Raw genomic sequence first — 121,896 nt, 5'->3', positions numbered from 1 at the left:
ACCTTTTGAGTGTAACAGCGATTTCTGTTTTTGTTTTTGATTTCCAGCATCCACAGTTCTTTCGATCTTTTCGGTTTGTTGTAAAGACACCAGGGAGGTTATACACTACCATATGAGGCACACAGCACGACGCAGCCACAATAACTGACCATGGTTGACGGACCCGGCCCAGCGCAGCCGCACTAGCCGACCATGGATGACGGACCCGGCCCAGCGCAGCCGCACTAGCCGACCATGGATGACGGACCCGGCACAGCGCAGCCGCACTAGCCGACCATGGATGACGGACCCGGCATAGCGCAGCCGTACTAACTGACCATGGATGACAGTCCTGGCAAAGCGCAGCTGCTGAAACCTCTCATCCTCCGTTCACGCTTTCTGTCCTGCGTCACAAGGTTACTGAAGTTGGACGTTTCTCGGGAGCGCCTTTCGTATTGACCAATGAAGAGGCGGTTTGTGACGAGGTGGAGTTTGGTTGCTGTTGCTGGTGGTGGTATAGGTAGCTGATTTTTGCCAGGAATCGCCGACCTCATCCTCTCGGTTTATATGTTGGCCCACAAACCTCTGCAAACTGGAGAGCAAACACGGGCAGCTCGATGTTCAGTATAAGGCGGCGACGCCGCAGAAGAAAATGAAGAAGAGGAAGGAGCTGAACGCCCTTATCGGTCTCACCGGCGATGGCAAGAAGAAGAAGTCGAAGAAAGGCTCCGGGCACCAGCTCCTGCTGCGGACCGAGGCCACGGCCTCCGATTCCGAATCCACCTCCGAGTTTGACGAGTTCGCGCAGCCGGCTCCTGGCTCCCTGTTTACAAAGTAAGAGAGAGCGCCGAAGAGCCGGGACCCTTTAAAATACAGTAAATGGTGTCTGCCTGCGTGCGAAAAGCAAAAGTGTTTGGCAAACTTCAGTTAGTGTTGGAGGAGGAAAAGAGCACCGTGCAATTTTATAGCGAGCAGCTGAGGTGAGGCTACAGTAGGATGTCACAGTGACCTGCCTTTGGCAAGTTTGGCTCACCAACCATTCTTCATGAACGTCGTGCTTTGTTAAACCTTACCCAAAAAAAATCGCTTGTTTCAACAAACCTGTTGGTAGTTGCAAATATTTTGTTGGTAATAACAAACAAGGTCTCTTTTAAAGTTTTTGAAATAAAAGAAAAACCAACTGTAGATGCTGGGAATCAGAAACAAGTACAAAAATTGCTGAAAAATATACTCAGCAAGTTTGGCAGCATCTGTGGAGACAAATCAGTTAATATTTCAGATCAAGTGACCCTCTTTCAGAACTCAGTTCAGCTCTAAACTAGGGTTGCTGGATGTGAAACATTAACTCTGATTTCTCTGTACAGATACTGCAAGATCTACTGAGTTTTTCCAACAATTTCTTTATTTGTCTCTACATCATCACCACATTCCTTGGTCTCATGTGATTAGGATAGTTAGAGAAATGGGGACAGTTACTTGAGAATGAAAACAAAATAGTGGTGTAGAGAAGTGACTGTTTGTTTTCCTTTGGTTTTAGATGAGTGGCAGAACTGAAATAAAATGGGGGAAAAAGTAATTACACTGGACTCAGATGTAGCAAAGGTACTGTTTCTGATACATGTGGAGTCTGGCCAAAAGGGTGTCGCACTGGTTCACTGGTTAATGGTGCTGTCTCTCAGGACTTTGGTTCCATTCCACATTCAGGTTTGTGTGGAGTTTGCACATTCTCCCCGTGTCTGTGTGGATTTCTGCTGGGTGCTGCAGTTTCTTCCAACAGTCCACGGATGTGCAGGTTAGGTGGATTGGCCATACTAAATTACCTGTAGTGTCATGTGGTGTGTAAGTTAGGTGTATTAAACATGGTAAATGCAGGGTCATAGAGAAAGGGTGTGGGGAGGGTTGTTGGGTTTGGATGGCATGCTGTTTGGAGTGGATGGTGTGGAGTTGTTGGGCCAAATGGCCAGTTTCCACACTGTAGGGATTCTGTAAATAAATATTTTTGAATATGGATGTTGTGTTAGGCTGCTTTACCTGTAAATATGTTTGTCCAGGAAGGTTGTTATCAGCTACTCAATTGGGTAAAACATCTTTGCCTAGAAAGACATGCATTAACTACAGTTTTTATAGTATTTATAAAGAAGTCAGCCAAGTTGACCTCGGAATGAGTTCTCTGGGGCAGTTAACTTGGTCCAATCAGGAGCCCTGGCTGACACATACAAACAGGAGTGTCAAGGGTTCTGTTCATTTTGAGAGTTATCTCTAGGGAAGCCAGACCGGTGTTAATGACTAAGTATGTGTAAATGAAGGGTGACTTTGTGACAGGATACCAGCCTCTGTGGAGGAATTTTAATTGTGATGAGAGAAAAAAAGATCTGCGTTTGAAGAAGTTTGCTCTCAACAGTTGTTTGAATTGAGGTGAGCATTTTTGGAAAGCTTGACCCACTCAATCTTGATGTATGTGGAAAAAGTGCATTATTTTTTCCAAGCAAATGACATCAGGCAGACAAAAAGCAGTGAGTAATTCAACTGATAGCTTTTGGACCTGCAGCTTCTTAAGGTGTTTGCACTCATTTCGGTATCCAGAATAACTCCCCCAAAATGCTGTCTTCCATATTTATTGGTTAAACACAAATATTTACAGGTTAGTAACAGTGGACAAAACATAAATGTGCTGATAATTATATAGTATTGTTATATAACATAATTATTGCTTGTATGTGTTGTGGATCGTATGGTGATACTTCAGCTTTTCAATTTTTGTCTTTTGCTCAACTTTAAGAAATTGGGGTGAAATTGTAAGATATTTTATTTGCAACATTAAATAGTCTGTTTTCATTGCTGTCCTTTTTTCTTGTTTTTCCTGTTGCAGGGGAGGCTACTTAAGATGCTGCAAAATTTGTTATCCACTATGTGCATTTGTTATGCTCGCTGCTTGTGTAGTGGCATGCGTTGGTTTAGTCTGGATGCAAGTTGCACTCAAAGAAGATCTGGATGCTCTGAAGGAAAAGTTCAGAACTTGTAAGTACAGTATATTGAGAGGTAGAATATTACAGCTTCTTTGCAGGGTATGGTGTATTCTATGCAGCTTTAAATTTTCGGTAGGTTTGTATTTGGTATAGGGAGAAAATTTGTTTGGAGAATAGAACTTACGTGTTATCCCTGACTTAATGACATGATCATTGTACTATTACTGGATCAATAAAACTTTTAAGGAAATCAAACTTTTTATATGTGAGCCATTTGTATAAGATACTGTTGACTTAAATGCAAGTAGTTTTTTTTTCCTTTTTTAAAATATAATATTGGTATTTCAAGTTAGAAATGGGAAAAAGTCTCTGGGCATTCTGGTAAACTTAGTGGAGATTGTGGCTAAGATCAATAACTTCATGATGTGAAGGGAGCTTTTTACCTGTTTTTGGCACTTAACCTGTGTTGTACCTGATGTGAAAGGATATTTTTAAAAAAGTGAACAGCTCTAAATAAGGTGAATTTTCACTCAGTTCACTATCCTGTACACTTGACTAGTCATTTCCAATTGATTACATGTATGTGTACAACCTGTGGCCAGACTCAGAATTTGTTCAATGGGCAGATCAAAAAATCACAAGGCTTACACTGATGACTTAATAGATCCTGTGCTGTACATTCAAAACAATTGGAAGCATGAGATTTTATGCCAGCAATTATGTTGGATGCCTCAAACCTATCACTGTTTAGAGGGGTATCTGAGCAATCATTTCACTTATTTTCAAAGTGTCAAAGTATTTTGGGATATATGTGAAATGATGTTATGCAACAATAATACAGATTTACTTCCTATTCCATTTGTGTTTCTGTTAAATCTGCAGGATAATGGCTACGCTGATCAGAGCACTTCTTGCAGTATTTTATGCAAATACGTGAATGTGCCTTAGAGCTGTTGATCATGAAACATACCCTGTCTTCATTAGTTTAGTTTGGAGGTTAAGGCATCTCAAACGTTTGAAAAACAATGGAAGCTACTTGCCTTATAAAACTAATGCAGTAGCGCTGCATGATGTTCATGACTAACAGGAAGCTGTCTTCAAATCAGAATATGTTTTGTCTATTTCTCAAATAATTCAATATGGTATATGAATTTCAGTGCAAGTGTGATGCCAGGTATGTAGGCTTTATGTCCCAAAGTCCAGAAGATCGTATCAAATAGCATACCTCTTTGGTGGTTTGGTGTAAACAAAGCTCTGACCATATTCAACTGAGGTATTCTTGTAGAACTCCAATTGAGTGAGTAACATTAGATGTGATTCTGCAGTTGGACAGCATTTGCAAAACAATCCTACATTCAAAGAATTATGCTGACAACCAGTTTAGCATTGTCAGTGGAGTTTTGCCTGCTGCAAACCAGATACTTATGTTCAGGGTCCTGCCTTTTGTAAACAGAAAAATGCACACGCATTGCCTGTTTCACCTCATTAACGTAGGTGACAGTCACTTCTGAGGGCAATGTCTTAAACAATCAAAGCCAAACTGCCCATTTTGAAATTTTAAAAACTTGGGGAATAACTTTCAGTTATCATCCAACTGATATATTAGCAATGGCAGTGCCTCCAAAAATCAATCCACTTAGCAACCAACCAGCCATCTCTTCCTGTTGGCAGTCAATGATTTTTTTTCTCTGTTGGTATTCTTGCAGATTGTCATGATGAATGTAAAGCAATCTTTGAAACATTCCTTCTTAACAGCAATACTCGAGACTAATTCAGTGATTCTTTTTTTCTGAAGGATATAACAGTTTATTAGATAAAGGAAGACATTGTAAACTTGGTAGTGAATTGGCTAGATAATAGAAACAGGTATTCATTATAATTAGACAGCTCTGACCTTTTAAAGACAGAACCAAGTGTCAGTTCTGGATCCTGTTTATGTATTGTCTGCTAACAGTATTTTCAACTAATGTAATTTGCAGTCAATCCTTTATTTCTTTGGAAAGTTTAAGATTGAGGGAAGGGCATTGTTCAGATACAGATTAGTGTATCATGTTTAAGAAACTCAATATATTAGGGTGGTGCAAAGGTTTGGATACAATAGTTGGATTGATGGTAGTCAGTAATGTGCTGAATGGTTTTTCCATCTGATTTTAATTTACTTCATTCAACAGAGTGAATTGCAGGCAGAAAACTCTCCCAAGACCTTTTCCAGATATATCATTTGTGCTGGCATTTGGGAGTTGTAAAAACACTCCTGATAATTTTGGTGTTGTGAATTTTCTCTCTGTGGAATCTAACCTATCCAACAGTGTGGCTAAATTGAAAATTTACTGTGCAAAGAATTGCATCCCTCTGACACCTCTTCTGACAACTGTACATTGGAGATATTGCCTAACCATCATTGAGATGTTTGTGCTACTGCTTGAATTGTGGAAGCATGCGTAGTGTATGCGCAGAATGTAGTTCATGTTTATTCAATGTGTTTTCATCTTCAGAATTAAAACAGTAATATGCTAAAGCTGCTTCATTTGATAAATCTGTAAAACTTGTCTGACCCTCCAGTGTGTTGCTGAATCTTTGTTTTAGTTCCGTGAAATGGATTTAATTTTTAAGCCACAGGCTTACTGCTGTGATGCTTTATTTTGGGCAAAACAGAGAGGCATTTGCCATCATACAGAAATAAAATTGCTTTCCTTGTGTCTCAGTTGAAAGTACTTAACTTTCATGAGCTTATTCTGATACCTCCTGAACTGTGGACCCTGCAGGAATGACCCTGTTGAAGTCCACAGCAGATAAGGCAGAGGAGCCTCTTAGACCAACTTTTATTGTGCATTCTTACTTGCCTTTGAAATGTGGTTGGTGAGCTGTTGCTTTAAGCTTGAGGTTTATGGCTATACAGTACTGTTAAGGAGTTCCAGCAATTTGATGCCGTGGTTGTAAAGGGATAGTGATTACATTTCCACATTATGATGGTGTGTGGCTTGGAGCAAAACCCACTGATGATAATGCTCTCATGTATCTGCTGACCATGTCCTTTTTATATGTTTGAGGTTGCAGGTTTGAAACGTGCTCTCCGTGGAGCTCTCTTTAGTTGTCCTTGTGCATTATGTAGGTCTAAAACACTGCCACTGTACATGAGTGGAAGCTTTGTGCTGGATGGTGTTCAGTTTCTCGAATGTTGTTGGAGCTGCACTTAAGTGGAGGGTAGTCTTCACACTCCTGACTTGCGCCGTGGAGATTTTCAACAGGCTTTGGGATTCCCTCGCCCTCTGGTGTACATTAACAGTAGTATCCTTTTGTACTCAGTCAGCTCAGTTAGTATTGGTGCTAATGAGCCTCTCTTGGTGATGGATGTGGAAATCTCCATCCAGAGTGCATTTAATGCCCTTGCCAGCCCCAGTGCCTCATTTAAGTGTGGTCACTGTGGGGGAATACTGATTCATCAATTGAGTAGGGTGTTAGGCAAGGCAGCCACCTGTATTTGACCTGATGTCATGAGATTTCGTTGGGTCTGAAATCAGAGTTAGTGACTTCTAATGCAACTCGCTTCAGGCTCTATACTACTATACTGCCACTTCTGGTGGGTCTGTGCTGCTAGTGTGGCAACCATTGAGGTATCATAGTGCATGTGTCTGGGGCATTGTCTCCAAAGTATGATTTGGAGAGTATGACCATGTTGGGCTGTTATTTCAGTGTTAATACCAAATTTGGCAGAAGTCCCCAGAAGTTAGCAAGGGGGACCTTGCAGATTTGGGAGGCCTAGGTTGCTATTATCATTTCTGATGCTTAAGTTGATGCAGAGTGGGCAGTCTAATTTCATTTCTTTGTTTAGATTTTGCAGTGGTTTTGATGTAATAAAGTAGTTTGCTAGGCCATTTCAGAATGCAGTTAAGAATCGGCCATGTATGGCCCATGTACCGCCAAGACTACATTATCCTTGCAGAACAACTCTTGCAGAGGTAGAGTGTTGGTTGCTGCTAAGAAGCAAGGAAAAGCTCTGGGTCTAACAGAGAAACTAGATGTTCTGAAGTGTCTTAATGCCAGAGAATGAGAAGTTAGTATTGCTAAAGTTCTTGGGCTACACCTCAACATTGAGAATCAGCTGTGATAACACTGACAAAATGCAAGCGTGCAAAATTTTACGCCTTTATTGCTGGCAATGAGCAGCAACACACTGGAGCATATGGTAGTTGTCTTGGCAGTCGGGGTTGAGGGTCAAAATCAGAAGAAAGTGTCACTTACGTTGTTGGGTATTTATTATTGGTGGTATTATTTAAAACAGGCTGGCAGAGAAGGAGCTAGATTCATTGGAGCTGATTTGAGTTGGTTCTTGGGAGAGTTTGAGTCACTGGTAAGAATTTAAGATATTTTCTACTTGAAGTTTTTACATAGTATCCAATTGATAGTCAAGTTTTAAAACAAGCCAAAAACAAGATTCAGTGAACAATATAACTTAAACTTAGTTGAAACTCATGAAGGATAGCCCTTGGATTATGTATTTAAAGTACAGAATGTGGAAGCTCCAGAATACTATTGTAATCCAGAGCAAACACATCTTTGACAAGCATCTGACGTTTGAGCAGTTTCAACTTAGAGGTTTGGACTGGAAACTGAACGAAAAGCAGTATGGTGCATCAGGGAGGAGAAAAGTTACCTGGATTCTTTGTACCAGGTAATTCTCTCAGCATTGAGCATAGGGTCTTCTGATTTGGCCAGGGGTGGGAGGGTGTGTCCATGAGATCTAAGGAGGCCTAGAGTGCAGAATTGTCAGCCTTTACAATCATCTAATAGGCTTGAGATTCTCTTTTGATGAGAATGGAGCTGCATGGTGAATGAACAAACTGACCATGGCACAGGAAGGCATTCAAGTGGAGGGGAGCAACAAGAATGTACTGCACTATATAATGAGGGGAATTGACACGATGCTCTGCAACATATGGAGTGTTCAGCTAATTTTGTTATCTACCTAATACCAGGATTCAGAACATCTGTTCAGAATTGGAAAAGGACTTGAAATCAAAGAATCAGAGTGGTTTTGATCCATGCAGCACCACTAACGTAGGTAGAACTAGGGACGAGGGCATTGTAGAGGAGGAGCAAGGCACTAAATTAAAATACACAACTATAGACGTGCTAATTTCAAGATTATTACCCAAACCACGTGCAAATTGAAGTTGGCTGCATAAAATTTAGACAGCAAATGTGTCACGTGTGTTTTGGTGGTGTGGGGCACTGATACTAGTATTCCGGAAAGAAGGTGCGGAAACATAGGGCTATCTATACCTGACCCACACTGGAACCAGTGTTCTTGCCAAAAATAATGACTCTGGACATGGAGCAGGTGGGAACAAGGGATCAAATATAGAAAGATGTAGCACATCAAAGAGTTAGGACTAGACAAAAGAAGAAAATAATGTGGGGAATGAGATTCAGAGAATGGCAGGAAGGGACAAGTTTTTAAAAAGCCATCAATGGTCTGTTCAGGGGAGGCGATGATCTAGTGATATTATTGTTGGACTGTTAATCCAGAGACCCAGATAATGTCCTGGGGACCTGGGTTCGAATCCCGCCACAGCAGATAGTGGAATTTGAATTCAATAAATATCTGGAACTAAGAGTCTGATGACCATAAATCCATTGTCGATTGTGGAAAAACCCATCTTGTTCACTAATGTCCTTTGGGGAAGGAAACTGCCATCCTTACCTGGTATAGCCTTATGTGACTCCAAACCCACAGCAACATAGCTGATTCTTAACCACCCTCTGGGCAACTAGGGATGGGCAGTAAATGCTGCCTGTCCAGTGATGCCACCATCCTGTGAATGAATAAAGGAACGAGCATGGCTAGATGTTATAACGATGACTGAATCCACACAGAATTCATAGCAGTTGTGGAATAAAAACAATATACCGCAGATGCTGGAAATTCGAAGCCTGCAGACTGCTGGAGAAACTTGGCATGACTGGCAGCTGTGGAGAGAGAAACAGAATTCATGTTTGGAGCCCAATATGATGACTTCAGAACACTTCAATTCTGAAGAAGACTCCTACTGGATTCAACATTAACTCTGTTTCTCTGTCTACAGGCAGCTGGACAATAGTGTATATCGAAATAAATATGATCTGATACTGATTAGAGATATGGCTGCAAGATGACATGGACTGGGTTCTGAATATTTTGGGGTAATTGATACGAGAGGAATAGGTAAAGGTCGAGATGTAGCATTGATTATTAAGTATAGCATTTGTGCAAAACTTGGATATGCCTTTATTTCAGGAGTTTATGTGGAGTTGAGAAATGGGAGGGAAAGAAGCCACTTGTAGGAGTGGTCTACAGGATTTTAAACAGCAACTTGAGACTAAGTAAGTAAAGTCGCTATAGTCATACCAGACCATGTGCTGTGTTCTGCTCAGAGAGAGATGGCCATTGGTTTAACCCGAGGGTCATCACGTCTTGGGCAAGGTGAGTGGTTGAGAAGGAAAGTCCTTCATGATAACCTTAGCCAGTAAAGGAATTGAGCCCATGCTGCTGGCATCACTCTGCATTGCAAACGCACTGTGTAGTAACCAAGCCAGTCTAATATGACATCTCTGCTACAGACCATAGATCTGAGAGCAATAGCAATGTTTGAGGTCAACTACCTGTGTCATACCTTTTCCTAACATGTTCAGACAGCTAGTGGGAGAATACTTCATCAGCCATGGAATTTTCACACAGCTACGTTTTCACTGATTCATGGGATCTAGTCAGGTTGGCATGCTTGATATGTGATAGAAATTATGGCCTCAGCCATAACTAGACAAGGACAGTGTCAACACTGTCCCTCAGTTTCAGTTAAAGTCATACCTTAGAGAGGAAACCTGGTTTTTAAATTAGATGTGGCTGACGTGTTGGAATTGCTTGCATTCTGTGAAGAGATGTAGTATAGCTGATGAGCCAGGACACTAAAGAGGAAGATTCTGTTGCTTCTCCATTTTTGACAGCTGTTTCACTGACAAAACTTGTCATCTCCCTGGAGGGTGCAATGAAAATCCACTGAGAAAGCAGCATTATAGAGACCGGGATGACCGGTGATGCAGTAGTGGAGGAGCAATATGAAACAGTTCTAATCATCCTTGAATAGATTTTCAACATTGGTGATTCTGGCCGTTCGTCTCATTAATTTACCCAGACTGGATTTTGCACACCACCTTGAATTCTGAATCGCAATTGAACCAGCTTCAGTCACTCCGTTGCTTAGAGGGACGAGAGATATAGCAAACGTAAGATTTTGTGTGTTTGTGTCTCGCTGTTGCTGTCTCTTATGAAATATGAATTGTTTATTGCTGAAGTTCATTTGATATGCTATTTATAGTGAAGAATTGTTGAAATGTGGTTGAGCATAGAACGTCACAAGTGAAAGTAACTGCATTGTTCAGTTACATACTAGGCTCTTAGACAAATTTAGTTAATGTTCCACTATTTTGTTTGTACAAGGCATTTATTCCATTGATGTTTTTGTTTTTGTTCACTTTTTCCTTGCAAAAGTTCTAGTAGTGCATCTACTAACCATGCATTGTGGTATGTCTTACCAATGCTAAGAGCAAAAGTAGCACTGTTCTTTAAAAATATTTACCAATTACTGTTCCTTACCAGAAACTAGTTCTGGCCAGATTTAGTTCTCGGAATAAGCTTTGGCTGTGGATGTGAGGTATACATTACGTGCAATCTGACCAATAAACCAGTAAGGTGCAAACAAAGCCGACAATTTGCTGTTTCGGTGCATATAATAGATTGTAGTAGGTGAGCAGAAAGCATGCATTTTTGCCATCCTGTATTTAGCTATATAACTATTTTGTACATGTTATTTTTCAAAGTTTAGATTATTGGCATAAGATCTGATTCCCAACAGCTTTTCAGATTCAAGTTGGCTGTTTAACAAGCTAAGCTTATTTAAGATGGATATGTGCTGATTTAAAAAGACCTGGAGATTTACTTTTAACACTCAATTTTATTGTGGAAGTTGTTTTGAATAAACTCTCGAGTCAATATCTCTCTGACATATTTATTGTATAATTTGAGTCTAGAGTTTTAGTGCCACTGTTTGAACTGACTGACCCAGTTTTATCAATATTTGGGCCATTAGTTTATTAGGAGATGTAGAGTGTCAGAATTTTCTCTCCATGTGTGACTATTCTTGAGCGTGCTTTTCAACAAAACATTGCAACAACTTCAGTTGGAATAGTATTCTTTGATCTTGGCACCTGACTTATGACTGAGATATGTTAGCTCTTCTTCACATCTCTCCTATTAACTGACTGGGTCAATGAAAAATGACGTAAATGCTGTTGCAAATGATCTTTTATGAAATACTTTGACTATATTTATCATTAAACGCTCAAGAAAACTTGTTATTCTGTAAAAACGTACTTCCTAAGCTTATACTGTTGTGAAACTATATGCTCCAACTAACTTTCCAAATTGCTGTACTTTTAAAATTCACTCTTGGGCCAAGTGCGTCGCTGGCTGGCCAGCACTTGGGGTCCGTTCCTAGTTGCCTTTGAGGTGTTTGTGAACTGCCTTCCTGAACTACTGCAATTATGTGAGACTTTGTATCAGTTGGTACAACTGAATGGCTTGCTATAGTTGAGTCAACCACATTGCATACAACTCCAGATCCAGAGCAGACCAGTCCAGGTGAGGATGGTAGATTTCTGTCCCTGAAGGGTATTAGGGAGCTAGGTTTTTTTGACAATCAGCTATGGTTTTGGGATCATCAGTAGATTCTTTAATTCCAAATTTTACTTTTATTGAATTCAGATTCTATAATCTATCATGGCAGGATACAAACCCAAGTGCCCAGAGTATTATCTGAATTTCTGGATGAATAGTCTAGCGGTAATACCACAAGGCCATCATTGCCCCTTTGCCTTTTGCTATTTGCTATTACATAATAATCCTTATTATGTCGGATTATATAAGAACAAAGAGAGAACAGGAAAAGTAGCTGATTTAATGATTTAAATACCTTTGAAATACTAGATGAATATTTGCGGTTCTGTTCTCTGAAAGGGTGGTGGAAACAGATTCAGTCGGGACTTGGAAACAGAATTTGGAATAAAATTCAATGGGGAGGATGAAAAAGGATTGTGGAGCAAGTCCGACTCCCCTGTTCCAATTAGGATGGATTGAATAGTTCTCTCTTGTGCATTATCATAAAATTATGATGCATAGAAAAAGACAAAATTAAATATGCACATTCTATTTCTGTTCAACTCCTACCTTTAAGTTGAAAATTGTGTTTGGCGATTGTTGCTTGCACTGTTATGGATGAGTGACTGACTTTGACTCTTCCAATGGGTTTTCAGATGAGGTATCCAGTAACTTTCCTCGGCCTGAAAAACACTAATAGCTTATTCCTAGGAAGAACGTATTTTTTATTTGCTAAATTTTCGTTGTTATTAGTGTATATTAATTTTGATGCAAGTGATAATTAAAGCAGTTTGTATGTTGTCAAATATCATGTATTAATCATTCTAGTTGTATGTGCAATGCTATTAGGACTATACATAGCACGTTAATGTAATAACTAAGTATTACAGATGCTGTGTTCTGAAGAAGAGTCATGTTGGATTCACAATGTTATTTCTTTTTGCTCTGTGACATTTCTAAATGAGTTCTCATTTTAATGTATAAAGGAGAGGACCATTTTATTACTGATGGTTGCAATACTTCGATCAGCACTTCTATATCCTACACTAAGCTGCAGAATACAATTCTTCTATTTGAACAATATTTCTCAGCACAGATCCTCTGTGTGGCACTTTTTGTGTTTCCTACACAATCGGCATGTGCCCACTTAACAGAATTGAGCGTTGGTTCCAAATCAGCTGTTTACACTGACGTTATTACCTTTGACACCTAAGTTGCTACAATCCAAACTCTCAAAAGAATGGTGATTTTCATCCCCTTTTATTTGAACCTGCATCTCCACGTTCAGTCTATTGCATCATCTGTATTTTTGTTTTAAACACACAGCTTATGTCAAGCTAGGAATGTTAATTGATTTAAGCAAGTCCATTTCAATTACATGTTTATGCGTTTCATGTTTTTGTCCTAAAATTAGATCTTTTAAAATTCTTTTTATAGTGGAATCTAGTCAAAAGACTTCGTTTAGTGACATTCCAAAACTAAGTGAAGATCTCCTTGCAGTCCAGAAAGATCTTGCCAACTTAGACACTGGAGACAGAGGGATTAGCAAAATATGGACCAACATCACAGAGCTGATTAAGCAAGTAAGCAATGGTAGATCTTATTACTCACCAAACTGTAGTACCTGCACAGTGGAAAACTCATGGGCTGGCAGAATTTAAGTGTTGTTTGGTTATTATCATCCCATTTATTGTATTTCTGGTTAGAACAATATTTACTGATACGAACAAGTGCTGTAGGTCTGAAACAAAAACGGATAATTTGACATTTGTGGAGCCTGATGCAAAATACGTGATGATTTCTGTTATCTGATTTATTCTGATGAAAGGTCATCAATTGACCCGAAATATTTAACATTCTTTATCCAAGTATATTATTTATCAAATATGTAGAACTGTATTCAGTTATTCACCATGTGTCTAATTGGGAATCCAGATATGGCTAATTAGATTTAACAAGAAATTAAAATAAATGCATGTTATAATTGGACATACAAAACATGTAAATATAAGTATCAAGATTGCATGTCCTTTTTGTTCCTTGATAAGATGGTAGTGTGAAAAGCAGAATTTATGTTTTTGATTATTGTAAGCACTTTGGTTACTGACTGGTGGTAGATATGTACACAAATAAAATAATGAAGTAAGTAAATGTACCCGGAGAAATCCATTTATTTGTATTTAGGGTATTTAAAACACTTTCGATTAACATTTATTGCATCTGGCTGAAATTAGTCTGCCTAGTCAGTATCAGGGGATTAAGATAATTAAAACAATGTTTATGTAGGTGAATTGAACATAGTTTGACTACATGTTTAATTGTTTTTACATTTTAAAGCTTTGCCTAAACTCTACAACGTCAATTAGTACCCGAAATAGCAAACATCCCAAAGTAATAGTTTGTAACAATCTCTTTCTTTTCTCTATGGTTTCGGAAGATGAGAGTGCTGAGGAAAACAAAATGTTATCTTTGTAGTTTATATTCCCATCTCCTGGACAGAATTTACATCGAATGATTTTGATACTGAACTAATTTTAAATATACTAAACAGGACAGTTGCCTTTGCTAAGTTGCTGTTGACCTGTGTTACTACATTCTGTGAAAGTGTTGCTACTCTAACTTCATTATCTTCCAAATCAGCCAGTAGAGTGATTTACTGTGTCATGTTTCAAGATGAGTAAGGAATTTTAGATGTAATGCAATTCTCTTGAATTTTGCTGGAAATGAATGGAATACTGAACAAAGTATTTAATGTTGGATGTATTTGATATAATTTAATCTTCTAGAGTCTTGTTAGTGAAACCTTTTTGGGTTTCTTTGTTTAAATTTCCAGTTTGTTTTATTGCTATCAAAACCAGAAGGATCACAGTGCTTTAAATTTGGTGCTTTTTGTTTAAAGAAATAAACCAGAAATTACATTTGCTGTCCACATTTGAACTTTTTCTATTATCCTCCGGCATCTTAATTTTTTGTTTTTAAAAATAGCTTGTCAATTCAGTTTTGAAATGCATCCAATGACTGAATACTTGTTGTATATTTCCTATGTTGATATATTCTCCTTTTCCCAAGTGATTTTTAGCACCTGGTGGTCCAAACTGCAATAGTTGAATATCATTGTGAACTGGGTACTTATTCAATAGATAACTATATACCAGTAAACATGCCAAGCAGATTGTTGGCTGAAGGAGTCACTTGGAGTAAATGTATAAGAGGCCAGAATTAAAGATTTGGGTTAGGAAGGTTTTGTAGGTTTCAAGAAAGTTAAACAGATTAGAAAGCCTGACAGTGAAGTGGTTTGTGTGGAAAAATGGTACACAATAATGCATCATTTGATTAAGTTGATCACTTGTTTAAGATTATACTGGTAGGTGTTCAGCTGTAAATGGACACACTCCATCCTGGTGTGCTTTACCCACCAAAATTGAAGGCAGCAATTTGTGGTTGTGGTACACTTTCTCATTTTCCAGTATTTTTGTCTCTGTACTGTTGTGATGTTAGAATGCAGGTTATGATAAATCTTCCTTCTGCTTCTGACATATGGCTTTTATATGAAGCCAGTCATAATTCTTGCTGCAATGGCACTACTGCTAAAATAGACAGAATCTGTTTCCGTATTCTCTTCTCCCATCTTAAGATGTCATTCGCATGCAGTCCATCCCATTCTAGCTTTTCCTGAGTGGCTTTGTTTTACCTCCTGTTATCTGGTGATCTGTACCTTCAAAGGCCCTCTCTTTGCCACTAATCTGTTCCAACTGCCTGGTGCTGTATGATCTTCAAATACAAGTTCAGTGAAAAGCTGTCAGCTTTACTAAGAAATCACTTCTTGCCTCTAACTGATCACAGAGACTCTATAGTGTTGAGTCTGTGTGGGTCTCCTTGGGGTGCTTCAGTTTCATCCCACAGTCCAAAGATGTGACGATTATGTGGATTGGCTGTTTAAATTACCATTGTGACCAGGGATGTGCAGGCTAGATGAATTAGCCATAGGAAGTGCGGGGTTTCAGGGATAGGATAGGGAACATTGGGTGTGGGTGGGATGCTCTTCGGAGGGTCGCTGTGGACTTGATCACTTTAAGGCAACTCACTCAGCCACCTCTAACCTGGTAAATCATGTCCTGTAAGGGTGGGGCTTGGTCCATTTTTATGCTGCCTAATTTCAGCAAAATTTGCTTTGCTTAGGTATGTTAACTGTAGAAGTGATGTGTTGTGCACTGAGGGAGGCGCTAATGATTGAGGTATTAGATGTTGGGAAGCAAGGGGTAGAGGAAGTAAATCTAGAGAGAGGGGTATAAATGGTCAAAAGGAATCATTCAGTTTTGGTTGAGGGTGGTATAAGAGTTGGCACAAATTCCTTTTGCTTGTGCCATGGCAACGAAACAAAGACTGGCCATCTCTCTGACAGTTATTTTAAAAAAGTGCCATGAATTTGGTAGTGGCTCCAATGTTATTCCTGTTGTGTGGCTAATCAGGAATCTCTCCCACATTTATCACCTGCTGTTGGTGTGTGTTGAAAGAATTGATACTTCGGTTTGTACTCATCCACTTTAGCCACGTTGAGCACTTGTTACCATGAAAACCGTGGGATGGATTTTGACCATGAAGGCCTGACCTAGAGGCAGGAACGCTGCCTACTGTGACACACATCATTTTAGGTAGTGCATATTGTTGATACAGCTTTGGGATGCTGCTTAGTTCCGTAGATCCTAAAATCCTTTTCTCGCTGCTTCAGCCATGAGCCACTAACCGCCTCCACCTAACCATTACTCCATGTATCCGGTAGCTAAGGCCAAGGACAAGGAAAGTTCCTAATGTCTCACACTCTAGTGCATTTCAAGCCGACTCCATGACAGTGCTTTGCTTTAGTTGGATAGTAGGAACTGCCGATGCTGGAGCATTGCCTTTTAAAAGTTTAGATTTCTGGCAAAAGTGATATCAATTATTTCAGAGAGACAGCCATGCTATTGAAGAATGTCTCAGCACAGATACAAGACAGTGGGAGCAGCAATTTGCACTGCACTGTAAGAAAAAGCTACAGATCTGATTGGTCGTAAAAATGAAGTTGAGGATCCACTAGGGAGCTATTATTCTCTAGGGTTTTTTTAAATTTGAAAAAGGTGCTGTGACCAGACAGGTTCACTCCTGCAGAGGGCAGGAATCTGTGTATGAATAATCTACATCCTTTTTATGTACAATGGATTGACTAAAGATGCTGTTTGGAAATTATGCATTATGCATTGTGCATTAAGAGGGTGAGACAGCATAGAGAGAAACAGTTGCCTTAACTGTAGGGTTGAGAAAACAAAGTAATTGAAAAGATTCAAAGGCAGCATTAGGATAAAGATTTCTTACACTGAAAGATTACAACCTGAAACAAACTGTCTTAAAGTGTTGTTGAGCTGGATTAAATCATGGTTTCCAGAAGTGGTTCGGGTGGTTACATGAAAGAAAAAATATTTGTGGGGCTACAGAAAGAGAGTGGGAGCGGGACTAGCTAAATTATTCTTGCAGTAATGCTAGTATGGATTTGACCAATCAAAAATGCTTATCATGAACTGCTGAAACTAACCTATAATTCTGGTTGCATAACCTTGATGTTTATGTTACAAACCTGCTTACAGTTTCAACTGATTGTTACCAGCAGTAACTCCTGTAAATCTCCCCTCCCCCCACAACATCACAAAACCAGCCCAGCTCGACCCCTCACCCCACTGCATCCCAAAACCAGCCCAGCCTGTCTCCGCTTCCCTAACCTGTTCTTCCCCTCACCCATCCCTTCCTCCCACCTCAAGCCGCTCCTCCATTTCCTACCTACCACCTCATCCCGCCTCCTTGACCTGTCTGTCTTCCCTGGACTGACCTATCCCTTCCCTACCTCCTCATCTATACTCTCCTACTCTACCTATCTTCTTTTCTCTCCATCTTCGGTCCGCCTCCCCCTCGCTCCCTATTTATTCCAGTTCCCTCTCCCCATCCCCCTCTCTGATGAAGGGTCTAGGCCCGAAGCGTCAGCTTTGGTGCTCCTGAGATGCTGCTTGGCCTGCTGTGTTCATCCAGCTCCACACTTTATTATCTTGGATTCTACAGCATCTGCAGTTCCCATTATCTCTAACTCCTGTAAAGTTTGCTTTGTTTTAAAGAGTATTGATAGCTCATTTGAAGCCTGAGATCAAATATTTAAAATGTTGTATTTGGCAGTAAACATTACATGGCTTGTTTAAATGCCGGTTAGACTTACGATGTTGCCACTTTAACTACTGTTTGATTTCTTTTCTCCAACCCTTGTTGTCCAGCAGTAGCGTCACAGGTGCCAGATAGCCTCCAGTGCAATCCTCAGGTTGTCTTTGTCTTTTCCCAGTAATGTTTGCAGTTAGCATTAACAGGCTGTTCACCTAAAGCAACCTCGGCTAATCCATTGTTGTATGCTTGTTCATCCTCATCAATTAGCTGAATAGTTCCTCTCTCAATTACCTCTGCTTAAAGATACTGACTCCATATTGTATCCTTTTTGTTGCTGTAGTGAACAACCCTTCTGAGCACTCTACCTCAGATGCATCTAATTTTTATTTAGTTTGCAAATAAGTATCAAATGGTGAGCAACATGGACTTTAAATGAACCATGAACTTCATTATTGAATTTTAGTTTCAAGCAATTCAGTGAAACTGTTTGTTTATTTGTTCACCGTTCTGATTTTAAGTGGGATACAGGTTCACTTCCTCCCTCTGGTAAATGTGTGGACTTTGCATGTTATTCCCCTTTCTGCATAGGTTTTTGTCTGGGTGCTCTGTTCTCCTCCTACAACACGATGATGTGCAGGTTAGGTAGATTGGTCATGATAATTTGCCTATAATGGCCAGAGATATGCAGGCTTGATGGATTAGCCATGAGAAATGTAAGGTACAGGGATAGGGTTGATGGTGGGGGGATATCTCGGTGGAATGTTCTTTGGGTCTGTGAGGCTTTGATGGGCTGAATCGCCTGCTTGCACACTTTCGGGACTCTCTGATTCGAAAAGATTGCTCTTTTTGTAAAAATGAAATTTGCAATATAGTGCTAAGGGCTATTGTGGCACAGTGGCAGTGCCTGTACCTCCTGAGTATGGAGGCCTGGGTTTAGATACTTCAGAAGTAGTTCATAGCATCTATTTACAGGTTGATTAGAAAATATATTACATTGTTGTTATTACCTTTATAGTGCAGTGGTAGTGAGTTTCCCTGTCTCTGTCCAGGGGTGTGTAATGACATTTCTGAATATGTTGGTTAGAAAATATCTCAGTACAGTGCTACATTTGGATTGATCTTCACTATTCACTCCTAGAACAGGTGTTATTATGTACTGAAAAAAAAATTGCCACTCTGTCCTTAAGTTATTGTACAATTATAAAGTCTGAGTTTAAAAAGTCATCAATAATAATTTTATGCATAGCTGCAATAAGATGTGGAGCATGTTAGTGTAGTGTACTTGTATGCTATGCTGGGGGCATAACATACTGATTGTTAAATCCGGTACTGGGTGTTTGATCTTGGCTGCCTGGCTAAGTAAAGCAGAGACCAAATGCTTCCCTTGCTGTTGGATCATTTTCCCTCTTTTGGTAATTTATAAACTGCCGGAAATGGTTTAATCTAATCTGGGTGGAAAGATGTTGTTCAGTGTCATAGAATAGCCACCATGTAATATAATTTTGGTGTGTAAGCCTCAGAAATGGGTGATCCAAGGTGCTCTTGTCTTTTTATTTAGAAAAGTGCCAGTCTAGAAAATGTATCTGAAATGCAAAGTTGAACGAGAGGCATTATATTAAGTTGAAGTATAAAATCAGGACAATAGTAATCAACGCATGATTGTAGATCAGTTAGAATTGACAATAAATGATCTATCTTTCAGGAGATAGAGAGGAGGAGGAATCAGAGTTCAGTGATGTTAGAATGGTATTCACTAAGGAATTCATTAGAGAAATAAATAAAATTACGTTAGTTTTTTTTAGAAAAGTCATCAGTTGCATTGGAAGTAACGTTTAAGTTGTCAAACATTGGAAATGAAATTAATGATTCCTAGAGAAAAGGCATGCATTAATGATTTTATAATTGAAAATTTTGAACAAAACATAAGCCAACAGACAGCTTTCATTTTTCTAACTAAGACAATTTCAAGTATTATAATAAAGCTATCAAAAGAGAATGTGAAAGCTAAGATCAAGAAAAAGTCCAAAAGCAATCTTTTTGTCTTGTGCTGTGGCAGAGTTCGTATTCTGTGGGTATAAAATAATGTAGTGAGGGATGGAGAATTGATTGTTGGAGCTAATGCTCTTTGTTTTTCGCAGCAGCTTACAGTGGGACATTAAAGATTGCTATTGTGATTACGGGTATTAAAAAAGGAGCAAATGTAGATCACCTGGCCCCATGAACTATGATCCTGCAGTTGAGTCTCCTTCTGAACTCTGCATGGCAGTGACTTCTGTAATCGGGCATCAATGTGTCAGCCACTTGGAGGGTTTACGATGTGGCTGCACAGATTAGAAGACCGTTGTCCTTGAGCCTCCTCTGCCATTCAAAATGATAGTAATTGACCTGTTTCAAATTTCATACTCCCATTTACCCCCAACCCTTGATTTCCCCCGCCTATCCAGAATCTATCCTTTTCTGTCTTAAAGATATTCAATCTCATTTCTCCACAGCCTGCTGACGCAGAATTCAGCATCACACGGCCCCCTCAGAGAAACAGTTTCTCTTTGCCTCTGCTCTTAATGGACCACTTCAAATTTTAAAACGGTGCTCCCTGGACTGACCACAAAATGATCCTTTCTGCATTGATCTTGTCAAGATCATTTAGGATTTTGTACATTTCAATCAACTCAGCCCTCCCTCTGTTGAACTGCACTGGAAAGACCCTAATCTGTTCAACTTGATCTCATAAGAAAACGTACTTATTCCAGGTTAAAATCTAGTAAACCATCTTGGAACTGCCTCCAACACATTTGCATCCTTCCTTAAATTAGGAGACCAAACTGCACCCAGTATTTGAAATGTAGAGTTGAGACTTTCCTATCCATTCTACTTCATTTTTATCCAGTAGTGCCTTTTAAGAAGCTGCAAATAAGCTCTTGATCTTTGTCTCAAAATATCGGATCTCTCCTTGGCTGACAGCAATTTGCACTAGGTGTCTTCAGATTGCTATTTGTAATGTCATTCAGAAAGCACAAATAACAGCAAAGTTGTAGGCTATTATGTAAAGTGTGCATTTTGGATAGGTTCTGCTTACCTGGTAGCATGTGCACAGGAGACCAAAAAATCCACTCTAAGGCAGTTTTTAAGAAATTTTATGAACACAGTTGTCCATACAGCGAACGGAAGGTGTTGATAAAAATAGAGGTGACAAAGTGTGGAACTGGAGGAACACAGCAGGGCAGGCAGCATCAGAGGAACAAGAAAGCTGACATTTTGGGTTGGGGACCCCTCTTTAGGAAAAAAAAAATGCCTGGCTTGCTGTATTCCCCCAACCCCACACTTTGTCAGCTTTGATGCCAGCATCTGCAGTTCTTGCTATTTCAGCTGTTGACAAAATGAGTATGAAGCAATGGCAAAGTTATGAAGTAATTTGCCTATGTTTTCACAGTGGAAGTAAATTTGCCTCTGTTTTTATGGATTACATTTGATATTGTAGTAGAATTAGTTGTGATGTAGAGGTCCTTGTGGGTAGTAATTAATCAAACAGAAAAGATACTGAAATTATTCATACTAATGCTGAAAATTACTTGAGCCTATTTCTGAGAAAAAAAATTGAAAACCATCAATTATACCATGAAAATAGAAAAATGGTCAAAGGAAATGGATATAAATTGGCAAGTATGGTTTTGCTTCAGCTGATAAAATACTCATCATGTGTGATTAAATTGTTAATCACTTAAATGCAAGTAAATAAAAACCATCATTGGACCTTATCTTCTAACTTTTCAGAAACATTCTCTATTGAATATGCAGTGCTAAGGATCCATAACATTTCTTAAAGTCATGCTTTGCAACTTTGCTTAAACATAATGACTTGGAACTCAGGAACGTTGAAATAGAAATAGTCTGGAAAGAAAAGATCACAGATATAGGAAAGTTCTACAGTCATAGAAAATCAGCTGAATGGTGTGAGTCCTAGGAACTATATTGGGGTTCTTACTGTGTGCATGCATGAACTAGCTTTAGAAATTGTGGAGAGTGTCTAAGCTTGTTGATGACACTAACTTACTCGGAGAAGGGTATCTGTAGTTGCTGGGTGGTGTATAAAATTGTAATGAACCATGAAAAACTTAGTGTTGATGAATACGGTAGCAACATGTGTAAGTAGTAGATGCACTACAAAATATTTTGAGTTAACAATTCAGAAATAAATGCTTATATTTACTGAGGTACGGAATCAGAATGACTACGAGGGAAATAGTCACTGGTTAAGATGACAATGCAAGTTAATGCAATAAAGCAGAGCCCAATATTATGTGACTCTAAACTATTTTAAAGGGGAAATTGGGGTCCATGGGGAGGGGGTATGGGTTTTCTGGAGTCTTCAGTGAGGATGGTTAAAATGTGTAGGTTTCTATTGCAAATTACCGCTGATATGGTCCTTAATTTTTTTTCTAGAATTAATTTCTGTAAGCAATTAATTAAGGTATGTGGAATGAATATGAACGTGAGTTAGAGTAGATTGTTTATGAGACATACACTCTGGCACAAGCTTAGTCATATTTCTGGTGAAGCTGAAGTTTGTTTTCACCTTTTTAAAGTTGTTTACTTGACCTGAGATTGGGTTTTCAAATTTTAATATGCATTCTTGTTTTGTAAACAGGTTAGCCAGCTGAATTTAGCTGTTGCTCATCTGAAAGCCGATGTTAAATCAGCATCTGACTTGATCAACCTTCCAGTCACTGTGGAACAACTCCAGAAGGTATGATTCTGTAGATTTCTTTGCACTTCTGTAGTTGACTGAAAACACTCTGATGTACCGTAGTTGTCTTTTTTTCCTCATTTGTTGTCAAGAGGTATCTTAACACTTTCCATCTTGCTGTGAACCACCCAGCCAATCTTTGTCATTTTCATCTCTTCCACATTCTCAAATACTTCATTTATGAATATTACGCAAGAAGGGAGGCAGCACCAATCCCTATGGTGTGCCACTGCACACTCAATTCTAGCCTCATAAACAGGCTTCCATCACTACCCTCTGTCTCCTATCCCTAAGCTAATTTTAGATTGATCTTGCCAAGTTATCCTGGGTCCTGTGAGATTTTACCTTCTTTACCAGTTTGCCATCTGGAACCTTGTCAAAGGCCTTACTGAAATTTTTTTCAACTACATCAATAGAAGAGTATAAGTGCAGTAGGAGTACACTTAAGAGGGAAGCCAGGATGGCAAAAAGGGGACACAGATAGCTTTGGCATGTAGAGTTAAGGAGAATCCAAAGGGATTCTACAGATACATTAAGGACAATAGAGTTACTACAGAAAGAATGGGACCCCTAAAAGAGGAGCGCATCTGCCTTTGTGTGGAACTGCAGGAGATGAGCGAGATACTAAACGAGTAGTTTGCATCAGTGCTTACTGTGGAGAAGGAGGTGAAAGCTAGAGAATTTGGGTGAGCAAATAGCAATATCTTAAAGTGTCCATATTACAGAGGAGGTGGTGATGGATGTCTTAATGCATAAAGGTGATAAATCCCCAGCACCTGATCAAGTGTACCTTAGAATTTTTTTTGGGAAGCTAGGGAAATGATTGCTCGGCCCTTTGCTGAGGTATTTGTATTATCAGTAGCCGCAGGTGAGGCACTGGAAGACTGGAGCTTGGTTAATGCCAATATTTAAGAAAGGTGGTAAGAAACACCCAGGGAACTATAGGCCGCTGGGCAAGTTGTTGGAGGGGATTCTGTGTTACAGGATTTATATGCATTTGGAAAGGCAAGGACTGATTAGAGATAGTCAACATGGCTTTTTGCTTTGAAAATTGTCTCACTAATGTGAGTTTTTTGAAGAAGTGACAAAGATGATTGGCAGAGTGGTAGACGTGGTCTGTATGGACTTTAGGAAGGTGTTCAACAAGGTACCGCTGGGTAGACTGGTTAACAAGGTTAGATCACATGGGATGTACGGAGAATAGCCATTTGCATTCATACTGGCTTGAATGTGAGACAGAGGGCGGTGGTGAAGGGTTGGTATTTGGCCTGGAGGCCTGTGTGCTGCATGGATTGGCACTTGGCCCACTACTTTTGGTCATTTATGTGAATGATTTGGATATAAATATAGGAGGTACGGTTAGTAAACTTGCAAGTTATACCAAATTTGGTGAAGTAGTGGACAGCCAAGAAGTTTGCCTCTGTACAATGGGACCTTGATCAGATGGATAGAGGTGTGGCAGATGGAGTTTAATTTAGATGAATGTGAGATGCTGCATTTTAGAAAGGCAAATCAGGGCAGGGTGCACACACTTAATGGTAAAGTCCTGGAGAGTGTTGCTGAGCAATGAGACCTTGGAGTGCAGTCATAGGTAGACAGGATAGTAAAGGTGGTATTTGGTATGCTTGGCTTTATTGGTCACTGCATTGAGTGAAAGAGTTGAGAGGTCATGGTGAGGCTGTACAGGATGTTGATTACGCCACTTTTGGAATACCGCATTAAGTTCTGGTCTCCCTGCTGTAGAACGGGCTGCAGAAAAGATGTGCAAGGAAGTTGCCAGGATTGAAGGGTTTGAGCTATAAGGAGAGGCTGAATAGGCTGGGGCTATTTTCTCTGGAGCATCAGAAGCTAAGGGGTGATCTTATAGAGGTTTATAAAACCATAGGGTAAAAAGACAAGGCCTTTTCCCCAGGTGTGGCAGCCTCAAATTAGAGGGTTTAGGCTTAGGGTGAGAGAGGAAAGATTTTAAAAGGACCTGAGGGGCAAGTTTTTTCATGCAGAAGGCTGTAAGAGGAAGTGGTGGAGGCTGGTACAGATATAACATTGAAAAGGCATCTGGATGGGTATGTGAATATGAAGGGTTCAGAGGTACATGTGCCAAATGCTGGCATAGGGTCAGATTGGGGTGTATGGTCGGCGTAGACGAGTTGGACCAAAGTGTCTGTTTCTGTACAACACTGACTACTTCCATGATTGGGGTGGCTCAGTGGTTAGCACTGCTGCCTCTGCGTGCCAGCAACCCTGGGTTTGATTCCACCCCTGGGTGACTGTCTGTGTGGAGTTTGCAAGCTCTGTGTCTGCATCTGCATGGGTTTTCTCCTACAGCCTAAAGACGTGCAGACTAGGTGGATTTGCCATGCTAAATTGCCCATAGTGTTTAGGGAGGTGTAGATTGGGTGGATTTATAGGGGAATGGGTCTGGGTGGTATGCTATGTGGGTTTATGTGGACTTATTGGGCTGAAGGACCTGTTTCTACACTGTAGGGATTCTATGAATAAGTAAGGGCAGGTTGTCAATTGCAGTGTGAGTCTTCTACTCATATTTGTTCTGTTGCCTTAAATTCCACAAGTGGGAATGGGGACCTATCCTGCAATTGAATCCCACGACCATTTTTAAGTTCCACTCAACTCGGGTGAAGGCGTGAAAATCTGTGGCACTTTTATGCAAAGAGAACGGAAGGAAATTAGCATATGATGCGTAAGTAGGCTTTTGTGAGGTTCACCTTGAATGGAACAGCAGGCTAGAGGACCATATGACCTACTTCTGTTCCCATTTTTTATGTTCTTAAAATCCATTCTTCACCAAACACCATTCCAGGAATATTTCTCACCACATTCCTTGCACTCTTTCAAAGAGAAGGACTACTGTTGTCAAAGGCAGCAAATTCTGGACATGCCTGTGGTGTTCCTATCCAGATAATTGATATCAAAATAAGTTGACCATGCTGTATTAACACACACTTCTGAAGGCAAATGCTTTTGATTTGTCCAAAATAAAAGTTTGCATTAAGTAATAATTGCGGAAGAGAAATATTTTTGAATAGCATTGAATTTTTTTTATTGCAAGAGTGTTGCCACAATCGGGAGCACGCTCACCAGTGTTCAACACGATGTTGATACTGTGCAGACTGCCTTTGAGGATCAAAAGAAGATGGTGGACACTCTTCAACAAAATAAGGTGAGGACTGCTGCAATTAAAAGGAATGAGGATCAGAATATTTCATACCAGGAAAACGCATTCTCTTGTGATAATTGCAATGTTCTAGAAAAGTGTGTATATACCTAATTTTACATCTATAATTTGAGACTGGCATGTTAACGAGAGTTGGCAGACCTACTGCAACTGTTGTATAACTCCGACCTGAGTAAAGTTTATGCTTGGTATGCCACTTTGTCTTCTGAAAGCTTTGAAACATTATTGTTTGACCAAGTTGTCTACCATTTTCTCTCAGTAAGCAACTTTATTGAACATATTTTCTAGTGATGTTGTGTGCAAATAGGATATTCAGAATGAACTGCAGAAATATTGGTTTGTTTACTCCTTTGCGTAACAGCTGTAAAGTAGTGTTGTGGTAACATAAGAGTAGACAATAAGTTACAAAGATTCAAGTTGAGCTTAATATTCTGATACATATGCCATTCCATAGTATTAGATGGCACAGGAAAGGAAATGGCCAGGATCAGTTACTCACCTGTTGCTTTAGCTAATCTAGATTGGACTAAGTAGAAGTGTGTTCCAGTGGCTCCTAATGGTTCCAGGTTGGCAAAAAAGAAATCCATGGCTTTGTCACTGATGCCATAGAATCATTTAGTTCCAGTGGACCATACTGAAATCACATAACCTATTGTTATAACTTAAAGGTAAACCATTAATTCTTGAAAGCAAATTGGACTCACTTATTAGCTAATGGGAACTGCAGATGCTGGAGAATCCAAGATAACAAAGTGTGGAGCTGGATGAACACAGCAGGCCAAGCTGCATCTCAGGAGCACAAAAGCTTAGCTCCTGAAATGCTGCTTGGCCTGCTGTGTTCATCCAGCTCTACACTCTGTTATCACTTATTAGCTGAATGTTTTAAACTGCAAGGTTTCAGGTTTTAAAATACAAACACTCACCATACAAGAGTTAAAGCCTGGATATCCTTATTGTATACTACTTGATGGAAATAACAGGAAAATGAGCTCTGTTATATTTTAGAGAATCTCAAAGATCTCTTCACTTTTGAAATCTAACCAAGGCATTTCAGTGGTCAATTAAGAATCAACCACATTTGCAGTGTATCTGGAGTCACATACAGGCAGATTGGGTAAGGTTGGCAGATTTCTTTTCTCTACAAAGTTTGTACAAAATGATAATGACATTGCAACTACTGAGACCTATTTTTGATTCCAGATTTACTAATTGAATTTTAACTTAACAGCCATGGTGGATTTTAATCCATGTCAGTTACTGAATTACTAGCCCAGTACAATACCACTGCATCATCTCTGTGGCGTTATTTACAATATCAGGGAGTTCTCCCTGTGAATCTGTCCAGTATCTTCTGAAACAGTAAGCCTGTATTTGATGTTTATCACACTTGCACAGATATAGCCTCTTTATCAGGATATCTGCGTATATTGTACGACCACTGAAGTCCTCCTAAAGGGTTGTTGCAACGTATGTTGAGGTTACAAATAAGAATTGATAAGATTTCCAGAAAACGTAGATCTTAAGCGAGCATTTTCTCAAAGTTCTGGAAACTAGAACTAAGTTGTTAGCATATGCAAAATGTGAAAATTTGGAAGGAGGATACTGCTGTAAATGCGAAGAGAATTGGTGTGAACACTGCTTCCTGTGGGATCTGATTGTTTACTATGTTGTGCGTGGCTGATCTGATCTCCAAAACGAACACAGGACTATCAGTTGTGGATAATGGAATTGAATAACTTTCAGGTTTCAGCAGATGTTTTTGGAGAGTTTCAGCAGTATACCTGTGTGCCAACCTGTCAGAAGCACAGGTTAAGCCAGCAAAGATGGTTCCTATCTTCAGACCTGTTTTGGAAACTGATCTCAGTTTGAGGAGCCAGTGATAGGACCTGCATGGACTATTTGCTGCCCATGTGAAAGCCTGTCTGATGGGACTTCTCTTCCAGGTGGGGCTCAGTCTGTTTTGCAGGTGTTCCTGGAGCTTTGTTATTTGAGAGTGGGGGCAGTGTGGTCAATCAAAATGTATACTTTGACATAAATGAAACCTGTTTAAAGCAACACTTTTCTTAATACACTATCCATAACTGAATTTGATTGCATCTTTTATTTCTCTGTTTTCAGGACATCTTGGACTTGCGTGATGAAGTAGGTGAGGTCAATGCCACCCTCCTATTTTACCATGCAAGCAATGATGAAAAGCTGCAGCACATAGATTTTGAAGTTCGTAATCTCAGCCAGAGAGTTACATTACTGGAAAAAAAATTACTAATTGCTAGTAATGTGACTAAAACTGAGAATGTAAATGGCACGGTGGTAAGTGTAATCATTTTGAATCCTGAATAGGAACTTTTGTTTCAGATTTTGTTCTGTTGTGGTCTGTTAGAAAGGTGTGCCTTTTGAATGCAAGGATGTATGCTTCTTTAAAAAAATAAAATCTATAAATTAAAATAATTTAAATTGTAAACCAAGGTTTATTCTGAACCCATCATATTTAATAATAATTGGATAACTGAGTGAATAACAAATCTGTTCCAAAGGGCAAAGTTTGAGAGGTTGGTTTGTCAACCTAACAATCCACAATTCAGTACCATGGTCAAATATATGAAGTTAGAGAATGTGTCCCCTCCAGAATCAATAGGTCGTTCTAACAAAATATTGAAGGAGATCTCACCAAGTGACGTGTATTTGTAATTTAAGGAACTCACTCACATTGACTTATAGAGGGCATTCTTTTCCGATTTTTGTTTGTTAAAATTAGCTTGTTTGTAAATGAAAACTTGCGTTAGACCATAATTGTTATGTCTTCAGTGAACCATAATATGGAGCAAATGTAAATCACAAATAACCCTAAAATGGCTTGAGAAAGTTATTGGGCGATTAGACTGAAATTACATTTTGCTCTGGCGCTGCACCTTAACTATAATCATATGTGGTTTGTAGACCTCAAGATGAGGATTGCTCCAGCTGTGAGTTGAATACTATTTTTACAAATAGATATTAGCGTCAAATTAGTTTTCGTCAGATCATTCAGATTAAATGCAAGATAAAGCTTGGTATGCTCACGACAGCAGGCTTGATCAGCAACTATTCAGTAGTTTTGTGGCAGCCTGCAAACAAGAGTATAATTTCCTGCTTGAAATTGTGATGTATCTTGAACTGCTTTCATTGGATCGATCCTACAGGCAGAAAACGTTTCTGAGAGAAAGCTATTTAATTGCAAGTAGTGTGAACTAGAAAGCCACTGTCTTTTTAAAAAAAGCAAATTAGGGATCCTGAATGCTGATTTATTAGCATATGTGCCAAACTAATGCTGGTGTTCAAGGTCAGAGACCCTTTGACTACCTCAAACTTGCCGAACTTCTGAACCAGCAATGTCTTCAGATGCATTGAAGAATAATTTAATTAATCTTCTCTGATTTAATGCCTGAGAGCTGACTCTCTTAGAGATTTCTATCCAATTCATTATCACCAAATTGAGTCAATGTACCCATTTTTAAAAAAAAGAATTCCTGTGATGGTGATAATGGATGAAAAAGGGGATCACTGATACCTTTTACATGTTAGTAATATTTTCACTATTTTCAGAATGTTTAAGAATGGGATTGCATGTATATTTAACTATTGCCACTTCTAATATTTTCAAGTGCTGGTAATAAGTGGTCAAATAAATTCAAAATGCCAATAGATGACAACTTTTATTTGCTGTACATAAATTCCCTTAACACGGTAAAATGTTCCAAAGTGCTGCAATGGCTTATAGGAAGCTGATTTCAAGCCAACAAGATAAGAGATGTGTGAGCATGATTCTGGTCAAAGACAAACTTCACGAGGTTTGTTGGGCGAGGAGACTCTTGTGGTACAGTGTCTCTACCACTGGGCCTGGAGGCCTCGGATAAATTTGTATGACGACATTACTGAGCAGGATGATTAGAAAGTATCTATCTTAAAAAGGTGGGGAGAGAGAGAGAGAGAGAGAGAGAGAGCTAATAGAAAAGAGACAGGTTTTAGGGAGGGAGTTTCAGTGACTGGGACCTAATTGGACCACAGCTGTCAAATGTTAAGGTGAATGGATGGTGTTCTATAAGAGGGTGAAGTTGGATGAGCAAAAATTGGGATGCATGGGATTGCATTACTGATAGAAGTCTGTTTTTGGTTGAAGTGAGATCATGGATGATCTTTTTGGAAAAAATAAAGATTTGCAATGAAAATACACAAAACATTGTGCAAGAAAATACATTTAACAGGGTTTTCGATGAGTGGCTGGATGGGAGAATATTGGCATTATTTTGGAGATGTTGCTGATGAATGAAACTTGATGGCAGATGGACGGCCTGCTGCCTGTGCTTGCTGCATGGCTTGCTGTGTTCATCCAGGTGTACACCTTATTATCTCAGAATGAATATGAAGTTGGTTTTAAATTGGATCTATAAAAGTATTTCCAAGCATGGGGTCACCATTGTTCAGTATTTCTAAAGAATGTACTGTCCATCTGCCAACAAGTTTCATCTCCAAAATAATGCCAATGTTCTCCCAACCAGCCACTCATCAAAAACCCTGTTAAATGCATTTCCTTGCACAGTGTTTTCCTCATTTTCATTGCAAATTTTTTTCTACAAAAGGGATCATCCCTAATCTCACCTCAGCCAAACACAGACTTCTGTCAGTAATACAGTTCCATGCATCTAAATTTTTGCTCATCCAACTTCGCCCTCTTACATAACACCATTCATTCACCTAAACATTTGACAGCTGTGGTCTAATTAGGTCCCAGTAACTGAAACTTCCTCCCTAAAGCCTGTCTCTTTTCTATTCACCCTCCAATTTTAAAAAAAGACTAACAGTGAGAAGAAAATTGTTAATGCATTTGAAGTAACGTGAGGAATTAATCTAACCAAAATGTTATTTTATGCTGGATGTTCAAACACTTGTCACTGTTTCCCTTGAAACAATAACTTGTGCTTTAATGAGCGTTTTGATGTGAATTGCAGGTGACTCAGATGAATAGCACTCAGGAAATAGTTAATTCAGATCACCAGATTGCTCTCAAAGTACAGAAACCTTCAGGATTAAATGTAAGTAAATTTCTTCCTGGGTTGATTCAAGTTTGTGCTAGGAATAGCAAAGCTGACCAAATGACCATCTCTTGTGTCATCATGACTGTGAATGCAGACTGAATTTGCAATCTAGGATCTGGAGCAAAATTGTCATTTTTGCTAATCTGGGCTTTTCTTTTAAAGGCACCGAATAGTTAATTTTCTGTGGAAATGAGGTCCTTGACTTAATTAGTGACAGAAATTTGCAGATTACCAAGTGGTTCCTGCTTTAAATGAATTTGATTATTCCATTTACAAAAAAACTGATAATTGACTCTACAAATATCTTTTCATTTTTGACAATGCTTTCAGTAGACCAGATAAACCTTGGTTTGACCTGGGCTGTTCAGGGTTTCCATAAGACATAGGAGTGGAAGTAAGGCCATTTGGCCCATCGAGTTCACTTCACCATTTAAATCATGGCTGACGGGCATTTCAACTCCAGTGTGCAGCAGGGCTTCCTGACACAGTATGTAGATAGGCCAACAAGGGGTGAAGCCACATTAGATTTGGTACTGGGTAATGAGCCCGGCCAGGTGTTAGATTTGGAAGTAGGTGAGCACTTTGGTGATAGCGATCACAGTTCTGTTATGTTTACTTTAATGATGGAAAGGGATAGGTGTATACCACTGGGCAAGAGTTATAGCTGGGGGAAAGGCAGTTACGATGAGATTAGGCAAGATTTAGGGAGCATAGAATGGGGAAGGAAACTGCAGGGGATGGGCACATTAGAAATGTGGAGCTTATTCAAGGAAGTGCTCCTGTGTGTCCTAGATAAGTATGTACCTGTCACGCAGAGAGGAAGCTGTAGAGTGCGGGAGCCGTGGTTTACGAAGGAGGTGGAATCTTTGGTCAAGAGGAAGAAGAAGGCTTGTGTTAGGATGAGATGTGAAGGTTCAGTTAGGGCACTTGAGGGCTATGAGGTAGCCAGGAAAGACCTAAAGAGAGAGCTCAGAAGAGCCAGGAGGAGACATGAGAAGTTGTTGCCGGATGGGATCGGGGTAAACCCTAAGGCTTTCTATAGGTATTTCAGGAATGCAAGAATGACGAAAGTAAGATTAGGCCCAATCAAGGATAGTAGTGATAAGTTGTGTGTGGAGTCAGATGAGATAGGGGAAGCGCTAAATGAATATTTTTCAACAGTATTCACTCTAGAAAACGACAATGTTGTCGAGGAGAATACGGAGATACAGGCTACTAGACTAGGTGGGATTGAGGTTCAGAAGGAAGAGCTATTAGAAATTCTTCAGAAGGTGAAGATAGATCAGTCCCCGGGGCCGGATGGGATTTATCCTCAGATCCTCTGGGAAGCCAGGGAGGAGATTGCTGAGCCTTTGGCATTGATTTTTAACTCGTCATTGTCTACAGGAATAATGCCAGATGACCGGAGGATAGCAAATGTGGTTCCCCTGTTCAAGAAGGGGAGTAGAGACAACCCTGGTAATTATAGACCACTGAGCCTTACCTCAGTTGTAAAGTGTTGGAAAAGGTTATAAGGGATAGGATTTATAATCATCTAGAAAAGAATAAATTGATTAGGGATAGTCAGCACGGTTTTGTGAAGGGAAGGTCATGCCTCACAAACCTTATTGAGTTCTTTGAGAAGGTGACCAAACAGGTAGATTAGAGTAAACCGGTTGATGTGGTGTATATGGATTTCAGCAAGGTGTTGGATAAGGTTCCCCACAGTAGGCTATTGTACAAAATACGGAGGAATGGAATTGTGGGAGATATAGCAGTTTGGATCGGAAATTGGCTTGCTGAAAGAAGACAGGGTGGTAGTTGATGGGAAATGTTCATCCTGGAGACCAGTTACTAGTGGTGTACTGCAAGGGTCGGTGTTGGGTCCACTGCTGTTTGTCGTTTTTATAAATGACCTGGATGAGGGCGTAGAAGGATGGGTTAGTAAATTTGCAGACGACTCTAAGGTCGGTGGAGTTGTGGACAGTGATGAAGGATGCTGTAGGTTGCAGAGAGACATAGATAAGCTGCAGAGCTGGGCTGACGGGTGGCAAATGGAGTTTAATGCAGACAAGTGTGAGGTGATGCACTTTGGTAGGAGTAACCAGAAGGCAAAGTACTGGACTAATGGTAAGATTCTTAGCAGTGTAGATGAGCAGAGAGATCTTGGTGTCCATGTACACAGATTCTTGAAAGTTGCCACCCAGGTTGTCAGGGCTGTTAGGAAGGCATACAGTGTTTTAGCTTTTATTAATAGAGGGATCGAGTTCCGGAACCAAGAGATTATGGTGAAGCTGTACAAAACTCTGGTGCGGCCGCACTTGGAGTATTGTGTGCAGTTCTGGTCACCGCATTAGAAGAAGGATGTGAAAGCTTTGGAAAGGGTGCAGAGGAGATTTACTAGGATGTTGCCTGGTATGGAGGGAAGGTCTTACAAGGAAAGGCTGAGGGACTTGAGGCTGTTTTCATTAGAGAGAAGAAGATTGAGAGGTGACTTAATTGAAACATATAAAATAATCAGAGGGTTAGATAGGTTGGATAGGAAGAGCCTTTTTCCTAGGATGGTGACAGCGAGCACGAGGGGGCATAGCTTTAAATTGAGGGGTGAAAGATATAGGACAGATGTCAGAGGTATTTTCTTTACTCAGAGAGTAGTAAGGGAATGGAACGCTTTGCCTGCAACGATAGTAGATTCACCAACTTTAAGTACATTTAAATCGTCATTGGACAAGCATATGGACGTACATGGAATAGTGTAGGTTAGATGGGCTTGAGTTCGGTATGACAGGTCGGCACAGCATCGAGGGCCGAAGGGCCTGTACTGTTCTGTAATGTTCTATGTTACCTGCACTCTCCCCATAGCCCTTGATTCCTTGGGAGATCAAGAATTTTCGATCTCTACCTTGAAGGTATCTAACATCCCAGCCTCCACTGCACTCCGTGGCAACAAATTCCACCATCCCACCACTCTCTCTGGCTGAAGAAATGTCCCCTCATCTTCAGTTTTAAATTTACCCCCTCTAATTCTAAGGCTAAGGTTTCTTTTGATGTGCTCACAAAGCCAGTGGTTTAATTTTCCATAGTTGGGAGAGGATATGCTTTATCTCGTGTCCACCTTTTAAAATTGTCACTGTTTGTGGTCATTCTAGCTACAAAGCAAACCAAATACCAATCGTGCATTTTAACAAGAACAGGTAACTTGACATTTATGTAAGCTGTTTAGGGTGGTTTTTCCAGCATCAATTCATTACAAAAGTATAATGAGCCAGCAGAACAAATATACTTAATGGACTTTGGAAATGTCAAACTATGCTGCTTGTAGATATGCTAATTAGAACTTGTAACTCATAAGAGGGAATTGCTGCCAATAGTTGTTTCCACAAAGGCTTCTCAACTACATCCAGTTGACATTTATTGCATGCCCAGCAGCAATATGCTGTTAGCTTCTACATAGCTGTGCTGAAGGTCAATTACGAAATGAAACTAGATTGATTGCACCACCTGTGCCTCTTAAATATGTCTAAATTTGAGATTTCAAAGACTTAGCTTAGAAGAAAAATAACTGAACGTGAATGCTGACCAAAAATAATTTCATGACAGTCAGTTTTTTAAAGCTAGTGAACATTTTAAGTTAACCAAACTGAATTTCCAGAGTTAGTGTTAATTGGGCTCAGTTTTTCTTTGTCCCTATACTTAAGTATGTAGTTGAGAAATTTGTTAATTGTTGTGTTGAGCTTTAGGCTCCAATATCAGAACTAGATCTGTTGGTTGAATATCCAAATCAAATCTGATTTGTTTATCTCATCTTCAAAAGAAAACATAATGTGCCTTAATGGTCTCTAACTTGGAGTCTTAACTGAAGCAAATTGTTAATTGTGAATTTGAGATTGCTTTGGTGAATTAAAACCTTGCGTAGAATTATGAGAGAGGGGTGCTTATTAGGAATTTGGATAAGGATATCTGTATTCCAAACTCTCTCTCAATAACCTCTGTGGCTGATTTCCAAAAGTGTTCTCTTGCTCTACAAGTCCTGCACTAATCCATGAAATCTGCATGTCTTGTTTGATTTGAATCTGAATGGATTTAAACCCCTTGTGTAAAGAGGTGAAATAAATATTTGTGCACATCTGTTGACTCTGGAAGAACTGTTCCTCATAAATTGTCTATAAATTGAGTTGTAATGTTACAGATTCACCAAAAAATTTAAGATCACTTTTAAATAAACAAAAAATAGGTTTGAGAATCCACAATACCAGTGGACAGACCTGGTAGTGCCCATTCATTTGACTAGCCAAATTCAAATCATGGAGTGCCTCATCCAAAAGAAAACGAATGTTTGAAATGCAGCTGAGAGCTTATATAACATTCAATGCCTCCCTTTTACTACATGCAAGATTAACTAATTTTTCCTCTCAATCCATGCATTAATTTGCACGTGTCGCCAGTCTTTCCCCAACTCTTGCATAACCTTTTTATAACTTGTGTGCTTAGTCTAATTGCTTAAGCTCTTAAGGCATAAAATCCATGCTGCTTTTCATTCTGAAAAATAAAATTGTGCTGGCTGTTCTTAATCATTCAACATAGGTCTAAATGCTGACTAATCTGAATTTATGATGATCGAGATTTTGCTCAAAAATGATTGTCTAATCGATCGATTGTTATCTGGTTGTTTCCTCTCCTTTCTTGAATGGGGTGTAGCACTATCTTTTCTCTCCATAAGTTGAAGTAAATTGTAATTTTAAAATGGATTGAAGCATTTTGAGGGGTTTTGTTATCCCTGTCTACTTTGCACATAGGAACAGGACTTAGCTGTTCAGGCTGTCGACCCTGTTCCACCATATAGCTGTTCCACCATATGGCTGATTCATGGCCTAACACCATATACCTTCCTTATGACTTGTTGCCCCTAATACCTTTTGCCGAACAAAATTTTCACCTTCATTTGTTAAACAGATATATGATGGTTATTCATTTCTCAACCTGAACTAAATTACCCCCATTATCAGTTTATGAATCTGTAACCTATTCTTTAACTTTGTGATACACCATAACTATTTATTTTGATATCGCTGCATTCATTTTCTTTATTGTTTTTCCTAATTGTTATTATAGAATCACAAAACTGTTACTGTGTAATCATGAGGCCATTCTGCACATTGTGTCAACACCGACTGTCAGACCATTTTGGCTTTGTTTAAATCTCATACCTTTTCCCTATAACTCTACACTTTGTTTCTATATAATAATCATCTAATGCCCTCCTCATTGCCTCACCTCCAGTTGCTGTCACATTTCTAGGTTATGTATTCCAGGCCCCAATCAAGCAAGGCTCTGTGAGAAACTGCTTTCCTTGGTTCTCTATTTGATTTGTCTGCAAAATGTTTGAAGTTTGTGCCATTTGATTCTCAATCTTCAGTTGGAACAGTTCTTCCTCGCTAACTGAAGTTTCTGAACCTTGTGACTGTTCTCATAAACTATTTTTTTGCACTGTTCTCAGTGCAGTATCATTCTTGCTAAAGTGTGGCACCCAGGTTGTACATAGTACTCCAGCTGAGATCGAAAACGTGTCTTGTGTAAGTTGAGCAAAACTTGTTTTCCTCTTCCTTTTTATAAACCTGATTTCTGTCATAATCTGGAGGACTCTGACCTCATGCATCATTTTTCATCTGCAGTTATAGAAAACCACCTTATTCTCTTTAAAAAAAGAAATCACCACTGCTAGTCTGTTGTTTGCTTTGCTAATTTTTTTATTGGTTCTGTTATTATAGGCACTGCACTTTACCTTTTGATTCTTCATCAGGGTAACGAACTGAAAGCTTGCATTTATAAGGTGCCTTTTGCCACTTAGGACATTGCCTATAAAGCTCTCGGAATGAAACACTTTTCTGTCTGTCTTTTTGAAAATAACTGTTGTGATTATTTCCTCTTTATTCTACCATCATCAGTTATTTGTCCCGTTGCAATTCATTGAGCAAAATTAAGTAATGTTTCTTAATGACTAGATCTGTTCTTGGGAACAATTTCGGATATACTCCCAAAAGAAAATGCAGCCATAAACTTGTGCATTATCTTTATTTCAGTTTAATTTATTTTGGGATAATTGAACTCAACTGGTTCATTCGCCTGCTTTGTTTGCGTTGCTTTAAACTATCTATAAATCTCTTTCTTTATTTAATATATTAATACATTCCTAGATCAGCCTTTATATTGTGCTGCACTAAAATATTTAATACAGCAGCAAGGATCATGACAAGCAGAGGTGAGGATATCCTAAGCTTATATACTCAGGAAAGATTATAGAAGAGTACTGCTAAGAGTCCAGATTATCAAATGTGTCCACACTACACATTTATGCAGTCATATGATTTGAGGAATAATGTGAGCATCTATGCTGTGAGTGCTATGAGTCATCAGATTAGGTAAATGGTAGTTTGCACTTTTCTGCAAATAGTTAATTTTTAAAAGTCGTCCTTCATTTCACTGAACAGTTTCTAAAGCAGAAAATTGGGAAACTTGTTCAAATTCTGGATGCCCAATCAGAAATTGCATTTTTATAGATGGATGAAGTACTGATTTTCCGTAGGGCAAAATGATAGAGCACAATTTTATCAAAAAAAAGACATTTCCACCATTTAGTGGAATTCTAGAAATTATGTTTTGCAAATCTTCCATTTTAAATATGTTTCAAGCTTTTGAAGCTAGTACAAGTTTTAAAATAAGAGACTGAATTCTATCAGTCAACAAGAGTAGGAAGCGACCTTAGCTGTAATTTGAAGAGCAACAACAATGGAAGAGAATGAAGTTTAAAATAACTGCTGAAATCACTGGTTGGTTCTGTCTGTCTGCTGCTGGATCCTCCAGCTTCTTCCCAATTCCAGGCTCTTTCCGAGTTGCTATTGCTCTTCTTGCAAAAACTCCTTTTTTAAAAAGCTTGTGGTATAGATTCTGAAGGTTTTACAGCCAGAGACTTGATGCTTTCCTGAAGGAATATCACTGTGCTCAGATTTGAGAGACGAAATTTTTGTGGAAAAGATTCTACTGTGATTACAGCAGATGTTACACCGCAATATACATATGACATTTTTCAAGTTTTGTTATAGTAAGATTACAATTTCTGATTATAATAGTAACAATATCCCTCCCTTGACTTTTCAAAGTAAATTGAATGCAACCCGAACCTCCTGCATTTGTGCTAGCTGCCACTTCTGTGGCATTAAGTTGACAAGCACGTTTGCATCCCACTCAAGGTGTGGCACCGTTGATTGATGTTTAAATCTGGTTTCCGCTGTGCATGTGAAACACTGGTTTATAATTAATGTTGGCTGACTGTTAACTGGAGACTAGAGCAATCAAACCGAGCAGCTAAGTGCTTTTCATAACACTACCTATGAACCAAAAGGAGCAGGAATGGACTGCATGGCCATATTTTGCAAGACTGCTGGCAGTTGTGTTCTGGCCTTGCTGCTGTTTTCAGTTTGGTTGGCTATTGCATAGGAAATATAATTAAGATAATTTTGAAGACCATGCAGGTATATTTTCTGGGACTCCCCAGGATTTTAGGACATCCCCACCCAGTTGTGCTTATTTGCCGTAACTGTTGATGCCTTTGTTTCTTTTAGCACTTATTTAAAATAGTCATTCAGGGAATGTGGCCCTTGCTACCTATACCAGCCCTAGAGAAGGTGATTGGTGAGTTGTATTCTTGAACTGCTGTAGTTCATTTTGTGTAGGTGCATGCTAAATGCTGTTAGGGAGAGAGTTCCAGGATTTTGACTCAACAACAGTGAAGGATCCATGATGTATTTCCAAGTCGGAATAGTGAGGAACCTGCAGTGATGGTATTTCCATGTGTCTGCTTCTCTTGTCTTTTGTTTATGAATTTAATAGGTTCTGTATAAAAAGTCGTGGTGAATTTCTACAGTGCATCTTGAAGTCTTATAGTTCAAAGAAGAAAAACATGAAGAATGATGATTTGACATCGGGATGCCCCTGAAATTGGATACCTTGTAATAGCCCAGATAAAGATTGATGCAATCTGCTGTTTTGGATGCAGCATTTTCCTGTGTAGATAAGATTCCAAACTGTTGTATTCTCCTTCAAAGTGCACATTTTTATCACTATAGGTTTATGAATTCTGTGAGCAGCTTCCAAAAATTAATGATGATTCATGTCTGTTAATTGCTGATCATCTTAAATACCTTTTTGTTAATATTGTTTGTTTCTCTCTGCAGAATCACAGCAGTCAAATGTCAAACCTTAGGGAGAGGTTGAAGGTTATGGTGAACGCCCTGACTAGCAAACCAGAAAATGTAGGTGATACAAATGCAATCAACAGTCAAGGTAAGCAAGAAGCTATTTCTTGAAGCTGTTCCTTTTTGGAGCACAAATGTGTTAATTAAATATTCCAGTGTTTTTCTAAAAAGCAGTTTTATTCTTGACCTTTTTCCTATATTTGAGTCTCCTCCTCTGTTTGGTCACTCTGGTCAAAAATCGCACAACACCAGGTTATAGTTCAGTAGGTTTATTTGAGAACACTGGCTTTCTGAGCTCTGCTCCTTCCATGGGTGAAGTGTGGAAGAGGAGGTATACTGACACACAATTTGTAAGCAGAAAGGTAACAAACTTAAAAATGGTTAACTGATCGCCTCCGGTAGAATCTTTAATTAGAAAGGCGATGCAGGTTTTTATTGATTAAAATGCAAATCCCAGAATATCTTTAAAGTCATTGCCCTGAGAATATTAAAGGTTTTATCAGCTTATACAAGAGGTGATGTCTCCAGTCAAACGGTACATTTTAGGTGTGAGGCCTTGTTTAAAATCTGTTTGTTTTAATCTGGAGTCAGGCTGGTGTGTTTTTTTTGAACAAAATAAAACATTGTACACAAATACACAAACATCTTGGCGAGGGGGAGGGAACCTCCAGCCTCCAGGTACATGTCCTCCAAGGCAGACTTTCAGATACAATACAACACAAAATCGCTGAGCAGAGGCTAATAACTAAGTTCTGTGCCCGCGAGGGTGGCCTCAACCGTGATCTTGGGTTCATGTCATACTGCAGGTGACCCCACTGCACCATCTAAACAAGGCCTTGCACTGAAAGTGCATTGTCTGATATATTCACTGATAAAGCCTTTAATTATCACGGGGCAATGGCCACAAAGAAATTCAGGGATTTGTGTTTTAATCAATTAAAAACCTGCATCTCCTGTCTAACTGATTAAAGATTCAACAGGAGGAAGTCAGTGAGCCATTTTTAGATTTACTACCTTTCTGCTTTATAATTCTGTGTCTGTACACCTCCTCTTCCACACTACACCTGAGGAAGGAGCAGAGCTTTGAAAGCTGGTGTTTTCCGATAAACCTGTTGGGCTATAACTTGGTGTTGTGTCATTTTTGACTTTGTCCTCTGCAGTCCAACACTAGCACTCCCAACATCATAATCACTGGTGCATCTGGGCGTATCATGGAAGCAACAGAACATGTGGTTGTGAACAAGTCTAAGGACTAACCTGGAATTGCTTGACCCTGCAAGCATTATTATCTGTTGTTAATAAGATTATTTTTAAAGCCGAAAAAACTTTTCAAATGCATTTCTATCTCAAAATAGGGAGAAACAATAATTTTGTTTGGCAAAACTGCATTTTAAACATTACAAATCCTATTGCAGTATCCTTTAATCAATCCAGCTTATATTCTTTTTTAAAAAAACACAAGCTTGCGTGGCTTGTCAAATTTATGCTAAGAAGAGAGGCTTTAAAGCAACATTGTTCACCAAAATATATAACGTATGCTTTTCTCACCCCAAATTCCTTTTTTTGAGTATATTTATCCATAATCATAGACAAAATAATGCTACTTCCTGTAATATGTTTTGATATAGAATTGGTTTTTGGGCTATGTATGTCGCTTCCAACGTATAAATTTTAATGTATTTATTATTCAAAGTGTGTTTTGAACTTGGGGGAAAAAATCTGGTTGTGGTCTAACAAATGGAAAAGGATCTTCAGAGACATGATACATTTCAAAGAACCTTCTAGGGAAGGACTGTATGTAATGGATAGAGGAGGTTAAAATATGAGTGAACTGAGATGTTTGGAGTAATGACCATCATTGATAAGGTGAGATCGAATGGGAGAAAGACAGGAATAGAAACTATGTATGGCCTTAAATTTCACTTTCCCCTGAGTTCTGGTAACTATGTGATGAGTTTACTTGTGCCTCCGTCTGCATAAAACAAACACAAAATGTTAAGTGTGTGGACCTGGAGGAACACAGCAGGCCAGGCAGCATCAGAGGAGCAGGAAAGTTGACATTTCAGGATACTCCAAAACGTCAACTTTCCTGCTCCTCTGCTGCGTACCTCCACCTTCATACTGTGTTATCTCTGACTCCAGCATCAGCAGTTCTTACTGATCTAATTGTAAAATGTTAACATCTGCAACAGTTCTACCCTGACACAGATTAAGGACTGATTTTGCCTGGGTATGCCCTTGCCTCATGAGACAATTATTTGAATGTGGCAGGCAAGGAGCTATTGATCATGAAAGTAAATAAACATTCTACTGCAACCTCCTTCACTGTTACTGTGAAGGCAGCACACAAGGTCTTTGACTGCCCATCACTGTTCATATGCTCCTTGTGTCTCCCAAGTTCACTGAAGAAAGACCAAGGCTTCGTGGTGTAACAGCAACTAATCCTTTTGATTTTTCCGATTTCCCTTGGTATATGTTAAGGCAGTTGTCAAGGTATTCTCATTTATAATTTTGGAATGAGAGAGATATGGAAGATGCGAAGAAAGAAGCCGAGGATGGCAGCCAGTTATAGGGAGAAGAACGTAAGATGTCGAACAAATAGAAGGGTCATTAAAGTCGCGGGGGAGAAACTGAATTAAATGGGAGAAAAATGGAATGGGAATGAAGTGGATGAAGTTGCGGGAAAGTGGTTGTGGAAGGGAAGAAATTTTAACTTGGTTCCTAGAGTGCATATAAAAACATTTTAAATTGATTTTGGATTTGTTTTAAATGCAAAAATGCCAGCAGGTGTCAGTGGTGATTAACTTTTTGAAAATTAGTTGCGCACTGTTTAGGCTCTGACACACCTTATGATGTACTTTCCATTAAAGGGAGCAGTCCACATTGTTAGAGATGCGTAGAATTGAAGAAATTATTGTCGAAGTTGTGCTACTTTTATAACTTACTATACGGAAGCATCACTTATTTAGAACTACTTTTGTGAATAGCACAACCAGATTCGTAATATCTATTTTTACTCTATTCTGAAAAAGAATCATGACATATTAATATGGTGACCTCATCCTTTTGGTAAATTTTATAATTTGCATGCCTCCTTCCTCCTGTATGTTTACAGGCTTTCTGATGGTAATCGAAGCAATCTATTTACTGTTTTGGCTGAAATCATGTAGAAGTTTTGTACGGGCAACGGAGCAGCCGCTCGAGATGTTTATAGGGAAATTAAGGAAAGTGAATGGCATATTTTCTATGTTTACCTTGTTCAGGACAGGGATCGGGGTCCCTGTTATTTATCGTGATTTCAGTTATTTTGCACTTCTTTAATGATAGCACGTGTGTTAATATTCTGTGACAAATTAAATTGCAATTTCCTTCAGTTTAGAAGCTGGTGGCAATTTTTGCATTATTTTAAATTCTGGGAATACTGGCCTACTAAGTTGATACACCACTCTTTTTGTGTTGAATTTTTGTTTTTGCAAGGCATTTTATGTCAGCTTTAGGACATTGACCTCTGAAATGAGTGGTGTTTACCAAAATTTGTAGATTATTGCCTGTAACTTTACTACCAATTTAGCTGCATATGTATTACCTGTAGAGAAAATATTGTGTATCATAAACTTCTGTTTGTCAATTGTCTTCAGAAGCATAATGAGATTATGTTCTAAGTACGGTATTTATTTAAGGCTTTACAGTATACTTGTACATCTGACAGTTTTGATATTGACGAGAGCGAGTATTTTCCTTCATTGTAGTTGTGTGTGTGTGTGTGCTTTTGGAAAGTTGCTGCTGCTGGAACATTTTTCACCTCACTGAATATACTGGGTTGTGTTATGATTTCAACTGTGGCAGCTATTAGTTTAAGCTACAGTGGCTCTCAAGGTACCAGAACTGCACTCAATATTGGATTTCATCAGATATTGTTAACTTTATGTACAAACTGTTCTTGACTTGGGGAAACCAGTAACATGAGTTTGAAATTTTGACTTTTATGGTGCCCCATGCTAGTAATTGCAAAATAGCATGAAAAAACTGGTGAATGCATGGCTGGAAAGTTGGCTTTTGAAGACTGGTTTATAGATGTGGGATATCGTGACTGGTTCTGGACAAGGTGAAATCTGTACAATTCGTATGAATTTGCATCTCAACAGGACCAGGGTTGGTGTCCTCGTGGAGTGGTTTGTTAGTGCTGTGGGAGAGATTTTAAACTAATTAATTTTAACAGTGGGATAGGGACCAGGATGTAGCATTAGAGAAGAGAAATTAAGTGCACAAAGGATTGGATGAGATGTGTTGCTGGATCAAGGAATAGACATTTTCTGGAGTAACGTTTAGGCAAAGTATCAAGCTGTAATTGAGTTCTGTAATACATACATGTAAACACATAAAGCCTGGTAAATAAGATGGGAGAGCTGCAGACATGGCAAGTCATTTGAGAAAATGTTGTTCAGAATGTTATACTCCATTTTGCCAACTTTTTGTCCAGTTGCTTAATCTATCATCTCTCTGTAAACAGTTTGTACCCCTTTTACAACTCGTCTTTCCACCTATTTTTGTCATCTGCGAATTTAATTCCAGTACAGTTGTTCAGAAGAGGGGGAAAACTGAAACATCCTGGATCAAGATGTTTAGGGATACCAAGAAAGTAGGACAATTGGCAGTGCTAATTAAAGAAAATGTTACAGTACTCAAGCAAAGATTTCTTGGAGGCACCAATGACATAACCAGTTTTGTCAAACAACAGAGGAGTGGTTATGCTGTTGGGTAATGTAGACAATCGCTTAATGAGAAAGCCATGGAGGAACAAATTTGTGTTGAATTTGTATGTGCAAGACCATAGAGTAATGATACAGGTGGACACTAATTCTTCTAAATATAGCTAGTGACAGTGTAAAGAGTGGGGTGTGAGGGTATGTTGTGTTCTCAAATATGACCACCTGTGGTCTATTCTGGATTTTTTTTATGGAACAGTACATTTCTGGCAATAGAGGAAAGGAGGCATTGCTGGATTTGTTTCTGAGGAGTAAGTTGTGTCAAATTCATGAAGTTGTCCATAGTAAACATGTAGGTAACCATTGAAGCATAATATTTAGATTTGCTATTAAAAAGAATAAGAAACAATCTAGAGTTTAAAAAATTATTGAGGTGGAAGAGAACAGACCTATCCCACGTAAAGTGCAATCTGATTGGGAGGAAAAACTCATTCAGTAATGGGCTACCTTTTAAGTAGAAGGTAAATAGAAGCCTTCCTGATTATCTTGTGCAACTGTGTGCTGGCTTTGTGTTTTGTGCACAAGTATCCCTAGTCCTCTATGTTTTAGCTTTCCGCAGCATACCACCATTTAAATAATACTGATCTTTTATTTCCCCTTCCAAAATGAATAACTTTTCTCATTTTCGCACATTATACTCCATTTTGCCAACTTTTTGTCCAGTTGCTTAATCTATCATCTCTCTGTAAACAGTTTGTACCCCTTTTACAACTCGTCTTTCCACCTATTTTTGTCATCTGCGAATTTAATTCCAGTACAGTTGCTTCCATCCTCCAACTCTAACATATATATTGGAAACAGTTGCGTTCCCAGCACTGATTACTGTGGATTCCCACTGGTTGCAGGTTGCCAACCTACAAAAGAACCCCTTATCCCCACTTGCTGCTGCTTGCCTAATAGCTGACGTACTGCTTCCAACTCCATGGGTTTATGACTTTATCTTTTGTGAGATACCTTGTCAGACACCTTTTCATTGTCCAAATACAACACATCGTCTGGTTCTCTGTCGGCTCTGGTTGAGACTTCTTTCAAAATCTCTACTACGCTAGTCAGACGTGATTTCCCTTTCATGAAGCCAGACTGACTCTGCTTGATTTGTTTATGATTTTCCAAATGCAGTTACTTCCTTAATTGATTCCAACGTTTTTTTCAACAGTAGCTGTTAGGCTAGTCAGCGTGTAGTTATCTGCTTTTTGCCTCCTTCCTTTTTTTAAACAGAGGTGCTACATTAGCAGTCTTCCAATCCTTCTATGCTGCTTCAGTTTAGCAGTCTGCAACAGATCAAGGCTGGCAAAAAAGGAAGTCCTGAAGAAGCCAATCCCAGAAGCAAGAACTGTTGGAAATTTAGTGTGTGGAAAATTCATGTTAGTTCTGAAAGTCTTTAGAACGCAAACAAGAATGCTGCAGTGATGGCCATGCCAACTGGAAAAAGTACTGTAAAGTGGCGATAGGTTGATCCCTCACTGAGTTTTCAGTATCCATGTGTGAAACTCAACTTGCTAGATCATATTTATTTTTGCAGTTTGCTTACCAAAGTAGCTGATCGCTGAAAATACACTCAATGCTGCCAGTGTTCCTTTGACAAAAGACACAAGTTTACTACACGGGGCCTGGGGGTGGGGGGAGAGAAAAGACTGTCTGAAGCCATGTGTAACAATTTTGAAATATCCTAAATATCAAAACAGATTCAGACTTTTTCCCCAACAATATCCTTTATAAATACTTAATCCCAGTAAAATATCACTTGTTTTAATTTTAAAATTTCTTGCTGAATTAATGATTTCCAATTTTTGCAGCTTATAAGCTTCTTTCCATTTCAATAATTTTTGACTTAAAATCTGGAGCCATCTTCAAAATTCTCACAGCTTAGAGATTTCTACCAACTAAAATCTCAGTCTGGAGGCTTGTATAAACTAGCCTTTCCACAACTAAGAACCTGTTCTTTTCAACATAGCCTCATGATTTCTGATTGTCTGCCTTTCTGTAACTTAACTTTGTAAACATTCAGCCATTAATTCCCCAGTTCTCTGTGTGGTATTTAACTCGGATCCGGATGCTTTCTTGGGAATAATGTCTTTGGTTCACTGTTCCAAATTACTTTGACCTTTTTTGATGAAATAAGTCACCTTCACAAAACTGAACCAAGTTATGAGCAAGTTATTTATAACTACTTGATTGACATTTTGATGTGACAGTGGAACAAATTGGTAAGCGTAATATAGTTGATGTTTTGCAGGTGGGTTTCAAAAGATTTGAACTTGTCAGCGTTATTTAATCCCATGGAATAAAAGGAACAATGGCAGCAGGATAAAAATTTGCTGAGTGACAGGAAACTGAATAGAGCTGAACATTTGCTTTCGGACTGAAGGAGAACATGCTTTCTTTTCCACACGTTGGTGTGAGGACCACGGTCTGATCTGTTGTCACTTGGACTTCAGTGTCCAGGGCAAAAATTCAATTACGGAAGTGTGGAAATGAGGATGGTTATTGAATTCGAAAGTACATAGACCTATGTATAGTTGGGTGTCTGGCACATAATTGCAACAATTTGATTAAGTGATGCTGGAGCATAGGTTAAATGTGTGCGAATCGCTGAAGGCGATGGATGGGGCAAGCGAGAAGGCTCCTACATCTGTTTTTCAACTATAGCATTTACTTAGTATTGTTCATCCTACTCATATCATTTAGTTTAAAGAGACATATGGGATCCTGAACTTGTATAATTGCAGGCATAGAGTACAAAGACAGAACAGATCGAAACAACACTGTCATCAGCTGAAAAGCCCAGAACTAGACTAAGCAGATTTAAAGTAATGCCAAAAGGACTAAAGGCAACCTGAATGCCTTTTATTTGGTTTAATGGCGGATTAAGATCTAGGATGAGCAGTGAGGGTAGATAAAGTCTCGGTTGTGGCTTTGTAAAGGGAACTGAATTAATCTGACAGGGATGAAATTGCAGGGTGAGCGCTAGGGAATGGGACTAGCTAAACCTAATCTTGCAGAGATCTGTGATCTGCAAGATTTGTGACTTCACTTAGCTACAATAGATCAGTAAAGATAGTGGCCCTTACTTCTGTTTCCTAGAAGGTGGCATATGCTTGCCTCTAGCCCAAAAGCAGGTGTTCAGAACTCCTCAGCTTCCAATCACTCGGCCAATTTGGTAACCTGCTGCTACTCTTCTTTTTATTCCATGAGCTTAAACAATGTTGACAAGTTGAAGTCTTTTGAAAGTCCAACTGCAATGCAGTAATTTTGATTGTGATCATTATGGCTTCCACGTCATTGAGATGCTTCAAACCTTTTTTTCTGCTTTGTTTTGTGAGCATGCCTACCTATTTACTAAATATCTTGTTTGAATAGTGAAGATATTTTCCTAACCAAAGTTTAACAATCCCAATTTCATTTTTATCCTAGGTTTTATTTGTTGAATGTAAATATATTTAATTTAATTTGTTTTTCTAATGTGCATGTGTTTGTGTGGACTGCCTCAGTAAGTACACAGTTCTGCATTATTTGAAAAACATAGGACAGAAGAGACACTCGCCACTCAACCTCTGTCAAGAGACTTTGGGGAGACCTTCAAGCCAATTTCACTTGACATGGGTTTGGACTGTGTTTGATACAAAAGAAGTACATAACCTTCATGTTGTAGGGGAGACTGATGCTGAGCATAATTCTGCAACATAATAACTGACAGTGAGGAAGATGCACGCTGAGGTGGGACATTGCTTTTAACTGCGTCAGAGAAATCACACATTCAGCCAGAAGCATGATGACAGAGCATTGCAGAACTTTCTACACTTGAGTTTGAATCAGCGGGCACCTATTCTGCAGCCTCCTTGCCCAATGCTTTATCTTGTAGAATGTGTGTAATTTTGAACTCTTCATTTAAGTAAGGATGCAAATATGGTGAAGTTGATTCTGAGGAGGTTTACTAGAAGAATACCTAGAATGAGTGGGTTATCTTCAGAGAATAGATAGGACTGGCTTGTTCCTTCTGGAATTTAGAAGAGAGATGGTTATGCAATCTTGAATGGTCATAAAGTAGATTTAGAAGGTTGTTTCCTTTTGTGAGTGTCGCCAGAACTAGAGGGCACCTTTAGGATTGAGAGGAATGCCCTGTCTCAGAATGTGATGGAATCGTGGTCATTGAATATTTTCAAGGCAGGAGTAGGTAGATTTGGGTCAGGCAAGGCAGTTTAAGATCCATCTGGTTAAATGAGAATATGGAATACAAAACTCAAGCAGATCAACCATGATCTTACTGAATGGCAGTGTAGGCTCAAGGTGCCTTACTGCTTCTGTTTTTTTAATCTTAAGCATTTTAGAAGAGCCACCAATCTCTTTGATCTAAATGTAATTGTGCTTTGCTGTTTAAAAAGCTTTTCTAACAGACCTCATAAATAAACAGAAATTCAATGCAAATATTGTTGAGCAAACTGAAACTTAAATGTGATTTATCACGATTTGTCATATTATGATTGTTAAATTATTTCTATAATCAGAAAAAAAGTTAAAATAGTTGAGAACTTAAGAACATGTATAATTTGTCTAAGTAAATGCAATGTCATCTTATGCTGCCACACCTGAGTTTCTTCAGTATTTTTGTTTTCATTACAGATATTAAGCAGCTGCCATATATTGCTTTTAAGTAAATTTTAAGTGATGTTGCCAAAGTTTAAAATCAAGATATCTAATTTTAAACAGTTTTCAATGGAAGTGGTAGGCAAATAAATGTTTGTGCTTTTTCCATAAAAATTCACTAATTTTTTTCAAATTTATTGAGATTTTCTAATTCTCTTCTATAATAGAATTGTAATTAAGCTCTCATCAGACTCTCCTCAGATGTTTGCAAACCCATCTCTCTTCCAGGATGAAAAATTACCCTTACAATTTCCTCTTTGTATGGATGAGGCGCATTTCCAACAGATTGCCCATGGTATGGTCAAGGCGATACTATTCGTATCACTGTAAACCTCTAGAATGGAGGAAGTGCAGAAATAAACTTTGAACCAGAGAAAAGAGAAGAAATTACAGTTGCAATCCAAAGAATGCAGCAACAATGTTTTGCAAAGAAACAAGAGAAAATTGCTGAAGGAAAAGAACTCCTAAATCTCATCAAACTGGACTGCTTTAAAAGCTATGCACGTGGAGGAAGAGACTTTGCTCCAGGTTTCACTGCATGGGGATAATGGCACTAATGGATGTGACCAAGCATGACCTTGATTGAGTTGTATAGTTCAACATTTGTTAAAACAGTTTTGAGTCATGTAGGCCAAGCAGCTTGGCCTGCTGTGTTCATCCAGCTTCACATCATGTTATCTCAGATCCTCCAGCATCAACAGTTCCTACTATCTTTGAATCGTGTAGGTTTGTTTTCTTATGTTAAAAGCTAACTTTAGATTAATGGCAATTTTGGCACAAACAAACTTAATGTTTTAGATAGAAGTTGGTGTTAGTGAAGATCAATGCACGGAGCAGAAGGAATCTGAGCACTTCTGATTGGTACATAGCCATTCAGTCAAATTAAAAAGAAGTTAGTTTGGCTTAAAAGGCTTTATAACTGGAACTTTTGATCGTAGACCACAGCATCTTTAATCATTAATGCTTGTTTTTGTTTGAAAGGTTACTGTAAATATTCAAACTTCAAGATTTTTGTTATATTATAAATGGTACTTACATTTTGCTTAATTAATTTGGGAAGAAAATTATTTAAACAAAAAGAAATGCAATCACACTTAAGTTACTCTGCTCTTAGCTGGTGGGCCCTTACTTTGTTCCAGAATTTGCACTGGATCATTGAATTGCCATTTAGGAATTTAAAAGCAGGAGTAAAGCATTCAAGCCATTGAGTTTGCTCTGCCATTCAATTAGATCATGGCTGATTCTGAAGTTTAATTTAGGTAAATGTGAGGTGTTGCATTTCCGTAAGGTAGAACTTAGGTTTCTAGGGAGTGTTGTAGAATGAAGAGACCTTGGAATGCAGGTTCATAGCCCCATGAAAGTGGACTTGCAGATAGACAGGGTAGTGACAAAGGCATTTGGTGTACTTCTATAGGAATTGTAATATCCTGTAGTGGCTGTACAGGACATTGGTTAAGCCACTTTTGGAATACTGAGTTCAATTCTGGTCTCCCTGCTATAGGAAAGATGTTAAATTTGAAAGGGTGCTGACAAGATTTATAAGGATGTTGCTGGAGTTGCAGGGTTTAAGCTATAGGGAGAGGCCGAATAGGTTGGGGCAATTTTTCCTGAGAATCAGAGGCTGAGAGGTGACCTTTATAGAGATTTATAAATTCATGACTGGCATGGATTAGAGTAAATAGCCAAGCTTATTTTCTCATGGTAGGGGAGTCTGAAATTTGAGGGCATTGCTTTAAGGTGAGAGGGAAAAGATAGAAAAGGGACCTAAGGGGCGACTGTTTCACACAGGTGCGTGTGCGTGTGTGCACGCGAGAGTGTGAGAGAAGCACGTTGCTAGTGGAAATAGTGGAGGCTGGTACAGTTACAACATTTAAAAGGCATCTAGATGGGTAGATTAATAGGAAGGGTTTAGCTGGATATGGGCCAAATGCTGGTAAATGGGACTAGATTAATTTAGAATATCTGGTCTGTGTGAATGAGTTGGACCAAAGGATCTGTTCCTGTGCTATACATCTGACTCTACCTTATTATTTGCCCCATTATCTCCATTATTTATTTTCGTTTACAGCAGTGTACACTATATACAAGATACACTGCAGAAATTCACCAAAAATCCTCAGACAGCACCTTCCAAACCCATGACCGCCTCCATCTAGAAGGACAAGAGCATCAGACATATGGGAACACCACCACCTCCAAGTTCCCCACCAAGTCTCTCCCCATCCTGACTTGGCAATATATCATCGCTCCTTCTCTGTCTGTGTCTGAATCCTGGAATTCCTTCCCAAATAGCATTGTGGGTCAACCCATAGCAGGACGACTGCAGCAGTTCAAAAAGGCAGCTTACCACCACCACCTCGAGGGCAACGAGGGATGGGCAAGGAATGCTGGCCAGCCAGCGACGCCCACATCCTGCAAATAAATAGGGGGAAAAAAAATTGTCTCCAGAAATCCATTTATTTTCTGCCTTGAGCATGCTTAATGATTCAGTTTAGGGGACAGAACTCTGAAGATCTCAGACTTAAATGATCTGTCCTTTGTTCTGAGATTCAGTCCACTGGTTTTGGACTAACCACTTGGGCAATGTACCTTCTCTAAATCCATCTTGTCACTCTCTGAAAGAATTTAATAAATTTCAATGAGGTGACCCTCGTTCTTCAAAGCTCAAGAAAATGCAGGTCAAAGTTACTTCAGTGTTTCTTGTAAAACAATCCAATCTTGCCATCCTGGGGCTAAATTCAATGAACCTCTATTGGATTGCCTCCATGAACACTTTCTATAAAAGTGAGCAAAAACTACAGAACTGTCAAGGTGAGATCTCATTTAAGGCACTAAACAACTGTAACAAGATGTCTTTCTCCCTGTAATCAAATACTCTGGCAGTGTAGGCCAACACGCCATATGCCCCCCAGATTGTTTGCTGCACCTGCATGCTAGCCTTTTGTGATTCACAAACATGAATATCCTTCAGTATCCCTTTGGACACCTGCACTGCTGAATTCCTTAGCATTTGAAAAATATTCTACCTTTGGCTTTTCTTACCAAATTAAATAACTTAACACTTATTCAAATTCTATTCCATCTGACATGTTCTAACCCATTCACTTAACTTGTGCAGGTCTCCTTGAAGTCGTCTTGTATCTTATTCTCACTTTGCATTCCCATCCACTTTGGTGTCATCAGCAAATTTATAAATGTTACAATTGGTCCCCACATCCAAATAATTTACATAGACTGAATAACTCTGAACCTAGCACTGAATATCACAGTATTCCACTAGTTGAAACTTGAGAATAATCCATATATTGTTAATATCTGCTTTCTGCCAGTTAAACAGGTCTCAGTTCAAGCTAGTATACTTCCTCCAATCCCACGTGCTCAAATTTTGTTTACTAACTTGCAGTGTGGAACCTTATCCAAAACCTTCCAAAAGTGCAAATAAACCTCACCTACTGGTAGTTCTTAATGAATGCTACAAGTGACATCCTTGAAACAAAGCTTCAGTCATTTGTCAAGCATTATTTCCCTTTCATTAATCTATATCAAGTCAGTCTATTATTACCATTCTTTTCTAAATGTCTGGTTACAGAACGTAGAATTGTACATCACAGGAACAGGCTGTTCGTCCCACCAAGTCCGCTTTGACGATGATATTATCTCTCCCTTCATAACAGATGTCACCGCTTTCCTAAATCTGTCAAACTAAAAGTTCTGTAGTTTTCCATTTTCTGTCTTAATAAGAATCTGTAGAATTTTGCAAGATAACTTCCAATGCATCCACTATCCCTCTCGACACATCATTCAACACAGAGGTAAAGCTCATCTGATCTAGAGAATTTGCTAAACTTCAATCCAGTTTATTTTTGAAGTTAAAAATGTAAAAGTCAACTCAGTCCTCGCAGATCATAGGACTGCTCTGTCATTAGTGTTTGTTTAAGGATTGTTTGAGGATTACTGCCTCAGGTCAGGGGAGAATATTTCTGTAGTATTAAGAACACGAATACCATAAGAAATAGGGGAGGAGTAGGCCATTTGACTCCTCACGCCTGCCCTGCCAGTCACCAAGATTAATGCTGAACTGCCTCCTCACTACTTACATGCCAGTTCAGCATAAGCCTCAACTGCCCAATATTTCTAAACTGTTTACCTCCTTTTTATATACTTTCAGTGATGTAACCTCCACGGTTCTCAAATTCCAGGCATTCATGACCCTCTGGGAGAAAGGAATCCTTTGCATCTCAGTTTAAAATGAATGTTCCCTTATCTGTAAATGTGTCCCCGAGTTCGACTCTCCCATTAGTGCAAACATCTTTTCACCCTATCCAAACTCCTTAGAATCTTGTGTATTTCAATAAGGCTGCTGAATATTTTCCTATACACTGTGTAAAGGCCTCACCTACTTGACCATTAAGTCAGTCCCTTCATCCCAGGAATCATCCTAATCTTTTGAACTGCCCGCAGTGTCAGTACAACCTTTCTTTAAGTAAGAGAACTAAAAGGTACACGGTACTCCCAGGTTCAGCTTCACTAACACCCTTCAAGCCTGTGCAAAAAAATGCCAAAATTCCATTTGCAATCATAATTATTTGCTGTAACTGCATGCTAAGTTTTCAAGTTCTCTGCCCTAGAACCCCTGTATTGTTCTGCACTGCATGTTTTTGCAGTTTCTCTCCATTGAAGTAATCTTGTGCCTTTTGATTCTTCCTAGCAAAGCGCATGACCCCTTACTTTCCTACATTAAACTGCCTGATAACATTTTGTCCATTCAGTCAACTAATCTATATCCCCTTGCTGTTGACTTGTGTCTTCATTTTAGAATGTCTTCTCTCCTGTTTCAGTACTGTTGGCAAATATGGATGCACATCCGTCACCACCTTCGAGTCATCAATGTTGATGTGCAAATAGTTGAGAATGTAGAATAGAATCCCTACAGTGTGAAAACAGGCTCTTTGGCCCAGCAAGTCCACACCGAACCTCTGCATCCCACCCAGACCCATCCCCCATAAACTACCTAAGCTATACATCTCTGAACACTGGGCAATTTAGCATGGCCAGTCCACCTAACCTGAACATCTTTGGACTGTGGGAGGAAACCAGAGCACCTGGAGGAAACCCACGCAGACACGAGGAGAATGTGCAAACTCCACACAAACAGACACCCGAGGCTAGAATTGAACCTGGGTCCCTGGTGCTGTGAGGCAGCAGTGCTAACCACTGTGCCACCATGCCACCCTAACACAAAATGCACAATGTAGGGATGATCCTGTGGCAAATCACTAGTTGAGTCTTTCCAAACTGAAGATCTATTAATCTTGACTCTCTGCTTGTGTGTTAAAGAGTTCATGATAGTACATTATTCCCAATACTGAGAATTTGTACCTTGTGCAGTAATTTTTTTTTCCCTGTAACTTGTTGAATGCCTTCTGGAAATCCACTGTTTTCCTTTATTAACTCTTCGTTATATTCCAAAGAACTGTAGAAAATTTGTCAAACGTGATTTTCCTTTCACAAAACCATGTTGACTGTTTTGATTATTTTAGTGTTTCTAAACATCCTGCTGTTTCTTCCTTAACAGACGTTAGGATAATTAACCTATAGTTTCCCGCTTGCATCTTCCTGTCTCTCCTCTTTAAATAGAGTTGGCATGTTAACAGCTTTCCAATCTGCTGAAATTGTCCTGGAATTTAGTGATTTTCCTGGACTATTTTGATCACATGCTGGGGACTTCCAGGAGTCAACAGAGATGTTTTATTTTATTTTCAGTAATACTTTTAGTACCTCACCAAGTGTTTCAGCTCTCCTCAGAGTCTGAGTTGAGTTCTGAGTGGAACACCTCTTCAGTCTGGTGTCCGGCGTGTGCATGTGGCCCATTTAGCAGAGCTGTGTTTAATTAGTTAGCACCTCAATGTGTGTGTGTTAACTTCGGAGATGGCACTGCCACTGAACTACTTCGTTACCGTATATGAAGGATCTTGCGAAGGAACCGCTGGTGGTACTTTTCCAGGGCTTTGAGGTGTCTGCTGTAGATTGTCTTAAGACTCCAAAGCATATAGGAGTGCATGAATTACTGTTGCTGAAAACATTATTGTCTGTGCACAGTATGGAAAATGCATGTTTGCATCACATCAGCAGTTACCTGAAATTGTGTATCAATGCAAACTGGGCTTTCATGTGGAGAGTAGAAATTTGGCACTTGAGTGCTGCTGATACTTGTGCAACTATTCCCGGGCACTTGCCTTTGTGAAAAGGGAAATCTTAACTTGAGAAATATCCAATAATGAATAGGAATATAAACTGATTTCAAAAAATGCATTGGTGTTGAATGTAAGACTTGGACAAGTCAACAGTGGTTCAAAATTTGGTAAGAAAAAGTGAATATGTTTGAGAGCTAATTTTGTAACCGGTGGTGAATGAGTGGAATAGCCTACCCAGTGAGGCAGTAGAAATGGAAGATATTATAGCTTTCAGAAGTATTCAGTAGATTTTAGGCGACGCGATGCTTTTGAGAATATGACTGCTAAATAAATCGTTCTTCGTGGATATTGGATATATTCAGAGAGGACCCTTATCTAGGGGTATATGTGCAATGTGCAGTTATGGCTTGGCAAGTCTTGATACATTTCTAGTGCCTTACCTGAAATACTTAACAGGGCTTTTTTCCTTGTCTCCCCAGTAATTGGTATTATGAATGATTAGCATTGGTCATCCATAGATTGAACAAATGTCACTATCAAACTATTTAATGTAATTCAGGAGAAATAAGAGTGCTATTTACAATAGGACCGAATACAATGTCAATTAAGCAATGAGAAAATTGCATTCTAGTTCCTCCTTGTTATTGACATAATTTTTTTTCAACAAACTAAAAGTTCAAAAAAAGGCTTGCTTGAAAAAAGAGCAACTGGTTTAATAAGGAGCCCAGCTGATTCTTTTGTAAAGTGATGTGTCCAAAGTAAGATTAGAGGTGTCTGTCAGAATGGCAGAACCTGAGATTATATAATTGATCTTTGAGTTAATTTAAATTGAGGGCAGATGATATTTCAAAATAAGATGTGGAACGTTCATGGCTAGTAGGTTTCAAAAGCCTGTAGGATTGATTAAACCATTTATGTTGTCAGTACAGGCAGGCTCATCATTCGATAGGCATCATATCAGCTGCAAATTTGAAAAAAAGTATGAATGCAGTAGTAGATTCCGACCTCTGGGTCTGAAAATCTGGGTTAAAGACCCACCAGCAACAGAGGTGTAATAATATGTTCCCAGGTAGATTAAATAATACTTAAAAGCAAACAGACTGAAACAAGCGAAGCGTAATAAAATTCCATTCTGTAAAATGATGTTTTGAATTGAGTAGTGGGAGAATACACCCCCCCCCCCCCCCACCCCCCCCCCGTAATTCCCCATGTTCTTCAAGTGTTCAGTGAGAAAGGGATAGCAAAGTAAGCACAAAATCCATTCGGTGTACCTTGGTTCATCCATCCAGAATAGACGAAAAAATTGAATTTGGTCATCCAGTTGTATTCTGAAGATGTGACCTGTTAATTATGGCAATTGAGATTCAAAATAATAACACATGAAAAATTCTTCCACCAGTTTTAGGCTATGCGTTTTTGTCCCAATGTGCTGATGTTTCTGCAGTGTGGAAACGTTTTGGAGAATGGAAAGTTTTAGGAATAGGTTGAGCCACGGTTAAAAGCTTGCATCAACTGTTGTTAATCATTTAAATTTCCTGGTGACTAATTAAACAGCAGAAACGGCAGAATAAGTTGGAGAGAATAAATTGTCGGACTGAAATCTTCAATTTAACCAGGTGCTGATATGTAACTCTGGAAAATTGATCTTGAAATGCGTAAAGAGGAAAAAAGCAGAGGTCACTCAAGTTTAAAACAAACTTCAACTGAACGAATACATTCATAGCTAAAAGGAAAAGTTGCACAAATAAATAAGTAGGCAGGTGAACAATATTGCATTTAAAACTATTGTTTGAACTACTGAACTAATTCAGTAATTCAGTGCTTTTAGCAATAATAACTTTGTATAGCTTCTTTAACAAGTTGAATCATACCAAGATACCACAAACAAAATTTGACAGTAACCCATGTAGAGATACTAAGGTGTATGAGAAATCTGGTCAAAGTGGGAGATTTTAAGGAGTGTCTCAATAAAGAAGTTAGGTAGAGGGAGGAAATTCCAGAGTTTGAAAACAACTTCTAGTAGTTACATAATTAATGTTGGCCATGTTCAAAGCCAGAATTGGAAGTTTGGAGTTTTTGATTTTTGATTTTGATTTTATTCTCACACAGCCAAAGATGACGTTTTCAGCACTCCTAGTGGTTTTGCACTGCAAGCTCTGCTTGTGTTTGACTCCCCATCAGTGTGGTTGAGCTGAATTTGCACTGCTACAACTTTGACAAACTAATGAAATAAAGGAGGCCAGATTTGGAAATCAAAATAGCAAATGTATAGCAGATCGGGCAGCATGTATAATCAAAGGAGCTAAGTGAATGTTTAAGATCAGACTCATATGAAAAAATGTTCTTATTTTAATTTGCATTTGTGTGCACTGTGCAATTGGGTGTGCAGTTTGTAAAGTTCTGTGTTTTTTCTTTCCTGTTTTGTGAGGGTTAAGTTAGCTCACTTGATTTTAGAGATTTGTTTCTGCTATAGGTCAAGCAGTGGTTGTGGATTTTCTTCACTGATTTTCCTTGAGGTCCATGGTTATATATTTGTGAAGATTGATTTCTTTTACAATATACTTTGGTAAAATAAAACCTGCCTTTTAGAATACTAGAACCTCATTTAGATGTAAAAGGAGAAATATTTTCCATGAAAACAACTAGATTCAATTAAAGTGCTATTGTCTTTTCTTTAGAGTCAACATGTTCATTGCACTTTTACCTACAGTAAATCAGGATAACCAGGTTATATAATGTTTGTATGCAGGCTCATGGTTATGATTGAAACACCTAAAGAGAAACATAACAAGTACTTGAAGATGCAAACCCAAAAAACTCCTCTGAAGTCTCTGGATAGGTTATACTGCGGGGACCATTCCATGTGTGTCTATGACAGATGAGAACAACACCATAGATGTGTTAAGCACAGACTTTCAAAACTCCTGCAGTAAGGTGTCAAATAGGGGACTTGTTACGATCAAAGTTTGTGAAATCGGAGGTCAGGTTAATATATTACAAAGGTAGATAAAATGTATTGGAAGCTCAGAGAAAGTAGGAATTGGTATATCACAAGGAGGCTTATTTTGACCATCATTGCTGGCCGTCATAAACGGGCTCAGGTAAACTTTGTTACTCAGACTGGATTGACAGGGGAAGGTGGCAGCGGTTCCTAAAGTACACAAAGATGTGAAGAGTAGCATCAATGCAACTAAAGTTCAAGTATGCGGGCTGTTTTAGTTTGTTAGGAGAAATAAGGTGACCACATATAAGTAATGCCATGGAATAGATGAGTAACAAGATCTGGAAAACGATTCCTTTAAAGCCAATAACTGTGGAAAAGAGATGAATTTCCAAGTGACTGACAGAAGAGTCTCGAAGATTTCAAGAATTCTACTGCAATAAAGTTAACAATGACTGAAAGTTACCTAGTAAATAAATAATACACGAGGCTACATAGATGGTATATTTCCCATTAACTTAAACCCCATGCTACGCTCAAGACGTTTCGCTTCCACAGCATTGTAATATTGTACTTTTCGGAGAAAAGAGTGAATATTCATTTTCTTATGACTTGGAAAATTAAAATTCTAAAGTAGACAAAACCCTATATAGCTTTGTTTAATTTATATTTCTATATTGTATATTAAGGGAATAAATGTAGTTTTAGTTTGTTAGATTCTGTGCTGTGGTGGTGGTACTGGGTTTTCTGGATTATATGTGCATTTATTGAGATCTTTGTAAAAAAAAGAAAAAATCTTTAATTCTATGTTTCAGAAACCCAGGGTAGAAGGGGGGGAAAAAAACCTGGTTTGTATCAACAAGATGCTCTGTGACACAGGAAGAGAAAAAAGTTTTCCATTTTAGAAAGTAAAATGAAAACATCAAGATGGTTGGTAGGTGGGAGGATTTTTTTTTTGCCATTCAGAGACAAGAAGCCTGTACCAGCTACAGTGCAGTTCTGCAATCTTCAGAAGCACTATGGAAAGAGAAAAGTAATCCTGAGTGGCTTAATGTTAGCAAGAGAAAAGCTCTAAGAGCACAGCTGTGGAAAGAGGAGTTTAGGAATCCACATCTCTCAATAAGTGAGCTACGTTAACAGACTAAGGGTTAGAGGATGATACATTGATGAAAGAAATCACGTTGAGTGAATGCAGAATTTTGCTGGAAAGAAATCTAGTACAGCTTTGCCCACTGAACATGGAGTCTTAAAGTGGAAACAGGGTGATGTTAAAATGCTTAAATCTTTATTTTTACCAGACACACAGGAATTTACACACCATAAATCCTTTGGTTGGAGATATTTTGGCCTGCGAATATGTTCTGTTCTGATCACCATGATAAACAAATAGCCCATCAGTTTTATCTTTGCTATCAAGCCAGGTTTCACTGGAAACTGACTTGTACAGTGTTGCCAACATCTGGCCCATAAAAAGAAATCTTTAAAGTTGTGTTCGACCTGGATAGGATATGTATGGGAAAACTGCTTTCACTTGTTACGTGGGTGCAGAGCAAGTGGCCAAATATAAAAGGCAGCAACTGGCAGATTGAAAAGAGTTTAGGAGGGTTTCCTTCACACAGCGTGGTGAGGCAAGAAGTTGTGGAAACAAATTTAGGGAAGCTTTGCATGCACAAGGATGGAAGAGTGAAGAGGGACATAAAGGCGGGATGAGAAGTGATTGTTTAGATTGTGAATTATAAATACTCATGGATCAGGTAGGCAGAATGGCCTCTTTCCATGATATAGACTCTAACTTGTCCCTGCAGGCTTGAAGAAATGAGTTATCAACAAATAACTATTTGTGATGCTGTTTTTGTTCTACAGGTAATACAAGTTCAGTTACTACAGTGAAACCTGTAGTGACTTCCACACTTCCAGTAAAAGCAGGACCTAAAAAAAACAGTAAAAGGAATGTCAAATTAAAACAGCTTTCTTTACCTGGAATTACCAATTTGAAAGGTGAGCTGTATATCATTCATATTTGTTAATACGTTCAGCATATATCCAGCTGTGATATTTACACATTTTATGTCATCTTACGTGCACATTTAGAAGTAACAATTATTGTGATCCTGACGATATCAGTCATCTCCAGAGCTATTTGCCTAAGTATTTGCATATTGTCTATGTAATGATTCAATTCAATCAGATACTGAACAATATTTAAATGACTGGCTGACTGTTAATCTGCCAGTCTGGTTTGTTGTGATATTTGTTCCTCTGCTGGGTGAGAGTACTGGAGAAACATGTTCACAAGAATAGAAAGATAAAGCCTCTCTTAAAGAAATACTTTATGTACCTGCTTGCAAAACAAGTTTTCTTTGAGTATTTAACCTCAAAATTTAGTGTCAAAGCTAAATTAAAATTGGAATTAAAACCATGAATAGTAAAAGGTTATTAAGCTCAACAACCTTGTGAATTTCTGAGATATTATCAACATATCTTCCTTTCTTTCTTTCTTTCTTTCTATCTATCTTTCTTTCAATCATTTCTCTCCTGAAGGGGAAATAATCTGGAATATATGAATTATGATTGAATTGCCTTACTCTGTTTCAGTCCTGGAAAAAGTGGGTCATTGGTCTGTTTCTGTGCCTTGCCTTCTGATTCTGTGGTTTCAGTAGCAAACAATGTTTAGGATTTCCCTTCTTGGTTTTCCCGGTTTACTACCCTTTCTCTTCTTTCCTCCTCCCCCTCCCTGTCCCATAATACTCCTTCAGTAGCATTTCCTTCATGTCCAGCTATTGTCCTGTGTCCCAGCATCCCGCAACCACCCAAGAAAAAACTTAGTGAGAGCTCACTGTTCTTTCAAGTGCAATTGAATTTCCATTCAGAACCATATTGATTAATTGAGGGCAGTCAGCATGAATCTAAGGGAAGGATGTTTGACTGACACGATTGTTTTTGTGTAAGTAACTAGGGGATTTATGAATGTATAAAGCCTATAGTTTCCAAGAATGTTAGAACATTGTTGACGAGATTCACTGCAAACTGGTCAGGAAAGTTAAGCCTGTAAGAGCTAAGGGTATATGGCAAAATGGGTCCAAAATTGGTTCAGTGACGAAAAGTTAGCAGCAGTCATATTTTTGTGGCTGAAAAAGTATTTTTGAAGCTTCTGTTAGACTCTGTTCTTGGTCACATGCTTTTCATGGCTTATACAATGATTTTGAATTAAATATGATGGGGTGAACAACTTATTAATTTAAAAGCACAATACAAGTACATTCCAAAGTACTTTACTGGAGTGTAACACTACTACAAAAGGTGATACTTGGGGAGATGGTCCATCTTCTCATTAAAGAGGTCGGTTATAAGGAATTTCTTGCGAGAGAAGCTTGTGACAGTTCTCTGCAGGGAATTTCAGAACTTTCAGGTCTAGGCAGCTGAAGACTGAGCCACTAGTGGTAGAGCAGTTACAATAGAAGTGCTCAAGAGGTCAAAATTGGAGAAGCAGGGGTATTTCCAAGAGGTGTGGGCAGCATATTTCTTACAGATAAAGAGGAGGGAGATAATGATGGAGGGTCTTAAAAGGACAGATGAGAATTTTAAAAATCCAGGTGTTGCTTCACCAAGAGCTGGTGTCGGTCAGCAAATGAAGGTTTTTAAGTTATAAATTTGCAAGCCTACAAGAATAAAACATTAAATAAAAACTGAAAGAACTGCAGATGCTGTAAATCAGGAGCAAAAACAAAGTTGCTGGAAAAGCTCAGCAGGTCTACCAAATCTGTGGAGAGAAATCAATGTTAGCATTTCAAGTCAACTGACCCTTCCTGAGAACTGATGGTAGCAAGCAAAATGTTGGTTTATATGCAGAGGTAGGGTGAGAGGAAAAGGGTAAGGATAAACAAAAGGTGGAGATGGAGCCCGAAGACAGAGGAGATTAGTTAGTCAGACAAGAGTGGATAACCATCTGGCTAGCAGAATGAACAGCTTTAAATGGGGACTATTAATGGGTAACAATTGGTTGTGTGTAATCGCAGACTGTGATGACAAGATCTGGTGTGAGAGGGGTTTGGGGTAAAGCCATGGGAGAGCTCAAACCCTAAAGCTATTGAATTTGATATTGAGTACAGAAGGTTGCAGGAGCCCCAAGTGGAAAATAAGGTGCTGTTCTTCCAGTTTGCGCTGAGCTTTGCTGGAGCATTGCATCTTGCTGGATGTGGTGGAAATAGTGGCTAATCATCCTTTGACCAAAGATGGTGGGTGAATACAAAGGGGATCCTATTGCTGCTGGAGGGAAGAGAAGGGGTGAGGGCTGAAGTGCAGGAGATGGATTGGACTGGGCTGAGGGCCCTGTCAACAGTGGTCCTGGGGAATCCTTCGTTGAGGAAGAAGGTAGACATCTTGGAGGCTCCCTTTTCATCGGGACAGATGCAATGGAGACTGAGGAACTGGGAGAATGGAATAGTCTTTACAGGAAGTCGTGTGTGAGAAGTTATAATCAAAATAACTGTGGGAGTTGGTGGGTGTCGAGGAAACGAAGGGAGGAATACGAGATGGACCAGGTGAAAGTGAGGGCAGGGAGAAAATTTGAAAGTGACATTAATAAACTTTTTCAATTCCGGGCAAGAGAGGGAAGCAGCACTAACAATATTGTTGATATACTGGAGAAAGAGTTGGGTGTGGGCTGGAATAGGACTGGAACAAGGAATATTCATGCACCCTACAAAGAAACAGATATAATTGGGGCCTATGTGGAATATCCATGGCCACTCCTTTGACCTGAAGAGACCGAGAGGAGTTTAAAGAAAAGTTGTTGAGGGTGAGGATGAAGATGAACTTAGCCAGGTGGAGGATAGGGACACTTCAAGCCTTTGTTCCAGGAAGAAGCAGAGAGCCCTGAGACCATCCTGGTGAGGGGTGGGCATATAAAAGGATTGCACATCAATGGTAAAAAGGGGGCAGCTGGAGTCTGCAAGCTGGAAATTCTGAAATTCGTGTAATGTAGCAGAGAAATCGTGGATGTAAGTGAGCAGGGACTGAACTGGGGAGAAAAGATCAAGTCAAGGTAGGAAGAGATGAGTTCTGTGGACCAGAAGCAGGCAGAAACAATGGCTCTACCCTCCCTCTGACATCTCCTCTATACCTTACTCCAGTCACCTCAATTATGCCCCCTTGTAATAGTCATTTCCACCCTGGGAAAAAGTCTCTGACTATCCACTCTATCCCTCATCATCTTGTAAACCTCTATCAAGTCACCTCTCATCCTCCTTTTCTCCAATGGAAAAACTCCTAGCTCCGTCAGCCTTTCCTCATAAGACCTGCCCTCCAGTCCAGGCATCATCCTGGTAAATTTCCTCTGCACCCTGTCTAGAGATTTCACATCTTTCCTGTAATGAGGTGACTAGAACTGAATGCAATGTTCCAGGTGTGGCCTAACGAGAGTTTTATAGAGCTGCAGCATAACCTCATATCTCTTAAACTCAGTTCCCGTGCCAATGAAAGCCAACACACCATACGCCTTCTTGACAACCCTATCAACTTGGGTGACAACTTTGAGAGATCTATGGATGTGGACCCCAAGATCCCTCTGTTCCTCCACAGTGCCGAGAATCCTGCCATTAACCCTGCATTCTGCATTCAAATTTGACCTTCCAGAATGAATCACTATACACTTTTCTGGGTTGAATTCCGTCTGCCACATCCTGTCAATGTCCCATTGCAACCTTCAACAGTCCTCCCCTTCAGCAGTCCTCCACGTTATCCATAACTCTAGCAACCTTCCTGTCATCGGCAAACTTACTAACCTGCCCTTCTACTTCCTCATCCAGGTCATTTATAAAGATCACAAAAAGCAGAGGTCCCAAAACAGATCCCTGCGGAACATCACTGGTCACCAAGCTCCAGGCTGAATATTTTCCATCTACTACCACCCTCTGCCTTCTATTGGACAGCCAGTTCTGTTTCCAGGCAGCAAAATTTCCCTGAATTCCATGTTTTCTTACTTTCTGAATGAGCCTACCATGTGGATTCCTTGCTAAAATCCATATACACCACATCCACTGCTTTACCTTCACTGTGTTTTCTCACATCCTCAAAGAATTCAGTAAGGCTTGTGAGGCATGACGTGCCCCTCGCAAAGCCACGTTATTTCTAATCAAACTGTGCTTTTCCAAATAATCATAAACACTACCTTTCAGAATTCTCTCCAATAATTTGCCCACCACAGAAGGAAGGCTGACCGATCTGTAATTTCCAGGATTATCCCTATTCCCTTTCTTGAACAAAGGAATGACATTTGCCACCCTCCAATCTTCTGGTGCTACTCCAGTGGACTGTAAGGACGCAAAGTTCATTGACAAAGGGGCAGCAATCTCTTCCCTCGCTTCGCATAGCAACCTTGCATATCCGGTCTGGCTCAGGGTACTTATCTATCCTCATTTTTTTTGTATCCTCCTCCCTTTGGGGCGGTACGGTGGCCAGTGGTTAGCACTGCCGCCTTACAGCGCCAGGGACCTGGGTTCGATTCCAGCGTCTGGTAACTGTCTGTGTGGGGTTTGCTCATTCTCCCTGTGTCTGCGTGGGTTTCCTCCCGGTGCTCTGGTTTCCTCCCACAGTCCAAAGATGTGCAGGCTAGGTGGATTGGCCAAGCTAAATTGCCCATAGCGTTCAGGGGTCTGTGGGTTATAGGTGGAGGATGGGTCTGGCTGGGAAGCTTCAAGTGGCGATGTGGACTTGCTGGGCCGAAGGGCCTGTTTCCTCACCATACGGAATCTAACCTAACCTAATCTAATCTAACATCAACGTGTTCGAGCATATCTATCTGTTTCATGCTGACCTCACAAACGTCAAGGCCCCTCTCACTGGTGAATGCTGAAGCAAAGTAATCATTAAGGACCACCCCTACCTCCTCTGACTCCGCACACAAGTTCCCTCCACTATTCCTGATTGGTCCTGCCCTCACTCTGGTCATCCTTTTGTTCCCCTCATACATAAAGAAAGCCTTGGGGTTTTCCTTGATCCTACCCGCCAAAGTTTTCTCATACCCCCTTCTAGGTCTCTTAAGATAGCTTGGGGTTCAAAATTATGTTCAACAAATTTCCAGGGAATTTGTACTTTCCAGAGTCATTTGTTCTTGCTCTGTTTAGTGTAAAACAGCACTGAAAACAAACTGTTCTCGATTGGCAGCTGAAATAAGCCACTTTAATGCTGCATCTGCATTTTTATATGCTTTGGAGATCATAAAATTGAATTGAAAATTGCTAGCAGTTTTAAAAATTCAAAATTGGTGTGATTTCAAAATCTTGCTGTTGAGTTAGTGCCATAAAGTTTGGAGGACAATAAGTACCTAGAATAGTAAATCTGTGCGGGTTAGGAAAAGTGCTGCTGATTCTTTCTACTTTCTCTGTAGTATTTTCAATTGGTCCCCTTCTTTGAGTCAAATACTAACCATGCATCGTCAGTGTGATATTTAAAGTCACTGATTCCCCATGCACATCCGCCATACTGCTTTACTTTGCACAGCTGAAAAAGAATACATTATCAGCATTAGATCATCAAATAAACACCCTAATTAACACTCAGTCTTTGTCCTCCAGCCATGATTTACCTGATTTAACAGTTTTCTATTCCCAATCATATGTGAATCGGCCTGTTCTTATCCTTGATTCCACATTTGACCCCAAGTGGGTCTTATGGTTACGTTTGCGGCATTGCTGATACTATCTTTTTCAGCTCAGCTGCTGAAACACTCATTTAATCCCTTTTGGTGACTCTAGACTTAACTAATCAATGCAATCTAACCTAGCCTCCAACATTATACTGTCCATAAACTTGAGGTCATCCACCACTCTGCCTACTTGCATCAAGCTCCATTCGTCCATTACCCATATGCTCACTGACCTGTATTTGTTCCATCTGAAGCAATGCTTCAGTAGTTAAATTCAGCTTTTGTTTTCAAATCCCTTCATAGCCCCTGCCCCACCCTCATATCATACCTCTTTCAACTTCATAACTGCACTATTTATGCTATTCTATTTTCCACATCTTAAGGTCTTTCTTTAGGAAGACCTACCTTTTTGACCAGGCTGTTGGTCTTCTAACTTACTTGTCTTGACAGCTTGATGTCACATTTTACTTTATACCACTCCTATCAACCGGCACAGTGGCCTATTGGTTGGCAATGCTGCTACACAGCGCCAGCGATTCAGGTTCAATTCTAGCCTTGTGTGACTGTCTGTGTGGAGTTTGCGCATTCTCCCTATGTTTGCGTTGGTTTCCTCCAGGTGCTCTGATTTCTTCCCACAGTCCAAAGATATGCAGATTAAATGGATTGGCTATACTAAATTGCTCATAGTGTCTAGGATGGGAAATACAGGGATAGTGTAGATGGTGAGTCTGGATGAGATGCTCTTTTTGGTAGTTTGATGTGCCGAATGGCCTGCTTTTTCTCTGTAGGGATTCTGTGAACCACTATGGAACCTTTTATTGCTGCTACAGAATTGTGTGAGGGAGTTCCACCTATTGATACATAACAGTTTCTGAGAAGCCCACATGAGAGGTTCTTTTCAACTGTGTGCACAATTCTTTTATGCAAAGACATTCCACTTCACTATATAGTGAGTTTGGGTATGAATTGTGAAAATCAAATTTATAAGGGCCTTTCTGTTTGTAGAATGGATTGGCTTAAACCATGCAGTTCACCACCACACCTCCTGCATTGCCTATGGTCTGTGTGCTTTCAAACTAAGCTTTCTGTGACCGTTTGTTGTGGTGAAAGTCAAAAGTGCCTTTGTATTGCTGTTTGAGAAGTCTTGCGTATTTCAATTTTGTAGTCATTTTCTTTTTATTCTTGCAGCGCTACAAGATCTGTTTGTTAAATCTAATGATGGCCAGCTCTCTTATCAAGATCTTTACAACTTATTTGGGATCCGAACCCCTAAGCCTGAACAACTTCAGCAATTTGATTCGAATAAAGATGGAAGATTTTCTCAAACAGAACTCATTGATGCATTTGCTCCTTAAAGGGACCAAGGGTTGCACAATATCAAATCTTTTTGGACTGGTACAGTTTTTTAAAACTGCAGTACTGACTTCTAATTATTACAGTTGCACCTTTTAAACAGTGTTTCACTATTGTGCAAAATTTCCTTGTATCCCAGTAGAATAGATATTCCTAACAGTTTAGCTTTAGGCTTTCCCCAATCTTTTTAATGAATCATTCTGTAATATCCTACCTGAGTAAGTTAATGAAACATCAAAGTGAAGTAGCTTGTTAAGCTTTCATCAAACTTATTGCAGGTTTATAAACTAGTACAAGTTTTCATTAATTTTGGTCAAGACAAAAGTGAATTTGTTTTTATGCTTTGAGCCTTTAATTGGTGATGAAGGAAGGGGTGAAAGATTACCTTTTTGAACTCAAATTTCACGTATATGGTAGTCACCTCTGTCCGGTCAACACATTCATCTAGAAGTTTCAGAAACTTCCATCATTCTCAATGCAGAATGCATAACCATTTTAATCACCCTTGACAAAAGTTTAATGTGTACATCTCAATAGTTTAAGGCAAAATACTGGAGGGATTTATGACTACTTTTATTTTAGGATTGACCTTTGCTAAACTCTTGCAGGACATTACCAGTTCTGAAAATTTGACAGGTTCAACAACTTAGGCACTGTATGTATAATGCAGTAAGTAGAGACATTTTTTTGCAGGTAAATAGGACTGCTTTCATCTTGCTTCAGTGCTGTATTCATGTTAGTGTATCCCAGTGTGTGGATTGTAAACAGCTGGCATCAACCACCAAAGTAGGTTTGATTTTACTAATGCTGGCTACTGCAAAGACCCACTTTGAAAACAAAAATGCTGGATGAAACTCCAATTTGGGAGTGCTGCACCGGCATCGTTCAAGTATAACAGGATTTTAACAATTTTGTTTCTATCGAGCATGTTATGTATTTTGTTCTTTTGGTGTCATGTAAAGTATTCCTTCATTTATTTAAGAACTGAGCTTTCCTTCAGATCTGTCGCTCGGTCATTTTAGTTCATTCTGAAAAAGAGTTTAGTTGTGCATTGATCTTGTAAGCCAACTGCAGCAGATAGTATCATAGGTTGTAGAGTGCAAAACTAACCTATAAGTTGTTTACAGCACTGCAGTTTTCTTAAGATCATTACTTAAAAAGTGGAACCCAATAACGTTGAAGCTTTCTTTGACTTGAATAATTTTGACATTTTGTTTCCTAATAGTGGTATAAAATAATTGCATAATATAACTGTAAAGCAGTTTGCTGCCAAGTATTTCTAATGTGTAAAGCTTAAATAAATAAGCATTAAAAGCAGCATCCATGTCTCTAGCACAAGCTTGGCAATAATAAAATACTAGAGTAGGAATGAGAGTCAATCTGGTATTGACTTTGGATCATATTACAGCATAATATTCTGAATGATATGCTCAAATTCTGTGAATCCCACAAGGTCAGAATTTAAATGAGAGAAATTTAACAGCAAATACAAAGTATTGAATTTATAATTACATTGTCTTTTTTTTTTCTGACACCAGCTCCATATGAAATCATAGTATTTTGTGGATAACTATTTTCGTTCTGCAAAATTTTAACAAAATTTACTTCAACTCCATAAATCTAATCCAATAATAACCTCATTAATTATACTAGCAATAAGAGATCGACCTTTCTGGTATTTTTGTATTTCATAGTGATAAGTTTCATTCAGTTTTGCAGAGATATTTGCAGAAAGGTTGATTGAATTTTCTGATCCAGGTACAGGAAGAAAAATAATTCTGGTAGTTTGCACTGTTGGCTGGTGGATAATTTTTATATGTACGCATATATATAATGCAATGCTGGTGGTAAAAACTAAAGCTGAACACTGGACAAGTGTCCTAAATAAAGGAACTGCTTTGCTGCAGGGACATTTTGCTACTGTCATAAAAATGGTAGATCATAAATGTCTTAAAATAATTCTTACAAATAAAGTAATTTTAAATTTCACCTTTGTTGATACATTGCACTAAAATGTATTTTGAGAAGCTGTTCCTGTAATAAAGTGGTTAGTTACTTAGTATTAAAGTAACAACCATTGTTTTAATAACTTGTTTTGCATGTTTCATATCATGTAATGATCAAAATATTTATAATTTATCAAACAATAAAGACCGTATTCTAATTTGGTTTATTTTTTCTATATATAATAAATTTCCCTTTAGTGCAATATTAGTAGCAAAAAGTATAGGTGTGAATCAATATTGATAGAATATTTATGTAATCAGTGACAACAGCTGCTGGAAGTACGTAACTAATGTTGTAATATCTAATTTCTAATGGCGAAGTAGTGCTATAGCCCCATTTGAGTACTACTGGATCAACTAATTTGCACATAAGTAGATTGTGCAAACTCATTCTGCAATATCTACTCATATTGCATTATCCATAAAAATACACTTCATTTTAAAACCGTGTGGTTGACTAAAGATTAACTGTACTTAAAATCAAGCTCTGTTTCTGTTTTAAAATAATTGAAATCGCTCATTTAGCTCATTAGTCAAAATAAGGTTAGCGCATGTCCAGTTAAAATCCATTACGGTAGTAGAAGTGATTTGGATTATATAGAAATTATGTATCCCCAATCAAACATTCCCAAAACCAATCTTACTTCAGGAGCTCCATGACAATAGTAATTTGAATTACGGACAGTTCTATATTAGGTTTTATCAATTTTCTCATCAATTTATTGCCGCTTTCCTCGAGGATTTTATCCATCAATTAGGTAACAGGCCAAAGAAGTCTCTTTCTAATTTCAAACGAGTAATAAGAGCCATTTTCTGATTGCTTTATCTGTGCAAATTTACATTAGTCCTATGAATTGTAGTTTGGACACTGTGTTTCCTTAGACTGACATATTTAAAGTTTCTAAAAACATTAGGTTAATTTGCACGTTTTGTTTTACAAAATATATACCGGACTACTTTGTGTTGCAAATTGGTTCAGTGTAAATAATCTGTTTTTAAAGGTTAGGGTTTTTAATTAAGCTGTCTCAGCTTCAATAATAGTTTTCATTTTGTACTCACCATTGGGATAATGAATAATTGTTTTCTTGATTTGAGTGTTCAACATAAACATTACAGAAGTCCAACTGAATGTAATCATTTAAAGCCAAGATGGCTGCAGTTTGATAGTTCATGTTTTTTGGATTTTTTTATTAGAGTAATCAAAAGTAAAGCTGCCTTCACTTCAAAATCCCACCCCTTTTCTTACAAATGTAGGAATAGTTGTAGGCCATTCATGATTGACTGATCAAATGCTTCAATGATTTTTATCACCACAATCCCCTCAACCTTTTGTGCCAATGATTATCAAAAAAATTATCAACTTCTAATTTAAGTGTATGATCCAGAGTAGAGAAAGGTTCACTATCTTTTGAGTAAAATAATTTACCCTCATTTCAGACCTAAAAACATGTGCCTTATTTTTAATGATATGAGGAACTGCAGATGCTAGAGAATCTGAGATAACAAGGTGTAGAGCTGGATGAACACAGCAGGCCGAGCAGGAAGGCTGGTGTTTCGGGCCTAGATCCTCCTTCAGAAAACGTCAGCCTTCCTGATCATCTAGTGCTGCTTGGCCTGCTGCGTTCATCCAGCTCAACACCTTGTTACCTTATTTTTAAATTGTGCCCCAACCAAGGAAAATATCTTAGCTGCACTTACCTTGTCTATCCCTTCTAAATGTTTTGTAGTTTCAATGAGATCCCTTGTAATTCTTCAAGGTCTAGATGCCCAATCTCTCTATAGAACAGTCCTACCAACCCAAGAACAAGTCTGGGGAACCTTTCATGCTCTCCCGAATGATGGTATTATCTCTCCAGAGGTAAGACAACCAAAACTGTGCATACTACTACAGGTGTGATCTAAACAAACTCCTGTACAATTGAAGCAAGACTTCTGTATTCAAATTCTCTTGGGATAAATGTTAACATTCCATTAGCCTTCCTAAAAGCTTGCTGCGTTTGAATGTTGGCATCAGTGACATATTGACAAATGCATTCGAGTCCCTTCGCGCATGTACACTCTTCACCATTTGATAAATACTGTGCACATCAGTTCTTCCTCCCAAAGTGGATAGCTTCACATTTTTCCAAATAATTCCATCTGCCATGTTCTTGCCCAATCATCAAGTCTGTATAAATCCTCCTGAAAACATTTTACATCTTCCTTGTACCATATTCTTTTTTAGCTTTGTATCATCTGCAAATTTGGAAATATTACATTTGATCTCCATGTTTGGCAGTCTAGATTCTTGCTTTTTCTCCTACTCCTGATGTAAGAGCGACAATACTGCAATTGTGTTTTTTCCATTTTGGTCCTTTAAGTAGTGGTGTGACATTTTCAAGGTTCCAATCTGAAGGAATGTTACCAATACATCAATGAAAACTATACACACCTGGTTCCAGTTACAGAATCTCTGCCTGTCTCATCACCTCAAATTCAGCCCATTTTTCTCTAATGTTTACCTATGTGGACTTTCTCACCACTACTTTTACTTGAAATTCAGTTGCTATAAAATCAGCAACTGTGTTGTCTGATTTTTTTTTGTTAAACTTGGCCTGCGGCTGTTGATAAGGCCAGCATTAATTATCAATTTTTAATTGATATTTTGAAGTGGTGGTTGCGAGCCACTTTCAGAACCATTACCATCCATAAGGGATAACGGAAGAAACAAGTCAGTAGAAAGTAAGACACAAATTGGAAACTGAGGTTATGATCTAAAGTTCTTGAACTCTACATTGATTCCAGATGTACTCTTCTAATGCCGAATGCTCATTCAACAGTTTGCTGGCTTTGCCTGATTTTTCTTGATTTATGGGCACGTAATCCCTGTGCACCTTCATCCTGGTCGAGAAGAGATCCAACAGGCCAGATCCTGCACCATGTTACTGAACACCTCACTAAACCTCTGTCTGGTCAACTTCTCCATCAACTTCATTCACTTCTTCCGATAAAGTGTTGATACTGGTATCTGCTGGCCCTATCCATGCCCTCCCTTTTTGAGGAATATGTAGAACATTAAGTGTTCCACTCTGACTTCAAGCCCACCCTGCTTCTTTCTCTGGTACCTTGAATGTATTAGTGCCATGTCCAACTATAACCCTGAACCAGAAAATTTCATTGTCTTTGTTTCCAATTTCTACTTTCTCCACTATTTTTCCATCTGTAAGTGGTCCCTTCTCTTCCGAAAGCGCTCTCTCTCCATTTTTGTCATCAGCCATTGATGAATGTTTACTGGAGACCCACAAACTCCTGAAGCCACATTGATTACACGTCCTCACACCCTGCTTACTGTAAGAATTCTGTTCTATTTCCATTGTATCAGTTCTGATGATGCAACCTCGCACAGCAGCACTTCTGATTTGTTTTCCTTGAGTGAGAATTGCAATGTAGCATGGTTGACAGCACTCCTGTGTTCAATCCATTTTGCAAATTTCTGGCCATAGCCCCTTTCCCCTCGCTCCCAGAATGATGATTAAAGTTCCATCTGTCTCAAACTCACAAGGCAACTGTTTGGTTTTTGTTGTATCTTTATTAAACTGGCTGAAGATGGATACTTACAGTGAACTGCTCATGGTAGAGGTCACATAACTACAGTAATCCAGGGTGCACATTAGTATAGTACCGCATTTCATTCCCAAACATCTTCCTTTCCACATAGTTACCCAGTATGTACGCTATTATTCTCATGCAATAATAGTTGTCTCATCAATCTCTACATGCCACTTGTCCCTAAACTGTACCAGTTTCTTAATGATGCACATGATTGTTGGTTGTTCGCCTCGCTGATGATGTTCTCTGCAGAGTCACATGGTGTGGTAACTTGTTTCATTTGCATTGTTGAGATACTGTGGAAATCTGTGACCTATGGTTGGTCTGTGTAAGTGGTGACTTGACATCTTCACATCTGCTGAAATGCAGTGAAAGCATTTCTCCAGTTGTATACATGTACCTCTGATTGTGATAGTATATCTGGTCATTCACGTGCATCACGTACAATCAACACAACAACTGTTCTGCACAGGTCCCGAATGTTGTTTGGACTGACATTTGTTGAGAACATTAATAGTTTGTATGAAGACTGGCTCGCCTTTGGCAATTTTCAATGTCTCTTTAACCTTTCTGTTGGGCAGGTGATGCTGTTGTGATGTATTATGTTGCATTTCCCAGGCCTTCATGAAGAGGATGAATTCTTCAGTTGTGAACTGAAGAACAGTGACCCTTGTTACCAAGCCTGGACTGGCATAATGGCTGTCTTTACAGCCTAACCAGTACTTGTTAAAGTCAGCATGTTTACATTCCAGTAGTCAGAATAGTCACTTAGTGCCAAGATTAATAGTCCCCATAAGAGAGAAGTTGTTTACTCCCCGTTTCACCCGTAGTCTGCTGGATTTCATGTGCCATTAGCAGCTCTTTGGCTTGTTAACTTGGTACTGTCATTACAAACACTGCACTAATATGGCTCCTGAGATGCTGCTGGGCCTGCTGTGTTCATTCAGCCTCACATTTTATTATCTGGGCCTTGATTTCATTGCTCATGTTTGCTCAGTAGAATGTCTCTTTCACCTTTGACTCAATGCCTTGTTGACTTGCATGTCTCTGTCATCACTGGATATCTGCCATCCCAGGCTGTCAGTACATCTCAGTATACCCAATATGTTCTTGTGACCACAAGTGTCCTTCATGCTTTCAAGCTATTCCTCATCTTGGCCTGTAGTTCTCTTGATTTGACTAAGATGCTTGCCTGTTAGATTCAGTGTCCTTGCTTGGTTCATGACCCAGAGCATGTTGAACAGCTGCTTCTCGTGGATTTATAGGTTTCACACTCTTATAGCATTTTCTTCGCTCTTCTTAGGGTGTACTGCTCTCAACAGCATTCAACAATATACATAATTTTCCCTTGCTTACATGCCACATTCACCTGACATTTCTGAAACAAGAGTAACATTCTGTCCAGATGCTTTGGAAGTAAATACTTTGAAATGACTTGTGGTTAGAGCCAATGGAACACTGTCTTTTCTCAGTAGTTGTTGAAAATGCCCACAAGAAAAGACAATAGCCAGGCACACTCTGGATCTGGGAGTACATTTGTTTAACTTGCATTAATGCCTTGGATGCAAATGCATCGAGTTATCCTTGTTGCAATAGGGTTGTTTCAAGTCTTTGTCTTGCTGATATCCCACTGCAGGTTGACTTCATTATTTATGTGAATTTGGGCATTTTAATTTGCAAGTTGTTCTTGCTCTTTTCAGGTTTAGCTGATTGAACTCTTTCTAACTCACAAATATTTGACTGTGGTCAGGTGTGGCTTATTCAATTGTGTCCCTACATCCATTTACTGGCAGATCATCCACTATAGTTTCTACTCTGGGAAGATTGCTAACCATCTCATGTCATCTGTGTTGATGCTCCTCTAGAGTCATTGAAATGCCATATTACATGTGCACCTATCTCCCGAATGGCATCCAGAATGTAGACGGATAGTTGCTACTTTTATTCAGCTGTGAAGGACCACATATTTTCCTTCATTGGACAATAAACTGGAAAATTGAAGTTACTCAATGAAATATGTTAGAGATTTACTTTATAAATATGTATAAAGCAGGCAAAAATGGGAACACGGGAGTGGAGAAAAGAACAAATGGAAAGATTTATGCAAGTTAAGTGGAAGTTGGAGACCTCAACTTGTGTTTCCAAGTCAGGATCATGAGAAGCCTGGCAGGATCCTTTCAAGTAGCTGTGTTCCCAGATATATGGTGCCCTTGTCCTTCTACATGATAGTGCTGTGGATTGGGAAGGCGCTATCAACATCCTTGGTGAATTTCTGCAGTGCACCTTTTAGATGGTGTTCGCTGCTGCTACTGCATGTTGATGGAGGGAGTGAATGTGCATATGATACCATTCCAAGTGGCTGCATTACCTGAAAAATAACTGACTTCAAGATTCCTAACCTGTAACCTAGTCTAGTCGCACAGTATTTATGTGGTTCGTCCAACTGAGTCTCTGGTGAAAACTAACCTTCAGGATGTTGATAGAATCTCCCACTATCATGGTAATGCCACTGAATCTCCCTGTTGGAGTTGTTTATTTCCAGGCACTTGCATGGCACAAATGTTACTTACCACTTACTAGCATAAGTGTAGATATTGTCCTATTTTGCTGTATTTGGGTATTGACAGCCTCAGTACCTGATGAGTCATGAATTGTGCTGAACATCGTGCAGTAATTGGGGGAACATCCCCACTTATGACCTTTATGATAGTGGGAAGGTCATTGATAAAACTGTTGAAGGTGTTTGGGCCTAGGATACTGCCTTGAGGAACTCTTGCAGTGGTGTCCTAGAGCTGAAATGACTGATCTCTACTAATGTCAACCGTCTTCCTGAGTGTGGGGTATGACTCCAACCAGCACAGCATTCTCCCCCTGAATCCCATTGACTGTAGTTTTACTCAGGCTCCTTGGCATCTCACTGGGTCAAATGCAGCCTTGATGTCAAGAACAGTCATTCTTCCCCTCACTTCTGAATTAAGCACTTCTGTCCATGTTTGAATGAAGGGTGAAGTGAGGTCAGGAACTGTCGCCCTGCCAGACCCAAACTGAGCATTAATGAGCAGGTTGTTAAGCACGTGCTGGTCGATAGCACTGTCAAAAACTTCTTCCATCACTTTGCTCCTAATTGAGGGTAGATTGAGGACAATAATGGGGTTGGCCTTGGTATGTCCTGCTTTTTTGTGTATAGGACATCCCTGGGCAATTTTCCACATTCAACTAGTGACCAGTGCTACAATTGTACTGAAACAACACGATGAGGTTCATGCATGTTCAGGTGCATAAACCTTCAGTAGTATTATTGAAATGTTGTCGGGACCAACAGTCCTTGCAGTATCCGGTGCCTACAACAGTTTCTTAATTTCACATGGAGTGAATCAAATTGGTTAAAGACTTGCATCTGTAATGCTGGAGACCACTGGAGGAGGTCAAGATGGATCATCTACTCAGCCTTTCTAGCTGAAGATTACGATGAATGTTTCAGCCTTATTTATTGTACTAGGTTCCCCCGTTTTGAAAATGGGGATCTTTGAGGAGTGATTTTAATTTTTCAATGAGTTTGCACTACCATGCACAATTAGATGTGGCTGAACTGCTGAGCTTAGATCTGATCCATTGGTTGTAGAATTACTTTGTCACTTGCTGCTTCTGCTGTTTGGACACACAAGTATTCCTGATGTATAGTTTCACCAAGGTTGTTATCTCATTTTCACGGATTATTGATACTGTTCCTAACATGACCTCCTGCAATTTTACACAGAACTTATGATCTGCTCTTACGTAGAACAGTTCAGCACAGGAACAGGCTCTTCAACCCACCATATCTGTGCTGACCATGGATTTATTCTAAACTAATCCCATCTGCATGCTGCTTAAACTTTGCTATCCTATCTGTTTCTACCACCTCCCCTGGCCTCACATTCCAGGCACCTACTACCCTCTGTGCTTTAAAAAGAAAACAAAATGTTCCTTGCATATCTCCTTTAAACTTTCTCCTTCTCACTTTAAACCTATATCTCCTAGTATTTGGCATTTCCAGCCTGGGAAAGATAACTCACCTATCCACCTTAACCATGCCTCTCATGATTGTATATCCATCTATCATTTTGCACTTCAGCCTCCAACACTGTTGCGAAAACAATCCAAAAGTTTGTCCCATCTCTCCTTATAGCTAGTCTGATCCAGGCAACATCCTGGTAAACATATGGAAAAACCAAATGAACGGTGGATGCTGTAAATCGGGAACAAAAACAAAGTTGCTGGAAAAGCTCAGCAGGTCTGGCAGCATCTGTGAAGGAAAAAACAGTTAACGTTTTGGGTCCGGTGACCCTTCCTCAGAAGTTCCAAGGAAGGATCACCGCACCTGAAATGTTAACTTTTTTTCCAGGTAAACATCACCTGCACCCTCTCAAGTTTCCACATCTTTCCTATAGTGTTACAGCCAGAACTGCACACAGTACTCCAAATGTGGCTTGACCAAAGTCATATTCAATTGTAACATAACTTGCCAACTTTTATATTCAATGCCCTGACCAATGAAAGAATGCATACTGTATGTTGTGTTTATCACCTTATTCGCTAGTGTTGCCACTTTCAGGGAACTATGGACTGGGACCTCGAGATCTCTCTCTATATTAATTCTCGTAAGGCTCTAGCCATTTATAGTATAGTATAGCCAGCATATTTTGTAAAAGTTTAGTTGGATAGGATTTTGATCCTATAAAAGTTAGATAATACTAAGGGAGATAACCAAAGCATAGATGAAAACTGTGGTTGGTACTGTGGCTTTGCAGAGAAGAAGCTCAAGCATCAATCCCTTAAAACAATCTCCAGTAAAGCATGAAGTTCAATGGAAAATGTTAGGTTTTCAAAGCTAGGAAGAATTTTGATACAGCCACAGAAGTACTATTTCCTATAGTTAGTGAGTTAGTAATATAAAGTCATAAGAACAGGACTAAGCCATTTGAAGAAATGTTCGGAAATCTATCTTTTGTTGAGAGTTATCACACCATGAAGTATTTTCCTGACTGTAGTTAATGTTCAAGGAGTTGAGAAAAGAACAGAGCGAGGGCTTTAAATTTGGATTGCTCTAATTAAGAGCTGGTGTAGATACAGCGAGTGAGAGAATGCCCCGTATGCTGCTATTGTCTGACTGAACGCAGTAACATTCACATCACAAAACTGTATATTAATGAAGAGTTAAATATAGGCTGTGAACTTAATATTGCCAAGTCTGTATTCTAATGTTCGTCATGAAACATAATGTTATTGTGCTATTACTAAGCAGTGGTGTAGGCAGGATTTTGTTATGGGGGTGATATTTGGATATCTGTTTAGCAGAACTAACAAAGCTCCTTCAAAAGGTCAACGTTTTAAATTGGCATTTCATAATGTTCAAAATTAAACAATATTGCTTTAATTAGTCTACTTTTTGAATAAAATAAATTAACTGAAAAAGAAGCAGTAAAGCACCATGCCCATGTGTTGGTTAAGTAGTGTTCATCTATCAATAACTTCATTACTATTCACTGCAATACACCAATGAATAAGTGCGACTAATCAGTTTTCACTGGTCAAATTGTGGAACTGATTAGTTCAGGAGGAGATATCTTCTGAAAAAATATGTCGAGTAATCCAAAGTGTGTTATTTCAGAAGTAACAGTTTTTTTCAACAAATAAAAGTATGATTTTTGGGAGTGTTTGAATATCCTGGGCACACCAACCATCACCCTTCCATTCCATATCACAACCATTTTAAAGTAAATTAGCCATATCTAAGATGGTGTGATGCAGCCAAAATTGAAGTTTGTTTGCTCATGAATGAAGAGATCTAGATTATGTTTGTTAGATTTACAAACTTACTTTTCTATTCCCCAGTGAAACCCATGTGATAAGGATGATCAACAGTACTTAAACACAAAAAAAAATTCCTGAAGAAACTTAGCAGGTCTGGCAGCATCTGTGGAGAGAAATCAGAGTCAGCATTTCAGGGCCAGTGATCATTTTTCAGAATGAAATCTACCGTTCTGGTGAAAGGTCACAGAACCCAAAATGTTGACTCTGCTTTTTGTACTTAGATGCTGCCAGACCTGCTACCTTTCTCCAGCAATTTCTATCTTTTTTTGTTTCAAACTTCCAGCATCAGCAGTTGTTTTGCTTTTCAGTCAACAATACCTAATGAGTAATGGTACTAATCCTATTACTCTAGGGGTGCCTAAAGAAGATAGTGTTAGTTAACACATCGCTGTATTTAATGCTATCTTTAACACCTCGGGAAAATGAGAACTATGTGGCACTTCACAATATTATCTCATGCTCCTATTTTCTTTTTTCTATAGCTATTTAAATATGCCATGCCCATCACATTTGAATTACATTGACAACATTGGTGAGGCCTGTTCTGGAATGCTGAATACAGTTATGGTCACCCAGTTATAGGAACGGTATTATCAAGCTGGATAGGGCTCAAAAGAGATTTATCAGGATGTTGCCATATATGGAAAGTTTGACTTATAAGGAAAGGCTGGGACTTTTTTTCACTGGAGCTTAGGAGGTTGAGATATTACCTGATAGAAGATTATAAAATAATGAAAGGTATAGATAGAGTTGATGGTAGTTGCCTTTTCCCTAAGATAGAGAACTTCAAGACAAGGGGGCATAACTTCAAGACAAGGGGGCATAGCTTCAAGACAAGGGGGCATATCTTCAAGGTGAGATGAGAGAGTTTAAAAGAAGACATGGGGCAAATTTTTTACATCAAGGGTGTTTTGTGTGTGGAATGAAGTTCCTGTTGAAGTGGTGGATATGGATACAATTACAGCATTTAAAAGACATTTGGATGGAGGGTTATGGGCAAGAAACAGGCAGGTGACGCCAGTTTAGTTTGATTATGTTCGGCATGGACTGGTTGCACAGAAGGGTCTATTTCTGTGCAGTATGACTCAATGATCCCATAAAGTTAATTCAGCTGTCTGTGCCATTATAGTGTTGGTACAGAGGTTGGGGAGGGGGGTGTGTGGGTGGGTTTGAGGGGTGGTGTGAGGTTGGGAGCGGGAATGCAGCAATTCTTAGTTTGGAATAAAGGGCCACAAAATTAATTAAAAATGAATATACAAATGTGCTAATCAAGCATAGAATGTACTATGTCGTTACTTTGAACAAATTATCTTGAAACATTGCATTTTATTGCAGTCAACTATAAAATGTGCTTGATCAATATAGTAATTTTGCTACTTATTGATAGCTACAAGTACAAATATTATTAAGTAATAAATCTGTGGATAGATTAAATTAATCTGGTACAAAATAAAGATGTCATGTACCACACCAAATTCAATTGAGAAAAGGGTTGATTTGATTCAAGCTTCTCAGTTTATACATATGATTAATATTTGGCACAATATATTTTGGCAGGGTTAACAAATTATCCTTCTGGATTTCAATACCATCTCATGATGGAAGAATGCTGTTCAGGCAAATGTACTTTTCGTTTCATCTTCATTAATTCCAACCTTGGAGCTTTGAAGGACCAAAACTGGCCGTCTTTGTTGATGTAACAATGATAATATTTATTTTCCCTGGTAGTTGAAAGAATAATGAGGATTTTCTACCTGAAATAGGCTTAGTTACCGTTTTGTTGTGATGCCAAAAGATCCTTGAAGAATAGCTCTGAACTTTCTATAATTGAAATTTTGAAATAGTAAATACAAATATGTAGTTTGTTTCAAAACTGACATCAAACTCGAACATCTAATATATCATGTAAATAATTTCAATTTCATCTTTTTGAACGAGCACAATCTAATTTACTTAATGTAGTTAACTTCTAAGCTTTAACATGAAATCAATAGTTAATTTTAAATTGCATCTCTTTAATCTGATTGAGCCTTTGTCTAATGGATGGCCCAGGTCACAGAGCCAGATAGCTTTAAGAGGTTCATCAATCTCAGGCCACTGACCCAGAAAATCATATCAGATAGAAAATTAATTTTCATACGTTTAGGTTTCTTTCAAGATTGAGATCAAACTGACTTGTGTAATTACTTCAGTTTTTAGAATGTTCTTAATGCACAATCTTAAGGTATGTATAAAAGTGTGGAAACAGTTTGTGATGAATGGTTGAGCTGAGAATCATTTGAGTGCTGTCCCTATTGTTATCCATTGCACCCTCAATTAAATATCAATTTCAGGGATAGTAGGGAATGCAGATGCTGGAGAATCTGAGATAACAAGGTGTAGAGCTGGATGAACACAGCCAGGCCAAGCAGCATCAGAGGAGCAGGAAGGCTGACGTTTTGGTAAGAAGCAAGGTTGATTTCATTGTAAGATTGCAAATGCTTGCCTCCCTATCTATAATGGCTACCTACTGTAACAACATCAATCCCTAATATTATGGATATTCTCCTACTCTTTGGATAGAGGTATCTGTGTAATTTGTGCACTTGTACCTCATTGGCATAGGTATGTATTCTATTAATTTGTGCAGTTTCATTGAATTAAAAAGATTTATTCTACTTGTATTTAACAAATAAATACATTGAAAAATGTAATATTTTGCCCGCTCCAGTGTCACTTTGAGTTCCGGAACGTATTAAGATATAAATAAAAGCAGAGTTCTTCTTTCCTGTGCTCTGCCCGACATGGGAGGGGGTCTCCACAATGGGCTCCATGCCCACCAATACCCCCGCATCACAGTCCATTCCAGGAGTCCTGTCCGGGGATCGCTGCCAGAAACACCACACTGGGCCTACAGTATCATTGCCAATGCACCCACCACTCATGTCCATTTGCCAGCCTATCGGTTCCAGGCTACTGCAGTTTGATTCCGCCATGCCTTCGCTGCCACCGCCTTGACTCTTGACTTGGCACTACCAATGTCGAAGTCCTATGCTCAGGCACCGTCGCTTGCTGCTGACCCCACCCTCGCTGCTCTTGTGAACTCTCTGAGGACTTTCTCTACCCGAGAACCTGACTCCAGCTGCTGCACATGCTTGGGAGGTTGGGTCTTCTTTTGCCCCGCCGAAAATTCCAAAAAGGAAAATAAAGTAATGGAGCAAAAGCAAAAAGAAAAGGAAAGGGATAAAAACAGACAGAGCAAACTGGCTTTGGGCCAGAAGCTCGGAGGTAGCATCACTACTTCACTACCATTCTGAAACAATTGCTGGAAAAACGCCACAGGTCTGGCAGCATCTGTGAAGGAAAAGACAGAGTTAATGTTTCAGGTCCGGTGACCCTTCCTCCCATCAACATTATTACAGACCTGTCATGGTGTATGGGATGACCATTTAGAACTGAGCTGAGGAGCAATTTCTTCAGTCAGAGGGTAGTGGATTTGTGGACCTCATTGCCATGGAAGGCTGTGGAGACCAAGTCATCGAATGTATTTAAGACTTGGTTTTTGATTGGTAAGGAGATCAAGGGTAGAGGGAAGAAGACAGGAGAATGGGATTGAGACACATATCAGCTGTGATAAAATGGTCGCGAAGACTTGATGGTCATAATAACTAATTCTGCTGCTATTCCTTTATGGTGTAGCATATATCTGAAATGGCACCAGTTTCTACTTTGCTCAAAGCTATAGAAGGTGATAGCACAGATTCCTCTGTGGAGAGTTCAGCTGCAGCGTCTGTAGTGCTGACCAGGACGGAACCATGGTAGATTGCAGACTGTCAATGAGTGTGTGATTGAAGTGAGTGTGAAACTTAATTCTGTAGTTGCTTTGTGATTGGAGACCAAACATGGGAAATGGTCAGAGGTCTGATGGTGAGATGGGGAATGTTGTGTCGTTGGCGGTATGCAAAGAAAGAGACACAATTTCCAGTGTTACTATTTGGTTCAGGTATGGTGGCATTTACTATATTCTGACGTTGATGATTAATGCTTTCACATATTATTTGCTAGCTCCATGCAGAGTTGTGAAGTGAATCTCACTCTGCTTTATAAGGGGAGGAGGATTTTCCTGAATTCCGTTACCTGTTCCGTAAGGACTTCTGTCACCATGTTGCTGAATCTAAACATGTGACATAATACAGATTAAATATATAACATTTTAAACAGTTAAGAAAATAAGAGATTAGCTCACTTTAAATCTTTTAAATGTAAATGATTGCTGCCAAACCATCCCTCCCTATCCCCTTCCACATCCCTGCCATAAATCCCTAAAATGTAATTGTTCAAACAGTAAAAAGGTTTGATTTGAGTAGATCACACCATGTCAGTTAATAAGGAAAAAGAGAAATGTAGGCATGAATTAAAAATAGAAAATAGTGAAGATACACTGCAAGTCAGCCACAAATTCGAAAGAGAAAATGCATATTAAGAATTTTCTGTGTGTAACCTTCATATTATTTATTTGTATGACTTCAAAAGCAGTAAATTGGAATAACGTGAAACTAAACTTGCAACATGTAAAGTGCACCAACACAAAGACTTGACAACAGTGGGACGTCATTTATCCACTGTCATGGTCAATAATCAACATGACAATACAAGGGAATAATACACAGAGCTCCATGCAAAGGCTGCAGAAATTAAACCATGGTATTAATAAGCAAGGATTGTAAAATGGTTACTTAAGCGTGGTCGTCATTACACCGGTGTAGATTTTACACAACATGGATTTATTTCTAAATATCAAGCAAGAATTACTTCAATTTGATACAGTTGCTTTTCAAGTGATGTACTGACCTGGCTTTTACAGTTCATTTAAACCACTTGACTAGCATATAAATGGTCACTGCGTATGTATTGCATGCTAATTTGACGTTTTTTCCTCATAAAAACATCCAGAATAAGTATCTAATTTGCATTCAAATAGACTTGAATATCATTAAATGAATGGAAACAGGGGAATTGGGATTTTTTTTAAAGTATATATGAATATACTTTGCATTTTAATTTGCATTCAAGTGAATTTGATTATTTTATAATTTGAGTAATCATTAAAAAGAAATTGTTTCAGGAGAAAAAAAAACTGAAATGTAATAATTAACTGGAACCTGAATGTAAAATTTGCCTTTTCCACTTTTCAACAAAGACCTGTAATGTGCCCTGAGAGACTGTACTGGGAAAATATTATCATCAACCATGTCTGTACTTGTACAACGGTAATTGTGCATGGACCAGAATTTCATTCAGATGATTTGCACCTCTAATGTCCGTTTAAGAGCCATTGCAGTTGGCAGGAGAGGAGGTTCTATTCAAAGTTAGAGTAAGTTACACACCAACAACCCACTCCCCGACCTATTTGGAATTTTATGGGGCAGTAGGCATGGTATCATGTGGTCCACCTAGCCTTAGATCTGTAAAATTCATAGGTGGACAATTATGTCCAAAAGACATTTTATAACCAAATCTGTTTAAGGTCATCTACTACATGGACACTGTATTAGTAACAGAAGGAAGATAAACAGTAGGACTGTTGGAATGACTAATTGGAGGTGCAATGTACTAATGAGACATTGAACTCTACCAGGAAGACACTACCACAGTCTATTGCTCTTATTCCACCTCTTCTGTTTCCTGATCCACATCCTGCTATTCAATTGCTCACTGTACAGTAGGAGACAAGAGGTGTGCCCGCATGATAGTGAGGTCATGCAATGTAGATCAGATTACTATGCTACAACATTGGTATTTATTTCACATGGGTGGCAATGTGGAAAAATGTCCAGGTGTGATCTGTCTACAAAAAGCAGGACAAATCTAACCCAGCTATTGCTGCTGTATCAGTCTTTTTGCAGTCATCAGCAAACGGTTAGAAGACATTCACTGAGGAATAGAAGAGGGAGAGAAGACAGAGTGGGAGGGGAGGAAAGATGCAGGATTGATGGACCAACTAGTTTTGTTCCTGCCTTGAAACTTCTGTACTCATTATTCCAGGTTGGACAAATTTACTTTACCAGGCGGTGATTTTTGGATTTTTCAGGGGGTATTTAATATGTTTATTTTTGAGGATCATCTTGATATGTGAGATGCATTTAAAAGAAAGGAGCTTCACCTGGGACATAAAGATCAGCATGGGTCTGAAAAGATTAAATTTGGCACCATTCAGGATACTTAATAAAACATACAATAGGCTGTTGATCTGTCCAGTTTCATTTCTTTCAGACTTTGTGGCAATTAGTACAACTGAGCGGCTTGCTAGGCCATTTCAGAGTCAACCGCATTGTTGTGGGCCTGGAGTCACATAGGCCAGACCAGGTGAGGGTGGCAGAATTCCTCTCCTGAAGGACATTCGTGGACCAGATGGGTTTGCCCTGACAATTAACAATGATTTCAAGGTGATCAGTAGATTCTTAATTCCAGATATTATATTGAATTCAAATTCCATCACCTACCCCGTGTAAATGATATGTGGCAAATAATATTCATCCGTCACATGAGCAAGGCAATGCCTATTTCCAACAAGAGAGAATCTGACCATCGGGCTGTGATATTTAATGGCATTGCTATTACTGATCAACACCCCACCCCGTGCTGCCTATGGGGCTTTAAGGCATGTTGGGATCCCGGAGCACAGAGAGCAGAACAGGAGTTTGGAAAGCCAGGCTTTAGATGATAAGCAGATACTAGAAAATGGAAGTACCACTAGAAAATTGAAGTACCGTTTTCAGGCTTGCCCCATCGTATGCAGGAGAACTTGCAAATGAGATGCTGTTCTTTCCTGCCAGAAAAACCTGTCTGCCCACTGTTGCTTGCTATTTGTGTGTGAGTGAGTGACGGGCTGGGAGTGGGTAGGGCTACTAAAGTGACAAAGTGCACAGCAATGCAACTCCCTAATGCCACCCTGGAGTGTTTTTCCAGTTGTGGAATGGGATGCTGGGTGGCTGTTCTTTACAAGGAGGGTCATAGTTGATTAGTATATTTATAGGCCCAGTTCTGTGTGCTTTTACTATGTTATTGCCGTTTTGCCAATAATGAGCTGCCTACCTTCTGAGGGATGCTACCTATTAAATAGACATGGCCTCTGTACAGCACTAGACAGGTATTGGAGATGGAGGCTGTATGGTATAAAGAGAAGACCTCAGAGAGGGGAAGACAGTCTCCATAACTCCAATAATCTTCCTCAACCCTCAGTTTCCTGTGTTTATGTTTTTTTTTGTTTGCAAAGTTACCTTGATCAGCTCTCAAAGCCTTAGCTGCCTGAACAGGGAACGCCACTCTTACAGATTTCAGAGCTGTAGACAATCTGATAAAGCCCAGCTTCATCAGGATCTTGCTTATTATTCTTAGAAATGTAGAAAAATAGCCAGTAATAGGCCATTCAGCCCATTGACCCTATTCTATTTAATATGATCATGGGCAACCTTCTTTCTCAGTGTCATCCTCCCATTCTCTACCTCTTGACGTTTTGACTTCAACAAATCTACCTCAATTATATTCAGTTATTTGTCCTCCACAGTCTTCTGTGGTGGAGAATTTTACAGAATCACCACTCAGAAGGAAGAATTTTCTTCTCACCAGTATAAAATGGCCTACTGTGCAGCCTGAGATGTGGCCCCTTTCATGGGAATCCACAGCAGATGAAATGCTATTCCTACATTTCTGGATGGTGGACAGGCTTTGGGGAGTCGGGAGGTGAGTTACACTCAGCAGGATTTCTAGCTTCTGAAATGGCCTTGTAGCCACTGTAAGCATATGTCTGGTCTAGCCATCTGGTCATTTGCAACTCTGAGGATATTGATCATGTGATTCAATGTTGGCAATGCCATTGTTTATCAAGGGGTGGTGGTTAGATTCATTCTTCTTGGAGATGGTCATTGCCTAGCACATATGCAATGCAAATATTACTTGCTACTTGTCACCCCAAACCTGGATGCTGTCTAGGTCTTGCAGCATTTGGACATGGACTGCTTTAGTGTCTGAAGTGTTGTGAATGATGTTAAGCATTGTGCAATCATTGGTGAAATCCCCACTTTTGACCTTATGCCAGAAGGAAGGTAATTGATGAAGCAACTGAAGATGGTTGGACCTAAGACAGTGCCCTGAGGAACTCCTGTAGAGGTGCCCTGCAGCTGAGATGATTGACCTCCAACAACAATGACTATTTTCCTATCTGTCATGACTTCAACCAGCGGACAGCTTTCTCACCAATTCTACTTGACTGTAGTTTTGCTCAGGCTCTTTGATGCCATACTCAATCAAATGCAGCCTTGATATCACAGACAGTCACTCTCTCTTCACCTTTGGGATTCAGCTTTTTTGTTTATGTTTGAAGCTAAGCTGTAATACGCCTGTGAGCTCAGTATACAAGGACACCCATGTCATTTGTACATCCTTATTTCCCAATCTATCATTATTTAAATCATGCTCTGCCATTCTCTTTCTAACTAAAGTAGATAATTACTTAAATATCCATGTTTATCCTGTTTCTGTCATGCATTTGTCTACTTACACAAATTATTTAAATCACATTGAAGGCTCTTTACATCTGTCTCACCACTCATAATTCTATCTAATTCTGTGTCGCCCAAGCTGTGGTACCACATTAGTCACTGCTCTGAAACAGGCTCTGTTATTCTCACTTTCCATTTCCCTTTGCCTAACCGATTCTCAGCCCATGCCAGTAGATTATCCACAAACCCGTGTGCTATGATTTTAAGTAATAACCTCTTATGTGAGACTTTATCAAAACTTTTCTCAAACTCTAAATATATCACATCCATTGGTTCACCCTCAAAAACATCTAGTCAGTTTGTCAAAAATTATTTCTCTTCCATAAATCTAGGTTGACGTTGTGACCCTTTTTTGGCATTTTCCAACTACCCTGTCACGGTATCCTTTTATAATTGACCCCAACATTTCTCCTCTTCTCAGATGTTAGTCTTACTAGTCTGTGATCCCCAGTTTTCTTCCTTTCTCATTTTTTCTAAGTGATGAGTTATATTTACCACCTTACAATCTGCTGGGACTGTACAGGAAACTAAGGAATTTAGAAAACAATAATTAACACATCTATTATCTTCATGGCCATCTCCTGTAATACCCTGGGATATAGATTATCAGGGACTGGGGATTCATCAACTTTCAGTCTCCTAAATGTTTTATCTTAAATTACGCATAAGTCTCGAATGGCTGAATTGCCTGTGCCTAGTTCCTATCTTTTTATGTCTAGCACTTTATTTTACCCATACTACTGTTTTCAATTTCTTCTTTCCAATAGACTGCTGCTTCCCTTTCATTCCTGGGAAGGTGTCTGAGGTTTTTTTTGCTATAAAGACAAAACTAATCTAGTTGTTTGATTAAACAGCAAATTCCTTATTTTCTATGACCAGTTTTCCTGTTTCAGATAGCCAGGGGCCTGTATTTGTCTTCACAAATCCTTTTAAGTTTACATACTTAGAAACTTTTGTTTTCCATTTTTATGTTTCTTGAAAGTTTCCTCACATAGTCTATTTTCCCCTCTTAATAATCTCTTGATCTTCCTTTGCTGAATCCTAAACTACCCTTAATCTTCAGTGTCGTTACTTGCTTTTGACAAAGACATTGATGAATGAATGCGAACATGTTATGTGAATTTTTCTAAAAGTCCTCTCACAACAAGATTATTAATCAACCTCTTCTAATTGCACAAAGCAAAATGTAGCAGCGCCTATTCCTATTTGGTTGCTTAATGTGATGGTTGAAAAAAAAAATTTGTACAAACTACAGTGAGTCACCTATTGCAGTGATATTGCTAAAATGGTTTACCCAGTCTTTACTTAGATTCAGTCACCCGTGATTACTGTAGCGCCCTTGCTGCAGGTACCTCTCTATTCCTGTTTAATACAATTCCCTACCTTACCACTACTGTTTGGGACCCTGTAGACAACTCTCATTACTGTTTTCCATCCATTATTGAAAAGTAGAAACATAAAAACATTGCTTCTCAGCTCCACCCTGGCTAAGTTTACAGCTAGATTTTCTCTGCACAAATATCCTTTCTCAAAAATGCAGTGATTTCATCTTTTACTAACAAGGCCACCCTACCTCCTTTTCCTTTTTAGCCTGAATACCTTTGGAAGTTCAGTCACCAGCTTCAGTCACCCTGCAGCCAAAAGGATGGTTAACAAATTGGGAGGCTGCTCGTAAAATTGACAAGATGATCCCACTGCTGGCAAGTGTAGACATGGTGCCCATTTTTTTTGTGACATCGAAGCTCTGATGCTGACTTTCAAATTCAGACCAAAAAGCCTGAACAGAAATGACAACTAATTGATTGCACATCTGAGCTTTTGTTTGTAGTCAATAAGTTTTAGAAAAATATATTAAACTGGGCAATGTTTTTTCTTCATACTAATTTTTCAAAATGCTGAAACATGAAACTAGCTAATTAACTCAGTGCTGTTCTGTTCATAGTACAGAAGGTAAATTTTGTAATTGAATTACTGAGGAATTGAATTACTGAGGAATTAACTGACATGCATTTTGGTGACCAGAATGCATGCGTACATTTTACAACAGAAGTGTCCAGCATCATGCTTAATGCTGAAGTACTTAAGGCATGCTCACAACATGGAAAAGGGTTGAGGTGCCCATCTAAGAATTTAGAACTTGAAAAGCTATAGATTATAGGAGATGCTGAAGGCTAAAGGAAGGAGGTACTGGCCTTCCAATTACTCTAGTACTACAATAATTTGAACCGACCACAAAATTCAATATAATACCTTCCTGATTGGAAGTTAGTTACAAATTAGCTTGAAGTGTGTTTTAGCAAATTTTGTCTCTGCTACAAGGTTTCACTGTATCAGAAGCAGACTGATTGCATGATATTGATTGGCATTCTGATGGAAAGGAGAAAGTAAAAAAAAATGTGCGTTACAATAAACAGGTCTACTAGAAAACGATTACTTTTTGGACATTGATTGAAAGATACTCTGATTTCTTAAACCTGCTGCCTTGTCTCCTTTAGTTAGTGGCTTGATAGGAAATTGACTGCATACTTTACAGAAACTATCTCCTTTCAGCTGAACTGTGGCAAACACTTCTATTTAACTATGAGGTTGTGTCAGCCCTCTGTCTTAGATTAAGTACTTTGATATTGCAAGAACCAGTTATACTTGATCTGTGCTTCATTTTTTTCCTGTCTTTAAGCATGAAACAATGACAAACTGCCCTTCAGATGTTTTTCACTTAAGGGTCTAGTTTCATTCAGTTATTAAGTGATTAAATTCGTATTTAAACAGCACTTTCCAAAGATACTGCTATTATACTCACAGTAAACTACAAATCAACACCAAAATATTGGTACAACTCTTCGAATTCTTCAGTGTGAAAGGGCATTGCGTGGGTTAGTACTTTGCATGCAATCAATGAACATTCAGGATCATTTCTGTGGGAATAGCTATTCAGTGACCACAGTCATTGCATTTTTTAAGACAAGGGCTAAAGTTCATTTTTCCTTTTGGTAATATTTTCTAGATTCAAATGTTGCAAAGCAAAAGAGCTGCCAAAATAATGTCATTTTAAATTCATAAGTCCTTGTTTTATTTGTAAACAATTTAAGCAAATATTTGTGAAAACATGAGTTCAAAATACTTAAAATGGGCTTGAAGGCACAAACTGTTGAATTGAATCACTTCTATTGGTAAATTTAACAATTTTCAAGAATTATCCCACAAGGATATGCAGTCTTACTTGAATGTAGTGGGTGTTTACCATATTCGTAGATCTAGGAATTTTTCAGAATATGTCCAAGAGCAAAACAAAGGTGAAAAGAGAATGAGGAAAACCAAGTTGAAATCAAAAATTAAGTTCTGCTAACAATGCTCATAAAGTGGTGACTATTGGTGTAATTGTTTTGGTTTGATTTATTTATTGTCACATGTATCTTGTTACAAACTACAGTGAGAAGTGTTGCAGAGTGTTGCCACTCTGGCACCATCTTAAAACACAGACAAATAAACCAAAACACAGAATAAGAAGGCAGAAGAATGAAGAAATAATGAAAAAGTGTCCAACTTTACAGTTCACCAAAACTGATGCTACCCTGTACCACATTGGTCTAAACTTTTGGAGACAATCCAAAACTAGCTTGAGATAGGTAAGTAGAAGAAAAGATGAATGAGATGGTCATAAGCTCCAAAATAAAAATTAAACATCAGAGTTGTATAAAACTTAAGAGGAGAATGCAGCAAGAGCACAGCAGAGACAGATTGTGCAATTTTGTTTTCTTTATTAAAGGAAGGATATAAAAACATTCAAGGTGGTTCAGAAGAGATGTGCTAAATTGATACATGGAATGGGTGGGTTAGGTTGGATAGGCTGAGGTTGTTCCAGCTGAACTCTCGAAGCGTGAGGCATGGCTTTATTGAAGTGTACAAGATCTTGAATGGCCTTGAAAAGCTGCACCTGAAAAAGTTGTTTCCTTTTGTAGATTAGTCCAGAATTCAGGGCTGTTTTAAAATTAGGCATCAGCCTTTCAGGACAGAGATTCGGAGAATTAATTTTTTCTCTCAGGTGGTTATGCAACATTGGAATTATCTGCCTCAGAAGTTCATCGAAGCAGGTCATTAAATAGTTTTACATTTTGAGGTCGATAGATTCTGGTTAGTCAAGGGAATCGATGGTTATCAGGGGATGGGGTGGGTGAGGGTAGATAAGAATGTGAAATTGAAAACACAAACTAGATCAACCATAATCTCATTGAAAAGTGGAACAGGATCAAGGGGCTAAATAGTCCAGTTCTGCTTCTGGTTTGCATATTTGGATGAGATGCACAGTTGCCAAAGGTGTTGTGTCGATTAAAGAGCTGGACGATGTACAGAGGAAAGTTGAGACTCCATTCGCTTGGACAAGGTTGGAATGATTCAGAAAAGCAAATGTGGGAATGTGGGAATGTGAGAGTGGGAGGGAGATTTGAAACATTCGTCCAGAGAAAAGAAAAGCAACAACTTACGAAATGAAATCCATTCCATTCCTTCTGCAAGCTGTGTGCAACAGTCTGAATTTTTCTCCAGGGCTGTTCTGAGGATGTTAAGATATTCTTTAATTGAAAATCACCTACAAAAATACAGGACATGTTCAGAAGCTGTTTAAACAAAAAAAAATGAAAACCTGTCAGGCTGTTTGACATGTATATATCTGCCTGAGAGGATAACATTCTTCTATGCTTGGTTACCTTCCCCTACATAAATATGACACAGATGGTATGAGAGCCTAGAGATCTGAAGGAAATGACCTTTCCATTGCACTCATTTGTTTACTTTGTCATATTCTGGGCATGAGAAAGAATTTACTTGATTTGAGGGAAGTGATCCTGTCTTATAAAATCTGACCAGAAATAAATCCCTTTTTTGTTCGGAAAATTCAGAGCCCAAAGTGAAGATCTGACAAATTTTCCAGCACACTGACTCTCATTGAGAGCTGACTGGTACATCTTCCAGTATTTTGGAGGATACTTTATCCCTATTTGCATGTGCAGGCTCAGCAATAAACCAGAATTCAACTTAGAGAATCAGCTGGAACAATCTATTGTATAAAGGACAATAAGAAAAATAAATTAGGATAGGAATATGTTGAATAGTTAATGGAGAAAGAAACAGAAATATTGGAGAATATATGGCCAGTTTGATGAAACTAGACTACCAGCAGAAAACTCACCAGTGAGGAACAAATGGGATAAAAATTGCGGGGCTATTTCCTAAACTGTCTCATTCTGTAGATACCAAAAACATTATCATGTGAGGTTGGTATTTCTTGTTAAGCCATCTTTTTTAAAACATCATATCACTTTTATAAAGTTAAATGTATGCAAAATATCATTGGAAAACAATGTAGGAAAATGAAAGGATATTTAATCCTATTACCATGTCAACATATAAGAAGTATCAGGACTCTAATTGTTAAATTATGAGAAATTACATAAACTGGGCTTGCTATGCTCTGAAATATAGATATTTAAAAGTTGAGTTGATTGAGATTTTAGTATTTTGGAAGGAAAGACTGACGGACTTATGAGTCTCTCCCAGCAAAACCATAGATTATTGCTCAAGCAATATTCTTACATTTGGTTGATAGATTTTTGATGGAGATCATCTCAACAAATGGTGGAATAGGCTCAAGGGACAAAATAGTCAATTCCTTTTCTTATGTGCTTAACAGATGGTGCTTAACACAAGGTGTCTTTTTTTTTCCTCCCCATTTGTCTGTAGACATCTGGTAACTACATAAATCTCTGTGCAGATAAAAAAAAGACACTGCCTTAATGCTTTTGAAAAGAGCTGATTGCCTGTTTCTATTTGACTAAATTAATGACAGTAAAATAATAGTAGAGAAAATGACTTAAGAAAATCTGGTACAGAAATAATGAGTTGTTGGTATGACTACTTAATTGGCTGAATTAAAGACAAGATGGGCAGTTGAGATGTTCTCCATCTCCAGAGGCCACTGGAGAAAGAGGATGCTGCCCAAGGTTTCCAAAGGTGGTGATGGCCTACCACAGGTAGCACAGTGCTTTGGCAGTAATATTCCCTGGCAATCTCATGTAATTACCTCCTTCTCACTTGAGGTCAATCCTGGCTGTTCTATTAATTGAAGAAAGATAGATCGTTGCACGCAAAGTAAGGTTAATTAGGGCAAGAAATTAGAAATGAAGAAGTAGGGCTGTTCGAGGTAATAAAATGACAGATTAATTTCAACGTGCTTAACAGCTTGATCAGAATTCAATGATTCTGTGTTTCTCTGGCTTACCTATGATATTATTTACTTGGCATCTGAGAAAGCTTAAAAATCAAACATTTCTGGTATCATTTAAATGCAACCGGCATCTCTTAAAGGGGAGGTATAAACTAAAGGAAAAAAAAGCTTTGGAAATGGCTGCATAATTATTGATCATGCACTCCGATTTCCCAAGTCTACTTTGAAGGCCTGCATCCAGTTAATGAGTGGAAGGAACTAGATCGTGACATCCCTTTCCTCCTCCCCTGTTGAGTACGAAGTCTTCCAGGCAACAACTCTATCAGCAGTAAGAAAATATTGCAGAGGTGCTTAATGGCAAGAGTTCACTCCAAGGTCATGGCAACAAGAGTGAAAGAAGTTTAATAACTTCACCAATGTTTTAAAGATAATAGTACTTCTTCCTTGCTTTCACTGTAATTAAAACGAAAACAGACTGTGCCTCCCTGCCGCAAGACAATACTCATACCCACTTCATGGTATGTAATTGTCACCTCGCACAAGAGCCAGGTAATGACCATCTCAAAAGTGAAAGAGTAAAGCATTTCCTCTTAACATTTAATGGTGGCATTGAATCCACCACACAATCATCGCTGGCCAGAAATCTAACTGAACCAACCATATAAGTATTTTGGCATTACAGATGCTGGGGTCTCTGCAGCAGACACTTATTTCCTCCCTTCACAAAGCCACCTGACTACCTACACAACATGATGGATCACTCTCTACTTGCAACTCTGAATTCCACTCCAATTACATTCAAGAAGCTTGACATGATCCAGGACAAAGTAACCTGTGTTTACTGTTGTCTAATTGATCATGTTAAGCATTTGCTCCCTCCAGCACCCACACAACATGAATCATCTACAAGTAGCACTACAAATCACGATGATATTTTGAACAGTAGCTATCAAATCCATGGCCTTTGCTCTCTAGTAAAACAGAAGAAGAGGTACGTGGAAGATTGATTGGTTACTTTTATGAGCCATCAAAAGTATGATGTCATCTTATTCTTTTAAAGTTTGACCATTTTTTTTGAAGTTTTAACTCAAGCCAAAATTTTTGCCAACCATCTTACCAAGACCAACATTAGATGTGATTTTGTTAATGGCCACCACTTAATAAATAATCTGGGCTGTGCTAATAATTCCACTGAACTGAATTTAAGATTTTCAGTCAGGCTTGAAATGTGATGCATTTACATATGATTGAATTTCTCTCTATGTATATGTATATATTTTTATATCTTTTGTGTAGGTGAAGGGCATTCATACATACATCGCAGTCTTTTCATTGAGAATAGGAAGCTGTTGGTCTCTCCAGCATTCCCATGACAACGGCCTGTTCAATGACAGTCCATGTGCCTGATCTGAGAATTAAAGTGGAGAGTTAACAGTTACTTGGCTGCATCTCCTTGCCAGTGATGGCTCAATCCTTCATTCATACTGAATAAATTTATATTCCTTTTTCAAATCTGATTTCTTGCATTCTTGTTCTGATGAGTGCAAGATGAAAAATCTTCAATTTTTGTATTTCCTTTTGGCAATGTTTAACATCCAATCAATCAGGACTGACTTAAAAAATATGGACTTTGAATTTAAATCAGTGTTTAGGATGGAACATAATGTATTAGTTATACAGTAGAATCATACAGCCATGGCAAATAGCAAGTACTGGGTCAGATTGGACAGGACTGCTAGCCTACTGTCTTCTACATTTTTCTTTCTACTTCATCTTCTCATAGTTTCATCTTTTCACAACTTCCTGTATTAGAGTGTTAACTATGGATTTATCTTTTGGAATTTCTATCCTTTATCTGCCACAGAATCTTCTTTCAAAACTGTATCTTTTGAACACTTCTTTCGGACATGGATGATATATTTGTAGGGCCTTATTATTGTCTACAAGTTCTCCTTACTACAAATGCGCGATAATATATTCAGCTCCTTATCTAAATAATACATCCTAATGGCATTTGCCTCCCGTGAGCTTCTAGAGCCTTTGCACATGCTTTCTGATTTTATGATCTCCATCTTAACCTAATTATTCCCGATGATTGGTCCCAAACTTATCTTCAGCAGCTTAATTGTTTGTATTTATTCATTATCAGATGTTCATGCACGGAGGTGTTCATAAGCCTTAAGTCCACAATGAAAATAGTCTTAGAGGATAACTTCTTAGCAAACTCTTGAACCATGAAGTGATTCATGAAAGTAAGTTCTGTTCCACATCCACACATTTAATAGCTTTCACGTTCAAACAAGTGACTTAATCAGGCAAGCTTGATGGAATTAATCGTCAAAAAGTTGGCAAATGGATTATGTTGTGAGAAAATCAAAGTTGTTCATTTTGGAACAAAAGTACAGAGTATAATTAAAAGGAGGAAAACTGCAGAAAACTAGAGTACAAAAGTACATGCGCATACTTATGCATGAGACACAGAAAGCTAGCATACAGGTGCACAGGACATTTGCTTTCATAAAATATTTGGGCAGCTCAGTGGTTAACACTGCTGCCTCACAGCGCCAGGAACCCAGCTTAGATTCTGCTGTCGGGTGACTGTGCAGACTCCACACAGACATTCTCCCTGTGTCTGTGTGGGTATCTTCCAGGTGCTCTGGTTTCGTCCCACAGTCCAAAGATGTGCAGGTTAGGTGGATTGAGCATACTAAATTGCTCATAGTGTCCAGGCGTGTGTAAGTTGGGTGAGTTAAACAAAGAGAATGCCAGGTTAAAGGAAAGGGTAGGGGAATGGGTCTAGGTGGAATGCTCTTTAGAAGTACAATGTGGCCTTTTTGGGGCCTATTGGCCTGTTTCCACAATATAGAGATTCTATGAAAAGCAGGAAGATTGAAATAATGGAATGTTCTCCCTTATTTCAAGGGGGTTGGAGTATAAGAGTAGGGAGCTATAGGGGCGGATACCTTGTATGTATTTAATGCTGAGATACATCGATTCTAGATCAATAGGAGAATTAAGGGTTATGGGAAAAGGGCAGGAAAGTGGACATGAGTATTGTCAGATCAACAATGATCCTTGAATTATAGAGTAGCCTCGAGGGACTCCCTGTTCCCATTTCTTATTGTCTTATGGTCTTAACACAGCTGTGAAGTATGTTTATTACAGAGATAGTAGGAACTGCCGATGCTGGAGTACCTGAGATAACAAGGTGTAGATCTGGATGAGCACAGCAGGCCAAGCAGCATCAGAGGAGGAGGAAGGCTGATGATTTGGGTCTAGACCCTTCTTCAGACATATTCTGAAGAAGGGTCTAGACCCGAAACATCAGCTTTCCTGCTCCAATGATGCTGCTTGCCCTCTGTGTTCATCCAGCTCTACACCTTGTTATCTCTTTTTCTTTAATCAAGATGTTCCCCCTTTTTTTTCCTCAAGAGAATAGTTCTTGATAGTGCAACATTGCAGGATCTCAAGCATCAGCTGAGCTCCTGGCATAATGAACCCTTTAAGGCCCACAGTATCTGGTGAGATTGGGTACAAGCACATTGAATCTGGTAAGGAAATAAGGACATTGCTAGTGCACACATTGTGCAGAAACCCAGCCACAATATGTATCAAGAGTTTGCACAGATTTTGGTGGCCATTCTGCACAGAATGAAGCAAACAGTTAGCTTCATCAACATGCTAGTGCTGCTTGCTGTCTCCTTGCCTATATTGATAGCTCTCGCAACTGCTGTAAGTCTCAACAGACTTAAAGATTAACTGTTGAAAGGGATTTCCAGAATGTCATATCACACCTGTTCTCCTTTTTTGTGCAGATCCGCGAGATACTCAGGTACCCAGGTGTTTTGTGTTATGTCGCATAGTCAGTATTTCAATGTATGTTAAAAGATGCACGCTCATGATATCACCACTACATCATAGCAGGTGACGTGAGAGCATAAAGATTAATACTCGATCTTAACTCTGACCTCTTAAGCACGAAACTCTACCGGACCCATGCTGCTGTGTGTAAACCAATAGCTCAACGTTAGCCCAGACATATTTGTGTTTGAGGAATGTAATATTTGTACAGAATAGTTTGCCATAACTCATGTTTTATTTCTTCAATACCAAGATTTCAACGCCAAGTTTCTTATGTGAGAACTTGACTCCATGTAAGTATCAGCTATTGTCATCTCTCAGAAAACCAACATGCCTGCACAGACAGGCCAGCCCACAGGGCTGCAGACTTCAGTGAGTCTTCAGGCTCCAGAAATGCTTGAGATTTTCTCTGAGCAGTGCCTGTAAGACTGGATGAAATAAAAACATCTGGATAGCTGTAGTAGGGATTCCGAGATGGCTTGTGTCTTGAGGATGGGATTAGTGCTTTTAATGCAATGTTCTTTGAGAGCTCTGGCAGCTGGAGACAAAGGCTATCAAAACGTCTCTCTCCTCTTCATAGTACTCCTTTTCATCCTACTCCTGATACACTTCTTCTAACCAGGTTCCTCAGCAAGTCAGAATTATGGAGCATGCAGCAGGTGACCATATCTGGATACTCTCTTCCAGGGATATACAACAGGTTCCCCAGGAATGGGTCAGTCAGTGATATGTTACTTGAGTACCCTAATTCTTTGCTAAATAACATTTTTAATGGATTTAATGAAAGGTCAGCTCTGGTAGTGTGCTCCCTAACAGAAATTATGAGACATATCTGGAAAGAATAAATCTTATTCCCCAGTATTCAGCCTGTAACCAGATGGCCTGGTACATGATGCATGGACCATAACTGTTGCCAGGAAATCAGGCATAGATTTATATGAGTTATTACTTTTGGTCACAATTCAACACTTTGTTGAGGGAGTGGAATCCCATTCAATTATTGGCGAAGCCAGAACAGAGATGGCGAGCACAGTGGTGGGTACAGCTCATCTCAGCTGGCACCAGAGATGCTTGACATGACAATAAAGCCTAGTGTTTCTCTTTGCAAAGGAGAGAGATGCAGCCTTCTTTTCAGAGTGGAGAGTTTTGGTGAGCTATCTCATAGAGCAGTGATCTGAGGACTGGGCTAGTTAACATTATCACTTGTCCTTTTAGGCAGTCCCTTAGGATTGTGGAAGACTTGCTTTCATTTCATTTTGTTGTGTTCAGAGATGGCTGACAATTTCGCTATGCAACCTGAAGACTTTGTTATACATGGTATAGGTGGTGTTTGAAGATGTGGATGGAGGAGATCTTTGAAGCTTTGTGCACTCTCTCCATTACCTCAACTTCACTTCTCTATATGCATGACAATGCTTCTTGATGTGTTGAAACATTATTGAAATGAAATTCTTCTATCTTGGTCAATCACAAGCCAGGGACTCCTATGAGTCAGTGGCAGGGATCTTTGCAAGGATGTTTTGAAGGTATCCATAAAGCATTTCTCCTGTCCTCCGAAGACAGGGGCTGTCATGAATGCTGGAATGCTGAATATTATATCCCCATACTGGGCTCATTTTCAGTTTGTTAAGAGGTCAATCAACCCAAATAATATATCTCCCATACCAGGTGGATGAGGTTTAAAGGGCTGGTTTTTTAAATACATTTGTGGAAAAGGCATGGATGAAGTATGATGCAACATTTGAGGAGTGCCTTGTGTGAATTGGGTACACTCCACCCATACTGACATGCAGCCACACTTTGATTCTCCCATCAACTCTTCAAAACCCACTCTGACATACCCTTCCCTGGGCCCCCTGATCCCTTGCCTGCCCTGAAAATCTGGGATTTAGCTTTGGTTGTGTTTTCTGGATCTATTGCTCTTTGCCATGGATCTCCTCGTGATCCCATTCCCGAGCCCTGGTGTTGCTAGAAGTGCTGGAGCTGCCAGCCAATTAGATTGGCAAGACTTGCTCCCATTGCGGAGTGAAAACCTGACTCTCACCTGTTTGTGGCTTATAGCTGTGGGGGCAGCTATCCCTTCAAGAGATGTGGATTGGAGGTTTGATTAACAATCTGTCTCCCCTCCCAAGTAGAATGCATTACACATAATTCCTGCCAGTGGCATTGGGAAGGAGATAACAAAGACTATTTAATAAGAGTCTGCTAATTGAATAAAGCACTTAATAGCAAGAGAAATCTACAAATTACTTCTGCAAAGATTGTGTAATCATGAACATGGCATTGGACCAAGTCTGATTCTTGTACTTCATAAGCGCTGATGTGAAACATCTCCCAATACGCATTCTGCCATTCAATTTCCCTGATCCAACTGGATGATCATTTTTCTTTTGCAAGTTGGTTGCTTATTCTTTTTTTCAGTCAGCCAGTTCAGATATGTTATTATGTACCAATAGACTAGATAGGACTTGGCCTGGGCTTCCTGGCTCGGAGGAAGGGACACTACCATTGCACCACAAAAGCGCCACTTGCCCATTCTTTATGCACAAATCTGATTTCTTACAGTCATATGCAATCACCATCAACAGCCCTCTAGCAAAGAGCATTCTTTAGAATTGGACATGTTAAATTGCCTGTTGCTAAATTTTGCCTGAGAATGCTGCTGTAAAATAGCTTGGTGTGTTTCACCACATTAAAGGTACAACACGAGCTCAAGTTGTTGTAGAATTTTTTTATTACTGAAGAAGATAGAAGTTCAAATAAATTTCATTATTTTTGAAACTCTGAACCATGGTTATATTTTTATATGTATGAAAAATAATAGTATTTCTAATGTGATGCCACACATTAAACATGAACAAGTCTCTGATCCTATTATGATGGATAGGAAACATTCACAGATTTTAGACAGAGGTGTTTCAACTTTCTGAAATGCAATATTAAAAAAAATGCATAATTTATCCACACCTCAAACTAGTGGGGTCTGACATAATCATTTGTTGCCAACTTGCTTCATGGTTATCTTTATTTTAGCCCACATAACATAAGATGCAGGTTCACATTGAGACAGTTATTTGGAAGTTTATTAATAACTAACTATATGCGCTAACATGACATTTCAGAATTATATATACAATCTAGGTTGTATGCTTAATGTGACTAGTGTGCCATATGTTGTTCTGGGTGGGTGTGTATCATATGTTATTGATGCCTGGTTGCTGTTGTGTGTAATATTTTCATGTCATAGTTATCATCTTGTATGACAGATGGCTGGTCATATATAACTCTGATGTGTCATCTGTCTTGTTGTAGTATTTGATCCTTGTTTGTGACAACATCGTATGACCTGTGCTATAAGCAGTGTTGTAGTATCTTTTCCCAAGCCCGTATATTTGGATGAAAATCCCAAACCCCAGTACTTTGTCCTGCTTCAAGTTGGGGTAACTGCTCTCATGTTCATTGATCATGCTGTTTTATTATTTTCTCCCTTCTCCTCAAGATTGCATCATATAAGATATATGATGGGACAATGTATGGATTTGTGATGACATCTCATGAGAGCTTCGGGTAATTGTAAAGCATTGCTTTGAGGAGCAGCACATGGATTTAACATGGCAATTGAAAATCTTGGCAAAGAACCTTGCAGTTAATGGTCACGGACTTCAGTGTACGAACATCATGTCCTGCAAGACCACTAGATTGAGAACAGTGTGGAGACTATACAATATGTTAATCTTTCTTACAACTTGGAAAGTTGGGGGGGCGTGGGCACTATTTTAGGGCCTATTGTTACCAGACACAATTTGCTAAGGAATACTACATATACTGAATATGGTAGCTAATGTGTCACCAAGTGTTGCACTAGTGGTACCTTAGAGAGTCTTAATTCATCTCTGAATGACTTGAAAGGACGTGTTTGCTCAGCACTTGGTGTTTGTTTTTTTAAGCTACTTTTCTAATCAACCTGTTCAGAGATGTTAATACACACCTTTGGAGCAGTGGGACTTGAACCCAGGCCTCTTGGTTCAAGAGTAGGGACATTACCACTGTGTTGGATGTATTAAGGCCAGTTGCTGCTAATGATCTTCTCGAGCTGTTGTAGCTGGACATGATCAGAAGTGACTTGATGTATCTCATTTGCTTGGCTGATCCAAAATGAATAAGGTCAATGAGGAGACTATTTTCCAACTTGGATTCTACAGTACCTGGAGATCTCAGTGTGGTACTTCACTTAGAAAACAACCGATGACATCATGACATGTAATGCTCTAGTATGAGAGCTCTCAATCTTACTCCCTATATATCCTGTTTGTTAGCACTTGGTCTGTCAGCAAGCAGCCAGCTAGCCAATTAGTTTGTCAGCCAGTCAACTATCTATGTAATGTAATGCTAATCTAAATAAGCACATAGCCCTGACTGTATGTCTTTGTCTGAGAAGTCATACTAATGTGCAGCTAGTTCTTTACAAAATTCCACAGATTTGACTGAATCGGAGCCCAAGTCTCTGTGATATATATTATATGGGCTGACATATAAAAACCTACAAAGCACATCATGCTGGCAGTAAGTGATTGCACCATGATGCCAGCAAATGAATGCCTGAAGATGGTTGTCATTGGCAACCTCTCACTAATGACTATGATTGTCCACTTCGTAAATTCCATTTCACAGATCATGGGTTCTGTGGATCGTTATGTGGTTGATGGGCTCAATCCCAGTGCCATATCTCTGACCACACATTTGTCAGCTGTTTCCAGGAGGGCTCTTGGCATTGCGATTACTGCCATTCCTTTCTCTAGTTCTTTTTCATACTTGTTGCCAACGGACATTATCAAAGAGTTATTTCCCCTCGTGCAGAGCTTTTTGAAGGAGTCGTTAGGGTGCCCTTGAAATGCTTCCTTTGTTCTCCTCTCGTTTGAGTACCTTGTTTGAGCTGAGCAAAGAAGGTTTGCTTTGGAAGTCAAAATTCAAGCGCCCTAAGCATGTGGCTGGTCCACTGGAGTTGGTTGTGGATGATCATGACCTTGATGCTGGTGCTATTGGATCCTTTAAGGACACTGTCCTCCAGATAGACGCCTTGTGATGGACATCTTTTTAATGTGTGAATGCTGTTGCACATCAGCAGACACACTGTCATTGACAAAAACCGAAAGAACTCCAGATGCTATAAATCAGGAACAAAAACAGAAGTTGCTGGGAAAGCGCAACGGGTCTGGCAGCATCTATGAAGAAAGATCCACAGTTAATGTTTTGGGTCTGGTGACCCTTCCTCAGAAAACCATCCTTTACAGAATTTAGATCCATCCAATGATGGTAACAGTGGAATAGTGTATAGAAGCTGACAGGGGTCAGTTAGCTGAGTTGGCTAGATGGCCAGTCTGTGATGTCAACAGTATGGGTTCAGTTCCTGCACTGGCTGAGGTTACAATGAGGATTCTCCTTCTCAACCTCTTCCCTTGCCTGAGGTGTGGTGACCCTCAGGTTAAACCATTACCAGGCTTCTCTTTCTAATGAGAGAGTTGCCCTCTGGTCTGCTAAGTCTATGGTGGGTTTACTGAAGTGGCAGTTGTGAGAAGTTATTTTCGTAACAAGTATCCTTTAGCCTGTACCTAAGTTCACAGCTCAAGGTACATTTTAACAACCAAGAATGAAGCCAACAGCTGCATGGAAGCAAGGAACAGTAAATGAGTGCTCCCTCATGGCACAGAGGCTCAGTGGTTAGCACTGCAGCCTCATAGTACCAGGGACCTGGATTTGATTCCAGCTTCGGATGACTGTCTGGGTGGAGTTTGGACATTCTCCCTGTGTCTGCGTGGGTTTCCTCCGGGTGCTCCGGTTTCCCCCCACAGTCCAAAGATGTGCAGGCTAGGTGGATCAGCCATGCTAAATTGCCCGTGGTGTTCAGGGGTGTGTGGGTTATAGGGTGATGGGTCTGGGTGGGATGCTTCAAGGGTTGGTGTGGACTTGTTGGGCCGAAGGGCCTGTTTCCACACTGTAGGGAATCTAATCTAATCTAATCTCTGTCAGAACACAGCTGATTTGGTTTAAAACATAAAAATGGGACTTTTAAAAGGTCCTGAAAGTACAGCTCCAACCCACTGCACTGATCCCAGTATGAAATACAGGAAAATATGGAAAAAATGCAAAGGAAACGCCATTCTTAATATTGAAAGTGCCTTACTTGTGTCAATAGATTGGTTTCTTTCAACATTTTGTCCTCATGAAATCATGCTTTTTAGGTGCAAACAAAATCTATGATATTTGCATTTGCGCCAATGCGAATCATAGCATATAGCACATGTTGTCTATTCCTTTTGAGATTTATCACTTAGATGAAGGCAAAAGATTCTGTTATTCAGAACGAGTCCATGTTAAGTGTCAAGTATACTGTCTGACTGAGATCTGCATGCTATAGTATTGAAGTTATGCCTTGGAACTTGTTGATTTGCTTTTGTACCTTGGATAGGGTTTTGGAGACATCTCTGGTACTGTTCTTTTCATGGATTTTCTTCACATCTTGCTGTGGAGAATTTTGTTCAACTTTGGGATTCTCCAAGCACTTGGACTTCTGGAAAATTTTAGCCCAATATCTTTCTGTAGAACATTACTTGCAAGCGCCACCAATTACTGAACACTCTTGATGTATGAAACAGTTCACGTCTTGTACAAGATTTGGAAAATTCTCTCTTCTTAATAAGTGGTTCCAATAATACTTGCAAAATCAAACAATTGCAGAAGATGCTGGCCTGCTGGGTTTGTATCAAGCTTGCTTTGTTCTTCACACCGAAGGTATAATGTTTAGGTTCATGACATGAACTTAACCTGTGCAATCTGAGTTCACTGTGACCTTCAGTTGATCTTGTGGGGTTTGGAAAATCTTGTCTAGACTTTTGTGGACAACACTTGAAATGATAAAAAAATGTTATTGTCCTTAATTTTTCATTTTCCAAAAACAGAAAGAAGTTTGACGGGCTGCCTGTATTTGTCCTTAATGCATTTTTCTATAAAATGAAAATTCATTCTTTCCTTGAATAACAGATCTTCAGACAGAATGTCATTGGTCACACCTGCGTTTGTTCTCCATTTTTATCATGTTGCTCTGTGCTATTTAAAACTTGTAGAATTAAAAAAAAAGTTGGACTTAAATGATTTTCTCATTTGTTTATTTTAGTTTCTTTTTCTCTTGTTGCTGCTTTGAATGTTTCAGGCTTGTACCTGTAGGTGGCACTCATGCCGACCTAAATTGTGTTTTGATGTTTGATAACAAAGCGTGGAGCTGGATGAACACAGCAGGCCAAGCAGCATCTCAGGAGCACAAAAGCTGACGTTTCGGGCCTAGACCCTTCATCAGAGAGGGGGATGGGGTGAGGGTTCTGAAATAAATAGGGAGAGAGGGGGAGGCGGACCGAAGATGGATAGAGAAGAAGATAGGTGGAGAGGAGAGTATAGGTGGGGAGGGGATAGGTCGGTTTGTTGTGACATTATTTTCATGTAACTTCAGATGAGCACAATAATGAAGCCAGCCAACCTCTGGACACAAATAATGTCTTTGTAATTCTAAGAATCTTCTCTCAGTGCATCTTTTCTTGCATTTCCTTCTAAAACTGTTTGCTTAGATTGGATGTGTCATTACAGTAGCTTTTACACCGTTGGTTTTTAAATCAAATTCAATTCCTTATTTCAAAGAGAAGGATCAAGTACTCACAAGCTGTTTCTTGCTTGGGTAGCTGATTTCATGAGGACAAAATGTTGAAATAAACCAATCTATTGACACAAGTACAGCTGTAGCCTTCAGTCTTGATTGTTAGAGTGAACTACAACTCTGAACTCAAACAGGCAACGGGTAACTGTTGGGAAAGTAATGCTACCCAACTTGCTGCCACTATCTTTTAGTATTCACTTGCTTCACGACTGGCACCATAATGCAATCAATCACTGCTGGCACATTGTGACCCCTCACTGCCATCATGATATGCTTCATGGTTTTCTGCGTGGTCAAGCCGCATTGCAGAAACCACAGAAAATTACGTTTGTACTGAGTTAGATATCTGGACATTTATCAACAATTAACTGTTTACACTATTACAACATCTCAGACTTACATGTATATTCTGGATGCAATCCTCACTAAGATTATATTTACATTATATACATAATTTCCACTTGGCCAGCAGACTGGCTGTCCATCTGCCAAATGCTGACTGAATGTACAGAGATTAAGATGGAGACATTTTTAAACTAGAACTTCGCATGTTGCATTGCCAACTATTTTTCTTAAAGCATAGTGCCTTTCTGAGATGTGAGCAATAAGACTGGGCTCTTTATGTGTTTGGAAATTATGGATTTAACCTCCATTTGAGACTCCTGCTCCAAGATTTCCCTCCATATCCTGATCTTTCATCCCACCATCTCTGGCCCCATGCTTCCTCGCCATGACTCCATTACTGCATCTGAGGAAAATTCCCATGGGAGCCATGATGTCTGCAGTAGGACAGGAAACGTGTAATGTTTCTGCTGAGGAATGCAGTTAATTAAACTGAGGGATATAGGAAGGTGATGTTCTCAATTTAACTCATAGCCAAATATTTAGCTGCTATCTATAATGTACCCTTGGCCAGACATTCATTCCCTGGAAGGCAGCAGTATCAGGCTGTTTGTCTGAAAGGGCGCCAAAGCATGAAGTATTTTGCCGAAAAATCAGAGTGATTCCACATTTAGCCATGCCTCATGACCGTACGCCAGGGTAACTGAGAAAGATGAGAAGTCCTGTTTCCCTGGGATGGGAGCTTTCTGGGCAACAAAAGCAGACTAGACAGAAGGCAGAGTGAGTGTTAACATCCATGACACCCTCCCAGGGCATGGTTGCAGTGCAGGAAGAGAATGAACAACCTACTGCAAAGGTAAGTGCAAAATGTGGTCACTGCCATCAAAGCTGAAAAGGGAGGGATGTCAGACAGACATTTGGCTTACAGGCCTCACCATCAGATGGAGCATGTGGACAGATTCTGTGGGAGTCACTTCATGTTATGACTATTATACAAGTTATAGAGCAGTGTGATTGCCAAACACTTAATGGGGACAGGTCTGGAGCTGTCATGGACATATATGGTCATAAAATGCACCAACTCACTGACATTCAACCGTTCTGCCCATCTGCTGGGGGAAACAGTTCAAAATTGATGGGATCTCAGGAGCACAAAAGTTGACATTTCGGGCCTAGACCCTTCATCAGAAAAGGGAGAGGGGGAGAGCTCTCTGATGAAGGGTCTAGGCCCGAAACGTCAGCTTTTGCGCTCCTGAGATGCTGCTTGGCCTGCTGTGTTCATCCAGCTTCACACTTTATTATCTTGGATTCTCCAGCATCTGCAGTTCCCATTATCTCAAAATTGACGGGTGTGTTCCAAGAGATAATGGGAACTGCAGATGCTGGAGAATCCACGATAACAAAGCGTGGAGCTGGATGATCACAGCAGGCCAAGCAGCATCTCAGGAGCACAAAAGCTGATGTTTCGGCCCTAGACCCTTCATTAGAAAAGGGGGAGGGGGAGAGAGGGAGGCAGACCGAAGATGGACAGAGGAGAAGATAGGCTGTGTTCGTCCAGCTCCACACTTTGTTATCTCAGATTCTCCAGCATCTGCAGTTCCCATTATCACTGATACAATTTTAACCTCACTGCGAAGCCTCTTCTAGGGATGCCTAACCTGAAGAAGTTCCCCTCAGGGAAACCTCAGGGGATCTCTCTCCCACTGATTGACCTTCAATCCACCTCCCCCTCTCTCCCTTTTTATTTCCGAACCCTTTCCCCATCCCCCTTTTCTGATGAAGGGTCTAGGCCCGAAACGTCAGCTTTTGTGCTCCTGAGATGCTGCTTGGTCTGCTGTGTTCATCCAGCTCCACACTTTGTTATCATAGTTTCTCTTCAATCCTGTTTTAAATTTGCTACCCCTTATCCTGATAATATGATCTCCTGTCCCAGAATGCATCACAAGAGGAAGTTCCACGTCGATTTTATCTATATCTTTTATCATCTTGAATACCTTGATTTGATCTCCTCTCATTCTTCTAAATTCCAGAGAGCATAGGTCTAAACTGTTCAATCTCTCTTCATACGACAAACTTCTCATCTCTGGAATCAATCTAGTGAACCTCCTCTGACCTGCCTCCAATGCCACCACATCATTCTTCAAATAAGGGGACCAAAACTCTGCACAATACTCTATGTGTGGTCTCACCAATGCCTTGTATAGTTGCAGCAACACTCCCTTATCTTTATATTCTTTTCCGTTAAGTATGAAAGCTAACATTCCATTTGCTTTCTTTATCATTTGCTGCACCTGCCTACTAGTTTTTGGTGTTTCGTGAACGAGGACACCCAGATCCCTCTGCAGCAGAGCACCCTGAAGCCTCTCCCCATCAAGATAGTAGGTCACCTTCCAATTTTGACTTTTCAAATGCCCTGATATTGTTTCCTTGATAATTGATTCCTACACTGTGCCAACAACAAATGTTAAGCTAACTGGTCTGTAATTTCCCATATATTGCCTTCTCTCCTTTCTGAATATGGGCATAACATTAGCATTTTGCAATCTACTGGAACCGCTCCTGTGTCCAGGGAATTTTGGAATATTGTAATCAATGGATCCAAATATCTTTGCTGCCACTTCCTTTAATACCCTACGATGTAGGCATCAGACCCAGGGGACTTGTCTACCCTCAATCCTAATAGTTGCTGAGTACCTTTACCCTTTCGATGTTGATTGTTCTGTGTTCTACCCTTTCTATTGCCTCTGACTTGCTTGCTCCAATAGGAATGGTACTATTGTCGTCCACTGAAAACTGTGGCAAAGTATTGATTTTGCATCTCTGCCATTTCAGTGTTCCCCACGATTAGCTCTTCGGTTTCATCTTCTAAGGGACCAACATTCACCTTAGTGACTCTCTTCCCTTTTATACCTATCGAAGCTTTTGCTATCCTTTTTTGATTTTTTTTGGCGAGTTTTCTTTTGTAATTTGCCTTTACACTTTTTATTAATTTTTTAGTATCCCTTTGTTTATGTTTGAAAGTTTCCTAATCTTCCAGCCTGCAACTGGACTTTGCAATATGCTATGCCTTAGTTTTTGACATTATTATTGTCATTGACATCTTTGTTTAACCAAGGATGTCTTTTAAACCGGTTACCATCTTTCTTCCTCACTGGTATATATTTTAGTTGTGAGGAACTGAGTAGCTCCTTAAACAACTTGCCACTGCGCACCCACTGTCTTACCTTTTAGGTTTCCTGCCCAATCTACTTGGGCCAAATCTGACCTCATGCCGATGTTGTTCCCTTTGTGTAATTCCAGAACACTACTGGAGGACTCCACTTTCTCACCCCCGAACTGAATTTTGAATTATATCATAGTAGGGTCACTACTCCCTATAGGATTCTTAACAATGATGTGATCAATTAATCTCTCTTCATTACACAATACCAAATCCAGAATAGCCTGCTCCACTACATACTGCTCCAAGAAACAATCCCTAGTACTTTCAATGAACTCTGCCTCCAGCTACCCTTGCCAATTTGATTTTCCAATCTATGTGCACCCATGATTATGACCATTATTTTCCTACAAGCCTGTAATATTTCCTGGCTTATACTGTTCTCCACTGTACAACTATTGGTTGGAAATCTATAGATTACTCCTACCAAGTACTTCTTCGCTTTGCTATTTCTTATTTCTACCCAGACTGATTTCACATCTTGATCTCCCATGCTTTTGACATTTCTCATTACAGCACTGGTCCCTTCCTTCACCAGCAACGCTACATCACCTTCCTTTCCTTTCAATCTATCATTCTGAAATGCTGAATACCCTTGGATATTCAATTCCCAGCCTCACACATTCCTCCCTCTTTTAACTTCACCAAGCCTGCTCCTGCCCTGGTGCACCCTGCTCCACTGACTGACAATAGTTTGCAATTAGGTGATGGCAGTCATTGAACAATGCTCCACAAAGTAGAAAAAGCAACAACTGCTCATCAACTCTAGCAAGTGGGCTATTTTGCCTGCTCCATGCCAACTATATGCTATCTTGAATCTGAAGGCATGTATTTTTCATTCTTGGTTAGCTTAATTGAAAATGTGAACTCAAACGGCCTTTTAATGAGTATGCATGACATGTAGATACATTAAAAAAGGCTTCCTAACTTTTGCTATTGCGAAGCTGAGCTTGCTTTCAAATTTCTGATAATTTCAAACATTAGTTTCATCCCCCTGTCAGGCAATAGATTTTTGATCCTCAGCACATGTATTCACAACTGCCCATATTGCTTCATGTTCTCAAAATTCTTCCTGAATTACTGGAACAATTTACAAACTGCAATGTGGTCATACCTTCCTGTTCACTTTGTTGGTATCTTCATATGTGGGGCTGAAATTCACTATTCAGATGCAAGAAATGACTCCATGAATCATGCACATTCAAAAAAATTGGTGCACTTGAATATCAAGTATCATTCCAGAACAACCTTCAGACCTCACAATAAAAATTGTCAGCAAAATCATTCTCAGATCCCACAAGGCTATTCATGAACTGCTGTTGCTGGCAAAGTGAATTGAAATGCATTCGTTTCTCTTCCATCCGTCAAACTAATTCACGACAATTTCCATGCATATAATGAATTGCTTGCCTAAATGCATTGACACAGCAAAAATAGGACTGTTGTCATAGTAAAATCTTATTTTCAGTCCTTTGTGTTATTACCGCTAAGAATTTTAAAAAGCATCAGAATGACTAGAAAAGGACTACTTCTAACTCATTTGTCAAGAATATAAATAAAGCATAGATCTATGTAAAAAGGAGGTATTTCACCTGAGATGCATCTTGTAGTTCTTTTCTTGCCTCAGGTACTCACACTGGATCTTACCACTTTGCCATTAGGGTTTCTTTACTGCAGTACACTGTACTTTCTCTTTCCAATTCAGGAGTACAACTAATCCCCACCTCACAACACTTCCTTCTCCAGCCTGCTTTGATTGTTCCTTTTGAGCCTGGGTTTGGAAAAAATAACATCGTCCAGAAGCTGCTTTCATTTCTATAGTGCCAGTTGCTTGCTCCTTTATGTTACAATTCACCATTCTCCCATTTGGACTTTTCCCCAGACATTGTAAAATCAATTACACCAGCCTTTTAACTAATGATCCACCAGTAGAGTTATAAACATCTGGCTCTGGTTGGATAATTTATTTTTTCAGGCTCCCTGCAAATTTCTAAAAAGTTAAGTGAATGCAAATGTAATGAAATTCACCTCTGAAGGCCCATCTTCTTCTTTGGAGCTTTCATTACCACTTTACCTACAAAAAGTTGTATACAGTACATCTGGTGCTGGCTGTGTCATTGTCCTCTGTGGTAAAGGCATGTAGGCTGCATCCACTAAAGTGTAGGTGAAGTTGCCTTGGTCCAAGCAGATCATCATGCTGCTCTCTCATTAAAGAGAGAAATGCACAACTGGTCCTGAGTTCAATTTTAGAGTCACTGCACCTTAGAAAAATGGCAAGCTCAGCTGGTACATGTATTGAACCACTGCTGGTGGTATCATTCTGTATCACAAGCCAGCCATCCAGCCAACTGAGCTAACATAACCCTAGATACTGGATACATACTGAATAGGCAGATCATGATGTCAATCAGCAACTAACAAGAATTAAATGCCAGTGCTGCCATTTTGGAGCTCAATGCTCCAGCTAACATTGTCTTTAAATCTTGTGTACTGAAGAATATGCACTCTGGAGTGTGGAAAAAATCATTAGTACCCTTCCATCCCCTGCACTAATATAATTTCAATAGGTCATCGTTAGATAAATAAGAGATTAGTTGCTGATAGATCTCCTCTGGATCTTTCTGTGATTGTAGAAATAGTTTGTTCTTTTCAGAGTTATTTCAAGTTGTCAATATCACAGTTGATGTGATTTCATCCTGACATCAAGGTTTCTTCTTCAGCTACTTGCTCTCAGGCATGGTCCAAATGTTTGCATTCCCCTTGGAATATAGCACAACAGGAGGAATGAGCAGAGGCAACACTGGGGAGGAAGAGAAGGTGGGAAAGGGCTCTGTGTAGGATACAGGGGGTTCAGGAAGCAATTCTCCCACTTTAGCTTTAGAAAGGAATCATGTACCATCTATTCCCCCCTCTAAAGGCATCCTTGCTTAAAGCTGTAATCTGTTGTGGTCACAGTTATAATCTCAGAGCAGAGTGGGGAAGACATTGCCAGGAGTTGTAAAGGTGACCCAGGCCATGAATCTTTATTCTTTTGGGTCCTTCTGGGTTAGAATAAGTGATATATTTCTGTTTGTCATCTACTGCTGCATAAAGAAGTCTCTCAGGCTCCATAATTCCAATGAATATGTTTCATTCTCTTTTACCGGAGATCAGCAGGGACAAAGAACTTGCTGCTTTGTTGGGATTGATAGCACCCCTGTGGTGCACAGTTCCTTGACTACACAAACATCATGCTGCAGGCACCAACTCTGATTTGCATCCAACTGGAATGAATTCCACTCCCTGGAGTGTGACAATATATGTTGTATCGTAGAGATCAATGCCTGGCATCATGGCAGTGGTCACAATACATTAATTCAGTGCAGGTCATCATGCCAGCTGCATTTGAGTCACCAAACAAGAGGGTGGCTATAGGGTGACAAGGGCTAACATTTGATGATGTAGCCCTTGCTCAATTATACGGTATGTGGGTTGTATACATAAAACATGCACATTGCTGCCCCAACAAATGTGACAAAGGACACTGTTGGGGCACTTAAACAAGGAGGAGGCATGCAGTAATGGGCAGAGCAGTTGTCAAGATGAATAGTGGTCTTCCGCGCACTGCATAAACTTGCCATCAAGATTTAAAAGGGCCCTAAGGAGTAACCTTTTCATGCAGAGGGTGGTGTGTGTATGGATTGAGTTGCTAAAGGTGGCTGGTAAAATTACAATGTTTAAAAGGCATCTGGATGGGTTTATGAATGGGAAGCATTTAGAGGGAATTGGACCAAATGCTGGCAAATGGGATTAGATTAATTTAAATTATCTGGTCAGCATAGACGAGTTGGACCGAAGGGTCTGTTTCCATGCTGTACAGCTTTATGACTCTATGAAAGCACAGCCTTATCAATAGGTGTTTGATACTGGTTAAGGAGGAGGAAAATAAGGGGTTGGGTTGGAGTGACATTGAAAAACAGTCCTTTCCTGGTCAAGCTGGCCATGATTGATTCATCCGAATGTGATAATCATGACTATATGACTATTAAGCATTGTTATTCAACTTTATCAGAATCCCTGTTGTTCACCATTATAGCTTCCTATTGGCTAAAATGCTGAAAAATTTGCCATGATAAAACAAACTTCCCACATTAACATAATCCAACAAAATATCCAAAGTTCCTTAAAGAAATCACATTTGTACATTTGCCTTCATGCCTACTCTGCAGTTACCCATCTCTTCAATTGCTCTTACACAGCACTATCACAGTGGTTGCACACAAATGGAGGAAAGCTCCTGACTTTTAGTGAGGGAGACGATTCTCTTTGTAGGATAACCATCAGCAGCCCTGGCTCTAGATGACCTGGATATTAACAGTGCCATTCCAGTGTGCATAACAGCAGATTGAGCTCTGTTTGTTTGTTGGACAGGTAACAACAAAGGTAGCGATGAAGTGACAGTGATAGTAAAATGTACATTGTTAGCCTGAGAGAGGACAACAGATTCATACTCCATGGTGCCACCAACAAATCCTTGGGCAGGCACCTCAGCAATCTTGTTACAAGACAGATGGGTAGGCATTTATGAAAACCTGATGCCAATTTGAACATTGGTAGTTGGCAGCAGCTCTGTTGGTAGCAGTCTGAGCTTGTATTGCAGCAAACTGTGACTCAATGTAAACAGCCTGTGTTTCTGCTGCAACACTCAAACTTTTATTTTATTCATTCATGGCTAAGCCAGCATTCATGGCCCATCTCTAATTGCCCAGACAGCAATTAAGAGCCAATCATGTTGCTGCGGGTCTGGAGTCACATGTAGGTCAAACCAGGCAAAGATGGCAGTTTTTTATTTGGTAAAGGACATTAGTGAACCTTGTGTGCTTTCTCTTTGTATGGCAATGGCAGCTAAAACATCAGCCATCAAATGCTATAATAGGTTTGTCCACAAGTATGCTCATAATCACTACTTACATGCTTGAAAGGATAGGTTTTAAAAGTCTGAAACTCCTGAACCAGGTTGGAAGAGACTCTTCCGGGATCTTTGGCTATAAGACCCTTGACAGATTTGTCAATTAGTAATAATTTAAAAGTTAAGAGGGATTGGGCTGGAAAGTGGAGTTGAGGATAAGATAATGATGTATTAAATGGTGGAACAGGCTCGGGGGCTGAATTACTTATTCCTGCTTCTGGTTTATATTTTCCCCTCCTTCTGCCATTTCTCCATCAAAATTGCCACTTGAATGTCTTGCAGCAGAGCTTCTGTGCGATATGCCCTTCTGGGAAGCTGGCACCTTTGCCACCCTTTTCCGGCCTCAGGCTGTAGGTCACTTGGATCAGGGAGTCATTGCATGCAATCCTGATCAAACCATCCTACAGCACATAGGGTTTAGGAATCTGAAATGCTGACTGAGAGTGAGACTAAGGTATACGATTCCTTCTTCATCACTGTCTTCCTCCTCTTCCATCTCTTACATTTCCAGCCCTGCTTGGTCATGTTGCAGTTTCTGGTTTCCTGCAAGTTGAAAAGTAAAAAAAAAGTAAAGTTGTGACACAAAGAGAGCTAAAAGCAAGGAAGGGTCACCGGACCCGAAACGTTAACTCTATATTTTCCTTCACAGAAGCTGCCAGACCTGCTGAGCTTTTCCAGCATCTTTTGTTTTTGTTGTTGCATACTCATCATTGGCAACTTGTAAATCTGAAGACATCTTGGGATACATGAGGAGGTGGAATGTGAAAAGAAGGGCTGTGACACACTGTCACCTACAATGATTTAAACTCTGTCACGGTCTATGATCTAGGTCATGAACTCTTTAAAGATACTGAGTACTATTTGCTTCATTGGAATAAAGACATATGGCTTCCCCTCCCTAAACCTTACTACACTGCTGTTTAAATGCTGTTGCTTCTGGTTAAATTCTACCTTATTCTTTAAGAGAAAAGGAAATATGTCAGTGAATGTGGTGTGTTAATATGCTTAATATGCATCTCAGGTGCTCCTGAGATGCTGCTTGGCCTGCTGTGTTCATCCAGCTTCACACTTGATTATCTTGGATTCTCCTGCATCTGCAGTTCCCATTACCTCTGTTAATATGCTTGTTGTGATTGTCTGCAAGCTGAGATATGGGTGTGAGACTTTCACTAGAGTTAAGCTCATGAGATTGAGACGAAGCTGTGAAAGTTTTACAAACAAATTCTGATTGATAGAGGGCATTAGTGATATAAACCCAAAGGGACTTGTAATGGGGCGCATGAAAAAAGGTAGTAGATTTGTTTAGACAAGGTGTGAATGGAAAATTGGCAGACAGCTAATTTTAACCTTTCCAAAATGTGGCAACAAAGACTGTTAAAACTCCTTGATATCACAATGCACTTGAGCAGCTAATCCATTTTAAGAATTAATGTAATGTTTCCAACTATAATCTTATGTGATTTATCAAGTTGGAACTTCCATTGAATAGAATGCTAATTATGGCATTAGAATAAAAAAATGAATAAATGCTAAGGCCATAATAACTTGTTTGAGGATTCATCAATAACTATTAAAGCAATCTGCCTAACTCAAAAGACTTTCCCACATAAGCCCATCCTACAATGTATCTACATAATTTAAAACACTGTTTGCAGTGTATGCCTTATCAGACCACAAGACAGTTTTATAAAGGTCTTCTATTTAAGGAAACAGATTAAAATGCATTGAATATCTGTGGCTACATTCAACTTTTTCAAAATATAATGCAATAAAGCTATTATAATAGACTCAATTAGATTGAAAGACATATTATCTCAAGTTTCCAGAGGAAAGAGATTTCAATGGAAAAATACATTCACTGGATTTTTTTCTGGTAGATCATTTGCTTCAAGTAGTTTTCGAATTAAGAGGACATTCAATTAATTTATGTATGAGACCTGATGACACAAAAGTATTTGAATTTTTAAAAGACGGATGAATAGCTAATTACCTTGATGTCTCAAATTTCATTGCATTTTTAATTTTTACATTTTTATTGAGGTTAGTTCTTGAAATGAAATTTTGTCCATAGCCAGCATTTCCAGATCAGAGACAGTTTGGTTTTAATGCAAGACTCAGCACATGTTGTAAAGTCATCAAATGTGTTTCAATCCAAACCTGAGGAAAGCACTTCATTCTGCATGAATGCCTCCCTATTTCCCTCATCATTTAGCTTGATGGCTTCTCTGAATGTGGTCCCCCTAAATTTGTCATTCTTTCACAATGGTTGGGTAGGAATTTAAACAACTCAACTCAATTAGGAAACTTACTGGAGATGTTTATCATGGCAGTCCGGTTTAGGGATCGATTTAAAGCCCACTTGCAAAATAATTCTTTGCAAACCTACTGATTTCTCATCTGTTAAGACATTTATGTCCTAATTTATGTCTTAGAAGTTAATATAATAACCTCTGAGATATATTACATAGAAACATAGTGTTGACTAAATAATCCTGATTTAACTACGAGGAATGTGATAATCCTACATCCGAGGGGTCTTGACAGGGTGGATGTTGAGATGTTTCCTCTTGTGGAACAATCTAGAACTGGGAGTCATCCTTTAAAAATAGGGTCACCTATTTAAGACAGAGGTGAGGCAAAATTACTTCTCTCAGTCTTTGGAACCCTCTTCCTCAAAGGAGGTGGAAGAAGAACCTTTGACCTTTAGGCAGAGGTAGATAGGTTTCTCGTAAGCAAGGCATGAAAAGGTATCAGGGTTTTTAGAGTTGTCATCACAATCAGATCAGCCATATGTCCACATGTTTGTGTGCCCTTCTGAGATATTGCAGGAAACATATAAACTCTGTGTTAGAGCTAATTATAATGACATTAGCATGCAACCAATGGTAGTCATGCTGCTAAGTAGCATATACAGATTCATGTGAGATTAAATCCTCTTAATCATTTAAAGTTAGGCTTCACCTTTTAGAGTGGGATTCTAGCTGCAGCTGATCTAAGTTATGGAAAAGTTTATGAGCAGGAAGCAGCAAAGCAATGAAAGAGTGTTATAATTCCAATACAGGGCATGACTGGATAAGTCAAATCCCAGAATGAAATCTGGTTTGATAAATCATAGGCTTTGCTTAATTTTAGTTAATGTGATGGTCAATCATTGTAACAGGGTGACAAGAGACTGCAGAGTTCCTTCAACAACGGAACACATGTTTATTACTCAAAATATGAAACCAGAAATAAACTAAGTTAGCTAAGTATAGATGACAGTTTAGAAAAAAAACACAGAAAATCAAAATTTACAACCTACTTTCCAACAGCATCACATTTTAGAAGCTCAAATCCAGAGAAATTGCATGTTTATAATATTTGCTGGTGAATTTCTCAGAGTACTGCTTTAATTAATCAGTCAACCTGCATGGCATAAACGCCTGGCAGTTAACTCTCAGTTATCATTAACTGGAACAACCTCCATGGAAAAACCATGACTAACCAGAGAACACTTGCTAACTAATCACAACCTTCCTCTCATGCTGTACCCTGTAAATGTAAATTGCCCTCAAAATGATTTTGTTGTGAATGGCCCTGATGAGTGCAAGAAGGATCTAGGCCCGAAAAGTCAGCTTTTATGCTCCTAAGATGCTGCTTGGCCTGCTGTGTTCATCCAGCTCCACACTTTCATATCTTGCAACAAAATGTGTCTCTTTTCAGCATTACTTAAGTTCTGTACTACCAAATATCGATTAATAAATAATAAACCTATTTACTGTTGATCAAGATTAACTCTTATCTTTTGTCAGTGATACGTAGAAATCCATGGTATCAGTAGGCTAGATTAATATCCAACAAGAAGTACTGGTATTGATAAATCTACCCAAGATATCTCGGAATGTATCCTACATTAAAAGATGGTGGAAGCTGTGGGTTTTCAAACAGACAATGCTAGGCTGAAAGTTATTCAGATCTATAAATCCCATGGAAATCTGAGGAGAATAAACAAGGAAACACTTCTAGACAGATACAGTTGTGTATTTCAACATTCAGCAGCTTAAAATCATTTAGAGCCTATATGCTCTGTGCAAGTAGCAATTCTACATAAAAAAGCTGCAGGAGCTCCAAATGTGCTTGTATACACTGAAATCTGCTAGAAACAGTGAAAAATATTGAAAAAAACTGGTGAAGGCTAAGCAGAATCATATCAAATTTGCAGGGATTAAAATTCAAATTGCTCAATATTGACACCTGATGTGCATTAAGAACCTTTGTAGAAGAGTGAAAACTTTTGTACTTAAAAGGAAAATTCTAGGCTGAGAAGTGAAAGAAAGGCTTTAATGCTACATTAGGCAACTGGGCAATATTATAGTTTTTTAAAAATTATTAGGAAAACCTGAGAAAATCTTTTTTAAAAAGACAGTGGTTGACAAAATTAAAAGAAATCAATGTAAGTTAAGCAATAAGCATGAATAATAGAAGGCAGGAGAATAATATAAAACGGGAGGGCAAATAAAATCTTTATTGCTCAACTAAAATTATTGCTTTAATATTCAATATCAGCAGTATGCAAATTTTTCAACATAAAGTGACACAAAAAGCCTGGAAAAGGAGAAAAGTAGAGTGATAAAACATGCTCACTTTCCTCTTATACAAAAAGTTAAAATATAATATTCATTCAATATAAAGCACCTGTAAATATTAGAACAAGATTGCTGCAGCAAAATTGTTCTGATTTTCATTCAAAATGAAAGGGAAAATAAAAAGATAGAAATAATAAAGAAAGGATACTGTAAAGAAGACTAGTGAGATAAGAAACATGATGAAACAGAATTATGTTGAACACAGACCAAACTTCACTATTGTTGATGACTTACTGGTTTTCAATGAAAGACTCAATCCTCCGTCACCTGTTTGTGTTTGAAGGCTACTCTTATCTATTAGTGGTTGGCTATTTCCCTTGATAGATCAAAGCAAGGAAAGTATACTATAGCATCACACATGCAGTTGGTGAAGCCCTACATCAAATATTTGCCACTCATGGAATCTGAGATGTGGCTGTATCTGATGGTGGACTGCAGTTTGCCAGTGAGACATTCAAGAATTTTGTGGCAATTTTAGGGTTCCCACATAAGACTAGTTTACCAAGATATCTTTAGTCAAATGACAACTCTGAACATGGAATCCAAATTGCCAAAAGCTAAAAGAAGATCACAAACTTCTCATCTACTTATTTACTGCACTGCTGCACTCCAATCGGGTTTTCACATTTGGGACTATTAACACTGAGCAAACTAAAAACTTCACTGCCTATTCTTCTAAAGCATTTCACTCCACAAAAGAACTCCTTGGATTTTAAAAAATGGTAGTCTAAAGGAACAGAAGTTTTGACAGCAACAAGTGAACAACCACACAGATTTTTTCAAATCAAAACCTTGCCAAGTATGTGACAAGGTCAAACAGCTTGGATCAAGGATCTCAACAGGAATGGTGCTGTTACCCATCATGTACCTAATCAGCATTTGTCATACCTTGATAACACAGAAGGGATGCAATGGCTAGTCGTATTATCGCTGGACTGTTAATCCAGAGACACCAGGTAACGTTCTGGGGATCTGGATTTGAATCCTGCCACAGCAGATGAATTTAAATTCAATAAATATCAGGTATTAAGTATGTAATGATGACCATGAATCCATTGTCGGTTGTCAGGAAAAACCCATCTGCTTCATAATGCTCTTTAGGGAAGGTAACTGCTATCCTTATCCTGTCTGGCCCACATGTACTTCCAGACCCACAGCAATGTGTTTGACTTTTAACTGCCTTCTGGGTAGTTAGAGATGCTGGCCTAGTCAGCGATGCCCACGTCCTATGAAAGAATAAAGGAAAAAAAAAATGGAAGGGATGGCACATGCTTTTGTCGCACTAAAGAAGCATGACCCATTACCGCTGGAAGGATGGACCCACTGAAGGATGTCAACAGCCACCTTAGCCGTAATCAACTCCAAAAAGAGATTAACAGCCAAGTCAATGAGCCTTAAATTACAGAAGCAAGGAGCCTAATACATAATTGATCAGGGTGCACAGTCAGGACTCTGGATCAACTGAACTTACACAGCCAGAGAGAAGGGTTCATGATAAACCTATTTTATTTATCAGAAATGATTATATAAATAATTTAGTAAGCAGAGTAAAAGAGGTAGGGCCTGGGGAGTTAATGTTGTGTAGGGCTATTGGTGTCTGAAATGCTTAATTGGCATGATGAACTAAGCCCAGCCCCTGAAGATGAAGAGTAGCTAACCAGTGTCCAAAATGCTTCTAGTTCCGATTCCTGGTTTGTTACTACTACTGTGTGAAAATGCTTTAGGAGGTGCAATGTGTACTTACCCTTAAGTGAGTCTTGTGTCTCACAAGAAACAATCTTAGACATAATGCAACTAGCTATTGTGTTATATAATAAACACACAGCAAAATCTTAGAGGTCTGAAGATGTATAGCAGAATCAGATGAGAAGTCTGGCTAAAATCTGTCTCAATGTCGAGGTGATGTCATTCCACCTTTAATGCTTTATAAGCAGCATAGAGAGAGGCCAGATGATGGGGTTAGACATTTGTTGAATGCATTGTTAACGCCACAACTGGTCCATTAATAGTCAGACCCTTATTTACTAAACTGGCCAAACAAACTGGACATTGAGAAAACCAGGAAAGGAAACCCGATCATGTACCTGCTGATTCAGCTTGCCACTTTTTCTAATGACCTCCATGTTGCTTACAACAAAACCACTGTCGCAGGGTAGCAGCCACATGCAGCCATGTTGTGGGGCAATTGTTAGAGTCTATAATCAAGGATGGGGGAACTGAACACCTTGAAAATTTTCCGTTAAATCAGGGAGAGCCAGCATGGATTCATGACAGATAGGTTATGCCTAACAAACCTCATTGAATATTTGAAGAGGTAACAAAGGTATTGGATAGGGGGATGTCTATGGATGTTGTTTATATGGGCTTCCAGAAGGTACTCGGTAAGTCCCATATAAGAGACTGTTAACTAAGGTAGAAGCCCATGGAATTAAGACTGCCGTGGCTGGGAAATGGGTTGAGTGGCAGATAACACAAAGTAGGTATAATGGGTAGGTATTCAGCTTGGCAGGATGTAAACTTGCGGTGTCCCACAAGGATCTGTGTTAGGTTCTCAATTATTCATATTAACTATTAATGACTTGGATAAAGATGTAGAATGTCATATATCCAAGTTTGCTCGTGATGCAATGTTAGGCAGCACTGTAGGCAGTGTAGGTGATAGTGTACAATTGCAAACGGATTTTGACAAACCAAGTGGATGGACAAAACTGTAGCGGATGGAGTTCAATGTAAGTAGTGTGACATTATCCATTTTTGGACCAGAAAGGGATAGGTCAGGGTACTTTTTAAATGAGCTGAGGTTAAAAAAGTGGATGTCCAAAGAGACTTGGAGGTTCAGTTTCATAGATTTTTAAAATATCATGGATAGACATAGAAAATAATCATCAGGAAGGCCAATGGAATGCTAACCTTTATATTTAGAGGACTGGCATATAAGGATGCAGAAGTTATGCTAAAGTTATACAAAAAGGACAGATGACACAAATTAGGTCTGTTTTCTCTAGAAGTTAGAAGATTAAGAGTTGATGAGAGTGAATTCTTCAACAAACTATCAGGAAAAGACAGGGTAGATAAAGATAGACTATTTCCACTGGTTGGGCACTGTGGAAATAGGGCTGTATCCTAAATATTAGGGCAAGACCATTCAGGAGAGATGTTAGAAAGCATTTATATACTCCAAAAGTGTTAGATATGTGCAACTATCTTCCATAAACAACAACAGATGCTGGATCAGTTGTTATTTTAAAATCAAAATGTAGATAATTTTTTGCTAAGCGAGGCTACTAAGGGATGGACATAGATGGATAGTAAAAAAGGGAAGGACGTGGAGGCTTCAAAGAGGGTGCACAAGAGGTTGCCCGAAACGTCAGCTTCTGTGCTCCTAAGATGCTGCTCGGCCTGCTGTGTTCATCCAGCTCCACACTTTGTTATCTATGACCAGGATGGTGGCTGGTTCAGAGCGGTACTAGCTGTAAGGAGAGGTTGGACAAACTTGGATTGTTTTCACTAAAGTGTAGAAAGCTGAGTATGACGTGGTGGAAGTATATAAATTATGAAAAGCATGGATAGAGTGGACAGTTGGGGCCTTCTTTCTAGGGTGGAAACATCAAATACTAGGGTGATTTAGGTTTAAGGTGAGAGGTGGAAAGTTTAAAGGAAATGTGTGGGGCAACTTTTTTACTCAGCGGATGGTAAGTAGCTGGAATACACAGTCAGGAGAGGTGGTAGAGCAGATATGACAGCAACGTCAAAGAGGTGTTTAGACAGACACATGAACAGGCAGGTAGTAGAGAAATGGGCCATGTGCAGATTTCAATACAAGGAATTGATCAAATAAACCCGAGATAGTAGGAACTGCAGATGCTGGAGTATCTGAGATAACAAGGTATAGAGCTGGATGAACACAGCAGGCCAAGCAGCATCATAGGAGCAGCTTGGCCTGCTGTGTTCATCCAGCTCTACACCTTGATCAAATAAGCCAGATGGGCTGAGAACACAGATAGAAATGTGGCCATATTATATCATTGTTATTATAGAAATATGGTTTAAGAGGGACAGAAATTGCAACATTTATAACAGGATTCCCACCAGTTGGTGATGCTGAGTGAAGACAGTGAGCAGGGGAGCTATCAAAAAGAGAAACAAAGCGAAAGGAGAAAAAAGGTGTCTTTGACAGAAATAGGCCACAGGCGTAGAAGGAGATGTAAACAAAGGATTTCCTCAGCCTGAAGTAACTTGCCATACGAATATTCTGCTTTCCCAGTTTCACCTTAGTACATCCTCATGTTTACAAAGACCTGATGACGTTGCATTGAAGAATGCCTGTTTTATGATCTTCAGGCTGCCTAAATCTTGCATTACACAGTGTTATCAGAACAGCTAGCAATTTTGGT

The 121,896-nt window shown here is 39.2% G+C and overlaps 1 protein-coding gene across 1 annotated transcript; it reads left to right on the top strand.

Moving 5' to 3' along the window:
• Nucleotides 1-325: 325 nt before the first annotated feature.
• On the top strand, nt 326-68,503 carry efcab14 (EF-hand calcium binding domain 14). Its single transcript, XM_048539541.2, has 10 exons — nt 326-813; nt 2,849-2,997; nt 13,075-13,220; nt 22,460-22,558; nt 25,626-25,736; nt 27,870-28,061; nt 30,737-30,820; nt 39,034-39,142; nt 59,463-59,597; nt 66,433-68,503. The coding sequence occupies exons 1-10, from the start codon at nt 632-634 to the stop codon at nt 66,597-66,599; spliced, it is 1,374 nt and encodes a 457-aa protein (XP_048395498.1). The 5' UTR covers nt 326-631; the 3' UTR covers nt 66,600-68,503.
• The last annotated feature ends 53,393 nt before the right edge of the window (nt 68,504-121,896 follow it).

The sequence above is a fragment of the Stegostoma tigrinum genome, chromosome 8 (genome assembly GCF_030684315.1).
Source record: "Stegostoma tigrinum isolate sSteTig4 chromosome 8, sSteTig4.hap1, whole genome shotgun sequence".
In the NCBI taxonomy this organism is placed as follows: Eukaryota; Metazoa; Chordata; class Chondrichthyes; order Orectolobiformes; family Stegostomatidae; genus Stegostoma; species Stegostoma tigrinum.
Note: the sequence above shows the minus strand (reverse complement) of the source record. Positions and strands in the feature narration are given on the sequence as shown.

Bases quoted from the DNA above. Each gene is read 5' to 3' on its own strand.
- efcab14 (XM_048539541.2), top strand. From the start codon at position 632: ATGAAGAAGAGGAAGGAGCTGAACGCCCTTATCGGTCTCACCGGCGAT. The intron at 814-2,848 runs GTAAGAGAGAGC...TTCCTGTTGCAG, and splicing joins CCTGGCTCCCTGTTTACAAA to GGGAGGCTACTTAAGATGCT. The intron at 39,143-59,462 runs GTAAGCAAGAAG...TTTGTTCTACAG, and splicing joins AAATGCAATCAACAGTCAAG to GTAATACAAGTTCAGTTACT.